Source organism: Podarcis muralis, chromosome 4, assembly GCF_964188315.1.
Source record: "Podarcis muralis chromosome 4, rPodMur119.hap1.1, whole genome shotgun sequence".
Lineage (NCBI taxonomy): Eukaryota > Metazoa > Chordata > Lepidosauria > Squamata > Lacertidae > Podarcis > Podarcis muralis.
The window spans coordinates 57,617,001-57,760,077 of NC_135658.1; the positions used below are offsets into that span (position 1 = coordinate 57,617,001).

At 41.7% G+C, this 143,077-nt stretch overlaps 5 protein-coding genes and 2 long non-coding RNA genes across 10 annotated transcripts; 4 read left to right on the top strand and 3 right to left on the bottom strand.

Annotated features, from left to right (window-relative positions):
* Positions 1-4,618: 4,618 nt before the first annotated feature.
* LOC144327518 (uncharacterized) lies at positions 4,619-10,167 on the top strand. The gene is made up of 2 exons (XR_013392590.1): positions 4,619-4,881; positions 9,961-10,167. It is a non-coding gene; the product is annotated as an uncharacterized LOC144327518 (long non-coding RNA).
* A 409-nt stretch (positions 10,168-10,576) lies between these two features.
* On the top strand, positions 10,577-60,138 carry TRAPPC10 (trafficking protein particle complex subunit 10). The gene is made up of 23 exons (XM_028727317.2): positions 10,577-10,891; positions 30,586-30,667; positions 31,599-31,734; positions 32,091-32,287; positions 35,098-35,293; positions 35,977-36,088; positions 36,336-36,583; positions 37,659-37,805; positions 38,723-38,837; positions 39,671-39,747; positions 40,453-40,544; positions 42,553-42,693; positions 43,666-43,778; positions 45,488-46,002; positions 49,143-49,284; positions 50,925-51,083; positions 52,236-52,462; positions 52,971-53,071; positions 53,573-53,699; positions 54,784-54,954; positions 55,712-55,889; positions 56,232-56,426; positions 57,488-60,138. The coding sequence occupies exons 1-23, from the start codon at positions 10,744-10,746 to the stop codon at positions 57,724-57,726; spliced, it is 3,858 nt and encodes a 1,285-aa protein (XP_028583150.2). The 5' UTR covers positions 10,577-10,743; the 3' UTR covers positions 57,727-60,138.
* A 2,728-nt stretch (positions 60,139-62,866) lies between these two features.
* PWP2 (PWP2 small subunit processome component) lies at positions 62,867-81,460 on the top strand. The gene is made up of 21 exons (XM_028727319.2): positions 62,867-63,020; positions 64,468-64,580; positions 65,004-65,098; positions 65,356-65,455; positions 65,850-65,993; positions 67,148-67,283; positions 68,184-68,413; positions 69,143-69,286; positions 69,526-69,596; positions 70,727-70,863; positions 71,376-71,524; positions 72,160-72,307; positions 73,076-73,226; positions 73,953-74,133; positions 75,294-75,441; positions 75,854-75,962; positions 77,089-77,154; positions 78,073-78,291; positions 78,880-79,030; positions 79,483-79,557; positions 80,539-81,460. Exons 1-21 carry the CDS (start codon positions 63,003-63,005, stop codon positions 80,684-80,686), a joined length of 2,733 nt encoding a protein of 910 aa, XP_028583152.2. The 5' UTR covers positions 62,867-63,002; the 3' UTR covers positions 80,687-81,460.
* Positions 81,461-82,901: 1,441 nt separating this feature from the next.
* On the top strand, positions 82,902-90,568 carry GATD3 (glutamine amidotransferase class 1 domain containing 3). Of its 2 annotated transcripts, none has more exons than XM_028727324.2 (7): positions 82,902-83,088; positions 84,228-84,280; positions 84,509-84,622; positions 85,012-85,131; positions 87,151-87,243; positions 88,420-88,576; positions 90,156-90,568. In XM_028727324.2, the coding sequence occupies exons 1-7, from the start codon at positions 82,966-82,968 to the stop codon at positions 90,282-90,284; spliced, it is 789 nt and encodes a 262-aa protein (XP_028583157.1). In that variant the 5' UTR covers positions 82,902-82,965; the 3' UTR covers positions 90,285-90,568. The 2 variants fall into 2 exon arrangements, with proteins under 2 accessions (XP_028583157.1, XP_028583154.2); XM_028727321.2 differs by lacking the exon at positions 82,902-83,088 and adding an exon at positions 83,354-83,677.
* A 1,833-nt stretch (positions 90,569-92,401) lies between these two features.
* ICOSLG (inducible T cell costimulator ligand) lies at positions 92,402-111,327 on the bottom strand. 3 transcript variants are annotated; one of them, XR_003706433.2, is made up of 7 exons: positions 110,938-111,327; positions 106,802-106,839; positions 105,761-106,120; positions 104,795-105,061; positions 103,841-104,002; positions 97,427-97,588; positions 92,402-93,019 (listed from the first exon to the last, which is right to left on the bottom strand). XR_003706433.2 is itself a non-coding variant. In XM_028727325.2 (6 exons), the coding sequence occupies exons 1-6, from the start codon at positions 110,949-110,951 to the stop codon at positions 101,255-101,257; spliced, it is 885 nt and encodes a 294-aa protein (XP_028583158.2). In that variant the 5' UTR covers positions 110,952-111,324; the 3' UTR covers positions 98,456-101,254. The 3 variants fall into 3 exon arrangements, 1 of the variants encoding a protein (XP_028583158.2); XR_013392591.1 differs by lacking the exon at positions 92,402-93,019 and adding an exon at positions 99,885-101,298 and having other exon boundaries at positions 97,433-97,588; positions 110,938-111,324; XM_028727325.2 differs by lacking the exons at positions 92,402-93,019; positions 97,427-97,588 and adding an exon at positions 98,456-101,298 and having other exon boundaries at positions 110,938-111,324.
* Positions 111,328-117,698: 6,371 nt separating this feature from the next.
* DNMT3L (DNA methyltransferase 3 like) lies at positions 117,699-137,468 on the bottom strand. The gene is made up of 11 exons (XM_077927794.1): positions 137,432-137,468; positions 136,555-136,599; positions 135,724-135,803; positions 135,220-135,332; positions 133,715-133,886; positions 130,667-130,751; positions 128,208-128,296; positions 126,375-126,450; positions 124,575-124,705; positions 124,184-124,269; positions 117,699-118,573 (listed from the first exon to the last, which is right to left on the bottom strand). Exons 1-11 carry the CDS (start codon positions 137,466-137,468, stop codon positions 118,429-118,431), a joined length of 1,059 nt encoding a protein of 352 aa, XP_077783920.1. The 3' UTR covers positions 117,699-118,428.
* Positions 137,469-137,721: 253 nt separating this feature from the next.
* Positions 137,722-140,580, bottom strand: LOC144327381 (uncharacterized). Its single transcript, XR_013392466.1, has 3 exons — positions 140,354-140,580; positions 139,941-140,125; positions 137,722-139,209 (listed from the first exon to the last, which is right to left on the bottom strand). It is a non-coding gene; the product is annotated as an uncharacterized LOC144327381 (long non-coding RNA).
* Between the last annotated feature and the right edge of the window lie 2,497 nt (positions 140,581-143,077).

Sequence of the window (143,077 nt, forward strand, 5' to 3'; positions counted from 1 at the left end):
AACTCTTTTTGAGTTACCGATAAGAGTGATTGGGGAACGCAGAGCTTTATTTTATATAGTGCACCTGGGAACCCAAATTGCATCTCAAGGCACACAGAAACTTGCAAACATCATTTTAAAAAACCTGCATGGAGACAAGATCCACCTTCAACCCCATGAACACCCCCAGAAAACAATTTACATTAGTCATCTAGTTGTCTTCTTAGATGCACTCATGCTCACTTTCCTTTGCAATGATAAGGTCCATTGTCTTCTTCACAAATGTCAGCCGTCTCTTCCAGATTTAATGGTCTCAGAGAAGACATTTTTTCTAATCGCAACAGCATGAAACCTGACATACGCAACAGAGTTCTCTTTCTTTTACAGACAAAAATGCAATGGAAACAATATAAAAATGTTAAGATCAGAAATCTGCTAACTTATGGAGAGATGTGCTGTATTCTTAATCGCCTGCATAAGCCTGATGGAATAGAAAGGTTTTCAGCAGGCATTTAAAAATTGGCACAGTCTGCTACTAGCAGTGTCTTCCACAGGCCTGGGCCAATGACATTAAAGGCTTAGTTTCTTGTTTTTGTCAAACAAGCCTTGACAGCTTGCGGAATGGCCAACAAGGCTTCAGCAGTTGATCTCTGTGCTCAAGCTTGGACCAAAGTTGCTCAGGGCTTTGTAGATTAATACAAGGACCTTGAACTTGGCTCAGTAGTAGACGGACAGCAAATGCAGATATTTTAACAATGGTGTCACATATTGCTAGCCCGCTGCCTTCACCAGCAGCCTGGTCACCACACTCTGCACCAGCTGACGCTTCAAAGCCAAAACCAAGAGCAGCCCTACATTGCAGAAATCCAGCCTTGATATTACCAAAACAAGAACTGCAATGGAAGGACTATCTCTCCAGCTTGCCAACCAGGTGAAGCTGATAAAAGGCCCTCCTAGCCACAGGGGGCACCTGGACCTCTGATGTCAAATATGTATCTACCCTCAAGCCATGCACTTGCTCATTCAAAGAGAGTGCAACTCCATCCGGAATGGGTAACCCAACTGTCTCCCATAGAGCAGATCTATGCACCAGGAAAGAAGCAAAGGTACAGGAGTGGAAGACCTTCTCACACCACAAATCTCTCCTGTCTTTCCCCACTTCCAAGCCTCTGGGGGAGTCCTGAATAGCAGGGGCTGGTGACATGGGGAACGGCAGAAAAGTGGAAAGGAAATATTTCCAAATCAAGCAGAGGTACCTTGAACAAACGGAGCTCCACTTATGTGAGGTGCTGCCTCTGCCCAGTTTGGGGGGACTGCCATGTACACACTATTCTGGACTGCACTTGAACCTTTTAGGGTATGCGGGAAATGTTATACAATTTTGTTTTTTTAAAAAAGTGTTCTCCTCCCCCTCCCCTTCTACTCTCCTTCTACTTCCATAATCTAAACTTCAGAGGCCATTGCATGCCTAGACCAATAGATGGCGATAACAAACTATGCAATATCACCTGCTGATCTACTGCTAGTTGTTACATAGGGAGTTCTAAGCAGCTGTTGGTGCCCAGGTAGAAAGTTTAGGTAGGAAAACAGAATGCCACTTCCTCTTTACACATTCAACCCCCAACTCTCTACACACAGAGAACATTTCTTTGTAAGGGCAGGGATGCCCAGTCATAATGTGACATGCTTATTTTTGCTGTTAAACACAGCATTGGGCTCCATTTGAGGAGAGCAATGCTTCTGTGTAGGTCCTCCTTCCTCAGGAACATTAACAGCAGATGTACAGCCAGGACAGGCTTTTCCCTGTTATAGGCTCCTCGGTGATGGACTAACAGCACAGTGCTAATTAGCTTATGATGCCTCAGTTAAAATCTTTCTGTACTTCATGGCTTTTAAGATGCCTCTCTCTTTGATAAGTTGCAGTTCCTCCTGATTGTATACCACAGGTGTTATTTTAAAGGCCAGAGATGGCATACCCTCCAACATCCTAGCGAGACAAATCAGTACATGACCTTGATGGAGGCCATGCCCCCTCACCCAGGCCCCGCCCCTTCTTGGCTATCAGCTCCCTCCCTCAGAGCTCACCACTCCCCACCCCCACCCCACTGAGGGCCCCTTACACACCTTCGCTCACCACCTCCTCAGCCGCTTCAGGGGCCACAGTACTCTGCTTTCCAGCCGACGCACTTCTGGAAGCAATGCTTCATTTCTGGAAGCTAGCACAGCTGCCGGAAGGAGGAAGAAGAGGGGTTCCATCTTTCAGCCAGAGCACGGGATCCAAAATGAGACATTCAGGATTGGGATTTGAAGGCCAGGGTGGTTTCTGTAGATCTGGGATGCCCTTCTTTAAAAGGGACAGTTGCACTGCCTGGAGATGGGAAGTTTGTGGGTTGCTAGGTGTAGAATCATAGAATCATAGAGTTGGAATAGACCACAAGGGCCATCGAGTCCAACCCCCTGCCAAGCAGGAAACACCATCAGAGCACTCCTGACATGTGGTTGTCAAGCCTCTGCTTAAAGACCTCCAAAGAAGGAGACTCCACCACACTCCTTGGCAGCAAATTCCACTGGGTGTTGCTGTACCACAACTCCCATCAGATCCAGCCAGCATGGACAATGGCCAGGGATTAGGGGAGTTGTAGTAGGACATCTGGAAGGATGTAGGCTTCACATCCCTAGTTTTGGGTCATGCATAGGATTAGTAGAACTTTTAAAAAAATAAAATAAATAAATTGTGAACTATTTATATCTTCAGTACACCGTGTAGATCCCACAGGGGACAAGGAAACCCAACCCTTGCTCTTAAGTTTTCTCTATGTGCACACTAAATACATGGATGGGGGAGTGGCCTCAACCTCTGATGCTAACCCTGCCCTCAGGGCTCCCTGCCTGAGTGTCTAAAAGCAGTATGTAGGCATGAGGTGCTTGATACAAATGGTAGCTCTTATCCCTCATGCTCCTGTATCACATATACAGCTATGTATTGGTACAAGAGGGTGTTTGCACTGGCAGCTAAGGAAGAGAGAGATGGGAGAAGCCAACAAATCTGCCTGCCAATCACTCCCTCACTGCCCTGCTGATGTTGAGACCCATGAGTTTTGTCAGGGGGACCAGGAAGTGGAGAGAAACACCAGGTGCAGCTTATTGCTGCTACCTTCTTTCTCTTTCTTTCTTTTGCTCTTTTGCTGCTGTGGAAAAGTTGTGGTAGATCCATTTCTGTGGATGCTTGTGGGCAACAATTCGTGCTGCTCAGGTTGAGAGCCTGGATGAGTTGAAGAGTGGTGGTGAAAGGTGTTAATGTTGCTCCAAAGCCACAGAGTGAGGGTCGATTGGGGCAAACTGAGGTCTCTTCGTGTGAGACAGATTGCTAAGACCATTGGTTGTTCAGCCTTGAATGTTAATAATTGTAGCTAAGCTGCTGAGCTGGTTTCACACATGATGCTAAGGCACAGTTTAATAAACCACTGTGTAATAAACCATGGTTTAGTGTTATGTATGAACCAGGCCAATGTAGACAATACTGAGCTAGACAGACCAGTGATCTGACTTGTTTTAAGGTAGCTTCCCATATTCCTATGTTACCTGTGAAAGCAATGCATCAGTTATTGCTACAGTAATGAGAGGTAGAAGGAAACCTTTTAATTATGGAGTCTTTCAGGGTGCAATATCAACAGCCACCTCAATCGCATCTTTATTTCCAATTGCTGAAGCTGCATACTGCTACAGACTGGTCTCCCAATTTGCCTATAGAAACCTTTTAAGATGTGAATAGAATAGAATAGAATAGAATAGATTCTTTATTGTCATTACACAAGTGCAACATTGCACAAGTGCAACGAAATTGGATGCCATCCCTTAAAAACAACAAAAGCAAAACAACAACAACAACCAAGATGTGGAAGTTGAAATGACTAACAGAAGAGGACACTGTTCAGCTCAGAGTGTTTAAGACCACAAGGTTTGCATGTGTGGCTTTAATTTTTCTTCTTCACTGTCGACTTCTCACAGACTGCAAAGAGCTTGGCAAGCAGAAGACAGTTACAGCAGCCCAGCAAATAGACCACAGGAACCCTGAGCAGAATAAGAAACAGAACAAATGCTCATAGGGATATATGATTTTTAGTCATAGCAACCTTCTCTGATCTTAATTCAGCTGAGGCAAAGTGAGAGGAAACAGATTTTGTGTTTAACAGATTGTGCTTTTTAGGTATTTTCCACATAGAGTGCTCCTCTTCTTTCCCCTTTTTATCTGAAAGCTGCAGCAACATATCCGCTCAGCTTTCTGAGGGTAGAATTATTATTTAAAAGATGAGATTGTATTTGTTTTGCATAATGATTTTATTCATAATTTATTATGAAGGCCTGGGTCGTTCTCATTGCAAGATCAATAAACAAGCTCAAACTAAAATGCTACTTGGCAGCATTTTAATATCTAAAAACACAGCAGAATCATGTCTTCCCATCCATACCTTTCTCCTAAAGTTTGCCTCCTTTCCTCACAAACTGATAATATATGCTTACATAAGGAGGGACCTGTAATAAAATGTTACAGTGCATGCAGGGCCTCCTGTTTACTGTCCCAATCTGTTAGCCACGCCCTCGACCTGCTCCGTTCAATTTTCCTTCCTAAGTAGTTTTCCAACCCTCACCCCAACAACCACGTGAGGTAGGCTAAACTCAGAACTGGTGACTGAACCAAGGTCACCATGGAGCTTCATGCAACAGCGGAGCAAGCCAATCAGGTGCCTGGGGCGACATGCCTGGGGCGGAGTCTGCCTGCCTCCTACAACTGAGGGGGAGGCAGCGGGTGGGCCATTTGGGGAGTGCAGAGCCTGCGGGCGCCCAAACCAGTGCGTCACTCCCAGAAGACACGTGTGGCTCGGGCATGCTGCAGGCCCCATGGTGAGTGCCGCCCGCCATTTTGTCACCCCTCCTCAGTGGTGACACCTGGGGAGCCTGCTTCCACCCCCCCCTTCTTCCGCCTCTGGCGTCATGGCCAGGTGGGGATTTGGAGCCTGGTCTACAAGCTCATGCTTTGACACTACCCCTGGCTGTAGAAGGAACTGCTGAAGTGGTCAAACCAGGCTGTTTCCTGGGTTACTGCCTTAGCAAAGTCTTTTAAGCATCTCTGCATGGCTAAAGGGTTTGCCAAGTACAGGTGCGTTGCCATAGAAACTACTAGCTAGTGGTGCTTCCAGAAGAAGGGGCAGATCTTCCTGCCCACCCCACAATTTCTCTCATTGACTCAATTCTATATTATGCCCTGGGTGGTGTTGTGGGTTAAACCACAGAGCCTAGGACTTGCCGATCAGAAGGTCTGCGGTTCGAATCCCTGCGATGGGGTGAGCTCCAGTTGCTCGGTCCCTGTTCCTGCCCACCTAGCAGTTTGAAAGCACGTCAAAGTGCAAGTAGATAAATAGGTACCGCTCCAGTGGGAAGGCAAACGGCATTTCCGTGCGCTGCTCTGGCTCGCCAGAAGTGGCTTAGTCATGCTGGCCACATGACCCAGAAGCTGTACGCCAGCTCCCTCGGCCAATAAAGCGAGATGAGCGCCGCAACCCCAGAGTCGGCCACGACTGGACCTAATGATCAGGGGTCCCTTTACCTTTACCTATATTATGCCCTATATCTCTCACCCAATGTATCATAGCTGATTTAACCAGTTCGTCTTTTGTCTTCCATCAAGTCACCTTCATTCTAAGGAAACCCAACCTATGGTGCGCTGGCACCAGGGCGGCATGTCCTGTTCCATTTCACTGCTTAAGGTGAAACAGAAACATGCCACACTTCAGTGTCTCCACGGCCTCCCTTATTTGGTTGTGCGGCAAGTTCTCTCAAGAGAACCCAGCAAGTTCTCTCAAGAGTTCACTGAAATCTCATGCAGTCTTGGTGAGATTTCATAAGATTTCAATGAGCTGTTTCTGTTTCTGGCACCACTTCTCCACCAGTGGTGGCGGCGGCGGGGCAGGCAAGGCACCCATGAGGGGGCACCTCTTGGGCTTCCACCAGCCAAGGTGGCTACCTCAATTCACCTCATGGGTGGAACAGCCCTGGCCTGGGGTGGGACGCCCCCAGCCGACAACCTCTGAAGTCTCCCACTGCTCAGAGACTGGGGTACGTGTAATACTGGCGTTAGAAGTAGGATTGTGTTTCTTGGAACAGGAACTGTGAGCAAGCTGTGCCTGAGCTAAGGTGAGAGAAACAGCAACACTCCTAGAACAGATCAACTTGATGTTCCAGCAGCTTAAAAGCATTGAACTGAAGATACAGCAGCAAGCAGAGCACCAAATGCAGATGATGGAGTAGCTTAAAAGCAGTCTTGAACAGCAGAAGCATTATTGAGCAGCTGCAGAACCAGAGACTGAATAGGTCATGCCATCAGATTATGGAGAGCCTTGAAGGGGGAAATGGCGACCTCCGATGTGAGTTAATGAAGTCTCTTAAGTTCACACATAAGAAGGTGAGAGCTTTGCCTGTTCAGCCTCTACAAATGGTTGAGAATGACCCAGAAGCTCAGCTGCAGAGTACTCAGATGGGGTGGCTAAGGAGATCAAGGGCAGCTGGAAGGCATAAAGATTGGAAGTCAGTTGTGGAGAAGGAAGAGACTTTGACTATTTCGGAGTCTACAAATGGGTAGCAGACAGAAGGAATAGAAGCCTCAATAATGGGAGAAGAACAAGCAAGAGATGGAGGAAGCAAGTGCCACAGAGAGCACTGTAGACACACCCAGAGCACATCCAGACTGCCCCCCCATCCTATAACAATATTCTGTTTATTTTTCAGCTTTTTTAAAACAATTTTTACCTGCATACTTACTTGTGGAGGGTGTATACATTTCCTTTTATATCAGGTCTTGCATGCTCTTGCTTAAAACCCTTATCGATGGTTTTATTAGCGTCCACCAAGTTCCCAGGAACTAGCACTCCCCCAAATTACATTTCTTCTTTGAGAAACAATTTAAGACCTTTGTGTGGGGAAGGTAGTTGCTCATATTTGATGTGATGCTGAAACATGAAGTGAAGCTGATTTGACCTCTTTGGAAGTTACCCAGAATTAGTTCTTAAGAACACTCTTGTGCTTTCCTTGTGACACGGCTGCACTGCTTCATGCCCAAGTTAGCTTTCCATTTTATTAAAGTCTCTTTCCACAATATGCTACTTATGCCATCCAAGTCATATGCCTGACACCAGGTTGCCTAAACAGGCCAATGTTTTCAACAGGGGCAATAAATGAAAAGGCTATTTTGTATATTATGCTTGTCCTATAAACGTCTCAGCATATTTGACATGATTATCTAGAAGAGATTGACTTAACTTCTGGAGAAGTTCTTGCAGTGTAACATCAAAATGAGTTACAGTATAATGTTTTCTAGGTGGCCTTGTTGCCTTACAGTTCACCATGCCAAAAAAAAATTATTTATAAACTCTTCCAGACTATGCAATCCCCCCCCCCCCCCTCATCACACTCGCCTCTGGGCATAATAGGATGTTTATTTTAATTATTTCATGAAATTTATACACCTTTTGATAGTAAAAACACCCACCCACCCACCCTCAAAGCAATTTACAAAAGATAAAACAGTACAATCAAGAAAAATTACAACTCTACTTTAAAATATACAAAGGCTAGAGAGAGAATATTGTACATTATTTATTAAACTACCCATTATGTAATGACTCAGATGAGTTCGTTCTCTTAGAGCCCTTAATGATTTCCTAGACTTTGTTAAGGTTTGATACTTGTTATGCAATCAAAGCGCAATATGTAACCCTAATAATAATAATAATGATGATGATGATGATGATGATGATGAATTTTATTTTAATGTTATTTTTATTTATACCCCGCCCTCCCCAGCCAAGACTGGGCTCAGGGTGGCTAACACCAAATTTAAAATACAGCTAAAAAAACCCAAAATCACAAATTAATTAAAATACAGCATAAAATACATCTTAAGATGCAGCCTCGTTTTACTGGCGGCCCATAAATCAAGACCTTAAGGGAAGGAAACATCAAATATTCACCAGGGCCAGCTATCCATGCTGGTCCTACATGGGCCAGCAAAAGGGCCGAGGGAAAATTTATATGCAGGATCCCATATAAGGGGTTCCATCGAAAAAAGAAGAAAGAGGGGAGGTCAGACTGAGTCCAGACCAAAGGCCTGGTGGAACAGCTCCATCTTGCAGGTCCTGCGGAAAGATGTCAAATCCCACAGGGTCTTGGTCTCCTACGACAGAGCGTTCCACCAGGTCAGGGCCAGTGCTGAAAAGGCCTTGGTCTAGTCTTTATTTGCTGTTGTAACTTATAAAAGATGCTATAAATTGGTGCATTTAGTTGCTATTTCTTGGACTGATGACCATGTGCTATGCTTAAATCTTGCTGGTGGTAGATACCCTTTGATCTTTCTGTCCCTACATCTGAATGATTCTAAGTATTCTATTTGAATTCTCATTTTTCATAATGGAATGTTTTACCTTATGGCCAATAAACTTCAAGCAAATATATTTATTAAGCTATATATGTTCTAGCATAATAAGAATGATGCACAATGTAAGCAAATTATTGTTTACATACACAAAGCAGTAAATGGAATTGCATAGTGAGTCATTATTTATATAACACTATCAATGTAACATATAGACTACCTTCCCAATTGTCCATTCACAAACTGTCCTGTAATTGAAAAATTGCTTTCAGCGTGTAAAGTGATAAAATTATATTTGTAATTATGCTTAGTGCTTTGAAGTAAAATGAAACTGTAGTGTGTTTATTCTGTTTTGATTTACTCGTGTTTGCTAGAGACACTCTCAAATGCCTCTTATAGAAGCAGCTCTGAATTAATCAGGCACAGCTCCAATAGGATTATTTGAAGTGGTAACATACACTAAGCAGAGCTATGATCTTACAAGTCGTAAGCACTGCCATACTACTTGCTAAATTGGGCAGCAATCAACGGCATATTTACACAAACTCTGAAAGTATCTTGTTTAGTTCAGCAGCTACAGGAGGATAAGTTTTTAAAGAACAGTAGCCTTTAGTTTGCTCTGCAAAACAACTGGATCAGAGTGCTTGAATATAATCGCCCATGCAGTCTCATCCTACACATATATACAGTATTTACTTCTGAGAAAATTCAATGGACCTTTTTTCCAGGTAATTCCAGGTGCATTGGATTGCAGCATGGATGCTGGAACTTACTTAAATCCAAGCACTCTATCTTTAGATCTCAGCTGTAATCTAAGGTTACCAGATGTCCCTGTTTCTCGGGGACAGTCCCTGGATTTACAAATCAGTCCCCATACAAGATCCATTGAAGTTGAAAAGTGTCCCCGGATTCACTGAAAAAAATCTGGTAACCTTACTGTAATCATATATGTTGAACTCAGCGAAGCAGTCAAATGGATCTTTGGATAACTCACATCCAACCCTTTAACTCCCTCAGAAGGTGGTGGACACTCTCTCCTTCCTTTAAGGTTTTAAAGCAGTGGCTGGATGGCCATCTGTCACGGATCCTTTAACTGAGATTCCTGCATTGCATAGGATTCTACAATTCTATGAACTGCAGCCGATGAATGAATACAGGGGAACATTTTTTGTCCCAAACACTTAAGAGTATGCACCCGAGCCAGAAGACACGTTCCTCTTGACCATATGAACGAACTAATATGTACTATAAATTGCAGGTTCTGAATTTTACTTTTAATCCTGTTCTTCAAAAGAGGCTCCCAGAACAGCTTGCAAATCACTAAAGAAGAGGCAGTCCCTGCCCTTGAGCTTCATCTAGAAGGGCATGGCGCAAAAGCAAAATGGACTGGGGTGGAAAGAGAAAATACATGGACGCTGGCTAATGTTCTTAGTTACAAGTTCAAAAGACCAGTTGGGACAGAATAGCTCCAGGACAGGAGGCACCTGAAGTTCATAGCCTTTTAGGAGCACAAATTGAGTGGCTCTGCATCCCTTCTCTTTCTCCCTTTGCTGCAGGCTGATGCCAGCTGACAGGTCGATGGAGGGAGGAGCCTGGCCCCGTCTTCTGGATCTGGAAGGTCAAGAAGAGATGTGCAAGGCGGCAGCAACAAAGCAGTAAAGAATGACGTACATGCAACTTTGTTTTGTGTGATATTACAAGAACAGTTAAATCTAAGTAAATGGTCATGGCGATGAAATATAATAAAATAATGATGATGATGATGATGATGATGATGTTTTAATATTTTCTTTTATTGTTGTGCCACTACGCCCTATGCTCACATTTATATTAACTGGGGAGAATGACCCGCACAGTGGCAACTTTTTCTTCTCGGGACAGCCCTGCTCGCTCCCCCCCCCCGCCCCCCTCTTCAGAGCGCTGCCTGCTTCTCCCACGACCCGCCACTTCCTTCCTTCCGCCTTGTTCTGTCCTTCCCTTTAAAGCTTCCGATTCCTCTCGGAGGCCAGCCGCGCCACCTCGAGCCTCCCCTTTAACGCCCCGCTCCTTCCTCCGCCGGAAGCGGTCATGCTGGGTCCCGGCGATACAGGAAGCGGATGAGCCTGGCACTTGCCTTCCATCCGTGGGGGCTGCGCGCGAGGGGGGGCCCAGTTGGGGGTTTGGGAGGGGGGAGGGGCAGAAGGAGGGCGCCCCCCCTTTTGAGGCGGCGGCGGCGAGGAGGAAGAGCAGCAGCAGCGGCGGGAGAAGGCGAGCCAGGAAGGTGTGGCGGTAGCGGCGGCGGGTCCATGGCGCGGCGCGGGCGGGGGAGCCGGAGCCGGGGCTGAGCGCCCTGCCCGCCCATGGAACCCGCCCCGGCGGCGGCGGCGGCAGCAGCAGCAGAAGCAGCACCAGCAGCAGCAGCCGGCGAAGGCGTGTTGGCGGAGGACGACGAGGAGGTGGAGGCGCCGCCGGTCATCTACACCATGGAGAACAAGCCCATCGTCACCTGTGAGTGACCCGGGAGTCGAGGAGGGGAAGGAGGGCGGGGGGCCGCCCCCCACAGCGAAACCCCCGGGAGGGAGGACTGATGCTTTCCTGCTGGGCTCGGTGGGGTTCGCCTCTGGCGGGCCCTTTCTCTTAACTCCGCTTCTGGAAGACTTCCTGCAAACGCCGGCATTTGGGAGAGGGAAATCCATTAACCCCCCCCCCCCAAAAAAACACCCCACCTTCCCCCATGTGTTCTGAGATGTGCGGCGATTGCACGTGTGTCTGGAAGACCTTCGAGCACCCAAGGGTCCTGCTGGCCACGGGAAGCTTTAGAGTATGTGGACTGGATAGCCAAGAGACAGCTCCCCCCCCCCATCCCCGATATGGTCTGGGATGTGCGGTGTTTGCACATGTTTTAATGTATGTGCAGGCTGTTGACAGGATGGATGTGCAGGTACCCCTCGTGCATTTTTATGCTTCTTTCACACCTTGCACTGGGTGGTTGTTCTCCCCTCCCCATTCTCCCAAATGTAAGGAGAGAGAAAGGGGAGCCAAGTTGCTGTGACTGTGACTAAGCTGGGTTTTCAAACCTCAGGTTCAAGTAGTGTGTCTTAGTTGTTTGGTGTGGAGAGCTCGGAGCTACAAACATTTCATATACTGTATAGTCTTCTGTTACATATTAGCCAGTGGCTTAATTGTCCTTGCTCTCCTAATGAATTAGGTGGGGCCCTGCGAAATGCTTGAAGCTGTCTAAAGTGTCTAATTAACTAGGTTGCTCTGTGGCATAGTTAAAGAAGTAGCAATAAATACTATAAACAATGTAAATTGTATGTTAAAGAAAATTTCTGCTGTTTCCTTCCAGCCTGATTTAAAAAACAAAACCCAAAATCAAATTGTTGTAAGGAGATGTTAATAGGCTTGTGTCTTTGGGGACATGCATCAGAGTAAACAACAATGAAAGCATGGCTGTGTGGACATGTGATGCGGCCTTTGATCAAGCCACAGTTCTTCAGCCTCAGTTTTGCAAATATAGAGAGAAGATAGCAGTATTCTCCTCCACATGATGTGTTTGAGGGTATATGCAGTTAAGTTGTGTATTACTTATTTAATTATGTTAAATAAGAAGAGTGGTGATAATGTGTGCAGGGTGTATTGGGAGGAGTACTGATCTATTTGGGTATGGGCCAGTAAGTGGCTGACTTTCTAGTAGTGTTTAAGATCATGCAGAAGGTTTTTTTTTAGTACTGTGATGTCTCTCTTAACCCAGATGTTTTGCAGTACTAAAAACATAGTGTTTTTTTTTCCTTTAAAAAAACAACAATTCCATAAAACAACTGAACAATTAACATCTACAGGCAGGCTTCAGCTAAGTTTATTCAGAGTAACCCCACTGAAATGAATGGCCTAACTTAGTCATGTTAAATAATTTCAGTGGTTCTACTCTGAATAAAACTTAGTTGAATAAAAACCCCAGATTAACCCAGAGTCGAACCAGATTGTTATGGGAAAAGTAGATTAAAGGTGATCAACCCCAGAGTCAGTCACGACTGGACCTAATGGTCATGGGTCCCTTTACCTTTTTAGTTCAGTTGAAGTTGACATAAATATATAATTATTAGTAGAGAGCAATCTAGTTATTTATTATAGATATATTAGCATTACAGTGGTACCTCGGGTTAAGTACTTAATTTGTTCTGGAGGTCCGTTCTTAACCTGAAGCACCACTTTAGCTAATGGGGCCTCCTGCTGCCACCACGCCGCCGGAGCCTGATTTCTGTTCTCATCCTGAAGCAAAGTTCTTAACCCGAGGTACTATTTCTGGGTTAGCGGAGTCTGTAACCTGAAGCGTATGTAACCTGAAGTGTATGTAACCCAAGGTACCACTGTATATATGTGTGTGCATGTACAAAATAAATTTGCATATATAAAATCAGCATTTATAAAACATTCTAGGGTGTTCAAAACACTACATATGTGCTATTTCAACATTTTGTGTAATGACCCTGAAAACTAAGTAAGGATATTATTGTGCCCATATTGAAGATTGTGTGTCTTTATATGCATGTGCCTGATGCCAACTGGGAAATGTATGGCTTAGAAACATGTAATCTAAGGGATGTCCCTGCTCACTTCACCAGCTCTCAGATCATTCTTAAGTTTATATGGATTGTGTAATTTGTGTAATGTGTCAGTTGTAATTTCTTATGATGTCATGCAAGCATAGTTTTCTTGAGTATGGATATAAGGTTCAACATCTATGTTTCTGTCAGATACTTGCTAATCTACACTCCACTGTATTGCAGATCACCTTTTAATAAATATATATTTTAGCACTTTTAAAAAGGTTGCTTTTTTCACATTTCTGGTGTATACTAATGATAGTAAAACTGATAGTTGGAGGCTGCAATCTTATGTAAGCTCTGTTGAAGTCACTGGGACTTACTTCTGAGTAAACATGCATACAATTACATTGAAAATCGGACTTCACTGCTTTCTGTGAAGTAAGTATTAACCACTTTGTTCTTTGGTTCTGAAAATGTTTTTCATACGTCTTATTTAATTTGAGATTTTAATTGAACATTGAATCTAATAGGGCTTACTCCCAATTAAGTGATCACAGGATTGTGCTATAACTACTTTTTACATGAACGCAGCTTCAGAACTTGGGTAACTTCCTGGACCAGCAGGATACTTCTCAAATCTCATCATGTTTTAACTCTTGGCACCAGAGTTTATGATTCATTTTATAAGAAAGTCAATTGCTGGCAAGAGAGGGGCACTCAAATATAACTCCATCCAGAGTTTTCATCTTTCCAAATTGCCATAGTTATTATATTGAGATAAGACTGAAGGGGGAAGGGGATGTGAACTTTGAACCTGTCAGCAAAAGTAAAACACAGAGCAGTAACAGTTTTAAAACTTCGGACCAACATCAACAATGGAAGGCAGACTGAAATAAAAAAGGTATTTATGGCCCATTTAAAAGAGGCTGAAGAAGCTGGCAAATAGGGGTTGGTTCATTCCATGAGGTGGCGTTTCACAGCAGTGAAGTTTAATCTTGACTGTGGGTCTGCAATAAAGGGCTCTGTGGCCAATTTTAAAGGTTGTATATGTAGTCCTTCAAACAATCTGGTCTCAAACCATTTAGGCTTTAAAGGGAATAACTACTTTAGTAGAAGAGGTGCAACTGCCAAATCAGACGAAACTCGTAAAGGCTGTCCTAGGAACAATGCAACCTGCACTGCCATAGATAATATAGAATTTGAGAGGAGCTCCCAAGCTGTATGTTTGGCCTTCAGGAGGAGTGCAATACCATCCATGATTAGTTATGTTTAGGCAACGACCATTTTGCATGAGACTGCTGATGTGTGTGCTGCTTTCGACCCCAGAAGGGGGCAGGGGCAGAACAGACTTAAACGCAACGGCTGACTTGTGCATTGACTTGGAATGCATCTCCTGTTCAGATGGGGAGTTGCCTGTACTTCACCTAGATCAGAAGATTTATATTCCCACAGTTCCTCTGTCTAATCGCAGCTTGCTCTCATCCATCACACTTCCAGACACCTTATACTGCTTCCCTGGGACCAGCAGATGCAAATGAGAGCCAGAGCTGTGTTGATTAAGACAGGACATGGATTCTTCAGCTAGTATACCCCAATTTTTCCATATTGCAAGGGGATTAGTAGGTGATCTGTGGCAATAGGAATTCTCTGCATTCCTTGGGGTGACGATGGGAACTGAAGGACTATGGCTAGGGTTTTGGCAGTCTGTTTCTTACCTGTGAGCATGCTTTGCCTTGGAGTTCTAGTTGCAACTTAGAGTTTTTGGTGAGTGTTTGTTTTTGTTCTGAAGTGGAGTAACTGTAAGAGGTCTGAGATCATAAGTGTTATCCATTTGCTCTTTCCTGGATGCTTGGGTGTCAGCCTTGGCTGTTTGTTATTTTGTCTAAAGTACTTTCTTTTTTTAGTGTCATTACACCACTGTTCCCATCACCAAGTTCCCCTTAGCCTCTTGTATGCTAACAGTTCTGAAATCCATAGACATATAGCCCATGCCACTCATCTTAATAGGTTGGGATGTATACCTTTGGTTACTCTAGCATTTAAATATTTATTGCTTGTGGCTATAGACCATTCCAAGAGTATCCTATACAGTACTCTCATTGTGAGAGAGAGGATAGTATAATGTGGCTCTCCATTCACTCCAGTGAGAATGTTTTTATTTATACTAGCTTTGTAGGTCTAACTATGCTAGACGAGGATGCAGGAACAGTGCCTGAGCTTCAGGATTAAACTGGCCACTACTCTGATCCTCCTCCAATATGTCTTCATCTTTACCTGTTATACTGTGCTGACTTAACAGTATTGTAATGTCACCAGTGTTCGAAGTTTGCCAGGCATGGAGTGGGTTCAATTGCGACTACATGGAGATATCTAGATGCCAGGTTGGCAACTGACATCTCTATCAATCCAGCTGATTCGTACACAGTCCTCCGTAATCACATCAAGGAAAGTAAGTGCAGGGCTGACTACAGATATATTTGAATGTGCTGCTGACTTTCCACAGATCACCCAAATGGAGCTCACAAACCATAGTTAAAAAACCTCTGCCTTAGTCTGTAGGTAATATCATTTCCATTTCCACTGTGTGTGTTTCTCCTTCTTGCATACTTGAGCAGGTGAATTGTTTGTAAGAGCAAGCTACAGTCAAGCAATGTAGTTTAGATCATAGAATTGTCGCGTTGGAAGAGACCCCGAGGGTCATCCAACCCCCCTGGCAAATAGACATTCAGTTGTGGCGACCGTAACCTAGGTTCAAGGTGCCATTTGGCACTTAGCTTATATAACTGAGTTTCTAACACAGAATGTCATTTATGCTATCACAACTTTACAGTGGTGGTGTAACTTGGAGTAATGCCAGCACAAGAGATTTCATATTAATTCCATTGTCATGTAGGCAGTATAACTCAAGGACTAGGTTGCACTGTTAATCTGTTGAGAATATTAAACTTATTTGGTTTGTGAAGTTTCTCACTATAAGTAATCTGTTTGAATTATAAATACATGTTGGAAGTGCAATGCTGTGATATTTTTTCCTGAGTACCTACGGCAAGAGCTAAACTAAATTTGTCTTGTTTTAATATCATGCTCTAGATTGTGTCTATGCTATCCCATTGTTTAAACTGAGAAATGTAAGTTGGAAATACTGCAGTTCTCTTTTGGCTAGTTTGATAAAACCAAACACCTTGGATATAATTTTTCAGAGAAAGAAGTTCTGCCTTTGTAGCATTTTATTATTTGAAAAGTTCTAAAATTGGTAACCAAAAACCGTTTAGATCCATCAGAACATTAGTTTGGCTGTGTAAGTGGAGTTAATGTTTTTCTGTTGCATGCTGAACTCTGTAAATATGTTTGCTACAGTGTGGCATGTTCTGGTGAATTCTGAGTGATAACAGTTTAGTTAGTGTGAATTCCAAATACAGTGTGTACAGCGACAAATTCCAGAAGAGCAACTATGTTAATTTTGCAATAAAAAAGAAAATAAGCATTGGTGACTGTTTGTGAACATTCAGAGTCAAGAGTCAGTGGTTTCATTTGCATGTAAGGCAAAGCCACCTGTGCTAAAACATGCATGAGTATAGTTTGTGTTTTTGTATAGCTTTTAGCAAATAAATTTGACGGGCTGACACTAGTCGAAGTTAGGCAGATTAGATTGTGTGTGTGTGGTGGCAGCGTGTTGGTGTTATCTTGCTCCGCACTTAGTTAAGAGGGGGAACAAACCACACAGTGACCAGCCCAGTCTCAACCAGCACTTGTGGTTTGTTTCTCTCAAATAAACCACAACTGGGAAGCTAAGAACAAACCTTGGCTTCAGATCAAGAGAAATAAACCACAAGTGTTGGTTTGGACAAAACACTAAGCCAGCCATTCTGGGATTTGTTTCTCTCTTCAAGGAAAGGAGAAATGCTTGAGCTGTGTGCATTAGTTAATTTGTTTGTCTGAATGCAGTTAGTTACTGAGAATGAAAGTGGAATACAACTGTAACTCATGTTTATGCACAAATGGAATAAAAAACAATTTGAGAAGGTGGAAATATAACTAAATAGGAATGCAAATATTTTCTAGGGTTGTTGTAGGTAATTTGAAATTACAAAAGTGTTCAGTCAACTCCACAGGTTGGCTGATGTATGTTTTCCCTGGGTCCGTCTAGTTTTTCCCCCAGTTTACTTCTGTTGTAGGTTTATGAGTTGTAAGTCATTCAGGTGTGTGTATTAAATTTCAGTGAGGACTGGGTCATGTTTGGTCCCATAAGATATTGTGTTCCTTGGAAGCTCATGTTCTCTGAAGTTTGGAGAGAATTGTCGAGTGCCCTTGCCAGGAATTCTCCCCTTGTACTAGGAGACTGCTGTCCTGGTGTAGGGGTTGTGTGGCAGTCTGGCAGACTTTTTGGCATGGAAAATGTTACCTGAAGCAAAAAGGCTTGAAAGCCACTAGAGAGTGACATGTGTGCTGTATTCCAGCTGCTAACTGAAGGAATGTGTTTCCGTTATTTAAACTTAAGGTTAAACAACAATACAGTGGTATCTCGGGTTACATACGCTTCAGGTTACAGACTCCGCTAACCCAGAAATAGTACCTCGGGTTAAGAACTTTGCTTCAGGATAAGAACAGAAATTGTGCCCCGGTGGCGTGGTGGCAGCAGGAGGCCCCATTAGCTAAAGTGGTGCTTCAGGTTAAGAACAGTTTCAGGTTAAGTACGGACCTCCGCAACGAATTAAGTACTTAACCCGAGGTACCACTGTATAGTCTGTGCTTGAAGATGTGCAACCTTATATACTGTAACGTAAAAAGAAAAAAAAAACGGGGAGTGAAGACACAAGCAATCAGATTATTGCATCCTCGTTTTCATGGATGCTGCATTCTGGGTTATAGTGCATGTACGTTCCGCCTCCGCCCACTCCCAGGACTGAAAACGGTGTGCACATCAGCAGTCGCACGTGCCTTGAACACAAAGTGGGAGTTGCATGTACTAAGTAGAGCCAGGAGAAGAAACTTCAGTTCTGTTTGGGGTTTTGCGCCATTGGTTCATCTCTTAATTTTATGTTCAAAGCTATTTGCCATTCACTAAATAGTTGAACCATTGGTGTCCAGAAAGTTTATTGTACGAGCTCAGATTAGCACTGAAGGTAAAGTAGAAATAAATGAAACCCTGTTGAAATTCCAGTCAAGGGGTTATACGATAGCAATGGGGTCATGAACAGTTCTACCAAACACTGTCCTGTATCTGAACTGGAAGAGCTGCGGCTGAAACTTAAAATGTGGCAGCTTTGAAATGAATGAAAGTTAGGACCAAACAAAGAGGCACAATGCTGGCTTTAAATGTAGGTACGCTCATTTACCACCCACTATAGTAGTAATTTTTGAGTACACATTCAGAAGAAATATTTCAAATTCCTAGATGCTACTACTAAATTGTACGAGCTCAACATTAGCCTATTTGAATTCTTCAGTTTGGTGTGAACCTTGTGTAATGTTTTCTCACTGGGAGTGCTTCTGGAATGCTGTTTCTTGCATGTGAGTCTTTGCTGGAAAAATCTATGTGGCCTTTTACTTCCCTGTGGGTTTGCTCATGAGAGTCTTTCCAAAAACACTCCCTTGGAAGAAAATCTTAGAATCTACTCTTAGCGTACTGTTCAAAAGTTTAAAACTCAGATTTTCAGCAAGTTGTGCAAGCCGGCGAAGGCAGAGATTTGTCCTAGTGGGCCTGTTTAGATATTAGATGTTGGAAAATTACAGACACAAAAACATTGATTTCTGATTACATAAACTCATAGAGTGGATTCTTTCTGAGCACCCAGGGATGCTGATTCTGTTACAGCCATGCTGTGTCTGCTGGATTTGTCTTATTAACTTTGTTGTGTCCTATGAGAAAATTTATCTGAGTTATTTTCTGTGTGTCAGTTTATCGCCTGCTAGTAAAACAGAATTTTTTTAAAAAATGCATCTTTCTTAATTTATAATTTATTATGCTGTTTTTGTATCATGATCCTCCTCCAAACAGGAGCACAGGGTAACTAATGACATAAAGCTATATAGCAATACATTGAATAAAACAATACAGAACTGAAATCACTTACAAAGCTTAGCAGCAATAGTCAACCACATCAGCTGCTCCAAGAGATGGGCATGGCAACTCATGGAATCTTTGGCAGACCTGAACAAGAATCCAATAATTTTGCACATTCCCTCTGGAATGGAATGCTTGGTTAAATGTTAATGGGATGATGATCCATGCTGTTCTGTTGTTCAGATTGTTCCTTTACATTTGGCATGATTTGACGACTTTCCATGAAAGTTAATTGTCAGCATGTAACATTGGCTTGGTAAGTTCACATGCCCACTTTCACAGTGTAAAGAGACTATGAAACTGACTTGCCAACTGAATGTGAGCTTGTGTGGAGCAGTAAATCTGAAAACTCAGACATTTTGAGTTTTGGATCCAGTTGAAAGGCTGAAAAGAGATCACTGGTTGGCAAAAGCAGTTCGGGGGATTTAGGGTGTGGCAGCTCAGAGGCAAGTATTTCCTGCTGTTTTTCTTGCTTCTCCAGCCTTGTAATACCTGCTCAGTTGTTCCCATGTACATAAATCGAATTGTACAGATGTAAGCGCTGTGGGTTAAACCACAGAGCCTAGGACTTGCTGATCAGAAGGTCGGCGGTTCAAATCCCCGCGACGGGGTGAGCTCCTGTTCCTTGGTCCCAGCTCCTGCCAACCTAGCAGTTCAAAAGCACATCAAAGTGCAAGTAGATAAATAGGTACCGCTCCAGCGGGAAGGTAAACGGTGTTTCCATGCGCTGCTCTGGTTAGCCAGAAGCGGCTTAGTCATGCTGTCTGCGGACAAACGCCGGCTCCCTCGGCCTATAGAGCGAGATGAGCGCCGCAACCCCAGAGTCGGTCACGACTGGACTTAATGGCCAGGGGACCTTTACCTTTAAGTTTCCAGTAATCATCCAAAAGGAACAGACTGCTTCTTTGGAATTTGCTTTGCTTGGAGATGTGAATAGAATGAAACTGTATGCTTGGTTCATTCATAAAAACCTTTAAACAATGGTTGGCCTCATGCTAGAAGCCTCTTGCTATATTGTGAACAAGTTATCCCATAGGCAGTTCCTAGCTTCTCCTAGAGTCCTCTGGATTTTTAAATTGAAAAATTCAATCCTCAGCCTTCACTACACCAGTGGAGTAAAGTTGATACTAAATAGGTAAATTTTATATTTAAAGACAGAAGCCACATGCAATGATAGTATACCATGAACAGAAGCAGAGCACTGCTTGCAGAACATGCCAGCAGTGCAGAATACTGGAGGAAGAACATCCAGCACTCCTATTATGTAGGGGTGCTGCTTCTTCATCACACATCACACTTATTATAAGATCATTTGTTCTGAAAGGACCAGTTGCAATAAGCAGGAGGAGGCAGGAGAGTGGCTGCTAGGCACATATCCTGGCTTGCCCCTGCATAACAGATGACACTACTGGTAGTCTATTTATTTTACAGTGTCAATGCAGTAAGCCTCAACTTACACAGTGTGGGTTATATTCTGGGATTCATGCCTAAAAAAAAATTATTATTATTAAAGCCAAAATTGTATATTGTCGAAACACATTGGATGTAGTGGCAGGTATAATTGCCAAAGTCTTCCCCCCCCAGATACCCACTCCCATCCAACCCCTTTTTAATTCTTTTAATTCTTCCAAGCACATAGAGCTGAATGCACACAAGTTAAATGTGCATAAGTTGCAGGCTTACTGTGTGCCACCTTTTCAGGAGCTCTTCTTATGAGAAATGTATTTGGTGCAAGAATACCCGTGAGTATCCCACGTGTTTGGTGTAAGATTTTTCTCCGTTGCCTCCAGTTAGACATCTTGTCCCTAGAAACTGAGAACATACATTTCTCTTATTAATCTGATGTGGGACAACAATTAGCTGTTAAGCTACTATATGAGAGAAGGTCGGTCCAGGAACCATAGACTTAACATTGAAATTGAAACGGCCTCTATAAACCAAAATTCCCATTTGAGATTTTACAATGCACAAATAAAGTGCCAAATATAGAACACTCAAGTATACAGGGGTGATAAGAAGAGACTGTGGAGGAATGCTTCTCCTCTGTGTGCTGCACTTCTGCAGACTGTTCAGAAAAGGTGAAATACCAAGTTGTTGTAAACTTCTTAGGTTGAGCTGTGAAATTCTTCAGGGGAATGCTAAAAATTCTATTTTTATCTGTTGCTACCAATAATGTCAGGGACGCGGGTGGCGCTGTGGGTTAAACCACAGCGCCTAGGACTTGCCGATTAGAAGGTCGGCAGTTCGAATCCCCGCGACAGGGTGAGCTTCCGTTGCTCGGCCCCTGCTCCTGCCAACCTAGCAGTTCGAAAGCACGTCAAAGTGCAAGTAGATAAATAGGTACCGCTCCGGCGGGAAGGTAAACGGCGTTTCCGTGCGCTGCTCTGGTTCGCCAGAAGCGGCTTAGTCATGCTGGCCACATTTAAGAAGTTGCATGAGACCTTACTAGATTATCTCGACTGCAAAATAATAATGATGGGGGACATGAATGGAGTGGTTTCTACAAATATGGACAAGGCACAAAGACAGACAATATCTAAAGAAGGAAGATTACCAAAGACTTTCTTCGAGATGACGGAAAACATGGACTTGATTGACATCTGGAGAACAAAGAATCCTCTCGAGAGAGAGGGAACTTTTTTCTCGGAATCTAAAATGACATGGACGAGAATCGACCAAATCTGGGTATCTAGTGTGATGGCTACAAAGATTAAAAAAGTAGAAATCTGCCCAAAAACCTGCTCCGACCACAATGCCGTAAAGATGGAGATGAAAATGACAACAACTGGATCCTTTAGATGGAGAATGAATGACTCCCTATTTAGAGATGAACAATTCTGTATAAAGGCCCTAAAGACATTGAAAGATTACTTCGAGATAAATTTGAGAACAGATGTGGAAAAAAGAACAATTTGGGACGCGAGTAAAGCCGTGATGAGAGGCTTCCTGATACAACAGAATTCAATCAAGAGGAAAAAGCAAAATGAAAGGAAAGAAAGAATTTTAGAAAAAATGAAGGAAGGAGAAAAGAAACTGAGGTCAAAACCAAAGTCTCAAGAAATTTTGAGAGAGATAAAATATTACCAGACGCAATATATGGAACTGACAAATCAAGAGATAGAATGGAAAATTAAACAAATGAGACAAAGGACTTTTGAGTCTGCAGACAAGTGTGGGAAGCTCCTTGCATGGCAATTGAAAAAGAGGCAAAAATTGAATACAGTTACTTGTTTGGAGATAGAGGGAAAGAATGTTCATAAGCCAAATGAGATAAGTAACTGTTTTCAAAGTTTTTTTAGGAAATTATACACACAGGGGCCAGTAAACGAAAAAGAAATAGAAGAATTTCTTAAAAATTATGGATTACCGAAAATTCCAGAACAGGGCAAGTTGATTTTGAATGAGAAAATAACAGAACAGGAAATAGAGGAGGCCATTCAAAAGGCACAACTGGGAAAGTCTCCAGGACCAGATGGACTGACGGCTAGATATTATAAAGCTTTGAGAGAAGGTTTAGTGCAACCATTGAAAGAAGTTTGCAATGAAATATTGGAGGGGAAAAGGGCACCTGAAACGTGGAAAGAGGCTTTTATCTCACTTATACCAAAGACCGAGACTGAAAAGAACCAGGTTAAGAACTACCGCCCGATATCATTATTAAATGTGGATTACAAAATTTTTGCAGACATTTTAGCAAAAAGACTGAAGAAAGTATTGACAGGTGAGATTCATAAGGATCAATCCGGCTTTCTCCCGGGAAGACATATGTCTGACAATGTGAGGAACATAATAGACATTGTGGAACTGTTGGAAATGAACATTAACAGAAAAGCGGTTTTGATTTTTGTGGACGCGGAGAAAGCCTTTGACAATATTTCTTGGAGTTTTATGAAAAAGAATCTCCAAGGGATGGGGGTAGGCCAAGGTTTTGAAAATGGTATAGGTGCAATTTATTCTGAGCAGAAGGCAAAGCTAATTGTGAATAATGTGGTAACGGAAGAGATAGCCATAGAGAAAGGAACACGACAGGGATGTCCTATTTCCCCCCTACTTTTTATACTGGTTCTGGAGGTTTTGCTAAATATGATTAGAAAGGACCAGTTGGTTAAAGGAATTCAGGTCGGAGTGAGAGAGTATAAATTAAGGGCATTTGCAGATGACCTAGTTTTGACTTTGCAACAGCCAATCACTAGCACAAAAAGAGTTTTAGAACTGATTGAGATATTTGGTCAAGTTGCAGGATTTAAGTTGAATAAACAAAAAACTAAAGTCTTGGAAAAAAACCTAACAAATGAAGAAAAAGAGACATTCCAGAATGAAACAGGTTTGGAGATAGCAAAAAAAGTGAAGTACCTGGGGGTGAATTTGACATCGAAAAATGTGAATCTTTTTAAAGACAATTATGATAAATGCTGGACAGAAGTTAAGAAAGACTTAGACATATGGTCAAGGCTGAAACTTTCCTTGTTAGGCAGAATTGCTGTTATCAAAATGAATGTATTGCCTAGAATGTTATTTCTGTTTCAGACATTACAAATAATAGACAAGATGGACTGTTTCAAGAGGTGGCAGAAAGACATATCGAAATTTGTCTGGCAGGGCAAAAAGCCAAGAATAAAATTTAAGACATTAACAGATGCGAAAGATAGAGGGGGTTTTGCCCTGCCGGACTTAAGACTCTACTATGAATCAGCAGCGTTTTGCTGGTTGAAAGATTGGCTGCTCCTCGAGAATACAGACATTTTGGATCTTGAAGGATTTGACAACAGATTTGGTTGGCATGCATATATATGGTATGACAAGGTAAAATTGCATAAAGGTTTTAAGAACCATATGGTGAGGAAAGCTCTGTATAATGTTTGGATTAAGTATAAAGACCTGTTTGAAAGTAAAACCCCCAGGTGGTTGTCACCAATGGAAGCAAAAGAGGTGAAAAAATTGAATATGGGTTCTAATTGGCCTAAATATTGTGAAATTATAGAACAAGATGGTGAAAATGTAAAATTGCAGAGTTTTGAGAAACTGAAATTTAAGGTGAGAGATTGGTTACATTATCGACAGATAAATGAAGTATTTAAACAGGACAGAAAGAAAGGCTTCCAAGTGGAGAAGTCAAAATTAGAAACAGAACTGTTAGAACCCAATACTAAAAATTTGTCAAGAATGTACAACTTGCTGTTGAAATGGAATACTCAAGATGAAATGGTGAAATCTAATATGATTAAATGGGCACAGGACATTGGGCATGACATTGAACTTGCTGACTGGGAGCAGTTATGGACCACTGGTGTTAAATTTACGGCATGTAATGCCTTAAAAGAAAACATTATGAAAATGATCTACAGGTGGTACATGACTCCTGCTAAGTTAGCAAAGATCTATCATTTGCCCAACAACAAGTGCTGGAAGTGTAGTGAAACGGAGGGAACCTTCTATCACCTTTGGTGGACCTGCCCGAAGATTAAGGCTTTCTGGGAAATGATCTACAATGAAATAAAAAAAGTTCTGAAGAGAACGTTTGTTAAAAAACCAGAGGCCTTTCTCTTGGGTATGGTGGGCCAAATGGTGCCAAAGAAGGATAGGACATTTTTTATGTACGCCACTACAGCAGCAAGAATTCTTCTAGCAAAGTATTGGAAGACGCAAGATTTACCCACGTTGGAAGAATGGCAGACGAAGGTGATCGACTATATGGGATTGGCAGAGATGACTGGCAGAATTCGAGACCGGGGGAAAGAGGCGGTGGATGAAGACTGGAACAAATTTAAAGTTTATCTTAAAAACTGTTGTAATTTGGAAAATTAGGGGCTCAGAGTTATAAGAGATAAAGAACTACAGTTGTATTGATAATTAACTGAAGTTAAATACATGAAATATATTTAAGTTAAGATCAGAGGGTTGCTAAAAAATCTTGAAACAAGAATGCAGAAAAGGGGTGGTATGGGGAAGTCATGTTTTTGTTTGTTTATGCTTATGTTTTTGTTTTGTTTATTCTTTATTTATGGAAAACTAATAAAAATTTATTAAAAAAAAAAAAAAAGTCATGCTGGCCACATGACCCGGAAGCTGTACGCCGGCTCCCTCGGCCAATAAAGCGAGATGAGCGCCGCAACCCCAGAGTCGGTCACGACTGGACCTAATGGTCAGGGGTCCCTTTACCTTTACCTTTACCTTTACCAATAATGTCAATACATAGTTGAAATCAACAGAAAATAGCTATTTCTTGGAATGTAATAGATACTGAGTGCTTTTATTTTTTATTTTTGCATTTGGAGTTCTTCTGTCTGTTCTTCTGTAAACTAGTTTTTGTGCCCTTTTTATTATTCTATGTAGATATTTTGCATGTAGTGTTGCAACATTGCCTTCACAATCACTTACTCAGTGATCAGTTTTATAAATGTGCAAGAATGAAATTGATGATGTATGTCCTCCTTTAATGCTTTCAAATAAACAGAAAATACCTAAAAGTAATGTTAAATCTTTTTTAGACTTCTAGCCAGTTCTGTTTCAGGTATTTTGGTCAGACAGTACTGTTTTATGTATTCATTCATAAAGAGCATCTAAAGCAACTTGCAGCCCTGAAACAATACAGTCAGTTTAAGAAAATCTAATCTTATCATTGAAAACACTAGTAGCACAAACTTACCATAAAAATAGTACAAGAAACCTAAAACTAGTCTGCAGACTAACATTTTTCTTAACAGAGCATTAAGATGAAACAGCAACACAGTTTTCATAAAAAGCAGTGGTAAAATCAGTCATATAACACAAAAAGCAGCAGAATAAAATAAAATCCCATTAGAACCAAATACAAAAATAGTACACATTTAAAATATCAGTATAGGGCTATCAAATACTGTACTAATTTAATCTGGTCACTAAAGCCTGGTGTGTTCAGAAGGATTACGTATGATGCTTACGTTTTGGAGAGTTCTGGGGCAGCAAAACTAATGAATGCCCCTGTGCCATGGTTGTATAGGCTAGGGACTTGATCCTCAAGCCTGATTATGACCACATTTCAAATAACATATGACATAGCTACCATATCACCACAAAACTTCTAATCTATGTACCTGTTTCAAACCTGCTGTGTTGAAGGCCTTGCAAACCCAGGCACACCTGAGTCCTGAGACACAACAAAGAAGTGCATGTGTGGCATGTTGGTGGCGGCAGCAATTGCAGCGCTCCCTGCTAGGGTGAGAGCTTCCTGGGCTTGCTGGTTGAACTATAACAAGACGGCTAGCACAGTGTGGTACCCTCCAGATGCTGTTGGACTCCAGCTTCCATTATCGCTGACCATTGGCTGTGCAGCCTGTGGCTGATAGGTGGGAGTTCAGCAACATCTGGAGTTGTCTACTCTGCTATATATTATTACTTGTTTCTGTTCTATTGCAAATGTAAATATATTTGACTGCTGATTTCTCTTCCCCTCCTCCTCCGGTGACTAACACATAGTGGCCCGCATCCAGAGTTCCTGTGAATGTAATTTGCTTACAGGAACCTACTGCTAGAGGAAGCAGGCGGGGAACTGATTTTTTTGCTGATTCCTCCTTCTCCTTGCCCCCTGAAAATCTGCTCTGTAGATTTGGGGATCCCCTGTATGTCAGATAATGTGGGGGTTTGATAGGGGGAATTGGAGAAAATTGCCTCCCTTTCCTCCATGGGGAGCATCCGTTGGATTGCATTCCCTTCTGCAATAAACTTTTCTGTTTGCAGAACAGTAATTTGTGTGTTTCGTTATTGTCTTGTCCTCAAATCAAAATGTAGGGCAAATGTCTGTTTTCTTGACATTTATAGCCGATTCCCAGTGTATGCACCGTGAGCAAAGTACACTTGATGTATCATAACAGCTTTAAGAGTCCTGCTGGATCAGACCATCTTGCCAGCATTTTGATTCTCACCAGGGCTTGGCAATATCAGGATTTCAACATCATGATATATCACCAGCTATATAGCAATATAGCTATAGCAATACAGCAATATATCATGATGTCTGAAAATAAGGAGGGAGAAGGAATTAAGGTGGGGAAGCAGCAGCAGCAGCAGCAGCAGCAGCAGCAGCAGCTGAGTGTTGATTCCTAGATTTGTATTGCTCTGTCCATATCAGCCCTGCAATAGCCAGGCAGTTACACCATAGGGTTATTTGCTCCTGTTGTGCATACCAGTGTTAGAAACTCGGATATATAAGCTAGGCACCAAAATGGTTAAACAACAGTTACAGTTGTCTAGTTGCCATTTCTCGGCAAGATATCTCTATAAAGTTGTATTCTTCAAATGATTTACTGACTGTGATTGATTATCAGTTTAACATCGGGTTAGTTCAGATGGCAACCTTGAGCTAGGTTAAGAATTTTGAGAACTTAAAGGAGAAAAGTCACTTATCCAGGAACAGTCCACATATATATTGGCCTATTCCTGCCTTTTTTCTTAATGCTGACTACTGCTGCTCAGGCTGCTCAGAAAAAGAGTTTTAGAAATTCATTCTGATTGTACAGATAAAATATGATAGAATTCTACAGGATGGGTTATTAATGTGTGAAAACAGTCCCCAGGCATCTTCACTTGGTTTAAAGTGGTTGAAAGCCAGGTGCAAAATGCACCTGGTATCGGACTGATTTCGAACACTGCTTTCAATGAGTGTAATTCAGATGGGAATGCTAGTGAATTTATTTATACCATGCACCCCTTCCGGTACCCTCTACTACTGAACTGAGCTATGTTGATGGTGGTAGGAATAATGATGGTGGGCCCAGCTAGAGAACTGGCATTTGCCAAAGTTTGCCGTGGGTTTAGGAGGGGCAGGGTTGGTGGAGTGATACCATCTCAAAGCAAGAATAAGAAACTAATCAAGCATCTCACATCCTCTCCTGTCAGTAAGTGGTGATGGCCATAGCAACTGGGTCTAAGGGAAATGTTGAGAAGCCTGAGGTAATGTGTTCCAGTAAGGAACCACTCACATATGTGTGTTACACTGATAGGTTGTATACCAGCACTTCACAGCAAAAGGGAACTAGCTTTGATTGCATAAGACCTCAAGTGTCACATGGTTACCTCCAAACCCATATTGGGAACATGCTGCAGTTTATTACTCTATGGAAAAGTCCCCCATGCACTTGGGGAATATGTCTAATGCTTTTTAGTAATGTTTTTTTAAATGAGATGTTTTTAAAGACTCCCATAGAAATTGTTGGGACATAATTTCAAAGCCTTAGTTGACAGTTTCATCCATATCTGCAAATAGCTGGCAAGAAAGTCCAAAATGGAAATTGTGCATTATTTGAAAATTTGAGATGCATTAATTTATTACAAGATGACTTGGGGATTATTTTAGCTGAAAAAAATGAAAGTAAACAAAAGGTGGTGTCAAAGTGTCAATCTTTGACTTGTGTTTTTGTCATGGGACTTTTAGTAGAAAATGTAGGAGCAGTTGTCAAACATGCAGCACCTGATGTCCAGTCTTTCTTAAGCTTTCCATCCATCTTGGTGTTCTTTGCTACGGCATCTGGATTTAGTGTAAAACTGTTTGTGCAGTTATTCCTCCAAGTTGTGTAGTTGTAACCTTCCAGCCCATAGCTCCTTCTTGGCCTCTGCCAATAGAATAAATTATGTAGCGTGTTTTATATGCATAATTTTGGAGGTTTGTTTCACACAGAGGATGTTTGCAAACCCAGCCTTAGGCGACATTGCTACACTTCTTTTCTAACAAAATGCTAAGTGCCACTGCCTGCTTTTCCAGCTTTGTGGTTGCCTTGTTTAGAACATCCCACTGATCACTCAGATATCTCTTTGTGCACATTCCCACTATTACAGGAAGACCACAACTTTTATGTTAATCCTTACTTAGCATTAATGAACCTCTGTTCCCAAAGCCTAATCTTGCCAGCCTTGCAAAATAACTTTGTAATCCTATCTGCCCTTTAACTGATACACAGCCACTCTGTGCTTTCTTCCTTGTTTTCTCGTCATAACCCTGTATTTTACTCCTTCCCTCCCCTACCTGTGAAAAGACTACAGTATTGGAGCACTATTGTAATAGCTGACTTCATTATTGTTCGCTATTTATAGGCGTACTTATAACAGAATTCTTGGGGCAGTTTACTTCGGGGAATAAGCCAAATTAAAAATTAATAACGAAAACAATAAAATATGATGTAGCTGAAAACCCAGGTAGCAGAGAGTAAAACAATTAAGAGCTAAAAGAGATTTAAAACGCCCTGTGCAGGAGCTGATTTAAAAGGCCTGGTGGCAGGACCGCCCCAGCATTCTCGACTGTTTGCAGAAGGACAATGACCAGTCTCTTTAAAATCCAAGGGATTGCCAGAGCAGAATATTATTCTGGCATAACGTGAATCTTTTATTGGCAGAGAGTCTGAAGTATACTGATTTGGAGAATCTCTAACATGTTGGCAATGGCTCTTACTTGATAATTGCAAAGATGACAGTAAGCTGAACATTGCTGCTCCTGACAGAAACTTATTTGAAGAAGTAGTGAGATGATTATTGCACATGCATTTTATTTTCATTGGACTCATAGTCTGATGGAAAAGGAGCACCATAAATGATGTGGTATGAGAAACAGTTTTCCTATTCAGCATCCATTTCCTCCAAATCAAAGTTTTAAAAGCTATTACAGTTTTAAGTACTCTGCAAAATGTAGTTGGAAGGACAGTTTCTACTGAAAAATTACAGAGCTGATCATTTTCTACCATTACTTTTCCCAGTTATTTTAAATAATAAAAACATTAAAATTGTGCCATTAGAGCTCAAAGCCGCAGTAATTTTTTCCTGTGCCAAAATCTAGCATGTTCTGAAATGATAGGCATGGTAGGATTTAGAAAACCTTTAGTGCAGCCAATTAAATATCAGTTATCAACTGATTATGATTTTACTTCATATATTAATACTGACTCTTCCTGTGTTCAGGCTTTTGTAGACAAAATCACACCATCTACGTCCAAGAGAGAAGTACAGGCTTGGAATAATTCAGAGTTACACACAAGTACAAAAATTATGCAGGGAAAAAATCCTAAGGGGTAAAAGAGCCCCTGAACATCTCCACAAAACTCAGTTTTAAGGAGTGCTGAGAGGAGGCAAACCCTGACAACCTGGTGGAAGAGAGAGATAGAATGGAGTGCTTGGAACAGGTGGACAAAGACATTATAGATCATAGATATAGGTAACTGACTAGTAAGAACCATTCTCTGAGCTAGGAAGTGACCTATCCAATTTCAAGATGTTTCTTCTATGTGATCTTAGTTCCGGTGTTGCAGGAATCAGCATTGGCACAATGGGATTCCCCGTGCCCTCAATGCCATCCCCAAATCTGCTCTGAGGTGTTGGGAGACCCCCCAGAACAGATTTACGGGGGCGCAGTGAGAGAAGGGGATAATGTTCTATTACACAAGGAGAAATCCTTACATTGATGGAACATTCACCTTAGAACTATGTTAAATACAACCCCTTGCCTTTAGATTCTTGTTCAACACCTGCCAATAGCTAAGGCATATTGTCAAAAAATGTCTAATAATTGGAACTTAAATGGATAATAGTCAGAATAATATTCAGAATTCTATATTTTTGTTTCTCAGGTGCTGGTGATCAGAATCTCTTCAGTTCTCTGTATCCAACACTTTCTCAGCAACTCCCAAGAGAGCCCATGGAATGGAGAAGGTAGTTCCACTTTTCTTCATTATATGCATTGGGCAAGGAATCAGTGCAGTGATGCACTCTAGCAGTCTCTTGACAAGACTTGAGATGAGTTTAGAAACTTAGAAGGAATAGACATTGCAAGTTTTCAGAGCTGTGAAGTAGCTCGCAATTAATTGTTACACCTTTTATTTTGTTCTGTCTCATTGTCTTAAAAGTATAACTATTCTGGCTAAAAGTTTTGGGTGGATGCTGCAAACATAATTCCTGTTTCAGAATAGAATATGTGTTAAGATAATAGTAAAGGTAAAGGTACCTCTGCTAGTCGTGTCCGACTCTAGGGTTGTGCGCCCATCTCACTTAAGAGGCCAGGGGCCAGCGCTATCCGAAGACACTTCCGGGTCACGTGGCCAGCGTGACAAGCTACATCTGGCAAGCCAGCGCAGCACACGGAAACGCTGTTTACCTTCCCGCTAGTAAGCGGTCCCTATTTATCTGCTTGTACCCGGGGGTGCTTTCGAACTGCTAGGTTGGCAGGCGCTGGGACCGAGCAACGGGAGCGCACCCCGCCGCGGGGATTTGAACCGCCGACCTGACGATCGGCAAGTCCTAGGCGCTGAGGTTTTACCCACAGTGCCACCCGCGTCCCCGTTAAGATAATAGAAGAATGTAAATAGAAATCACTTGAAAATGAGGGATTCACCTATTCTAACTGTTTAAGATTCATGGTAAACAAAAAATGGAATGTCTTCCATTAAAAACTTCTGTAAGTTCAGATTTGCTTTTTGTAAGAGAAGATAAGTTTATACAATTTTTAAATACATTGTACTACTGCATCTGGATTTCTGAACTGAGTATTGCCATCTTACCATAGCCAATATATTTGCCCTACATGCTTTCTTTTTCTCAGCTTTGCTCTGTGTGTAGTAATATCTGTGTTCTATATACTATTCAGGTCTTATGGGCGTGCTCCTAAGATGATTCATCTGGAATCTAATTTTGTACAATTTAAAGAAGAGCTACTACCTAAAGAAGGGAACAAAGCTCTTCTGACATTTCCCTTTCTCCATATATATTGGACAGAATGCTGTGTAAGTACGGGTGTGTGTTTTAAAACATGAACTAACAGCTAGGTAATTTGTAGTTAGCTTTGCATTCTCTTATAATTTGTGGGTGAACTTATTAAACTCAGGGGCAAGGGGAACTCTGTGCCAACTAGAATTATGCCTCATCTAGTTAGCAAAACTAGCATTAACAGTGTGTATTTAAAGTAAACTGTTGAAGAATCTTTTACAGAGAGATCTGTCAAGTGAAAATACTAGGTTCCCCCCCCCTCCCAATTCAGTTTGATAGTTTTAGAACTCCCCACCCTCTGGCATTCCAGGAAAAAGCATTTCAAGTATGTTTCAGTAAACCTGATGTTGTGTTTAATCTCTTATATCCTTAGGACACAGAAGTGTACAAAGCTACAGTAAAAGATGACATCACCAAGTGGCAGAATGTTCTGAAAGTTCACAGCTCTATGGATTGGTTAATTGTAGTGGTAGAGTGTGATGCCAAGAAGAAAAACAAAACGAACATCCTTCCCCGAACATCTATAGTAGATAAAATAAGAAATGACTTCTGTAACAAGCAGAGTGACAGGTTAGTAATTCTGGAGCTTAAGAATTTTAATTTATTGTATTTGTAGCTGGACAACTTTTGATGGTCTTTCATCTGAGAAAAGGGTGGGGCATCTTAGGCACTCTTCATGTTTCAGGATTGCAGCTCCCATCATTCTGACCATTGGGTGTACTATTTGGGGCTGGTGAGAGTTGGAATCCACAACGTATCTTAGCAATGTAAGGTTGGACCCTTGTTATATCCAAAAGTACTGGGGAAGAGAACCTTCAGAGCTTGATCTATTCCTGCCATTAGAGATGCTGGGGGACTGCTTCAGATATTATGTTTGCATGTTGTCAGCATGCTTATAAAAACAATTTGGATCCTATATAACTAAGATTGTTATACTGTCAAACATGGCCTAAATTTTGTGTCTTTTTGGCAGCTCTTAGAAAGACTATTTGTTATTACTCTTGAGTCTCTTCTAAATGATATCATCTAGTATTTATCAAGAAACCAATTTTTCCTAGTAAGTTATGAGAGGGTAAAAGATAACCTTGTTCTACAAGCGATCTGATACTTCTTCAGGTATTCATGGGCTCCAACTCCTGTCAGCCTCAGTCACTAGCTGGGGATGATTGAAGTTGTAATCAAGCAACGTTGGGCTCTCCACAGGTTCCACATATCTGATTTAAAATTTGCTTGCTTATTTTAAGAAAGAATCTAATACATGTGAAGTAGTCCTTTAGTTTGTACTTATTTTGTAACTTTTGGAACACATGCTGTAGAACGATATAGTGTGTGAATATGTATACAAGGGCTTATTAGAAACCTGGACATACCACATTAGTTGAGAGGATTCCATACTAGGCACTATTCAGTGCTGCGGTTGCACAAGAACGCTCAAAACAGGTCCCTGCACTTTCCTTCCTTCCTTCCTTCCTTCCTTCCTTCCTTCCTTCCTTCCTTCCTTCCTTCCTTCCTATGTTGCTTATATGCCAAAATGGCTTCTATTATTCTACTGCAGCCTCAGTGCTCCCTGAGGGGGCACTCAGGAAAGGCCTGACATGTAGGGCAAGAGGAAGTGGGGAATTGGTGGAAATAAGGCAGAGGCAGCTCACTTTTATATTTATATATGCACATTTGTACTCTAGCCTGTATTTAAAACTCAGACCAATTAGCAGTTGGATAAAACATACGCTTAACCTGCAGTGGAAATAGCTCTTGTTGTTACTCTCTGACAAATCACATAGTTTCTTAACTTTGTGACCAATGGCTGTAAGTCATTGGTCACAAAGCTGAAGTTCCATGAAGTCCATGCTTAGAAATCATTTGATTAGAAGAAACCACAGGGTTTTGTAACTGGTGAGTGTTGCAAAATAGGCTGGTGAAAGAAAATATTTCAGAATATTTTGAAACAAAAAATAAGTCTGTTGGCTTTCTTCCAGTTTACCACTTTCATAAAACTTTCCAAATGAAAATACGCATTCTTGTTCAGCCAGGAACAGAGCAAAGTGGCAAAGATTTAAGTCTAGCTCAGCTGGCAGAGCATGAGACTCTTAAAGAATATCAGGGCCATGGGTTTGAGCCCCACATGGGGCAAAAGATTCCTGCATTGCAGGGGGTTGGACTTGAATTCTGTGATTCCTCCTCTGGAAGAAAGCAGGGCCAGCAAGAAATGTCCACTCAAGAGGCTTCTGCCTTTTGGTGGGAAGCAGGGGGTTGAATCCAATATAGTGCTAAGGAGAACATTCGGCCAGTGCAGTGATTCCTGTTCTGGCGCTCTCCCAACCCTCCAGAGCAGATTTAGGGATGGTGCATGGGAAGGTGGGAGGGTAAGTCCTGTTGTTCAAGTGAACATCCTTGCACCATGGGGCATGTCAATACAGCACTGTTCAAATTTATTTTTGTCCTAATGCTACTATGCAGGTCAGGGTGGGATTGCTAATATTAACAGGGCCCCTTTTGAGCTGCCAATAGAGGCCAGGTTAGCTTGGGTCTCGCCATTTTCTCAGCCTTGTCTTTCTCCTCACACTTTTGCAGTTAGATAGGAAATAATGATGCACCAAAGTAGCTCGTATTTCCACTCTCCATTGCTAAAGTTGTGTCCTTAGGCGGCACTGCTCCTTTGCTGCCTGCTCTCTTATTGGCTTAATCAGAATGGAAAGTTGGATACCCTGGATAACAGGCTGGCCTATTTTACTAATATCGGGATATTTTTGGAAGGAGGACAGAGGTTGTGTACACACACATACACACACACCATGCCGCATGCGAATATTATTTAGGTACCTCTGAGGAGTTACTTTTGACCAAACCTCTTCTAAGCACTCTGTGTCCTTTTTCTTTACTTCCTTACTTTATAACACCTCAGTGCAAGTGATCTGTCTTGGGTTTTTGCTTGTGAAAACCTTCAGCACTGAAACCTTGAAACTGGGTGGTTCTCCTCCAAAGATGGGGTGTTGCTTGTTGGCCCCTCCACTTTTTCTTAGGTGGAGCACTTTTTAATCTTTTACATTTGTTTTGTTTTATTGATTTTTTTGTATTATTTTAAAACACCTTGAGACTCTGGTGGTGTGAAGTGATAAAACCCTTTTCCTGTCATTCTTGCTAAAAAGAAAGTAACCTCCTAGCAAGTCTAGTATCCCATTTGATTTGTCCATTCTTGACCAAAATATTAATTAATCTAGCTCAGTTGGTTAGAGCATGGTGCTGATAACACCAAGGTCGCAGGTTCGATCCCCCATAAGGAACAGCTGCATATTCCTGTATTGCAGGGGGTTGGACTAGATGATCCTCGGGGTCCCAAACTCGTATGATTATACGATTTTATGATTCTTTCCTCCTTACAGATGTGTAGTGCTATCTGACCCCTTGAAAGACTCTTCCCGCTCTCAGGAGTCCTGGAATGCCTTCTTGACAAAACTCAGGACCCTGCTTCTCATGTCTTTTACCAAAAACCTTGGCAAATTTGAGGATGACATGAGAACTTTGAGGGAGAAGAGGACGGAGCCAGGATGGAGTTTTTGTGAATATTTTATGGTCCAGGTATAGTAAAGCAGTCTATGGAAAAATAAACCTTTAAAAAACTAGTCTTGTACTGCTTGTATCAAATAATGTGTTTGCATTAAACTGTTTCCTTTAAACTGTGTAGAGCTAAAGTGTGGTGTAGTGGTTAAGAGCGGTAGTCTCGTAATCTGGGGAACCAGGTTCGCGCCTCCGCTCCTCCACATGCAGCTGCTGGGTGACCTTGGGCTAGTCACACTTCTTTGAAGTCTCTCAGCCCCACTCACCTCACAGAGTGTTTGTTGTGGGGGAGGAAGGGAGAGGAGAATGTTAGCCGCTTTGAGACTCCTGAAGGGGAGTGAAAGGCGGGATATCAAATCCAAACTCTTCTTCTTCTTCTTCTTCTAAAATCATGAGAAAAAGTTTTTGTTTCAGTGCTTCATTTTTAATTGCATGAGTCAATTTAGTTACCTTGCACAGAGCTTATAGAAAAGGGATCTAAAGATGCAAACCAGTACCCACTTTGTACCACCAAGATTAACACATTTTCAAGAGTGAAGACTTAAAAATTGGCCCTTGATTTTCTAAGAGTAGTCTTCAGTTATTTTTGCCGGGGTGGGGGGTGGGGATACCAAGTACTGTACAATTTTTGTTGCTACAGTTTTGTTGCTTCCATTTTTTTGCACCCTAACTATTAACATATATTTTTCTTTATATATTAAAAGGAAGAATTGGCCTTTGTCTTTGAAATGCTGCAGCAATTTGAGGATGCCCTTGTGCAATATGATGAGCTGGATGCCCTGTTCTCCCAGTATGTTGTCAACTTTGGAGCTGGTGGTAAGTAGTTAAATCAGAAGTGTAATTGAGCATTTCCATGAAGAGATCTGATGACTTTTGCTTTGCAAAATTAAATTCAAGCAATCCAAGGGTTACAAATAATCCACTTGATTGTGTAAACTTTTTATTTCGCCGTAATAAAAAGTGTATTCAACAGAAAACTTTAATACGGATGTGTGTAGCTTAATTCACATTGCTTCAATGTGCCAGGTGTCGTTACCTCTCACTGTGTGTGTGTTTTGCATAGATGGCGCAAACTGGCTGACTTTTTTCTGCCAACCGGTGCGAAGCTGGAACGGGCTGGTTCTTCGTAAGCCAATAGACATGGAGAAAAGAGAACTGATTCAGAACCAGGAAGCCACCCTGTTAGACCTGCGCAGTTACCTCTTTTCTCGCCAGTGCACATTGCTGATCTTTCTCCAGAGACCCTGGGAGGTATCTCAGCGAGCGCTAGAACTTCTCCACAACTGTGTGCAAGAGCTAAAGCTCCTTGAAGTAAGTTTATGTAAATTAATCTGTCAAGTGATTTAATGCTTAAATTCCCTCCCTAGCTCCTTGTTTTGCTCTGGATTATAGAGTGACCAAAAACAGGGGTGGGCAAAAGAGAGATTGGGGTCTGCGGGTAGATTTCTGGGTGATTTGAAGTATGTCAGCAAGGATTCACACTCCTGGTCATTTAACAATAGTTACAACCAAAATATATTTATTATTATTAGTATTTAAATTTATGGGATGCGGGTGGCGCTGTGGGTAAAACCACAGTGCCTAGGACTTGCCGATCGTATGGTCGGTGGTTCGAATCCCCGCAGCGGGGTGAGCTCCCGTCTTTCGGTCCCAGCTCCTGCCCACCTAGCAGTTCGAAAGCACCCCCGGGTGCAAGTAGATAAATAGGGACCCCTTTATAGCGGGGAGGTAAACGGCGTTTGCGTGTGCTGCGCTGGCTCGCCAGAGCAGCGATGTCACACTGGCCATGTGACCCGGAAGTGTCTGCGGACGGCGCCGGCTCCCGGCCTCTAGAGTGAGATGAGCGCACAACCCTAGAGTCTGTCAAGACTGGCCCGTACGGGCAGGGGTACCTTTACCTTTACCTATTTAAATTTAAAGTCTATTATGTTGAGAAATGCTGGTGGAGGTGGGAACCAGGAGTAGATTTTTTGTGTGAAAGGACTGTGAGCTCAATTCTGTTACTAAAAACAAATTCCTGATTCCAGCCGAGTGTCTGCTCATAGTTTTACATTGCCTCCTGACACTATTTGCACTTGACTTCTTTTTGTTGGGTTTTGGGGTTCTAATAAAAAGACAAACCCAAAGTAAATCCCACAAACCTGAAGTCTTCCCAACTCTGAGCTTAAGGGTCTTTTAGGGTGGCAAGAACTTGAGCCTCCTTTGGAAAGTGATTAGCTAGTTTGTGTGGAAGTTTGTGGTGTCTGGCAGGAGATGATAGATTGTCCTCAAGACCTGGCTTTGTGTTGCATGCAACCCCCCGTTAAAAGCCATTAGTACTAATCTATACATTTTTTGCCTTATAAATGTCGGGTCTGAACTATGTCTTTGTTGTTCTTATCTCTAGGTCTCTGTTCCTCCTGGCGCTTTGGACTGTTGGGTCTTCTTGAGCTGCTTGGAGGTTTTGCAGAGAATAGAAGGTTGCTGTGATCGGTCTCAGATTGATGCCAATGTCTCCCACACAGTCGGCTTATGGAGTTACGCCACTGAAAAGGTAAACAAAGGGAGTGATGCATGTTGCCAAACTGTCAGTGGAAAAGTTTCATAGTTACAATCAGTACAACTTTTATTTAATGGGAGATAGGCCAATATGATACTGAAGTTCTGCTTCTAACGGATCAGTCAAATGTTTGCAAGGGCAGTGCACTCATTTTTCTTCTTAACCAAACACTGTACCTGGATATATTTGGCTAGCTACATTCCCAGATAATGAACTTTTGTACTTCTTGCATCAGTCTAGCTGACAATCTCTCCTCCCCGCCCCCAAAGACCCTGGCATGTGCATACAAATGTAGTTTTTCATGGGTACATTGGGTCAGGGGATTAGCCCACCTGTTCAGCATTGCAGTCTATTCTCCACATCGTACACTGGACAATTGTATTTGCATAGGGGTGTACATGTCTGCAGTCCAATGTGTGTAGACCTATATGTACACAGTTAGATCCTTCATGTGATAAACTCCATGTTGGGATATGACCGGTTGCAAACAGGGGAATGGGATTTTACATGATTCTGCAGATTATACAAATACTGTGAAGCATTTGGTTGGTTACTGTTTCGGAAAGAATGCAGAGCTAATAGACTAACTCAGTAAGGTAGTTCTGTTGCAGATGCCCTGTAAGATTTTGGATGTGTTGGGGTGGCAATGCATACATGTGACTTATAACATTGTTTGAAATGAATCTGTCAGGTTTAAGACGGTTTCTTTCATCTGGTATCCCACTCTTCTCAGTTGCTCACGTTTATTTTCTGGAAATATAGATGTTATTTGCTGGAAAGACAGAAACTTAGCAGTTATTGAGGCGTTATGATTGTCAAAATAAATTTGTGAGGTGCTGCAAGACTCTTTGTGTGACTTGGGAGTTAAAAATGTAGCCAGTGTACAATGACAAAACTTTATATTTCTGCAGTTGAAGTCCCTGGGTTACCTATGTGGACTTGTGTCAGAAAATGGGCCCAACTCAGAAGATCTTAATCGAACAGTTGATCTTCTAGCAGGACTTGGAGCTGAACGCCCTGAAACAGGTATTTACAGAAAATGTTTTATGAAACTATGTGAAGGCCCAGTAAGTTCTCTTGATGTCAGTCATGCTTTTGATGGACAACTATTGTTTGCGTCAGTATTTGCCAAAGTTATCCATGTTCAGAGACAGTTGGCTACTGAAATGTTCATACTGAAAAGGGATTAATCTTCTCCACAATGCATGTAGCTGGACCATTTTTGAATACCACAGAAATTCTTTTATGCTATACTTCCTGGTGGACAGGAAGTTTGTAACTCTGTAGTCAAATAACATAATGCTGGTAATTTGAGTTTCTTGTTATGTGTTTGATGTACTAATATATTCCTTTGGATAACTGTGTAGCCGCTGCTTGTTTTTTAAATGACACTTTTAGTCTTGCTATACAGTGAAAATTTAAAAGATCACCATTTCCTTTGAAAACAAAGAGTAGAACTGTGTTCCTGTTAACATAAATAATAATAAAATTGTAGAGTTGGAAGGGACCCTGAGGATCATCTAGTCCAGTCCCCTGCAATGCAGAAATAGACAGCTATCCCATATAGGGATCGAACCTGCAATCTTGGTGTTATCAGCACTATGATCTAACCAACAGAACTAATTTTTTTGCACTGACAGAATATTTGATATATCAGCTAGATGTGCTGAAATAAGAGCAAATCAAAGCCCACATTTGAGTTTGAATCATAGATAGAAAACCCCAGACTCGCCTAATGTTAATATCTTGGTTCTTTTAAATATAGCACAGGATAAAGTGCAGTGTGGTGTCTTCCTGCATTAATTTTAGTTGCCTTTTGAAAACGGAAGTCTTACATCTGTCCTATTTTATTTTTGAAGCCAATACAGCACAATCTCCTTATAAGAAACTGAAAGAGGCCTTATCATCTGTAGAAGCTTTTGAAAATCACTACTTAGTAAGTATGCTATATATATTCTGCATGTAGACTCTAAATAAGAGAACAAAATATTATAGAGTGTATAATATATTGCGTGTAGTCTTCAGTCAATATTTGCAGCAGAATACTATACTAGTTTAAGAAATAGTGTAGACTCACCATCAGTGTCGGGAGGGATCTTCAAAGTCTTGATTCAAAATGGCAGCCAGCACCCAAAAGTTGACAAAAACTACTATCCCACCTTGGGAACCCTTGTGGCGAGTTTAATAGTGATATCTCAATAGGTGTCCAAACCTATAGAGAACAAACGGATAGACTTTCAAAAATACATAGCTGATGAAGATAACGAGCATAACATATTTGAATATATGGAGGCTGGTTAAATGTTTGTTGATATAGCTTTTTACATAGTCTCTTGCCCTGCGTATTTTGATGCTGAGTGATTATAAAGTCAGTATCTAAATACAATGGTGGAATTCTTGTATGTGTAATTAGCTTTTTAAAATATTTGCCAGATTTCCTCTAAACTTTCAAAAAGTAATCAACAACTTAGAACAGTGCAAAAACAAAAACAAAAAACCCAAAGGAACTTTGGAAAAGATCTTTGTGCTCAATCTATAGGATATATGCTTCTGAATATATTAAACATAAAGTTTTGGAAGAAAGAACTGTTGTAAGATAGCTTGTCCTAAAGCCCCTTGTCTTTTCTTTTATCTTATGTAGGATCTTTCCCATGCCACCATTGAAATGTACAAAAACATTGGAAGATCTCGCTCAGCAAAGCTTGTTGGAAAGGATCTGGCAGAATTTTATATGTAAGGAAAACTTTAAATGGTTGCCTTTTAAGGAACAAAACTTTTAATCTTGAAGGGCACTGTGGCAGTGCATCCTTGTTGATTCTCCTTGATATCTCAGCTTTTCATACCGTGAACTATGATGTCCTCCTGGATTGTCTCTGATACGTTGTTACAGTTATTCCACTCCTATGTACAGGTCCCACTTGGCATGCCTGCTGTGGGGTCCTGTAGGGTTCCATTTTGCCCTCATGCTCTTCAGTATCTATATGAAGCTGCTGGGTGAGGACATCAGGGAAGCAAGGTGTCAGCAGTGTAGGCTGTTGACAAATCCAGCAGTACTTCTTGCTGGAATAAGGTGAGACTGGAAGGCATTGGGCTGGTGTCTGGAGGCTGTAGGGGGAAGGGTGGGCAATAAACAACAACAACAGCAGCAGCAGCAGCAGCAAGCTGGATGAGGGCCACTATAGTAAGACTGCATCTTGAAGACAGAAGCTGTGTGGGTAGGCAGATCTTTGCCCTGGGAACTAGATAGGTTCCCTGATTTGGATAGGGTTGCATTCTCTTTGAAAGAGCAGGTATATAGTTGGAAGTATTCATTGATTCAACACTGTCACAGGAAACAGAGATGGATTCTGAGTTTTGAACTACCCTTTCCCACTCCATCTATCTTGCCAGCTACATCTGTTTCCACTCAACTGCAGTGACTCCTGCTCAGCTAACCTACTATCTGAACTACTGTAACACAGTTTACATGGGGCTGCCTATGCAAATGATCCAGAAACTCCAATTAGTGCCAGAATGCAGCTGCCAGAGTATTGTCTGGGATAGCCATGGGGAATTGCATTAAAACCAACCCAAAAAGATCTTCAGTGGCTGGCTGAATTTTTCCAGGCTGAATTTAAAGTCATAAATGACTTGGGATCCAAGTATGTGAAGGATTGCTTCTGCTGTTACCAGCTTGCCCAGGCTCTTTGATCTGGAGGGGAGGCCCATCTCAGAGTCTCACTATTAGAAGAGATGTATTATGTGGTGATAAGTGATTTGGCCTCATCATTGGTGGTTCCCTGATGGTGGAATGTCTTCTCCCAGTGTGATTGGCACTGACCTTATTAACATTTTTGTGCCAAGTGAAAACATTTCCTGTTTGTCTGAGCCTTTCAGTGATTTTAGTCATTCTCTACAATGAGAACCATCTCTGGAGTTTGATGTTGATTTTATGGACTTTTATCTGCTTGCTTTATTGACTGTGGTTTTAATGGAGATATAAATCACTCTGAGATCTTCGGATAAAGAGCAGGCTGAAAATATATTTAATAAAATAATAAATAATGCACTTAGAAATTAAGAGACGTTTTAGGCACATGTTCTAAAAAATAATCGGAAACAAACAAACAGAAAAAGGCTAGGTTAACCAGTTAGCTTCTCTATGCTGCAAGAGCAAAAATATGTGCTCAAAATTGTATTAGCTATCCTAATGATTAGATCCCTAACCACCATTCCTTTATGTGTGTGTACAGTGATATGGAATCTAAGACAAGGAAGGGGTAAATGCTCTGTAGTTCTATCGAGATATGCACACAGCTTAATATTATCAAGGACTCTATGAGCTGAAAAGCTTTCAAGGTATTCTAGCAATCCATTCCATGTACAATGAATGTTAAGCATATTGAATAGGGTATTAGTTATTTTATTACTATATTATTACAGCATAAAATTTACTTGCCGCTTGATTGTAAAAAAAATCAATGCTGTTTGCAAAAAGATAGAACAATAAAATCGAGAAAAATTCACAGCCATACTTTAAAACATATAAAAGTTTAAATACTAAAATTGATTAAAATCACCTTGGCTTGTCTAAGCTTGTCTAAGCAAGAATGTTTTCAGCAGGTGCCGAAAAGAGTACAGTAAAGGCACCTGCTCTATAGTTACCTAATCTATAGTTCATGTTTGTAGCAGAGGAAAGGTTTCCATTTAAAAAAAATTGTAAACTGCTTTCCCACTCCCTGTCTGTGACTCTTTTCCCAAGGAAAAAGAAGAGTCCTCAAAAGGCTGAAGTCTACCTTCAAGGAGCATTGAAAACCTACCTTGCGGAGGGATGGGCATTGCTTATTACGCATACACGGAAGCAGCTAGCAGAATGCCAGAAACACCTGGGACAAGTGGAAAAGTATCCTTCAAAACAAAGGGTATGTCTTAGGTACATGTGTGCTTCATTGGGGAGCGTGGGTAGTATAGCAGAGGGTGCACAGTATTGTCACCCAAGGATTGCACCAATAACCCTGGAAACTCTTCAAAATCGATCTTGCAATTTTTCGTCAGAGGTTAGCTGTTGGAGCTGCCGGGCTTTGCACATAACTGCCATAAAGGCCCTGGCATCACTTTTATTTAATATTTATTTCTTAATACTTATATACTACTTGATAGTAGACTACCTTGGAAGTGGTCCACTGACTCAGCCGGTCTTCAGTCCCTCCTCTCCCTAAATCTGCTCTGGAGAGTTAGGTGAGCTTCCATAAGGTTTAGAGGGGAGGAAATCCTATTGCGTGAGCAGACTTTGTTCTGCTTGCACACAACCCACTTAGCGCTATGTCGAGTTACACCGCTAATGTCACGTATATGCTAATAGGGTCTGAACTGGCAATGACTCTCCAGGGAAGAGAACTTGGGATCGTGGTTGGTAGCTTGGTGAAAGTGTTGACCCAGTGTGTACCAGCGGCTAAAAAGACAAATTCCATGTTAGGAATAATTCTGGTTGCTTCACCTCAAGTCAAGAAGGATATTGTAGAGTTCAGGAAAGGGCAGCCAAACTGGTCAGGGCTGGAACAATTCCCCTATGAAATGTCTGGCTCTTCAGTTCCCTCACAGTTTGAGGAATCCTTATGAGCGTCCCAGTTTTAAGTAAACACTCCTGAGTTCCAGTTGGCAGAGGGGATGTGATGTCATCGTTGATATAATTACTCCTATTAAATAATTACTAAGCAGGTTTGTTTTTAAATGTAGAATTAGGTGTGGAGATTATGTGATTTTTTAAAATTATTTTTTTTAATGTGAATGAAGTATTTGTCGTTGCATCAAGGTGGCATATTATTTGTGTGTGTATGTATACTCCTTTCTCCACACTTCCTTAACTTCGTGCCAGCTATCTTCAAACAAGCAGTCTTTTAGCTGCTGATGATCACTTAACGGAAGAAGAGCGCAAACACTATTGCCAAGAAATACTAAATTTTGCCAAACAGCCCTCAGAAGGTGAAGGTAAGACTTTCAAGAGAGACTTATTGTGAAACTTCAACTAGGCTATCTTTCTCAAGAAGTTAGGGCAGAGTGGGGAACCTTAGGCCTCTCTGTCTGGCTGTCAGGACCCTGCCCAGATCACCAGACCTAACTTGGATCCTCCTTGAGGTTTTGTTTTCCCCTGGCTGGAATATGTATTCGAACTCTGATAGTGCCCCTTGCCTTGCCGGAGGCTAGCATGGTGTGTGAAAGTATAAAACTAGCCTATTGTACAAATTATATTCGTTTGCCTCTGTCTTTACCCACCATGGGCATTACCCAGAGTATTGCCCTGAAGGGAATGTCTGAGAAAGATTCACCACTCCTGTGCCAGTGGCTTTTGGTTTTGAATGGCTTTTAAAGCAAAATTAGTTTCATCTTGCTCCTTTTCGAAGGAATAATTTTCTATAGGTGATTCCATTTCTTTTTTTAGCTCCTTCATTTTATTGCATCCTGCCCTCTTTTGTCTACTATTTTGTTCAACTAACAGCTTCAGAAATTTACTAAAAATGCTGTGGCTTTAGGTATTGTGTGATTATACAGAGCTCATAATATTTGCAGAATTAGGTTGCAGAGTTTAGTTTCCTGAAAATCTCAGCTTTCATTTTTATTGCACAAGTTTCTAGCCCATATGTACTTGAAAGTGTGTTAGAAATGAAGCTGAGAGAGTGGTTGAATTAGATTTCTAGTACTTTGGAGATGGGGTTTACATAGTACTCTATATACTTATTTGTCTCTCCCCAGGATTAGGCCAATTAGAATAAATTATGCAAAGCATATAGATAGCATATTATGCAGAATATATTGTCTAAATGGGTTTAGGTTGCAGAATTTGGTCTTTTTGACACAATTAAGCAAGAGTGATTGGCTGTATCCAGCATTAGTGATAGTCAGAGTAGACCCATTGAAGTTCATGGACATGGCCAACTTAAGTCTATTAATTTCAGTGTATTTATTCCGAGTATAACTTAGTGTGTTACAACACAATACAGTGGTACCTCGCAAGACGAATGCCTCGCAAGACAAAAAACTTGCTAGACGAAAGGGTTTTTTGTTTTTTGAGCTGCTTCGCAAGACGATTTTCCCTATGGGCTTGCTTCGCAAGACGGAAACGTCTTGCAAGTTTGTTTCCTTTTTCTTAACACCGTTAATACAGTTGCGACTTGACTTCGAGGAGCAACTCATAGAACGTGGTGTGGTAGCCTTTTTTGAGGTTTTTAAAGACTGTGGTGATTTTTGAAGCTTTTCCAAAACTTTCCTGACACCGTGCTTTGCAAGACGGAAAAAAATTGCAAGACGACAAAACTCGCGGAACGAATTAATTTCGTCTTGCGAGGCACCACTGTATATATAGTACAGCTGGAATTCAAAAAGTACTTTTGATGAGCCCAAAGACTTGTATTATCCCTGCATTGCAGGGGGTTGGACTAGGTGACTCTTGGGGTTCCCTTCCAAGTCTGCAATGCTATTATTCCATGATTGCAGAACCTGCAGAAATGTTTACACTCTGAGTCTGGAGATACATTGAGGTTTATGAATCTGTGCCCCTAAGGTTGTGCTGAGATTCACAAACCAAGAGTTTATGCTCTTCCTTAGAGTTACTAGGTATTAGCTGAATGGTAACTTTGCTTTGATTACACTCATACGGTCAATAGAGTTTCACATGTATCTTATTTTATGTTTGTTTGCAGATCAGAAAGTTATACTGTCCATGCATTCCTTTGCACAGCTGAAGAATCTGCATTTTGACCCTCCTAATGCGGTGGTCCATGTGGGTGGGACACTGTCCATTGAACTGACGCTGGCAAATCAGATGCCCATCGCGGTGAAAGTGGATCAGATTGCTATTAATATCCATTTCAGCATTGAAAAAAATAGCTACCGGAAGACAGCTGAGTGGCTCACAAAACACAAGACTTCCAATGGTATTATCAGCTTTCCAAATGAGGTTGTAGGTCTCTCTCTATCAAGAAGTAGCTTGCCGATGTTGGAGTTGTATGAGATGTATGAAAGGAGCCCCTCGGATAATTCCTTGAACACAACAGGCATCATCTGCAAAAATGTGCACATGCTGTTGCGAAGGCAGGAGAGCAGCTCTTCTCTGGAAATACCCACGGGGCTAACTCTGGAGGATGGTGCCCACGTTTTAAAATGTAGCAACTTAATACTGGAACCAGGGGTCAATAACATAACTTTCAGAACCCAGGTATGTTCTTATGGAAGGCAAGCGGTAACCTGGTATTGCTCCCTTGCCTGAAATTTGCAACTCTGCTACTTCTTGCTTTTAGCCCCTCTCAAGCCTGGCTGGCCTTGACTTACTTAGAAGAAAGGCTTCTAGCTGTGCCAGGATGTCTGGCTGGTTCTGTGACATATATCTGTAGAAAATCAGGATTACTCTTAGCCAAATATCTTTTAACACATTATTTTCAGTTCTTGTCACTTCTCTAAAGTTTAAAAACTTTGAGCTGCTTAGCTGGAATTAACATTCAATCTTCCGTGCTCATTGTCAAAACAGTGTGCAGAAAATGGTTTTAGTCAAGCTTGCTGAGAATTAATTTGCAAGATGTTTAAAGTGATAAGCGGTCTCTTGATCATACAATAGTTTGTACCTTTAAAACTTTTAATAGCACAAAAAACCCTGCACTTCAGCTTTGTACGGTTTGCCAGCTACGGTCAGTACAGTGGTACCTCGGGTTAAGAACTTAATTCTTTCTGGAGATCTGTTCTTAACCTGAAATTGTTCTTAACCTGAAGCATCACTTTAGCTAATGGGGCCTCCTACTGCAACACGATTTCTGTTCTCATCCTGAAGCAAAGTTCTTAACCTGAGGTAATATTTCTGGGTTAGCGGAGTCTGTAACCTGAAGCGTGTGTAACCTGAAGCGTATGTAACCCGAGGTACCACTGTACTGTGCAGAGATAGCCTGACCACTGTAGTCCATGCATTGCTGACCTCAAGGCTGGATTACTGTAATGCGCACCATGTGGTGACTGGCCTTGGGTCTGGTTCAGAAGTTCCAGTTGGTGCAGAATGCAGTAGCCCAACTTCTGATGGGAGCTTCTGGTGGAGAACATGTTACATGGTTGTTAATACCATTGCACTGGTTGCCCATCTGCTACTGAGCCTGGTTCAAAGTTGTCATCATAATTTACAAAGCCCTGAACAAGTTAGGTCCAGGGACCACCTGACCTTTATATCCCAGCTTCATCACTGAGATCATCTGTAGGAATGTTGGTCATTCCTCAAGTTGGTGAGGCTTATTAGACTGCAACAATTCAAGTCTTTAGTGTCATGAGCCTAGTCCTGTGGAATATTCTGCTGATAGAGATTCAGCAGGCACCTTCTGTGCCATCTTTGAAAGACCTGCTGAAAATTGTTCTGTCCCACCAGGACACTGCAGGCGGTTATGAATACATCCTTCCACAATGGTTAATAGATGTCTGTTTTTAACTGTTTTGTGTGGTTTTTATTACACAGTTTTGTTTCAGTGCTGTAAACCACTTTGATACATATTTTTAAATGACATAGTGGCGTGCAAATATTTTACTAAATTAATAATATCAGGGGCCTGTTCAAATGTTTCATTACTGCAGTGTCTTGAATTTCATAGGTACATGCTTTTTTAGTAGGAAAGAGTAGTGGATTGCTCACTTTTTGTCAGTCACTTGCTATATATTAGCCAATTTGTCTAAAATAGGACTAGGCTATGTATGGCCTACATGTGCTTTCCCCAGCCAGTGTAGTAGAGTATACTTGGTTGCCCTGAAGCCACTGCCATTCATGCTCAAAGCAGAGTAGGCAACAATGGCAAAGCAATTGGAGTTGGATTAAAAGTGGGTAGATGCCTCACATAATAGACTAGACTGGTTTGAAATGCTTAAGCATTGTGCTTCTTTAGCTTTATTGTGAGTTCATGCAGCTTCATTTTGAAAGAGTGCAATTAGCTGAAATCTCTGCTCCGCTATCCTCGAGCAATGTCCATGATGTATCAGAAACCTTTCTTCAAGCATTGTGGAGTGCAAAGTGCAGGTCTTTGTTGTTCCCTTCTTCTGTTTCAGAACTTCTCTGCAAGCGAGATTGACTCAATGTACTGCGCGTATCAGAGGCCAGTGCTAGCAAGCCAAAGTTTTTGGCCAAGGGACAAAATGTATATAGCCTTTGGCAGTAGTAGGTCAAGTGGTACTACACCTTTCAGTAATTTGAACAGCAGTACCGTTCAATTACAGGCTAGCCACCTTCTGGCTGCAGACCGGAATTGCAAATAAATGAGTTCTGTATTAATATATTACCACAAAGTTCATGAACACATTTTAAGTGGTATTTCTGCAGAGTGCTCTACAGCAACTGTAAAGACAAATGTTGGCTGATGTTCTGAAAATACCACAAGCAAACATCGCTTAACAGCATAGCTGAGAACAATTGTTGCTTTAGAAGTTATGTCACCTTTGATGTAAAAAAATAAATAAATACATATTTGAATTTGTGCCACAAAGCAGACTGCTTACCAGCATCCTTAAATAAGCCACACTTCAATATTTTTGAAGTTATTAAATAATCAACCCTCTTGCATTTTGTATAAATGGGTGCCAGTAGAAAAATAAAACTACAGTTGAATAACCTTGAAGTTACATGGTTTGTTTCTCTCACACATACCCCAGTTTGATTTTCAGCCTGCTATTTTAAGACTGTGTGTTTCTTATGCAAGAGTCCGTGTGTGGTGCAGTCAATTATAAGTGTAGGGGAGACATTAACTTAATAACAACACACCTCAAGCTATTCGGACACTTGCCGTTCTATACATACAAAATCTGGATATACCAACAGCCACATGCTCATACAACTATGCAGCCCTAAACTTTTATTATTGCAGTGTAGCCTGTTTTGCATGAGTATGTGTTTATATTAAGAATATAGTAATTACCATTCATTCAATATTTCCTAGTGAAAATAGTCTCCAGGGAACTCAAGGTACTCACAGTATAAAAAACCACATTTTAAAAAATAAATAAATAAAAGAATTCAGTACAGAGATAATAGTAACCAATGAGAATTTTGATACAATTTGAAAAGCAACACACATATGCCCAAGAAAATCCATGTATCATAACTAACTCAAAGCAGACCTGTTTAAGGCCCAGCAGAGCATAATAGCAAAAGTAAAGTTTTTACCTGGTGTTGAAAAGATGTTAATGATATTTTTTCCTGTATACAAATTATTATTGTTGTTGTTGTTGTTCTGGCTTCTGCATATGTCTCCAGGTGATTTACAGAAATTTGAAATGTTCTGTCAGATCACCTGATAAAACTGAGATCCCTAAAGAATATTGTTTTTTATTTTCTCATAGGGCAAGGATCCTGGAACATACACACTCAGGCAGTTATGCATTTCAGTGGGCAAAATGCAGTTTGCCCTTCCTCATATTTACCCAATAGTGCAGTATGATGTTTACTCTCAGGAGCCACAGCTAAAAGTGGAGCCATGTACTGGTAGGTAAATTTGTTTGAAACTATGCATGTTAATTTCTCTTGCTACGTGTCTAAATTAGCTACTTTCCAGTTTGAAATATGTTCTGCAACTTATGAACTAATTTGGAGGACTAAATTCTCAGTAACTAGCTTGCAACAAGAGTCAAATATACAAATGCTTAACATTTTGAAATACACTATCTAATTTCAGTGTAATGTGTTTTTGCACTGCCTTGATAGTTTTATTGAAGGGCAGTCCTAGATAGCTTTTTAATAAAGTTTGTCAGCTAGCTGCCATTGGAAATGGTTTGCTCATAACCTTGCAGAACAGCTAGATAAATCTTGAGTAATTAGACATTCATGCACCTGGTGCTTTGGAAATAAATGTACATTACATAGTTTAACTTAATGAGGCCAAGGGAAACTTTTAATTGATTTTGCTGCTGGAGCCACTGTTCTTGCCAAGTAACTTCCTACAATATCTGTTGCAATATCTGAGTACATTCTAGGTTGCGAAAAATTGTGGAACGCGTGCCTTGTCTTGCCTGACTTTCCTCAGTCAGTTTTGGGGAGTTTGTTTTGGCTGTTTCCAATGCAGGAAACTATTGAACTTCTCATTTACTTAGAAGAGCTTCTCAATCAAGGAAGATGCTGAAATACAGCCTTAGCTGTGAAGGCTCTTGTTGCGGAACTTGTTCCACAGCTGAATCCACCAACTTGAAAATTCTGTGTAGGGTTTTCCCTACTTAGAGGAAGTGAAGTTTGCATTTCACATAATTATTTTGATCATTAATATTCAAAAAAGGAGGGATGCTGGAGGATTCCTGTTTCCTCTGGGAGTGAAGCTACCCTTTCCCCCTGCCCCTCAGAGCCATACACGGTTCAGCATACCGATTTGTGGGTTGGTCCACAATTTACAAACCAACATATGCATGGGTCCAACAGCACAACTGAGCATACTGTGGTTTAGTTACTAGCTGCTCCAAGCAGCTGTAGAATGTTAGAGAGAGAAGGTGGCTCCCAGGCCTTGTTGCAAGGACATTATTATTTTTCTTTTATTATAACACTGCAGATTTTCTCTATCATCTATCTATCATCTATCTATCTATCTATCTATCTATCTATCTATCTATCTATCTATCTATCTATCTATCTATCATCTATCTATCATCTATCATCTATCTATCTATCTATCTATCTATCTATCTATCTATCTATCTATCATCTATCTATCTATCTATCTATCTATCTATCATCTATCTATCTATCATCTATCATCTATCAATCTATCTATCTATCATCTATCTATCTATCTATCTATCTATCTATCTATCTATCCATCTATCATCTATCTATCTATCTATCTATCTATCTATCTATCTATCTATGTAAACAGGACACATGGACCCAAGCCAAGATCTGGAAGCCAAGTTTCAACCATGGTTTCATATTTTGGCTTTCTGGCTAGCTATCAACCACAGATTCTCAGTTTGGACATAATGGCTAGCACACGTTTCCTTTGCTTGCACAAAGGGAAGGGCAAAGCAGGAGCAATCTTGGTGTATAAACCAAGATTTAATCATCCATATGTAGCCATTGTGGTTGTTCTGAGACAGCAGAATTAATTGTTTCTCTTCACCACTACTTCATTTTTTTTCCAGACAGCCTTTTGGCTGGGATTCCTCAGAAGGTAAAATTTACAGTGACTACTGGCCATTATACCATAAAGAATGGAGATGCACTCCAGCTCAGTAATGCTGATGCCATGCCAATTTTGTACCATCCAGAGAGTAAAGCTGTGATTTACTCAAACACAAAGGGTATGTAGTTTCGGTATTATTATACTAATATTAGTATTTTGATGAAAGAGGGCTTCCTGCAGCCAGGATATAGAAATGCCATAGGAGCCGCGTGGTAATTGTAGGTGTAAGAGCTTAGCCTCCAATTTTATATTTACTTCTTAAATCTGTTTTACTATAATAGGTTTAAGCTTTTGTTGATCACAACCTCAAGAAACCTGGTACAGTGTAGTATGTAGAGTAGCTGCTTCTGATGTTTTAGATCTCTGATTCGCTGCACAACAGTCTAAAAACATACGGCAGGAAAAATATATTTGGAAGCAGTTTAATTTTTTATCAATTCCGAGCAGAGTTGTTATCCCACGGGTTACTATATAAATTAACTTTCTCTATCTCAGCACCCTCCCTGCTAACTAATTTTTTGTTCACAGTCATAGCCATGATTCAGAAGTGTGCATCAAAACCATTCTAAGCACTTCTTTATTAGCAGCTTTCTGTTCCATGGCGTAAGCATCAGTGTTTAAGAAAGGGAATTTGTTATGAGAGCTTCCAAATAGGTAAAGTACTTCAAATATTCTGGCATATATCCAACTCCGCACAAGTGGAGTTCTTGTGGTGCAGGACTGGGAAACCTTTGGTCTTCTGGATGTTCCTGAACTGCAGCTCCCATCATCCTCAGCCAGCATGGCCTAATGGCTAGATATGATAGGACTTGTAGTCCAAAACATCTGAAGAGCACCACGTTGCGGATGCTGCTATAGAGAACTGCTTAAGAAAAGCCATTAAACAAACTGTTGTGTGCTGTCCATGTAAGTCTCTGGGTTGCATAATGACTTTGGTACAGTGGCCAAAGTCTTGAGATCATGCTTGTCTCAAAGAAAGGGCATTAGATGAATATGTTATAACACCTGCAAAAAGTTACCTAGTGGGTTAATTGAGACAAATAGCAAGCCATGATTTGTGTTAACTGTATAAGGTAAACCATGGCTTGTGTGGTTTCCTTTTTTTTCTTCATCCCTACTGAGAGTCCCCAAAAGTTACCTCACACAGTAAAGCCCAGTGTGGTTTGTTGGTTTAGAGGCAATGCCACACTTTATTTTGAGGAATGCCATGTGTTTGGAGTGAAGTGATTATTCTTAATTATAGCTTAATTGATATTTTATGCAATTGTAGAAAAGGCATCGGAAGCATCTCTAATGATCCAGTCGTCTGAGAAAATCACAAGCATCAGCTTACCAGTGGCTCCTGCTTATCACGTGATTGCCTTTGAACTCGAAGTCTTGTATTTACCATCAACCTCAGTAAGTGTGCTGGAGAATGAGAACCTGGTTAGCAAAGAGCTTCAGAAAAAAAGCAAAGAGGAGATGTCTTGCAATCGTATGGCTACAATTGACCAAAAAGTAAGTTGGCGTGAATAATGTAATACTTTATAGCCCTGTTAAAGTAGTTACTTCCTTTGAGACGGTAAATTGATTTATTACACCCAGAATATTAGAGGAATGCTGTGTTCTTTGGGACCACAAAAGAAAGCTGTGCAGTAAAATATTGTAAAATGTAAAGATATTTTCCTCTCTGAACAAAAGCTACACCACAAAACACAACATTTTAACCACAGTTTTTGTTCTTGAAATACACAAAACAGCACCTCATGAAAAGAAGGTGATTCTTTGTAACTTCATTCCTGTTTTCGCTACCTTGCTCTAAAGCAAATTAAATGTGCCTGGTGTGCAGTGACTATAGAAATACAAGAAAATAATAATGTATAAAAAATACTCTGATTTTGCTTTATGTTCTTATTTCCCCTCCCAATAAAGGGTACACTTCTTAAGAAATATTGCAACTATTTGAAATTAGAAAAATTAAAATTTCAATAATAACCTGAATAACTTTATTCTGTCTTGCCTGCAGGTAACCATTGATTGTCCATGGTCAATTTACTCCACCATTATTGCACTTACATTCAGTATACCCTTTACAGCCAAACATTCCTTGTTATCAGCAGGCAAAAGGTAACTTTCTCAAGGTCTCTCTCTTAATTCATCATAAAGATATGTCTTATTACAGCTTCAGTTTACAACAATATGAATGGGCAAGGATTTTTGAACACCTGGCCTGTTTTCTCCCTCCTTTTGTGCTTCATAAATCAATGCCATACCTGCTTACATGAAAGTACAAATACATAGTGATATGGTAGAGTATTTTTTAATTTCACCTTTTCCAATGGGAGACTAACATAAAAACATAATCTAGACTTTGAGTATAGTGGTTTGTTTAATTTAAATGTAATTTTAGCATGATTAAACAGTGCTATGAATATGTAGAGCTCTTTTTCCTCTATTATTTAAGCCTTTAGCAGATAGTTAGTTAGTTAGATAGACAGATGATAGATGATAGATAGATAGATAGATAGATAGATAGATAGATAGATAGATGATAGATCTAACAATACAATGCATAACAAAGTAGGCTCTTTGCAATATTAAAAAATATGTTTTCCTTTTTATTTTTAGGAAATACATACAGGTTTGCGTGCAAAACATGTCAGATATCTCTTTTAAGTTATCTGACAGTAGTCTTAAAAGTTCTGGCGTCTGCGCAGATTTAAGTCTTGATCCTCTAAACTCCAAAGCTGAACAGGTAGGCTTTCTTTCTTGCTTTTTTTATAAATAATTTTTTATTATTAAGATAATTCAACATTAATACATACACGTTACGAATATACAAACATCACATCTGTTTCTCACATCTGTTCCCCCTGACCCCAAAAGTGTATAGAAAAAGCATTATGAACCTCAGCTAATTGGAACTCATTGACTGTGTTTGAATGCCACACTAAACTGTTAGGAAAACATAAATGAACCTAGCTTCCTCCCTAGCTGGCATGCAACTTTGCTCCCATATTTTGCTCTTGCACGGCCAGGAGAAGGAGTTAGAAACTTTCTCTTCCATTTTTGGTTAGCTGGGGTTTGTCATATTCAACACCATTCAAAAGAAAAAGGAGAAAAGAAAATGGAGTCAGGTTTCAAGTCCTACACACAAAAAAATTGTGGAATAGCAATTGCTGGAGATAGTTCTGCGAGAGGAAAACCAAATAGCAGTTGGTTGCAGCCATATTGGTGGAGGGAGACTCATGCACAGAATTCTCACAGCATAAACCCCAGTTTTGCTGTTCACAACCCAAATTATGCCTGCTTCCCTCATCTTTGCTCCTTCCAGCTCATGCTGGGAGAAAACAAATCACAGCCTGTGACTTAGCAATATGTCAGAACCATGGATTGTGGTTTGTTTGGTTCCAGCAATCCGCAATCAATAATCCAAGAACAAATGTTGGCCACACATAATGATTTGGGAGCAAAGCAAAGCACAATCTCGGGTTTGGATGTAACACTAAGCCAAGCCTCGTGGTTTGCTTTCTCCCAGCATCAGCCAAGAGGGCTGAAACAGACACAGTTTTGCTTTGTGTGTAGTTAGCTGTCATAGCTAACCACAAGAGCTAGACATTTGTTTTAAGTAAAACCAATGTGAGGGATCCAGGGTTCTGAGCAAACTATTCAGCCTTGAGGGAAGGGGTTGCTGCATGCAGTGCTGTTGACGAATACACTGTCCACCCCTGTTGAAATGTTTTTATTTTTTTAAAGTATGTATATTCTGTTCTTTGTTAGCTAACACTAACAACTAACAACTTAGTAACTATTGACAAACTCATAACTCTCTCTTTCAGCATATCTACACTAAGCAAGCAGTATTCTTTGTATGGGAACTGAAGTGGACAAAAGAACTTCCCTCATCTTTGCAATGCCAGTTTTCAGTGAACTTTTGTTCAGCACCTTCTGAAGAGCACTCACTGTCTCTGAAGCCGTACACTTATGAATTCCAGCTGGAAAACTTTTTTGTAAGTTTTTGTCACGCTGGCAGCTAGATCAGATAGGTTTGAGATTTTCCAGAGTGGAAGCAGGCAGATTCAAGGAATCCACATTAAAAGATTGTGGGGTGGGGGTGGGACTTTCAAATGTTTGTTTATTTAACAGTATTCATTTACTGCTTGCCATTATCACACAATCTCAAAATGGTTTACAGGAGTAAAAATTTAAAATTCCATGTTGTAATTCTGGAAGACTCGAAGGGTTGGTTTGTGCCAGGCACTTGCCACATTGAGACCACTCGATCATTGCTTGGCAAGTAGTAGCTCTTACTGCTCCTGCAGTGCCTAGAGCGGATTATCTGGATTGTCACAACCCTGTGGCATTTCTGGGCCCTTGCTGGAATTTCTGATAGTGGTGTCATAGAGATTTCCGCATGACAGCAGTGCCCCATGGGACAAGCCATTCTAGATGTTACAACCTCCGTGTGGCGCAGTTGCCACATGATGATGTTTTAGGAAGCCATCACATGTCAAATGTAATGTTTGGTACTTGTTTAGCATCAATACGTTTTGGGCTTGTTTGTGTTTACGATACAGAGTTGATTTTCAGGCTTTCGCCCTAGCTTTTGTGGCTTGGTCCTATTTTTTATGGAAAAGTAGAAGACAGACTTTCTCCTCCTCTGCCAATCTCCTTTTACTGATAGATTATCTTTCCTAATCAGTTTAATTGTGGAAATGTTTAATCTTATGTATATAATGACCATGAATATCATTGTGCTCCTGCCAGACATTATATAATGTGAAAGCTGAGATTTCCCCCCCATTGGGGGCAGAATATTGTAAAACAGGCTCGTTGTGCTCATTGGAGGTGTCGATCACCCGCCTTTCAGACCTCCTGGATGTGGACAAAGACGAAGCATTGACAGAATCTGATGGTTACTGCACAACAAAGCTAATGTATGAAGGTAGGCATACTAATTGGACAGCATTTTGTGTGGTTTAGTCACTCAGGTCACCCAAAAGTGTATGTAGCTCTAATATCCAAAGAATTTACACCCCTCCAATTATCTTGAATTAAATCTATAGTAATTCTTAATCTTACAGCTATCAACAGGATTTTAAATATGTGTATGTATCTTCTTCAAATCATTTTGTTCGTATGGCATCACTATCTCATGACGCTTGTAAAAAGACTACATAAGACATTTTTTATAGTTCCCTCATAAGTGTGGCTTATACAGTATTCAAAATGAAAAATGGGTCTCAGTAACTATTTCCTTTTAATAGTGTTTTCTCTTTTGTTTCAGTTGTAGACAATAGTAGTAACTGGGCAGTCTGTGGGAAGAGCTCAGGGGTAATATCTATGCCAATTGCAGTTCGGGCAACCCACAAAGTGCACATGGAAGTCATGCCACTCTTTGCTGGATACCTCCCTTTTCCTGATGTTAGGCTATTTAAATACCTCCCGCACTACTCTGCTCACTCTATGCAGCTCGATGCAGGTAAGAATGTATTCCTTTCAATGCTTCGTTTGAAGGCCTGAAACATGGATAATCTCGAACAGTTTATTTAGGTGCTTATGTGAATGTTTAAAATGCGTTAGAATTTTTCAGCTGAGAAAGTTGGAAAGACACGTTTAACCTGATTTTCAGCAAGAAGGGTCTCCCAGGGTGGCTTGCAGAATATCAGTAATGAGATAGTATCAGGCTTATATTTGAAAAGACACAATTCAAAAAGAAAAGGTATTGGGAGAGATGAGGAAAACAGGCACTAACACTTAATTATAGTTCTCATGACAAGTTGGAACGGGAAACAGGAGTCACATATTGCTGGTTTTTCAGCAGTCAGTGGAAAGGCTGTGGACTTCCACCCCTTTTTTTTCTGTCTGCCCCCATCGTCTGATGGGACAGCTGCTGATAGAGAACGCTTGCAGTCCCATTTCTCCTGTAGCTTGATGGCATGGCATGACACACATTATGTGCAATCATTGCCTTGGAATGCTTTCAGCGCTCTTATGCGCGGGACTGGCAGATACTTGAAGTATGATTTAACAGTTTCTTGCTCTTGTGGGAGTTCCAGTAAGTGCACAGAAATCTATATGTGCTAGGGCTTCCCCATTCGCTGCAATGCTTTATTTACTGCATTTATATGCCGCCCTTATGCCAGGGCACTCAGTAAATCACTAAAACAAAAACGAGGTACAGAAGATATAACAGCAGAATTGTTTCAGACCTTTTGTCCTTCCTGGAGTTGATGGAATGGACTCCCTGGCCTGGCCTTTTTTGCTTCCCCTTCTGGGCACCCAGGTCTGTAGCCTGTGGAGAGGTGGAAAAGGGAGTGCCCCGAGTGAGCACTCTCAGGCCAATGGCAGTTTTTTCAGGAGCTGATGGCATGAGCCTTGGGCTCTCTTCAGTCTTTTTAGCACAGATTTCTAAAAGTGTTTCTGTAAATAACAAGTCATGCAGTGACTTCTGATTCCTTCTAGGTGATGAACCCTAAATTGATTCTAGTCATACTGTAGATGCACATGGAATAAAGTTTTGCATTTTTGTTTTTTAAACAGATAGTTGGATCGAAAACGATAATCTCTCTGTGGACAAGAATATGGATGATCAAGCTGACAGCAGCAGCATAAAGAGCAGAGGCAGCATACATTCAGCAGCCAGCGCAGAACACAAAGGTTTACCAATGCCTCGGCTGCAATCGTTTTCACCCGGACAGGTCTTCAACTCCAGCTCTGGCATGCAAATCCTTGTCATTCCCAGCAAGGATGATCACATTCTGGAGGTCAATGTCACATGACAGCTCTCTGTACATGTGCATGGACATGCACATGAGACTTGAAAATGAATGCACTTTAAGGGATCATAACCTGATTGTTCTTCATTTGAAACATTCTAACGCTAACGAGGCCTATGGCAACTCAACACTTACTGGCCCTTGAAGCATCAGACAATTGTATCAATTTAAATGTACAGTGATGCTTGTGTCAGCTAGTTTATATTGCTATTTTAGGGTGTTTGTGTAAAATGAATTTTGGGGTTTCTCTCTCTCTCTCTCTCTCTCTCTCTCTCTCTCTCTCTCTCCTGGTGAAATAAAGGATACTTACTGCAGTTTTCTCTTTATTTTCAGCAGCTTCCAGAAACTGCTATTTTTTCCGGGGGGAGTAATTAAATTTCTGTTCAAAGAAAATTTCAGGTTGACATACAATAAGCCTTGCAGTGTAGCTGTTAATGACTGACGTGTGTGCCTTTCTAGTCACACAACTGTTTGGTTTCCTGGACCAGGATAGCTATCCAAATTTCTGTATAGTAATTCTTAATCCTACAGCTATCAACAGGATTTTAAATATGTGTATATATTTTCTTGAGGACTTAACTTCTTTTGTGCCTTGGGATACATATGAAACTTATTAGCCCACTCAAACTCTTGAATGCGTACCATATAGAGAGCCATTACTTAAGCTCACTGGGGAAACACACACACACACCAGGAAGCAAGTAATGGAGTGGCACATAAGTGGTTAAGTTGGAAGTAAAGTTTCACTGAACAAGCTTTCCCCCAAGTTTGATATTTAAATTATTTAAGGTTACTATATTGAGTCTCACTATATAGCTTTTATTCAATATTTCACTTGATATTTTTAAAACCAAAGTTTATTTGTTTCTCCTGTCCCAACTACTGTTAACTTATTATTGACTACAGAGCCATATAACTATATATATATTTGCACCTTATTCTAAAGTAATCTGAGAAGAAGCAAATAAAACCAAGGATTACTTTGACTGCTTTTCCAGTCTGCTTATGAGGAAATTTAAGGTCCTACTATTGAACCTCTTCTGGTCCAGCAAACTGCAGTTACACCATTCCAACTGATTACTTTCAGTTGTAAATTTATTGTACAAATGATTATTTTAAAAAAAATCTAAACTAAACTTAACTGATATAATGTCTGTGTATAATTTGCTCCCGGAATCAAGGACGAAATAAATGTGTTTTTATTGGTGTGAAAATCAAAGCTTGTAAATAAGTCTAGTGCATATAACTTTTTCCAGCTCTCAAACTGTGTATTTTTGTACATACCACATTTCCTTAAAACTTGTGGCTACAATCCTAGCTGCTGTTCACCCCTGTTACTGGCTTACACAATAATTCTCTTCTTGCAACATATGCAGCCTCTTGGGGAACAGCCTTCATTGTATGAACAAGCTTTGTAGGAACACTGATAATTCTTGGTTCTTTCCATAGGTTTTTAATATCTTTGAGGCAGGAGGCAGTAGCAAACCAAATTTCAATTCTGAAAAAGTGTGGTATGTGTTTTCCAACACTGTGTGTATCTATTAATTCTTGATTTACTTTTCTCATGTCTTAAGAGCAAATGAGGTTTTATTTTTAGAGGGAGCAAAAAGCAAGCCCCGTGTTTCTCATGAATTTGCCAGTCACTTGGCTTTGAAAGTTAAAGTAAGTTGAGTTTTCTTTTTGGAACTAGAAACATACACTTGTATTTGGGCACTTCTTTTCTTGAAGTTACAGTGGGAGGTTGGCTGACTGTCTTTTTGTGTTTAATTTACTTTAATTAAGTTAGGGAAAAATGAATGCAACCCCTTAAACGTTTTTCAACAGAATTGCCTCTGTACCTTCTTTCAGTTATAAGAATTAATGAGACTACACAATATTGATATGTTCACACTTCAATTTTGCATCTAAATGATAAAATGTATTTGAACTTGTTATGGCCCTTCTACATTGAATACTTGTGAACAACAGCTAGAATGTTAAAAGTACATTTCGAATGTGGTGAACAACTTGATACCTTGATTTTGGGTCTTTCACAAGAAATGATTTTATTAGCAGTTAGTGTTGATGTGTTTTCTCTGGTTTGGTTTTAGAGCACCGTAACATTTTTATGCTTACGTTGAAATGGTGGACTTCACTAAAATGCAGCAGAACCATAGTCTAATCACTACTTCAGGAGACTACATGTGTATATGGAGAGGGGTTTGGTTTCTGGGTAAAGATGTAAATAATCAATTTGCAATATGTGTATCTGAAAAATTAAGGATTATGCTATTTATAGATATCTGTCAAGCTTGTAAATACTATCAAATTGGTTAAAGGAGTATAATTTTTGTGAATTTCACAGGTTTATTTGTGACTGGAAAAATTAACTCCTACTATGGAAATTAAAGTTCAACAATGACATTTGTGACACTTCCTACTTGTAGTTCTGTAAGACTGTTACACTCCACAGAGGATTTAAACATAGAAAAGCAAACTGTAGGGAAAGGATATTCAGAAACACACCCAGTCTTATTTCTTATTTTAATGGTGCCATGAAACTTAGGGAATAAACTGTCAATAAAACCCCCCAGAAAAGCCAACCAGTAGGAAAATGAATAAAAATCTTGAATATTTTAAACAAAAGTTGCTTACAGTTCTGACATTCAGCTTTCCTTTATATGTTCCTTGGTTTGAGATTTCTAGGTATTAAGTGGCTCTAAACTGAGCTGATCAGTTATTTTCAGGCAGCTTTTTCTATTAGTAGCATCTGTTGGCTCTTAGTTAATTGATTTTGCAGGACCAGGCTGAGCCACAAGAGTACTAATATACCTTAAGATAATTATATGGTGGTGCACAAGGCTTAACACATGCAGCTACTTTAGCGTCACTGTGTTTTTTTAATCCTACCAGGAAGTTTTATCTTCTCACGTTCTCCTGATGTTTCTTGGTATATTTGGGGTAGCATTTATGTATGTATCAGAGCTTTGGGAAGCAAACATTGTCGTTCCTAGTTTAAGGAGTCACTACAGATGAAACTTGGCACCAGCTTATTCTGGCAACTACTTTAAATGATGTTGACTCTTGCAGTATGATGAGTCTCTTTTGTGAACTGGGTGACAAACCAAAGCAGCACTTACCACATCCTGGTTCAAAAGGCAATGCTTTTTGGAGAAAGCCACCTCCTAAATGCCTGCTTGTTGAAGTATTGTACATCAGAATGGTTTCTCTGGAGCTACACCTGACATGGATCTTCAGCTCCCAGATCTAGGAATGATTTTCTCCAGAAGCACCACCTACTGTGAATGGTTACTGTTGGAAAAAGTACTGCAAAGTGGAATGTGCAGGGAGGGGAGTAGAGCAGTGTTTCCCAACCTTGGGCCTCCAGCTGTTTTTGAACTACAATTCCCATCATCCCTGACCACTGGTCTTGCTAGCTAGGGATGATGGGAGTTGTAGTCCAAAAACAGCTGGAGGCCCAAGGTTGGGAAACACTGGAGTAGAGTTCACACTGGTGTGAAAGTTTCTTTAAAATAGAAGTCTTCAACCTTTTCTTACCTGGGATTCACTTTTAACCCAAATAAGCATTTGGGGACTAAATTTACTTTAAAGATAATTTTTCTTCCAGTTTTACATTTTAACTTTGGATAAAATTAGTTGTACACTACAAATAAAAGTGACAGTATAAAGGTGGTTGATCTAGTTCATATTGAAAAGCAGACTGTGGTAGGAATCTGGAATTCATAAACTCAATCTTGCTAGCTACCTCTGACCTGTGCCAAGAGCACCCTTTTAAAAACAGTACTTGATCCAGGATTGAGATTCCATTCTCAAGAAATCCACAAAAGTTTTCCATCTGATACACAGCTCATCATTATTGGGTTGGGGTATTATTTAGGCAGGGGCGGGGGTTGTTGGTGTTACTATTTTTTTGTATCTTTATTTTTAGATTAATGATTTAATGTGTAAACTGTTCTCTTTAGTTGTGTACTTTTTGATGTGTCTTATTTATTCTTTGTTACTATTTTCGTTATACTGTATACATTTTTTAAATGTTACGCCAACTTGAGCATGGTTTTAGCTATGGAAAGGCGGCATACAAATAAAATTATGTATGTAGGTATCACTCTGCACAGGACCCACTTCTATATTGGTATTAATTTTAAAAATTACCCTTTGTGTTTAAAAACGGCTAAAATAGTGTGTACATCATCTCCTTATGGGAGAGGGTGTAATAGGCTGTGGTGCCCATGCAATGACTGTGCGATGCTATCCTCTCCGGGCTTTACTAATAGGCAAGAGTGAAGCAGCTTATTTTGGATGTCACGGAAAGATAGAAATTTGCTAATTTTTTTTTTTATTATTTTTAAAAACTTGTATTTTTACTGACAGGGAAGCTGAGCTTCTCCGTGGGGTTTCGAGAAGGGCAAGGTTTCAGATGCTAAAATAACTTCGCCAGTAGTAGATGTCGTGCTTGCGGGTGAGAAAGCTGCTTTTGCATTTGCTGCTCGGCTTCAGCCAGCAAGATGTCTTAGTCTGGCTCTACAACCGCAGTCAAAATCTGGGCTCTTGACTTTATAAAAGTCCCGCAGCACGCAGTACAGCGCGCTCTCTCGGCAGTGGGGCAGCTGGATAATTTTAGACATCGGATTTAATAGCTTATCCCCTTTGGATGACCACGTGCATTAAATTGTGAGCCACAAAATCTCTACCTCATCCTTAGCACAGCTGCTACGTTCCTGACACGTTTAAATAAAAGCAAAAGACCGCGTGCCAATACTGATGGAAAACAGTAAACCTGGCCACGTGTGCGCTTTTGCATTTTAAGCTCACTTTACTTTTTACAGCTTGCAGCCATAACGCAGGTTTTGCTTCCGCTGCCCTGCCGCTATAAAAGCGTAAGGAAATAAGCACCCTCCTGCTTGTATGGAAAGAAGAACGTATTTTTTTATAAAAATAACCATAATAAATAACGACTCGAGGCATGCTCTCGAGAAAGAGTGCTCAAGAAAGCAGCCTTTAAATGAGCGGCACCTCGCTGCTCCCCACCGGCCCAAATCATACGCGGGTTGGGGCGGCAGAGGAGGGGAGGAATGTTGCTCGGAACGCGGAGTGCGAGTCCCCGGGAGCTTCCGGTTCCCTGTCAGAGTGACGCAACAGGAGCCGGCAGAAAGAGAGAGAAAGAGAGCAGATCGGTCGCCCTGGAAATGTTCTGAACCCGGAAGCAAAATGAAGAGGCTCTTCCGGCCGACTCGTGCTGCCCATGTGTTCGCCGACTGAGTGCCGGAATCTGCGCGGGGATGAAGTTCGCTTACAAGGTTCGCTTACAGGGCGGGGGGCTTCGTCCTTTCTGGCCGGGGGTCTCGGAGCTTGGTCTGGCAAGAGGAGCCCGTCGCTGCCCGTTTCTTGAGGGCCCAGCCTCTGGGCGGCCGCTTGATCCCAGACCTTCCAAGCGTCCCTGATTTAGATGAGGTTTCTGATTTGACCTCGGAATGTCCCACTTTTCCTTAGGATGTCCCTGTTTTCACTGGAGAAATGTTGGAGAGTATGTGATCCCTGTCCTCCTTTTCCCTTCCTGTTGCTCCTTTTAATCGTTATTTTGCCAAATTGCTCGAGTAGCGTGTCCAGCCCCTCCACACGAGCTGTAATCCTCTGGGAAACCAGGAACTCTCCTGCCGACCTCCGCCACTGCCGACTATCCGCATTTACTCATAATCTGGCAAATGCACACAAAATTTGCTATCTTTATGTGTTGCTTAACTAGCTGACTCTGGTACTTGGCATGCCACAAATCGTTGAAATTGAACATTAATGTTGACTTCCATTTGCACCACCTTTTCTATCCCCTAGCTGCCTTTTTTCCTTGCAAAACTCCCGTTTTTTCCTCCCACTTGACAGATAGACGCATCTGTGCTCATCCTCCCTGTGGTTGGGAGAATGAGTTGGCTACAAGTCAAATACTCTTCTTTCATCCCATCCGTTATTCAGGTAGACAATGTTGTGATCTCCAGATGATGTTGGACTGCAACTTTTGTGATCCTTGACAATTGACCATGTTGTAAAGGGCTGATGGGAGTCCAACAGCATCTGGAGGGCCCCACATTGGCTGCTTCTGCACTATATCCTCTTAATTTATCCCCTCACTGGTTTGTACTATTTGAAACTTCATTTTTTGTTTAGTCGTGTCCGACTCTTTGTGACCCCATGAACCTGAGCACGCCAGGCACTCCTGTCTTCCACTGCCTCCCACAGTTTGGTCAGACTCATGTTTGTAGCTTCGAGAACACTGTCCAACCATCTCGTCCTCTGTCGTCCCCTTCTCCTTGTGCCCTCCATCTTTCCCAACATCAGGGTCTTTTTCAGGGAGTCTTCTCTTCTCATGAGGTGGCCAAAGTATTGGAGCCTCAGCTTCACGATCTGTCCTTCCAGTGAGCACTCAGGGCTGATTTCCTTAAGAATGGATAGGTTTGATCTTCTTGCAGTCCATGGGACTCTCAAGAGTTCCCTCCATCACCATAATTCAAAAGCATCAATTCTTCGGCGATCAGCCTTCTTTATGGTCCAACTCTCACTTCCATACATCACTACTGGGGAAACCATGGCTTTAACTATACGGACCTTTGTTGGCAAGGTGATGTCTCTGCTTTTTAAGATGCTGTCTAGTTGAAACTTCATAGGTATTTATATATAAAAAATTGTCCAGTAGCACCTTAGAGACCAACTACTAGTTAAGTCTGCATTCACTTCACTTCTCTCTCTTTTCAGTTCTCCAACTTGCTGGGTACAGTCTACCGACATGGAAACCTGAATTTCACTCCAGATGGGAACTCTCTGATTAGTCCTGTGGGAAACAGAATTACCGTCTTTGACTTGAAAAAGTATGCATCTTCTTTCATTGTCTTTATAAATGAGCTTTCTCAAAGAGTAGATGATCACTAGAGGTACTGAGCCTCTGCATACAACACAGACTGTTAAAAAGGGCTACTTGGGTCTGTTTCTGGGGCTCTTCTGTTGTTCCACTATAGTGAAAGAATGTGCTCCATTATCAAAGTTATAAAATGGGCTAATGAATAGTACACTGCATTCACACTGGGAAGGATGTAGCTATTTCCCACTCCCCTTCATACATGTAGGATGACATAAAGGAAATCTGGCCTGAGAAACATGTGTGCAGAAATGTATTTCTATGTGCAATTCACACTTCCTGGATTGGACAGAGGTGTATAACAGATTAGCATTTTACATACTGTTCTGTCACTGTTTGGACGTTTTATTGATTCTTTCACCCTCTTCTCTTCCAGTAACAAGTCTGAAACATTACCACTGGCAACCCAGTACAATGTCACATGTGTGGGACTCTCTCCAGATGGAAATCTTGCTATATTAGTTGATGAAGGTATTTTAGATTTTTAACATAATAAAAAAGAATTCAATCAGAATCACAATTTTTTAACAGAAATATAAGTTACGGTTAGATTCATTTTAAGTATAACTATCTTTTATATATTTTGTTCTACAATCAAGGCAAAAAATGTTGTTTGCTTTTATTATAGTCCCTTGAATAACATGACTCTTTTATTTCATTTAGAAATTTGAATTTGAAATTGGGCTGAATATAAATGATGCTCAGTCTATTTGTTCTTTTTCCAACAGAGGGAGCTGCCTTACTTGTCAGCTTGATCAGTAAATCTGTGATTCATCAGTTCCATTTTCAGAAACCTGTACACAGTGTCTGTTTTTCCCCAAATGGAAAGTAAGAGAAACTTCCTGGTTTTGTGCTTATTTCTTTTTTTGTATGTATAAGTGATAGTAGTACCAGTTGTTGAAATGAATTTTGCTTATCATAGGAGTTGGGAAGTAATAGACACAGTAGGAAACGTGACCTTTTTTACTAGATCACCTTTATACACCCAAAATCAATATGCTTCTTGTACAAAAGTGTCTGGTGACAAAATAATTACAAATAACTATCTAGCTGTAAATACAGACTTTCGCTTATGTTTATGTATGTGTGTAGATGTATAAACCTTGGAAACCAGCGCGGTTCTACTGCATTATCTGAATACATGCGCTTGGTGTTGTTCATTTTTATTTCTCTGCTGAATAATTATGTATGTTAAGTTCATTTTTCATATTATGTTAAACAGGAAATTTGTGGTCACAAAGGAGAACGTTGCTCTGATGTACCATGCCCCAGGAAAAAAGCGAGAATTTAATGCGTTTGTCCTTGACACAACTTACTATGGTGCATATGACGAAACAACATGTATTGATTGGACAGATGATTCTAAGTAAGTTTTAATATATGCAGTTTACCAAGGCAACATAGAAAATGAGCAAATACATTGAAAGCCAATGCGACTTGGGTTGAGTGTATCTGCTGATACATTTGAAAATCTTGCATTGCAAAAAGAAAAGAAAAGAAAATCTTGCATTGCTTTTTTTAGGAGAGTGTATTTAGGCAGTGCCTCACCTCATAAATTCCCTTAACAGTAGTGCTAAAAGTTCAGGTTATTGTTTCAGGATTCTGCATTGTCCACATTTTTCATTCGTTAATAGAGATTTTGTTACCCCCTGAGTTAATAAACAATTTTTATTAAAGTAAACATAGAGGGTTGGGTCCAGCAGAACCTGTCTGCAAATGGAAAGATTCTTTCTCTACACAGAAGGTGCTGCAGTCAAGCCCAAGTTTCCCTGAATAGAAAGAGGGACACACTTTTTTAAATCAGTTCCTCCTACAGCTCTCTGCTGCCACTTCTTACACTGTTCCAGAGGTTCCCCAACCCTCCAGAGTAGATGGGGTGTATATGTGCAGAGTATTGTAGAAGAGAAGGACCAGTGAAAATTGCCTTCCCCACTCTTCTGTGAATTAGACCTGGAAACATCCCATTTATTGAACAGAAATCCTCTCATGGATCTCTGAATCCAACTTAAGATTTGTAATGCAATCATTTCCATCGCTCCATACAATAATTCCATTCTTTAAAAAAGGGTTGTTGAAATATATAAAAAAATGACTCCTTAATTTTCTCCTCTTTCAAATAAATATAATGTATTTCTCCGAATTCACTGTCTATAAAAGTTTACTTAAATCAGTTTCTAATATCATTAAGCATCCACTGATCTATTTCAATTACCTCTGTTTTGTACATCCACATGTACACACTTTGGCCAATAGCAGTAAGGGATCGACCAAATGCCTTTTCCCAGTTTAAACTGGAGAGACTATCCACTCAGATGGCGGGAACTGGGAACTGTGGTTTGGAATCCCATGATTTCCTTCCGGTGGCAGTGAACCTTTGGATCCAAATCTGTCTCTTCATTCCTTGCTATCTTTGCAAAGCCTCTCACTCTCAATAGAGAGTTGAGCAGTATAAACTGCTTGTTGACATATCCACTATGATGTAGTTTTTGAGATGTTCTAACCATGATTCTTTTATTCTAGATGTTTTGCAGTAGGAAGCAAAGATATGTCAACGTGGGTGTTTGGAGCAGAGCGCTGGGCCAATCTGATTTATTATGCATTGGGAGGTCATAAGGATGCAATTGTTGCCTGTTTTTTTGAAGGAAACAGTCTAGATGTATGTACCTCTTCTATATATATTGCATTGGTTTTTATGGTTAGTGTACTTTGCTTTTGGATAATTACATGGCACAAGTCAATGAAAGGCTGTGTATAGTCTACTTTCCTCAAGGTGTTTACATACTGTAGGGGTCTTCTGCAGATTGCTTATCTGGGGGGCAGTGGCAGTTCTTTAAAAAAGTGCCCAGAACTGATGTCCTGGGTGCCCAGAAATAAGCCAGCAATCAGCACCTCAGATATATTATGTTCCCATATATCTAAGTCCAGAAGGGGCCTGTTACGGATTTTGGACATTGGCAGTTAATTAATGTATATATTTAGAATGTATGTATACAGCGGAGCTCAAAAGTGTACAATAAACGTAAGATAACAATAAAGTAGGATCTTAACAAGGCTTTATATTTGGTCTAAAAATTCAGTTTATTAGACATCTCACATCCAAGCTTGCTTTCTCTCAAATAAGTTCAAATTGAAAGATAATGTCTTTGTAATTAGGTACACAGGAAGCTGGCTCATACTGAATCTAACTATTTATCTATCGGGCTCAGTCTTGTCTATACTGACTGGTAGTGAGTTCCTGGCTTTTAGGCAGGAGCTATTCACAGCTCTATCTGGAGACATGAGGGATTAAATTGGGGATCTGCATGACTATGTTGCAAGGGAGATGCTTTTTGCTGAACTGTGGTCATTTTTTCCCTTGTAAGTCAAGTAGCTTACAAGATTCTGTTTTACAGTTTCATGAGATAACATTTTATTCTTAGAGAATTGCAGTCTTTTGAGCTAAGTATCCTTTTGACTCTCAGTTGAGCGTAGTGACATCAAATGTTTGTTTAGCTCATCTGCTTAAGGCTCATTTCAGTTGTGCAATGATGGTAACCATTATGTTTTGGTGTTCCAGTTGTACACTGTGAGCAGAGATGGGGCTTTGTGTGTCTGGCAGTGCGATACAGAACTAGATGGTTTGAAAGTTCGACCCCCAAAAGATCAAACTGAAGACGAGGCAGAATTGGCCGAAGGCCTAGATGAAGAGTTGATGGAAGAACAGAAGGGCAAAGAGGTCCATGGGAAAGCCAGCACACATAAGAAAAAAGAGAAGGGAAAGAAAGTAAAATACTCATGTGCTGCCAAGTAAGTGATCTTCTGGAGAGAAAAGGAGGAATATGTTGCAACCAGGAGCTTGGTCATGTAGTCAAAGCCAGTGTATATGAAAACAAAACAGTTCCATTTGACTGTCTCATTGTCACACTATGAATGTGCTGCAGGCATGAATATTGATTAGGATTATGGCATTCTAACCTTCTAAAGTGTGAAGATCTCCCACACCACAATCTCCAAGCATGTTCAGCTGAATACACTTAGACTTGCCCTTGCGGTGGACAACACTGCCTTAACAAGCATCCAGTTAATAAGAAACAGGCTCAGACTTCCCCTATCAGTGTGCCAGGATCTGAAGTGGACATGTTGGAGGTGGAACAGAAAAATGCCATACTGAGCAATTCTATCCCCTGATTCATTGGTTAACCAGGGGGTGGGGGCAGGCATTTCTCTGCTGCCGAGTCCCCACTGTGCCTGACAGTGCATGGGCAGGTGGAAGCTACTGCTGGTGGTATCCAGTGTTAACCACAACATTGTTTCTTCCTTTGACTTTTTTTATAGCATCTTTTTTGTTTTTTAAGTGGCGGGTTGGACATTGCTTGGATTTTTAAGAGATTGCTACCCTTCTTTACTTGTTTTTACTTCATTTCCAAAATGTCAGAGTACCGTTGGTCTTTTGCTGGTGTATTATGAAATTAATTGAGTAGTAAATATGCCCTGCATTAAACATATGTCAGTAGTATATTTCAATTGTTTTCTCAGATACTTTTTCAACAAAGAAGGTGATTTTAACACCTTGACAGCTGCAGCTTACCACAAGAAAATTCACCTACTAGTCACTGGCTTTGCGTCTGGAATTTTTCACCTCCATGAACTTCCAGAATTCAATCTCATCCATTCTTTAAGGTAAGTATATTGCTTATTGTACAGAAATGTAATTCTAGAGAAAGAACAAATCTTTTTTTTCTTTAAAAGCAATTTCTCCTTTATAAGCTTGGAAAGAGTGATGCTGGTATTAGTGTCCTTTCTTCAATTACAGGTTCTTATGACTTAATAATGCATTATTTTATATGGGTCTGAAATTTTAGCATGGGCACCCAAATGCTTCGCTTTAAGCAGTTTCATTCTTTCTTTTTGCTTCTTAGCATTTCGGACCAAAGGATCGCATCTATTTCTATCAACAGTACTGGTGACTGGATTGCTTTTGGGTGTGCAGGTGCGTAACTATAAGACACAGAGTTGAATGAGGGCCTGTTTATACAATCAGTTATGTTGAGAGAACCCTTTGACACCATAGCATAACTGGCTTATCCTTGCTCAGTCGAGGTTCAGCCAGCTGAGATGAAGCTGGTAAGCCAAGCTGGTGTAAGTTCCCCCAAAAGGTCATGGCAGGCGCAGGGCCAGAGCCCTCTCTCCGACTTAGGCTGGATCCTGAGCCCTTCCAGTTTGGCTACATGACCTGCCATAGAATACACCTTGAAAGGCTTGCTATGCTCAGGCAGAGCAGCAGCCCCACTGTTGGACAGTGTTTGGATCAGGTTTCACTTCATGCTGTCTTAACCTACACCAGCTTGCTTTGCGTCATCTTCTTGTGCATATGATTGCTTCTTTAGAGACTTTGGAAAGTTATCACATCCAGGCAAAATTAGGGAGGTTGGACCCATTTCTTTATCAAGCTGGGTTATGAAATCACGAACAATAGCAGGCTCAGTCAGAATCTCCTTTCTTGTTACTTGAATACATTGGTTTGGGCCCTAGCCTCTGGAGCAGGAGAAAGCAAGCTTCCTTCATCTTCCATGTGGCAGCCTTTTAGATATTTGAAGGTGGCTATCATATCTCTTCTTTTCCAGGCTAAACATACCCAGCTCCCTCGACCATTCCTCATAAGGCTTGGTCACGGCCATGTTGGTTGCATTGCCAGTTCATGCATTACGTTATCCTTGTGAATATGGGCAAGCACAAACTTGTGTAAAAAATAAGAATCCAGTAGAACCCTGAGAGCGGTGAAATGCTAATCCAGTTTAGTCAGTCTTGACTGGTGCAGTTCTTACACCCACCGTATTTCTGAATTCATTAACTGCAATTTACAGACTTAGCTTTGTGTGTGTTGGTGTATTCTATGTATTGGTTCTGCAGAAAAATGTATAGATTGAATAATAATAATAATAATAATAATAATAATAATAAGAATAAGAATAATTAATAATAATTTATTATTTATACCCCACCCATCTGGCTTGGTTTCCCCAGCCACTCTGGGCGGCTTCCAACAAAACACTAAAATACAGTAACCTAGTTACTGAATAGTTGTATTTGTGTCTGAACGACTTGTCATTATCCTTACAGGTCTGGGGCAGCTTCTGGTTTGGGAATGGCAGAGCGAGTCCTATGTGCTGAAGCAGCAAGGCCATTTCAACAGCATGGTGTCTCTTGCATATTCTCCAGATGGGCAGTACTTAGTCACTGGCGGAGATGATGGGAAAGTAAGTCTGCCGCAGGTTATGGAGCATGGAGTTTGTAACTCTCTAAAATCTGCAATTTCTGGGCATATACTATAAAGATACTAAGAAAGGAGCTCTTAAAGCTTCTAGGAGCTAGGAACCTTAATTTATTTTGGATATGTTGTCACTCCTGTTTGCTATGGGTGATGCTTGCATTATTTTTTAGAAAAAAGACATCAGTGTATATTTGGAGCAGAAGCAAAGCTGTGTAACATGGAAGTCGACCACGTTCTTGGTTGGCTGTAGCGACTCGTAATGTCTGGCCAGATCATGTTGTCAGTAATGTTTCCGGCTGACGACAAAATGATAAATTCATGTCCTTGGGCTTCTGCATGTGTGATTTTGAATGGCTTGCTTAACTTCCCTGGAAGTTTAGCTCTGCTAAGTGTGGTGTACTGGAATGTTCTTTCAGAGACTTGAATCTCAATACTGTGTCAGTCCCAGAAAAGGAATATTTCTGAAGCTTACTAGAGCATTTTCTGTTTTATTTTCAGGTGAAAGTGTGGAACACCAGCAGTGGTTTCTGTTTTGTAACTTTTACAGAACATACAAGCAGTATATCTGCCGTAACATTTACCGCTTCAGGATATGTCATTCTGAGTGCTTCCCTAGATGGGACAGTTCGAGCTTTTGATCTGCACAGGTAAATTATTCTTTTACCCCTTAGCAAAATTCTCTCTTCCCTGATCTTGCAGTGGTAAACCATAGAATTTAGAGGGAATATTTCTAATTAATATCTAGAATGTTGTTTGGTTAGATGTGGTACACTCCTCTTGTGCCATTGAGCATTTCATAATTTTAAAAGTACAGTGGTACCTCAGGTTACATACGCTTCAGGTTACATACACTTTAGGTTACAGACTCCGCTAACCCAGAAATAGTGCTTCAGGTTAAGAACTTTGCTTCAGGATGAGAACAGAAATCGTGCTTTGGTGGTGCGGCGGCAGCAGGAGGTCCCATTAGCTAAAGTGGTGCTTCAGGTTAAGAACAGTTTCAGGTTAAGAAAGGACCTCCGAAACGAATTACGTACTTAACCCGAGGTACCACTGTATCCAATAGAAAAATTGCACCCAGTTTCAGAAACAACCAAAGCCTAGCCTTCTCCATTGAGGAGAAGCCTAGGCTTTGGTTGTATAAATATAATTTTTAAAAAGCTAATAAGTTGTTCACTTGGGATATTCCATCACTTTTTGTGATATCACTGAGGGACTTTTACCTAGAATAGTATACAGGCACGAATGTTCTTCCTTAAATCACATTCCTGTATGTTTTAAACAGGTACCGCAATTTCCGCACCTTCACTTCCCCACGACCAACTCAGTTCTCTTGCTTGGCTGTGGACTCCAGTGGCGAGATTGTTTCAGCTGGTTCTCAGGACTCCTTTGAAGTATTTGTGTGGTCAGTGCAGAGTGGGCGACTCTTAGATGTAAGAGACATTTTGTTCTGGTTGTCTCAATTCCTTTTGAAACTGCTTTTAATTGAGGCTGACTCCATCCTTAGAGCAGAGACCACATATATTTGCAGGATTGAAAACAATCATTGAACTTGAGTGAGTTGAGCATGATTAAAAATAGGCACATCTTTAATTTATCTTACTAGCTAATGTTCAGTTTTTGCATATAAATTCAGATTCTAACATCAAACCCTATTGATCGGCACAGCTGTGCCCACTTGGTGTTCCCTGTGTCTTCATAGTTTCAACAGAATCCTTTGTAGAGCAAGTGGAGAGGTCTGCCTATCATTTTCACTCCCATTATGATCATTCAATATAAGGATGTATCCCCTGTATGTTAGCTGTTCTGTGTGTGCTGCCGTGCTGAATCTGGCAATGATATCTGTTGCCAAATAGTCGTGTCTTGCATTGCTGATCCACAGCTGTGATGGCGATACAATGATTGTTCTAGTGTTGCTGTATTGAAAGTCCTAGCGCTTGTGATCCTGGATCCTTGCACTGATTTGATGGTGCATTAGAAGGATCTGGTCATGTGCTTTGCTGATTTTAAATGTGCCCCAAAAGTCATATACTATAGTAACTTTAAATGTTGGGAATTGCAACCCAGTAATGAAATCTCTAATGTGCAACTTCTGCATTTTGTATGCATATAGTTCCATCTGTGGATTATTGTTTTCCCTGTATAAGATCCTGTGTAAACCAACATGTATAAAAGAAATCAAATTGGCTTTTCTCCATTAGGTCTTAGCTGGTCATGAAGGCCCCATCAGTAGCCTCTGTTTTAATCCCGTCAAGTGTGTCCTAGCAAGTGCCTCTTGGGATAAGACAGTCAGGTTGTGGGATATGCTGGATAGCTGGAGGACCAAGGAAACACTGGCACTGAACTCGGATGGTGAGTCCCTTGGAAATCTCTTGTGCGACTGCAGGCAGCTATGTTCTCCATGTGATGTTGGGTGGCTGGTTAAAGCTTCAGTTGGTCCTAGGTTCTGGGAAGAGAGCTTGCATATAATGCAGCTTTTTCCTCACGACTGGAACTTAATTTGTCAGGAAGTACATCTGTGTTTACTTGTATTTACTTGAAGCATTTCTGTCTCTCCCTTCTTTGTTGCCCAGTCCCAGGGCAGGTTGCAAAACATGCAGTGCACCATAAACTGCAATAAATACTATAATAACAAGCTGAAGGATCAGATGAGAAACAGTCAATGAGCAAGCATTATAAGATTCATATTAAAATGAGTAAATGCAGTCATTGAATCTCCATTGCATAAAAGCTTGGCAATACCAATACATTTGCATTAAAAACCAACCAACCCAGTACAGCAGGTGTCAGCAGTACCTGCTTTTAAATGTAAACTGCAAAAGGTTCAGAAATGAAAAAAATGCCAGGATAAATGGTTATGTTTCAGCACGACTTTATACAGCACAGCATTATGTATAGTCTTTGTGACGATGGATATGTTATGTGTTGAGTGTGTGCGTTCATGTGTGATTTCTGGAAGTTCTGAATCTGGTTTCATTGAGTTTATCTGTGTGTGTTTTTTAACAACTGAGGGCAATGTGGCCGAAATGTACATACAGGAAGGCGTGACTTTTGGTTTTGCTCCCTTACCTTTTCCAGTGCTCGCTGTTGCTTTTCGTCCGGATGGCAATGAACTTGCAGTTGCTTCCTTGGATGGACAGATCACTTTCTGGGACCATGAAAATGCTGTGCAGACTGGATCAATTGTAGGGCGACATGACCTTCAGATGGGCAGAAAAGAGCTGGACAAAATAACCGCCAAACAATCTGCTAAGGGGAAGTAGGTAGCCTTTAAAAAAATAAAAAATAAATTCTTGGTTTACAGAAGTACATGCCTTGGTCTCTTTTTTCAGGTTGTAAAGCCTTTTCTACAGATCAGTTACATTTGTTATGAGACATTAGTGTTGAGTATAAGGTCAGGGATGGAGAGAAGGGGAGAGCAGAGGTGGTGGTGAAACTTATATTATTTTTTATCATGTATGTGTGGGGTTTTGTGTCAGCGTCAACTGGATAGGTTCTCTTTCTATTTGCTTGTTACATAAGTAGGTTGACTATTTGATCACAGGGTTGGGAGGGAACTCCAGTGTCATCTAACCCATTTGTGACCCTATTCTAAAAAGGACTAGCTCTCTTCCTTTGAATTAGGGATACTTAATGTAGTTGTTGGAATTAACCACCTGTGTATCTGGTGAACTTGAGTTTTATTAGACTAGTTTTAATAGAGAAGTAGGAAGCTTGTGCATTGCTGGCTGCCTTTGAAAGCTCTCTTGTGCGTCCTATTGACGTTTTGTAAATTAAATGTGTCTCCTTACTGCAGATAAAAGTGTGCATATGTGATTGTATTAGTATCTGGTTTTGATAACTTCTTAAGATGTGGTCATCTGAGCTTGTAGTCAGACTTGTAGTCAGAGTCTTAGGTTTTACTTGTTGCTGTGTGAAAGGTAACCTTGCAATTTGTTAGAGCTCATTCAGCACCCCTCTTACCATGTTAGCAGTCAAAGGCAGTAAGAGAATGGCAGGCATATGTTTTGAAGGACTGTATTCAGATAACTTCTTCAGATAATTTTTGCAAAGAAATAACTTATTGCAGGTAGGTTTTTAAACAGTGATGAACATGTCAGGCGATATGAGTATTTTCTCTTTTTTTTATCTCCCACTAATAAAATAGAAGGCTCTACTATAATTAATAACCCCATGGTATTCAGGCTGTCACAACATTGTTTATTTCAATCCTGACCTTTTTCTATTATGTGTTGAGTCTCTTTAGTTCATGAAGAAATGATTTTAAGATGTCTATGGTTGGAATGGTTGGATAGAGAAATGAGGACCTAATTTCTTAGCACAACAGACATCTTATCTGCAGCATAACCAGAATATCTCTCTTGGTGGAAGGGACTGACTTATAACATAAATCTAACATGTCTTTGTTTTCCTTCCCAGATCTTTTACTACTCTATGTTACTCAGCTGATGGGCAGTGTATTCTAGCAGGAGGGCAGTCAAAGTTTGTTTGCATTTATCATGTCAAGGAACAGATGCTCATTAAGAAATTTGAAATATCTTGCAACTTGTCTTTGGACGCAATGGAGGTTAGTGATTGATTCCCCCCCCCCCCCATTTGTTGTGTATGTTTGGGTATGATCTATATGACACCATTAAACAGAAGTATGTTCGTGCTTCTGCTTCCCTGTGGCAACCTGAGTTGTAATCCGTCAATGAATTCAGTCTTTGGACCAAGTGATGCAAACCTGTGCTCCAAAGTATTTTGTTATGACATTCCAGTCTATTTCTGGTATGAATCAATGTTGTCTTTCTAGTGCTTGACTTTTATCCAGAAAGCATGGGCACATCTTAGATTTGGAGGGATAGAGATTGAGCAAATGCTGTAGCCCTTTAAATATTCTGAAACATTATAGAAATTCCAAATAGTTTACCTGAATTCATGTGCCTTCTACCTGAAGAATATAAGCTTTGCAACGTTGTTGTTTTTCAATTTTACAGGAGTACTTGGATCGCAGGAAAATGACTGAATTTGGTAGCATGGCATTAATAGATGAAGGAACTGGGGATGATGATAATGTTGCAATCCCTCTTCCGGGAGTTAAAAGAGGTATCTGTTTCCATTTCACAATTTTCAGCTTATCTGCTGTTTCATGTGTGCCAGGTACTCTGTGAGCTAGGAAGCTCCCTTGCTGAGTCGGGGAGGAATGGAAAGGGTGAGAACATGCAAAGCAAGCCTTTTGTTTATGCTTTCTCACTTTTACTTCCTAAAGCGGTGATCAAACCTTTTTTTTAAGCTGGGAGTCCAGCTAATAGCACTTTGTCTTCTTTTGACATCTCCTGAAGAGTGAAACCCATTGTGTGAGAATGGGCGCTTGGAATTTAAGATTTCAAAATGCTGAGGTCAATGCAGCCACCAGTTTCACATTCCGTGATGGTTCTAGGGCAGTGATTCAGTGCCTCCAGCACTGTGTTCGCCACCAGCATTTTCACATCCATCCCTGTTTTGTGAAGTTGTCCCTGTTGCCTTTTTCCTGTGTTCTCTTGCAGTTTACCTCTCTTAATCTGCTTTCGCTCCCATCAGCCCCATCCAATGTTGCAATCAGAAGGATAGGCAGATTCCTAGATACTACTGCAACAATCTGTACTGTTCAGTGACAGTGATGATAGGGAAGGAAATGGGTTGTATCCAACACTGCGCAAGCAGAGTTCCACTTGTGCAACAGGACTTTCATTGCCTCTCTTTTTCTGGTACATCAGCAAAAGCTGTTCCAGGGGTTCCCCAGCCCTCCAAAAACTTATTTTGAGTGTGTCGGCGGGACTGGTGGGGGTACGCAGTGGCGTAGCGTGGGTTGTCAGCACTCGGGGCAAGGCAAGTAATTTGCGCCCCCTAACCCGTGGATTTGCGCCCCCTAACCCTAACCCCCAGATGTTGCGCCCGGTGCGGCCGCCCCCCCTGCACCCCCCATGCTACGCCACTGGGGGTACGTGAGAGGAAGTTCCATTGCATGCAGCTTCACATGTTGTGTGAAGCTTTCAGTGTTGGATAGAGCCGAAAATGTAGTTTTTACTATGCTGTTTAAACATTTTACTCTGGCAAACAGTTTTAAACCTTTTTAGGAATATTGTACTGATGGCTAACTAAATGGAATGAACATGGATTCTCATGGTTGATACATGCAAAGTTAATATTTAACTCAAGAAGTTAATTGAATTTGTCTTTTACTTTGTTTTAGGTGACATGAGTTCTCGATCCTTTAAACCAGAAATAAGAGTGACGAGCCTCCGCTTCTCTCCTACCGGTGGGTGCTTTTAGAAGGGAGCTGGCAATGGTGTGCTGCTGCTTTTAGGATCAGGTTGTGGTGGTTTAAAAGAAATGGAAGGGGCTGTCTTTTTAAAAATTGCTATTAATATTTTTTTTTTGCGAATTTAATGAGAAGAACAAGGAAAAAGAGGAAATAAAAGAAGAGAAAGAGGGATAATGATAACTGGCATATACAAATAATACTAAAGATAGACCACCATTAGTAAGTAAATCTTAAATTAAACATACGTTAAGAAGCCTTCCAAATGTCCAAATAGGTATCCACACAAAACTGATGCCCATATGAAACATGTGGGGATCCCTGTGTGCTTGTGCTCCCTCAAAATCATGCCCCCCTGGCCCTCCCCATGCTATGCCTCTGCCTTGAGTGTTTTCCCTAACACTCCTCATATGCTGTTTTGTGCATCCATCTCTTGCCATCAGCATTGAGAGGCAACCAATCAGACCTCTGCCTTTCATTTGCAGCAGGAAGGAGTAGTGAAGGAAACTTGAAGAAACAAGGATCTGCATTGACAGGGGCATGGTAGAGTCCCACCACACATTTAAAGCACAGGGCTTCCCTGTCATGGAAGCTGTAGTTTGTTAAAGGAACTGGGAATTGAATTAAACTACAGTTCCCACCATTACTTGCTTTGGAATGAGATGGCTGTCTTAGTTCACCCCTAGAACAGCATAACTAATTATAATTACTAGATATTTGTCACTTATTTGCACTTTGATTTGACTAGTACATGTTTTATGCCAGCCAGTACAGTTTAAGAACAAAGTTGTTTGTACATGTAGATTTATTCTCCAAGATCACGGTTTATAAAAGCTGTCTTTAATATAATTTTCCAATATTCCTCCTTTCAGACATGAACAATTTTAACTAGCACAAGCAATATTTCTCTTGTAGGACGAAGCTGGGCAGCAACAACCACAGAAGGTCTTCTTATCTATTCTTTGGACTCTAGTCTGGTCTTTGATCCATACGACCTAGAAATTGACATCACCCCTAGCAGTATTCGTAAAGTACTGGTTCAGAAGGAGTACACCAAGGCGATTGTCATGTCTTTTCGACTGAATGAGAAGAAGCTGATTCAGGAGGTCCTAGAAACTGTTCCATACAATGAAAGTAAGTTGGAATTCTGTTGCCAGTCTAATGTGGTGGTTGCAGAAAGCTAGATTTCCTGAGGTTCTAAGACGTCTCCAATACTTGGTTTGCCTATATACTAGGGAGAAGGGAAAGTATATGAAGTCCCAAATGATCTCAGGTGCTTGACATATGTGCAAGAATGCAAGTAGGGACCATTAGAGGAACAGAAAGAGGGGGAGAGAATATATATATAGAGAGAGTGTGTGTGCGTGTGTGTGTGTGTGTGTGCAGTAGCACCTTAGAGACCAACTAAGTTTGTTCTTAGTCTCGTAGGGTGCTACTGGACATTTTTATTTATTTATATATATATATTTTGACTGCGTCAGACCAACACGGCTACCTACCTGAATCTAGAAGAGGGGGAAATAGGGAAAGAATAGCATCGTGCAGTATGGCAGCTTATTGATTTGGATTTCCTTTGCCTGGAGATATCTTTTTTAATTAAAAAAACAACAACTTGGAACTGGAAAGCTTAGTGATGAATCATATAGAATATACTGGGGTTTTTTAGCTTAAGATTTTGCACATGTGATTTAAACTAATAACTTACTATTTTTTAAACCGCAGTTGAAGTAATCTCCTCAGTGCTTCCAGAAGTGTATATAGAAAAAATGCTAGAATTTTTAGCCTCTTCCTTTGAGACATCTCGTCATTTGGAATTCTATCTAATCTGGACTCAGAAGTTGCTTATGTTACATGGATGCAAGTTAAAAACAAGGTTAGTGACCTTGGGGATAAGGGTGTGGGAAGAGAGAGAATAAGACATACTGGTATCCTGCCCATATCCAAGAAATTTGGAATGGTTTTCCGTCAGAACTGGTTGGGCCCAGATCTGCTTAGCTTTAGAAAATTAAATATCATTCTTTAGACTGTGAATTTGAATTAGCAAAATTGGTATTTGTACCAATTTTATCCCTTTAAGGTGATTGGACTGAAAATTACATTCCTAATTGCCAGGTAGCTGCCACGGTGGACAGAACCTTAAATTGTAGCAATATTGTGTATGTGTGTGTGAGAGAGATAATTTACCACTTCTGCAAGTAGTAGTTGTTTCATTGCAAGTCACCATTCACAGCTGTCTCAGTTCTTTGAATTTAGCCCTTTTTATTCTTAAAATGTACAGAATGATTTTTACAAACCAAGAGTTAAGTTTTTTGTGTGCTTTTGCAGGTCAGAGAAACTGCTGCCCACCATTCAATTCCTTCAGAAGAGCATTCAGCGTCACTTTGAAGACGTTTCCAAACTGTACGTATTTTGTTCAGTAGCATTCTCTTTCAAATAATTTCTCTTCCCAGTAGAAAGAGATGACTCTGACTAGACTATTGAGCATTTCTTAATGAAAATTCCCTTTCCCCTTCCTTCCACCTAACATCCCACATTGTATTGGGGATAATTTTACCTGGGATCTTCTAGCTTTGTGTGATTTTGTTCTGTCAAGTTCCTTGCCATTCACTCACTGACCTCTTCCTGTTGCCTTACGGACCCCTCCCATTCCCAACACTGAATTCCTTCAGGGGCGGGGTAGGTAGTTGGGGGCTGCATACTACTGGTTAGTAGGGACAGTCCTGTACTCCATCCTTGAATGCACACATGCATTCCCCATTCACACACGCACAAACACACAGTACATACCAGACTCATAATCTCATACCCTTAACAAACAGCCCTCAATAGCTAACCTGCTCCAATTAGTTCAGGAAGAGGTCTTCTTTCCCATTGTCTTAATTCCACCCTTCTGGTGTGTCTTTGTGGGGATGAAAAATGGGCCTTCCTCACTGGGCTGCACTGATCAGCAGAAGAGCATGGAGAAAGCTGGGGTGAGGAAAGGGCTTGGGGAAAGTCTGGCAGGCTAGAGAGTCACCATGTATGTTAGATCTGTTTGTTATTTCAGCCTTAGAGCATCTTGCAACATGGAGTTTGCTTGCAGAAGCAGCTAGTAAGAAAGATCGTGGTTAATTAGTTGCGTGTGCCAATGAAGCATCCTCAATTAAAATCCACAGACATAACTTTCATATTGCCTCAAACATAATACTTTTCATTGGAGCCATTCTCAGGTTTGCCTTGAGAAATTAAGCTATGAGTGTGGCATGTGTGAACTACTACAAGTAGTATGTTGCTGATAGTGGTCTGATTATTGGCTACTTTTTATAAACATAGGAAAGCTCTTGCATGAACTGCTTTGAATCTACCTAATTCACACACCCCCAATGGTCTTTGTCTCTACAGTTGTGACTGGAACTGTTATAACATGAAATATATTATGGCCATATCACAACAGAGGGGTGTGAAACGTACAGCAGAAGTGTCTGAAAATGAAGATTTGGAAGACTCCAATAATGACTCTGTCATGGAAGAATTGCCTGCACTTCCATGAACTTTTGAGAATGCTTTTTCATACATAAGTAATTTAAACAGTGGTATTCACTGAGAACTGAGCCGCCCTCATAGAGGCATATTTTGTACAGGTGATGCAGCAACATGATTGGGAGTGAGCAGGCTATTCCTTTTTGTCCTCTGTTTCTAAACTAGCATGTAAATTTTTGATACTGCTAAATTTTAAGCAAGACAATGTCATCAAACATTTTAGATGCCTGGGAGGAGGGGCAGGATCCATCTGCCACCAGTTGACTTCTGTTTCTGCACAGGAACTTTGAAGCTCTCTCCTTCCATTGACAGCCCTTTCTGGATTGGGAAGTCATTCAGAGTGGCACCCTGCAAGAATACATGGGGTGCCACTGAAAGAAAAAATAGACTTCTGGCATGCATGGAAGTATTGGAATGCGAGTGGGGGTGGATCCCAGCCTTGGCTTTTTTCTTGGCTTTAGGGTAAACGTGTAAAAGTGCTGCAGTCATATTGCAAATGGTCCAATGGCCTTTAGCACAATTTCATTGATATAAAATTCAACTATTAGTTGTTTATGGGGGAAAGACAAATACTAGGACTGGTGGGATCTGAGATCAACTGAATGAATATCTAGGCAAATATTCTTTCTTACGAAGTAGCTCATTGTATGTCCCAAATAACTCTGGTTGACAATTTCTAGAAACAGGCCATGCACAAGTGATTCCAGCTATTCATAATCCATGATGTATTCACAGATATCAATATGAGAATATGGTCAATTAATAAAGGCATGTTCATAGCTTTGCAGGTTGTCTGGAGTGCATTAAGGCATGCAGTTACTTTTATGAAGTACTAGAAAATTACTGTGACTCGAATGTGGAAAAGTGTTGTATGTAATAATGTGGTCTCCTACGTTAAACAAGAGCAAATGCTCAGCTGTTGTAGCCTGAATGTGAATCGTGTATCACAGGATAAAGTGAACAATGTTATTTCCAAATGGTATTTTGGTGTTATTAGTTGATTGCTAGGATTTTAGCTAGGTGTAGGGAGTGTGGAATTTTATTTTTATTGATCTCTATGCCATCATTCACGAAACAATTCCATTTTTTTTCCAAAGAAAAAATACAGTAAGAACAGTCATACCAAACAGCAGATAGAAATAGCTGCATATTTTAACTTCAGTAGGTTTTTCAAACCTTTCTCCTGGGCAGGTTATTGTGGCCAAAGTTGTTTCTTTAGCTACTTGGATCCTAAGCCATATAGCACGTTAAATGTCAGCACCAGCACTTGGAATCGTGCTTGAAAACAGGTGAGATTGGTGAACTGGGTGAGAACTGGGGGAAGTGATGGTGCAGTTATTCCACTATGACATGTCTTATACCTCATCTTTAACCTTGACTATAGGATGCAGCAACAATGCCAACTGGTGGGTGTAGATTTAGTGAGCGGTTGTTCACATCTCAACATTTAAAAGGGTCATATGAATTGGACTTCAGTTGAATGAAAGAACAAATGAGTTATTAGGTGTTGAGTTTCCTGTACCCATTGAGGCTGTTTGCTCCCAAGAAAGACACTGCTGAAATGTATTTTTCTTAGATTACTATGTGATATCCACCTTTCCCCCTTTTTTGGGGGGGGGGGCAGATCTTTCCACACTCCTCCTCTCCCTTAACAGAAGGGGGCAATTTGGTTTAAAGGGAAATGTTTTTCAATGCCTGAATCAAAACCCAGCATTTTAGTGGTTGATTTTACTACATTGTTGTAAAATAGTTTTGCAAACATGGTTCCTTTGCAAATTTTGTCGCCCAAATTCCTTCAGGCCTTGTTGATGCTTGGGCATGTCCAGTTGATAGAGTTGTCAAGCCACCCACTCTTTTGCAACGTTGTTTGAGTGTGTGCAAGTTCTTTTTATAAGTTGGAGCTTTGGGGAAATGCGTTCAAAATAGAAAAGCAAAATACGATGAGGAATTTATAAGGAATTTATGAGGAAACTAAACTGTATAAAAGTGCCGCCCCCTCCGTTGCCTGAGCCTGGTTGGCCGACACAGAGCGCCGGTCGCGCCTGCCAGCCCGAGCCGGTTCGCCCAGTGACCTACTCAGTCAGGCCCTCCTTGCGAGCTCATCCCTCTAACGTCAGCGGCGCGACAGGCCTCCTTGCCGGAGGGTGGCGCTGTTGCGCTCCTCCCGGGCCCATGCCGCGCTCGCATTGACGCCGGTGCAACGGGCTAAGCGCTCCGGTGTGGCCGTGTATATAACTCCCTCCCCATTCGTTCCGCGGCTCGTTCCCTTCGAAGCGAAGTAGTGCGGGGATGTTGGCCGCCAGGTTAGCGGGTTGTAGGCCGCCCCTCTCGTCGCTCCGGGTGCTGAGGGGGCTCCCGGCCGCGGGGTTTCATTGCTCGGCGCAGCGTCTCCGCGGGGCCAGAGTCGCTGTGGTGAGTCCGGCTGCCAGCCGAGCGTGAGCGGATGAGCGCCTTCTTTCCCGTTGCGCCCTAAGGGGCGGCGGCCGCGGCTTCTCCTGCTCCTCCACAGGCGAGAGAGCTTCGTGGAAAATTACTACCACCTTTCCCTGCCACCCCCTCGGCGGCTGCGCGGCACACAGGCAGAAATGCAACAGGCTGAGCGGCAGCTGCAGCCCTGGGCAAAGCTGCACGTGCTGCACTGCCTCCTCCTGCCTTGCTGTTAATGAAGGCACGGGGGAAGGCCGCCAAGGAAAAAGAGATGGCGGAGTGGAAAGTTGGCGTCCTTGGAAGGGAGGCAGTTGCTCGGGGTCGAGCTGCAGCTCCGAGAACTGCAGCCCTCCACTCGCGCACTTCAGGAATGCTGGCATTGCCCCAAACAGATACCTCGTTTGGTTTCTCTTCCTTTCTGCTGCCTTTCTTTGGCTCTTATCGTAATTCTGCTCAATTCCCTACACGTAAAATTATTACAGCTCAGAAGCAAGTTTCGCTGGGTTCAGTAGTGTCGAGAATTGCGGCCGCAGATCAGTACTGTTGTATAGTATTGGCTTTCTTTGTTTATACGGTAGTTATATTTTATATCGCACGCCCCCTTCCATTCCGTGTTCATGCTGAAATATATAACAATATCCAGGCTCATAAAAACCATATCCGGGCTCATAAAGACTTACTACAGCTGCAGTGAAAAGTGGAGTGGAGAGTAACAGTTCAGACTTCTGTTATGGTTTCATGTAAGGGTCCCGAGTGAAGCATTTGGCACCTATGGGGGAATTTGGAGAACGTTGCAGACAGTTGAGCGTTAACAAAACTTCTGTGCCCTAGTCGGTGACTGACTTTGAGGGGGGAAAAGAGGTTTGGAGAAGGAAATCTTAATACAATTTACTATTGTTCCCTGGGAATTTAGACAGTCTATAGAAACAAAGTGTTCTTATGTGGGACCTTCAAGAGTAACACTTCATCCATGAAAGTTTATGCTGCAGTAAGGAAAGCATACAAACAGAGTCACTCCGGAAATACTGAACTGAGTTGGACAAGAAACTACTGTTGCCTCTGTGTATGTGAACTGGGAAAATAAATGTGATGTTGAAATCACTAGGCTGATTTTCTTTTTGCAGGTCTTATCAGGATGTGGTGTTTATGATGGTACTGAAATCCATGAAGCCTCAGCGTAAGTGTATTTGTGTAATCATTGGGTCTCCAAATGATCAACAGTTGAATCGATTGATAAACAGTCCAATTACGTAGGCAGTATTTCTTTGTTAGATAGCTTCTCCTTGAGTATTTTGGAGCGTCATACCCTATCCCCCCCATAGTTTCTACCAAGATATGAAGTAAATTTCAGTTTAATGTTGTGCTTATTTTGCTACTTCATCTCCTATATCTATGTATTTTGTAGGATATTGGTCCATTTGAGCCGTGAAGGAGCCAGTGTTCAGATGTATGCCCCAGATATTTCTCAGATGCACGTTATCGATCATAGCAAAGGACAGCCAGCTGAGGGTGAATCAAGGTAAGAACATATTTTAAGACAAGCTACATGAATATATCTCGATTTATATTTATCCAGTGCACACATATACACATACATCTATTGGTACTCTGTGGGAAGCTGGCCACCCTCACTATTTGAATTGGTCTCATCTAAACCTCAGTTTTCTAGATTGTCTCTCCCACCCAGTTATATGTAAATAGTGTTCCCAGTATTCGGATCACAGTTCTGTATATTGCCCTCAAAGCATTTGAGTATGACTGTACTTTATTAAATACTTTACCAATAAGTCCAGTAACTTTAAATTATCAATCTCAGGCTGTTACTTCCTGGGGTCCTTTAATAGCAGTGCTCCTTATATGTCTATGTAGTCAACTTCTGCTCTTCACTTTATACCACTTTTCTTTAAGAAATGTCTTAGCAGAATCGGCAAGAATCGCTCGTGGTAAAATTGCAGATTTGGCTAAACTTACTGCAAAGGATCATGATGCTGTGATATTTCCTGGAGGCTTCGGCGCGGCCAAAAATCTGTGAGTTCTGAATTTATACGCTATTGCAATTGTTAAATTCCAGATAATTAGCCACTCTTAAGAGATGCTGTAGGAAAGTTATAGTTCATTAAGAAATACAATTTTCCAGATGCGTTTGTTCAGGCTTCTTGTTTCATAAGGACAAATATTTTCATTGTTGTGTGTTTGTTGATGCCCCACAAAAATACACATACCATTTTTACAGCCAAATCAAGCCCCAGTCTAATGTTGAAAAACAGAATCAAAAGTTTTATTTTTAAAAATGCCTTATGCCACATTGTATGGAAATCTTGATGCTGAAACTATTAAAGATAAAATTATAATTCTATTTTAATGTGCCATTTTATATTTGTGAGCCACTCAGATAACTATGTTAAATGTACAACGTATACAGTATGGTATAAGTACAATAATTATTAAGAAGTAATAATTATTCTTCCTGGTGGTGTTTTCTTGGCATGCTGCAATTTATGTTTAAGGGCCACTGAAATCAGTGGAATTGCATGAAGGATTGCAGCTGCAGGCAGTTGTTGAAGACTGAAGCAATCTGTTACTTATTTGCATGCCTGTTTTCCCTTGGGGGGAGTCAAAATATTTTAAAGAGGTCTTTTAAGGCTAAGTGTGGCTCACTAATGGAATAAGAAATAAACAAGGAAGCTTTATTGCTGCTTGAGAGGAATATGTTTTCAAGCTGGCTTGGCAGCATCGGTGCTAGAATGGTTCTCATGTATTACAGAAACAGTACTGATGCCTTGTATAACTTTTGTCTTGGGAATTTTTTTTTAGTGCTTTATCTTTGCATCTGTTTTGCATTTAAGCAATCCAACTCCCCCCCCCCCCGTATATAAACTCACCCACTGAGTTTAAACTTGGCTTTCTTTACTAGCAGTTAATAGACTATTAAAATATTTTTTAACAATTGAAAATTACACTTGATAAAATTAATAAAAATACATGTTGATACAGATGAAAAATACAGACTTAAAATACTAAACTATCAGGCAATCTTAAAGAGGTCCAATAAGGATAGCTGTATTCAAAAACTTTGCCACTTGCTCTGTGACTATGATTGGAACCTTGGAGCAAAATGATTATAAAAGACTCAGAGGAGCAACCAGGGAGGGAACTACATAAAGTCTGAAGGAAGGAGTGCTTTCTTTTCTTGGCTGTTATCCAGCTGTTCATCTGCCAAAGAAATTGACCAGCACAAATCTGAGAACCGAATTTCAAACTGCTCTGTGGTGGGCCATTATGTACACCCATAGAAAGAAGTTTGTTTACTTAATTGCCCAGTCAGCTCTGTGAGTCACTGCACGCAAATGGATCGGCAGGACAGGTGATTTAAACAACCTTCATATGATGGCTGTGCATGTATACCAAGGTGGCAAACCTTTGTCTCCTCCCCCCCCCCCCCAATATTGCTGGACTGGGGCTGATAGGAGCTGGAGTTGAATAGCACTCCAGGGGCCATAGGTTAGCCACCTCTGGTTTACACCAACACTAAAACAGTTACCAAAAATATAGCTTGTATCTAGTGTTCCTGAGGAGGGAGTGGCCATATGTATTGCCCTCTTTCCTCAGTATTGAAGCAGAGGAGTGTCTTGGCTTCTGTATTGCAATAAGGCAGAGGATATTAATTGCTTTTATGAATAAATAATTCCTGCCTCACAGCCCTATTTTTTAGGTGGGGTTTAAGGGTAGAATCTTGGAGGCTGCCTTATATTGAGTCAGAGCATTGTCCACACTGACTCGTAGCAGACCTCCAGAATTTAAGAATGGAGATATTCCTAGCCTTATCTAGAGATGCTGGGGATTGCACCTGCAGCTTTCTGCATGTGAATATGATGTTCTACCAGTGAGCTAGGGCAGAAGTTGAAAGGAAGTGGGGATTGCTTTCTTTCTTTGAGTAGTTTAAATTGTATTTCAAGAGACAGGGAAGGGCCTTTTACTTATTTTAAGCGTGGTGTACCTCTGGAAATGTAAAATTACAATTTATGGGTCTTTCATTCTTGTGTTAAGGTCTACGTTTGCAGTGGATGGAAAAGACTGTAAAGTGAATGGAGAAGTTGAACGTGTGCTAAAGGATTTCAACAAAGCTGGGAAACCCATTGGGTGTGTAAGTTATAAGATGGGAGTATTTGTTCATATTGTATGGAACACTACCGACCTGCCTTCAGCCCACCAGCCACAAATGTTTTGGCTGGCTGGCTGCCTGGCACAACGAGGTTGTCAAGCATTGGCAGTCCACACAGTAGGTGATGGTTAGCTGCTTTCGGCCTAATGGATCACAAGTTGGGCAGGGCCTATTCAGTTGATCAGCCGAAAGAGGAGCCCTGATGGGCCAGGCATCCCATTTCCTACAGTGGCAGCATTTGGAAATCTCACAAGCAGGACATGGCTCAAAAGGTGTGCTAGTTTCTGTACCTGTACAGCACACCAATGCTCCCCAGTCCAGTGTCTTGCTACCTCTTCTTTCCTTCAGACATTGTAGCAACACACTTTTGTTTGAGGTCCCTGTTCTCACCTTCTTCCTGCCTCCCTGTCCTCCTTCCTTCTGCCTCCAGACCTTCTTCAAACTGTGTTTCTGATCTTTCACACTCCTTGTCACTTTTGCTTCTGTTTTTCTGTCCTGCTAACAGCCCACAACTTTTCCTGTTTAAGGCCCCCTATGAGCTTTACCAGCACCCATATTTTATCTTCCACCTCTCTTACAGAACAGGAACAGTCAGCATAGAATTTCTAATGATTTCTGTGTGTGTGTGTTTTCTTTCCTTTTCTTATGGAGAAGCATTCTGGGCAACTGCCACAAGGAACAGAAAAGCGTCATGGGGTGGAACTGCCTAACACTTTCTCCTCTGGGTGTTTTTCCACTCAAGAGTGTCCTCCCCCTGTTATCAGCTGTGTGTGAGGAAACAGCTGGAGAAGGCATAATTTTGAGAGGTGAAAAGGTTCAGCAATCCTGTCCCTGGACTATTTTGCCTCTCCCAAGGGCTGTTACTTTTTTTTTTTTTTTTTTAAAAAGCTGCATTTTAGAAGTCTAAAGTTACCTTATTCCTTTTAGGATTTTGTTGAGATTACTTTCCACCCTTGCCTTCTTTTCCTGGTTCTGTTGGACTGAAATTCCCATTGCTGTGTAATGGTTAATAAGGCTTTTACTCAGTTTAGTAACTTTTTTTATTTTTGAGGGTGTGCCAAATCTTTATAAGCAAAGGAACAGGGAGGTGTAAATACAGTAAATCCTCAATGGAGGAACCTAAGTGAAGGTTTTCTGTCCACCTTTTTCCCCAGTCTGTGCTGCATTTCACCCGTTTTGGCTGCAAAGGTTCTTCCTGGTACTGAAGTCACTGTGGGACATGAAGAAGAAGAAGGTGGTAAGTGGCCTTACGCTGGAACTGCTGGGGCCATTAAAGCACTGGGTGGAAAACACCATATTAAAGAAGTAACAATATCCTTTTTTGCTGGATGAAGGCTGAATTTAAGTGTCTTTTCCTCTCCCCTCCCCACACCCCCTGCTACTCCCAAAGAGCCACATGTTTGGAAGCAAGTTGCACTGAAACCAATAACAGGGTTTTCTTTCTCCTTAAGTGTATATGGGTTTAGGAGGTTAAGTGTGATAAGACATCAGAGATGTACATTTTTGTACAGAATTGAAGAGCTTTCGGGAAAGCATTCTGTGATATATTTGGATTAGCTGATAAACTGCATGTCCATCTTCCTTGGCTTTCTAAAACCCTGATAATTAGTTATGATCTAGCACAATACTAATCATGTCTGCTCAGAAGCAAGCCTTAATGAATTTAGTGGGGCTTAATCCCAGGAAATAGGGTTAAGACTTCAGCCTTAGTATGTTCAATTCAGAAGTAGGATAACATTTGCTTTAGGAAAACCATTAAACTTTTTATCTAAATTCTAACATAAGAGACTGTTTTAAATGTGAATTACCAGATGTCCTGGTCTATAATTCCCATCATCCCAGACTATTGGTTGTGCCAGCTGGTGCTGTTTGGAGTCCCAACAGTATCTTGAGATCCACAAGTTGCCCAGCACTGTTCTATACAGTTCCTGAACATATGTTAGATCACATTCTCAGTTACAGTGTTAGCCTTTTGATTTTTTTTATTTATTTCCCGAAACAAATTTGTAAACCCAGGAAAAGCTTTCTAGCAATGTAACTGGCCTCATTCCAATGTAATACTAAATTATGGTTTAGTGTTAAATAAGTGAGCCTCAGGCTCACACACTGTTCCCTGGCACATCTACAAGGAACATTTTGGAAGCTCTCAGGGTTCTAAATAACTATGCTATCAATGCATGGAGCACGCATCCCACTTGGAAAGTTATGACCTAATGTGAAGGAGGCAGGAAGAGCCATTTGACTTTGGGGCCGGGGCTAGTTAATATTAACGCTAGTCAGACATAATGTGATTAGTTAAAAAGTAAGCAGTTTCTGATCTCCTTGTGACTGTACCACATGGCTCACCCAGGTTTGTTCCTGAATGAAGCCACCAAGTTTACAGTAAAGAGCTGAGTCTGCTCTCCCTTTAATCATTCTGTCATTCATCCTAAAGTTATGCAAAGTCACACAATACTAACGAAGCAAATTTGAATTTTAACTATGATAAAACATTGTTTTTTAGTCATCACATTTTGCATGGCTGCATCTGTGTTTTTCAAGACATGAATAACAAAATGAGTAGTCACATAAAAGTGATAAGAAAGTGCCACTTTGTGGTTGAATTCCATGCAGAAATTGATCAGAAGCTCAGGGATTCCCAAATGGCATGCAGGACTCCCATCTTAGCTACCAGGTTATTAAGTGGGGTCAGAGTGACACACAAGGTTGAGAGATTGCTTCCTTGACTTTAGGTGTTTGCTAACGGTGTGGTTAGTTTCTTGACAGGCACCTAACATTTAGGTGGCTGTCATTATGTATAATTATATAAAGGTTTGTGAGGCAGAAAAGCATATTCCTGTTTATTCTGTCACTTGGCTTAGTCCCTGTGTTTTCCTTAACTGTCTTCTATGAGGCCCATGTGGACACAAACCACAAGGTTGTAACTACCCCAGCCTTTATGTGTGAAACAGAATTGCATCACATTTATGATGGCATTGGAGCCATGGTAAAAAATGTATTGAAGCTTACAGGCAAATGAAGTGGATACCCATAATATCAGTGACAATAACTTTAGGAAGTATGGTCCTTATAACGCCGACCTAGCACAGGAGTGGCCTCTAAGAATGCTTACGATTGTATTGGAATGGCGTGTGTAATTTTCAGCACTGAAGCAGCTCAGGCCGGTTGAATCATGCATCCCCTCCGTATTTCAGCAACAGTCTTCACATCGTCATACAGTGTATCTGACAACTAATTCTGGAGATGGTCACTGTTTAACAAATCTGAATTGATAATGGAATAATAAAAGCAATTACATCATAACCTCTCCAAATCTTTCCAATCGCTTATCAAGCCTTTTCAGAGACTATTCTAATTGCATAAAATATGTTTCCAAATAAATTCCTACCTTCTGAAAATGTATACCTGAACATTGAGAGCATGTAATCAAGAATTCTGAAACGGGGGGAGAAAACTACTAAAGAAACCACAAAATAAAAAGGATTTGTTTTAAGTTATATAATATAAAATAAATAAAGGAAATAAATGTCCTCACAATTTTGTTGGAATGAATCCATGGTTTATTTTATCAGGGCTAGCTGAAGTTAACAAGTACGTTAGCTGTAAATCATGATTTGACAGCCAAATATCTTGTCTCATGATTAATTGGACTGATTATTGTGGAAACAGAAGATGTCTCCTATTGTACATTTTGTTTTTACCCTGCCATAACCAACATCTCGCTCAATCGTATCTGGTGTGGAACTACTTCCTTAATTTTTTTTTTCTCCTTGAAGGAAACTTTTTCCAGCTGATTTCAGTCACATCTTGGTTTTAAATTTCTCTGATTTGTTTAGCTTTCTTGTATTTCCACCCACAAGTTCAGCAACCACTGGGATCAGTTTGCTGATCATAAAGTTCCATTAACGATTAATATTCCCATTTCAAACATGCTGCCCTGACCACAATTAAATAAGCATTCCACCCTGTTATTTTCTGTGGCAGGTCATTATCCTTACTCATGAGTAAGTTAAGTCCCAGCCTCCTATTTGGGAGAGGTTCCAGCTGTCATTTCAAGATAGCAGCAGCTCTGCTGGGAAAGGACTCCCAGGTTTTATGTGTTTTCAACAAATTGGCATCTTTCCTCTACAGAAGAAGTAAGCAATATTTGTTGCTGTGTCTGTTAGGTAATAGTTAAACATGTCACAGGAAATAGTGAGCTCACTTTCCTTTGTTAATATCCAGTTCAAGCACTCGTCAAAGCAGTTCCACGCATTGTTGCATAAATGTGCTCTACGTTTGTATACTGTATTCCCCCACTTCCGTATTAAACTTATGTGTGGGCAACATCTCTGTTCCTTCATGTATCTAGGGAGTGTTGCCCACCGAGGTTGTGTGTCATGTGCATATGGTAGACATGAACAAGGTCCACACTTAACAGGTTTGTTGTGGATAATTACATCCACAAGATGGTGCAAATAGCTCCATTCTAAGAAAATGATACTTATTAGACTAGGGATGGATTTCTAGAGTCCCACTGCATAGAGGAATTTCCTGCACTGTGGCACCTGATCCTGTACTTCTGAAATATCCACAATCAAGTGAAAGCGCTCAAGACACAGCAATTTATTGGTTTTATGTGGATAAACTCTTCACTAGTTCAGCTGCCAATGCCACAACTTGGCACTGTTCCCATATACAAGATTATAATTTGTCTGGAAAGGAAATTTTTACAGAATGGGACTTGCCCATGTGCATTGCATGGAGGAACTTTTGGCAAACTGGCTTAAGGGAATTTTCTGGGGATTTCCATGCTTTAAAGTCAGATAAAGGTAAAGGTAAAGGTACCCCTGCCCGTACAGGCCAGTCTTGACAGACTCTGGGGTTGTGCGCCCATCTCACTCAAGAGGCCGGGGGCCAGCGCTGTCCGGAGACACTTCCAGGTCACGTGGCCAGCGTGACAAAGCTGCATCTGGCGAGCCAGCGCAGCACACGGAAACGCCGTTTACCTTCCCGCTGGTAAGCGGTCCCTATTTATCTACTTGCACCCGGGGGTGCTTTCGAACTGCTAGGTTGGCAGGCGCTGGGACCAATAAAAGTTGGTCCCACTGATGCTGAGCAGCTTACACAGCTTTTCTTATTTTTAAAAAATGTAACTTGCTGGGGTCAATTTCTCTTTCCTCAAACCAGTTACAGTGGAACCTCAGCAACCAAACGCCTTGGGAGCCGAATGTTCCGGCTCCTGGATGAACAAAAACCAAAAGCAGTTGTTCTGGTTTTTGAACGTTCTTTGGAAGCTGAACGCCCAGCACTGCTTCCGCGGCTTCTGCAGCCAATCAGAAGCCACTCCTTGGTTCCCGAACTTTTTTGGGAATCGAACAGACTCTCGGAATGGATTAAGTTCAGGAACCAAGGTTCCACTGTATATCCCTTGAGAAATCAGATATAGGCATGGTCTCATTCAGTGTAACATAACATGATTGGGTGTGTGGTAAGTGCCCTGAAATTATTAAAGTTTGGTATCGGGAAGGTACCTGGAGAGTCTAAAGGCTGTGTGCAAACCAGTGACTGAACCTCTCATGAACCAAACCATCCGCAGCAAAATGTACTCAAAATTCTTCTGCAATCACCACTGCGCCAAACTCACAGTATATTTAGTTACAAAGTCAAAACCAAAGGTTGGTGCTTACTTACTCAGAAATTAGGTTACTCTGCCCTGTTGGGATGCACTGTCAAGTAGCCTCTGCGAAGATGTTGTTTAAGAGTCTTGACAACCTGTCACCACAAGTAAGTAGTCAAATGTATCTTATTCCATATTATCTGGACATAGTCAAGTAAGTAGCTTATGTCACTGAGGTTCTACATGGTGGTGGTGGGCTAAGCCAAAGCCCTTTTCTTACTGTAATGCATTTTCAACAATTGCTTAATTTTTGAAAGCACATACTGATTAGCTCAAGCCACATGACAATAGAGTCTACTCCTACCTAATAACATTGTAGATTAGAATTGGCAAAAAGCCAAAAATACTATAGAGCTTCTTAACGAATCAAGAGTTTTATGTTGCTATTGTTATTAGCCTTTATTGGCATAAGCCTAAACAATAAAATCATACAAAGTCATCCAAATACATTAATAATCCATACACATACAATACATAAAAGACTAGCTAATCACCATTAAATAAATTGGGCAACTTTAGATCTAACTTTAAAGATCATTGCTAAATATGTAACCCTGTTACCGCAGGGTTGGCTGAGTTGAGACCTTCCAGATGAAGTTGGACTCCCATCATTGGCCTTTTGGGGCTGGGGCTGATGGGAGTCTAACAATATCTGAAAAACAGTAGGTTCTCCCCATCCTTGCATTATGGTAATAGCAGTGTACTCCTCTGCATGCTTATTTGGAAATTAGTCCCACTATGCTCAATCTGTTATGTTTTTTCTCAGGTTAAGTGCACAGAACACTACACTACTAAACACAAATATCTCCCCATAACAGCTAAAATATTGTAAAGTCAGTGCATGGGAGCATAGCCGTAGGGGCAAGTTGTACTGTTAAGTACCAATACTAAAGAAGTTTCCTCATTAGGACCTGTGGGAAAGTTATGACGCCCAAGAAATATGACAGGTAAAATGATGTCCACTAGTACCTGCAAATCTTTAACTGAAGCTGCACGCTTGATTGTACACTTTACAACCCACTAACCATTTGGGGTCTGTGCAAAAAAGATGGTGAGGGGGCTGTAAAATGCCTTTATATTGAAAACGCTTCTGGTACTCTAAACTATGCAGAATATCATCTGGTGCGCCACCAGGACTCCCCAAGTTGCAACTTGCAAGTGGAATTTTCAGAACATTTTTGTTAAACGTATGTGCTAATAATAGGTTACTCCTGGAATCTCATGACCTAATTTTTTTAACTCAGATATCCTCTCTGCTGAGGAAATATGATAGTTCCCTTTTACAAAGGGAAATCAAATTCCGTTTCCTTAGTATCATTTACGCTGGTGGGAGTAAAACCACTTCCTCTCTCGGCCCTCCACTCCAAATTCCCTTTGCCTCCCCCTCGGAGTTTCCTTCTCATTATTGCAAAGATTCCCCTTTTGCATAAAAATAAGACCATCTACCTCAAATGGTATGGTATCTTTCTTTAAAAGAATAGGGAAGAAATGCCCCATTGATTTATTAACTTTAGCATTTAAGAAATTTGATAGCAAATTATTCTGCAGAAGACAGAATTTACCGTATTTTTCGCACTATAGGACGCACTTTTCCCCCTCGAAAAATGAAGGGGAAATGTGTGTGCGTCCTATAGTGCGAATGCAGGCTTTCGCTGAAGCCTGGAGAGCGAGAGGGGTCGGTGCGCACCGACCCCTCTCGCTCTCCAGGCTTCAGGAGAGCCCCACCGCCAGCCCCACAAGCTCGGGGGACAGCGGGGAGGCGGAACGTCGCCATCCCGCTGTCCCCCGACTTGGTTAGAAGGCTGGCGGGGGGAGAAGCCTGCTCCTCCCCATCGCCAACCCCGTAAACTTGGGAGAGGTGCAGCGCGCCCTTCCCGCTGTCCCCCGACTTGGCTAGAAGGCTGGCGGGGGGGAGAAGCCTGCTACTCCCCGTCGCCAGCCCCGCAAACTCGGGAGACAGCGGCAGAGGCGCAGCGCGCCATCCCGCTGTCTCCCGACATGGTTTGGAGGCTGGCGGAGGGCTTCCTCCTCCCCCAGCCTCGCAAGCTCCCAGAGCGATGCCAAAGCTGCGCACAGCTTCGGCATGGCTCTGGGTCCCGTTCTGGGGGAGGGGGAAGCTCGGGCTTCCCCCGCCTCAGCCCCGCGCTTGGCGGCGGGGGGGGGGGAATAAATTTCTTCCCCTTTATTCCCCCCCCCCAAATCTAGGTGCGTCCTATGGACCGGTGCGTCCTATAGTGCGAAAAATACGGTAATTTAACCTTTTTTGTGTACAGTGGTACCTCGGGTTAAGAACTTAATTCATTCTGCAGGTCTGTTCTTAACCTGATACTGTTCTTAACCTGAAGCACCACTTTAGCTAATGGGGCCTCCTGCCGCCACAGCACGATTTCTGTTCTCATCCTGAAGCAAAGTTCTTAACCCGAGGTACTATTTCTGGGTTAGCGGAGTCTGTAACCTGAAGCGTCTGTAACCTGAGGTACCACTGTATTTGATTAGGTTTCACATGAAAGGTTGGGCCACAGTAGATTTGTTAGTCTTTAAGGTGCCAAGAGACTCTGTTGCTTTCAGCATAACGAACTAACATGGCTAACCCTCCAGAAACCAAAGTTTGCAACTGCTTCAAATTTTCTCAACATACTGTCAGTTTTAAAAAAGAGGATCAGTCATAGCACAATAGAGTTTCATATCTGCTTAGACCAGGGCCAAAAGAGTAGGAGTAGGGAAACATGGTGGGACTTTCCTAGGAGGGTAAATGGAAACATCTTTCAGTACTGCACTCCATGTGATAAATTTTTAGCTCTCAAGTATGAACCTTTGTTTCACACAGTTCCCAGATTGAGGCAAAACATCTCCTCTTAGACTGCTATCTGAAGAAATTATGAACTCACATGCAGTGCAAGCCAAGCCAGGCCAAACTACGAGTGCCTGTCTGACACCGAAACACATTGTAAGAGTTTGCCAATTTTCAGCAGGCCCCTCTAAACTCTATCCTATCTGGACTGAGTCAGGTTGATTCATCTTCATCCAGTGGTTACAGGCATGTATTCAGGAACACACTACCTTTAAAAATATATTATGAAAATGAGAACTAGGACTAGTGGAACAGAGCTATGTGATCCCTGCCTCTTGTACATAGGTGCAATCCTGATCGGTTTTTAAAAGAGAGGGGGTAGAACATTAACAGCCTGTCCTTCCTGCAGCAAGCTTACCTATGCCCCTTATCCACTGCATGAGGACAGGCAATTGCACTGCCAGTGCAAAATCCACCTAGTACTTCTAGTATTCATTTCTCAACATAGCTTCTCTTCTCTAAACATTTCCAAAGTGAAGCATAATATGCAAAGTCACACTGGCTAAGGCTTCATGAAGTATCAAGAAAGAAAAATGGGAGGCAACTATTCACAAAACATTCCAAGGGTGTTTATCAAAGACTACAATGACTCTCATAATTGCACTCTGTTATAATCAACATCCACATTGCTCATGTTATTGATGTGTACTTTAGATTCAAGAATCTGCTGCGTATACTAGATTGAGTTTCAGGCAAGTGATAGCCTGAATCAATGGGCAAACCTGATAAGCAATGGACCAACAGCTTGGCAGTTGTGTGTGAAACCATCATGTAATGTACTTATTTTGCTTGTGTCAGCATGTCACCTAAAAAAGAAGTGGGCTTGGACATGAGTGATACAAATGTGCAATAATGAGAGCAGACTCATTAGCACATGATGAAAGAATTGACATTTAGAAAACCTCAAGTATGGCAACTTCAGTGGATTGCATGAACTTGCCTTCAAATTTAGTTGAATTCAACATTAAACTTTACATGAACTATGAAGAAAACAGGAAGAGTGGTGATTGTAAGAGAGACTACTGTTTGAAAATAAAACCAGCCCCTTTCTGATCTGACTAAAAAGTTTTAAGTACAATTTTTCAGCCCAGTCAACAGCATATGCAAATGTACCATATATGTGTTAAGGAAATATGGACAGGGTCTCCTCTTTCTTAATATTGCTTTATTCACCAATGTTTATAAACCTAATGGTTGGTACCAGGTTTAGCATTCATCAGACACCTAAGAGTAATGGAGCTGAAATGTGTTTAAAGAGTTTGAGATACATAATATTAAAATAAACACTTTTGAGAAACCTTTCCTTTCCTTAACTATACTGGTAAGATCACAACATCAGGCCCAAGGTTCATTCTATTCCCAAAGTGGAGATCCAAATGTCTATGGGAAGCCCATAAACCTAGAATTTGAGGGGATACTGGGGTGGGGGTGGATGTTCTGAGATCATTGACTTAAAGATCCAAAATGTGAATAGTTCTTTGTCGTTTAACTAGGAAATAAACTGAGCAAGTGGCTATAAAATCTCCTCCTATACCTGAAGTCCAGTGAATCTCTGATCACCAAGGGTGGAACACAGTAAAAGAAGTGGCTGATTGAATTAGAATATAAAATCAAGGGAAGACAGATGATCATTGGTTAAAATGCAACTTACCATGGTATGTAAGTAACTCAGGAATATCAAACTTTCTGTCCGTGAACCCTCTAGTCCTCTCTGACAAGCTCTGGGGACTCTCTTCCACGGCTGCAACCTCTATCTGGCTTGCTCATGCTCTCTTGGAATGTGTCTTTGAACTGTGGTCAGGCCCTTCATTTGCTGAATGAAAAAATATGGAGAGAGTCAGGGTATATGTGTGTAGAGACCTCCTGCCTGTTGGCTGTATGGAGCAATAAGACACACCCATTTGCTCCATCTACTCTGGCCTCTAGCACAGCCCACCACAGGCATGCAACTCCCACAAGCCCTCAGGCGGAAAATAATTCCCCACTCCTGATATAGCCACTTGGTTTGCCTGGGGGGCAAAAGCAGGACTTCTATTGTTTGACATTTTATAGTTATTGTTTTTTAGGACCCATCCTATTTCTGCAATTTTATGTTGTTCTAAACTGCTTTTTAAGGATTGTGTTTTCACTGTTGTAACCCATGGCACAGGCTGCAACTGGGTGGAGGTGGTTGCCAGGCGTAATTCATTTAAACATTTGATGGGTTTTTAATGAACTGGGGGTAGGAGAATTGAACACAGAGGAACTGCAAATCCAAAACCCTGCATAACTTGTGCTGGTTGCGATTGTAGTGTTTTAAGTCTGTTTTTAATGCTGCATTTTATACTGCTATACAGTGGTACCTCGGGTTACATACGCTTCAGGTTACATACGCTTCAGGTTACAGACTCCGCTAACCTAGAAATACTACCTTGGGTTAAGAACTTTGCTTCAGGAGGAGAACAGAAATCATGCTCTGGTGGCGCAGCGGCAGCAGGAGGCCCCATTAGCTAAAGTGGTGCTTCAGGTTAAGAACAGTTTCAGGTTAAGAACGGACCTCCAGAACGAATTAAGTACTTAACCCGAGGTACCACTGTATAATGTTGGATTCCACCCTGAGACCATCTGTAGGAGGATGGATAATAAAATTTAATCATCATCTAGGAACTGGCTCTTTGTTCAAAGGAAAACTGAGCTTACATTGGTTTAAAAACATTTTCAAAAAATATGTATTCATTTATTTAATAAAATTTACACACCACGATTGTAAAAAGCCTCAAAGCAGCTTGCAAAGAGATAAAGCAATTAAGTTCAAGAAAAATTCACAGCCATACTTCAAAACATACAAAAGTTTAAATACTAAAACAGATTCAAGTTACCTCAACTTTCTAAGGATCTGAGTAGGGTTGTCTAAACAAGAATGTTTTGAGTAGGCGCCAAAAAGAGTACATTGAAGGTGCATGCTTGATCTCCAAGCAGTGTACAACAGTATAAAACATACAAACACTGAAACAATGTGATAAAAACACAATTAAAATGCCATGCAAAAATACTGTGTACAAGGTCCAATCTTATACATCAGGTAGATCCTGCACTAAAAGATCAGTCTTCAGTAAACTTCTAAAGAAATGAAAGATAATGCTTCATGCAGGGCACAAGTGTTTATAACTGGAAAATTCCAATTTGTTTTTCCTTTGCTGGTAGCAGTGGAAGTATCCGACTTTTGTCAGTGAGGGAATAGGAGGTGAAGGGTGGGATGAGAAAAAATGAGTTATCTGCATTGAGATAAGTAAAATCTGAAGTTTCCACCGAACAGTGTGAAAACCCATTTTATCACAGTGCACTAGAGCAAAACAACCAGGACATGATTTGTTTGGGAAGAAACAGACCAAAGTTTCACATTCACATTGCAGAATTTATAAACAAAGAAATAAAAAAAAATTATTGTAAAGTCAAATAGATGATATCCCTGTGAGATTAACTAAGTGAAGTATTAGCTTCATAAGACTTTTCAGCTCATCTATTGCACAATATTTGCAGAGTAAAAATGCAGAATGGTGCTTTTAAGGCAGGTTTTTCAACAATGCTTACTTAGGAAATAACTGAATACTTTCCCAAGTATTTAGGACTGAGTTGTAACAAGAACATCAATAGAATTCCACTGGCTCTCTAATAAACAATTCAAGTCTTCTGGTTTGATCAAGGCTGTAATTTACACTGCTTTTCTGGTGTCTATGATGACTGAATTGATAAAGTACGTTGTTTAAAGTATGTGCCCCAAGATTTGTCTACTTTATCATGCCAATCAACACAGATGTCACGGGGCTAAACAGATTTTGATTTAGCACGCCAAAATTTTAACTGTATGGATCAATTAATATAAATGCATCCTGAGGACTTCCATGGTAACCCTGAGCTTTTACTTGAAAAGTGTTAAGTGAGATCCAGAAAGCTCCATGTACCCTCTAAGGTAATTTAGTCAACATGGCAAGTTGAAACTGCCCCTTTCTAACACTCAGATGGCTAAGCATGGCATAAAGGGTTAAGAGAAATAATCCAATCTACTAATAAAACCCCAGATTAATGCATGTATCACCATTCGCTGTGTGCTGCTATCTCCACAAGCCTACCTTGCCATCATATCTTCCAGTTCGGACTTAGCACACTGGCAACATGAAGCCAAAAACTCAGTAAATCATACGAACACTTGCACAAATCCAGAGCCCTGCATTCCTTCTGCTGCATACACTGTTCATGAGGAAGCATGAACAGAGCAGAGCTGTCTGTACTCCTTCAATGTTCAACCTGTAAATGCACGTGACACTTCCCCTGCAAATGCATAGAATACTTGGGATGAAATATTACAACTAGGATTTACAAGTTCCTGTCTTTGCAATCTTGCATGTCTGAAGCCCAGCCTTTGGTTTGTTTAGATTTTGCAGCTGTACTGGAATGAGATGTCTGTCCACTAAAGCTGCTCTTGAAAAACCTCTGGCAAATGGTAATGCATTCACATGCCAGCATTTGAAACATTCCATTTGCTATTGCTACACAACTGGGCTGACTGTTAACTGGCTGAAGTATCTAACAGGGGAAAAGCAATCATAATTAGCCCAAGGCCTTTTCATTTTTTGCCCAAGATTGCTTCGCCTTCAACAGTGGCAGAGCTTGCAGTTAATATGGTTCCCACGTAGGTAAGACGCATATGTTGACGTTCAGATTGTGATGAAGCCATTAAACTGAGATAAGAACTCCAGCCTAACTTGGTCCCAAAGTGATGTCTGGTGTAGAGGATCATATTCCCAACTGATTAACAGACCTGCCCACCTACCTGGAGGTGGTGTCCATGGCATATACCCCCCCCCCAAAAAAAAGACAGCTGTCCTCATGTGTCTGTCCTATACAACCAGACCTCTGGGTCTAATGTTGGGGGACTGATTCCATGTCAATCTTCCGTTCTATACCACCACTGGAAGACTGGGCTCAGAAGTGCCGCCACACTTCAGAAGATGACCACCTTTGCTGGATCAGGTCCATCTAGTCCAGCAGTCTACTTCCAAAAGAGGCCAATCATTTGCTTCGAGGAAGCCGAAAAACAAGGCATGAAAGTTCTAGTCACTGGCATATGCTGCTGTGGAACAAAGAAGCTCCATTAAGCCATTGACAAAATGCTCCTCCGTGAATTTCTTCAGTACCAAAATGTCATTAACAAGTGAAGCAGTCCTTGGAAAGCTCAAAGGTGTATGTTGACTCCCCCCACAGAATCAGTTCTGAGCTGTGCCCAAGAAGTGTGCCCCTTCTGGGTTTCATTTGGTGGACTAACTTTATAGCATAGCCTTTATCTATCAGACGTGGGCCAGGTAGCATTCTGCCTTTCACCAGTAGAAGGGTAAACATGGCAAGCTGCTGGCAGGACATAAGTGTTCTGCTCCAGTCCATGCTCTGCTGCAGATAGAAAACTCACAACCATCAGTCTCTGTGGGAATGTTTCCAGGCAACATTACTCTGGCAGTCCAAAATTTCTGTTTCCTATTTCAGCAGGAGCTTTAAAAAAACACACACACAACAGAATGTACAAATGTTATATGGGTCAGATTACAGAAATGTTATGTAGTAGGACAGGATTAAAACATCAAACCCTGGTGCTGCCAGAGAATTTCCATTTCCGCCCCCCCCCCCCAAGGCCTCTTGTCTTGCCCATCTACAGCTGTCACAGCAACAAGGGCTAACAAATCAAAATAATGGTGTCTGGTTTGTTAGGACCAGCGCTATTTTTTATTTTTATTTTTAAGAAAAGAAGGTGCCGGAACACACCATGAATGCCCTTGGTTCTCTTATAATGGCAAGGGCGTCCACCTGAGAGGTGCCAGAACTGAGTTCTGGCTGAAAATAGCCCTGGTTAGGACCCAGCCTAAATTTATTTCCTTTGGGACATGACAGCATCCAAGCACTCTGAATGTTCAGAGCAATGGAGCTCCCAAAATGTGGGAAGCCAAGGGACCACAATATCCTGATAAGAGGAATCATTAGCTAGATATAGCCCAGTTGCAGCACTGACCAACTTTTATTTGCAAGAGAAAGAAATGAGCAAACCCAGAAAAGTATGCAAGTTCTTATGTCAAAAATATTGTAAAGGGAGCTACAAGATGCTCAGAGCTCTGCATCAAGCTAAAATGTATGTTCTTATCAGTACAAAATTTCAGTTTAGGGGTCCGAAATACGTATGCATTCTTCAGGAAAACACTACTGGGCTAAGTGAACCATTTTCTACTGACTACTGTGTTGTTTGATTCTTTATTTTTATGAACACCAATTGATAGGGGAAAAAGATTTGTAGAACTTTTGGACTGAGGTGTATTACACGTGGTTGTGTATTCTAAATAGAATGAGGACCATTGAAACTGCTTTCAAGATGGCACACAAGGACTCAAGACATCACAAAGGGAAGGAAGTTCAATGGCATATTTTAAATAGGAATTACAGAGAGACAGCTAGTCTAATTTGAGTTGACACCAAGAGAAGGAACTGTCTGTTGAGCCAGGATTACATGAAAGTGCACAAGATGAAAAACCCCAACATGATGAATGGAAGGTTTACTGTCTACAAACACTGAGTGTCTCATTACCCTTGCCAACATTTGTTGGCAAGCAAGTTTAGGAATTTACGGATGGATATGACCTGGAAGGCATCTATGATTAATCAGATGCTCTGCAGATGTGGGACTGATTCTATGCTTCGTTTATTTTGTGGTTTTCTTATTTGAGTAAGCTGCTATGGCCAATGTTGTTCTGATTGCTTTGATATGACAACATTGTTTTAAGTAACAATTAGCATATGGTAGACCCAGATGATGTTTTGGAGGCGGAAGCCATTATTCCAGTGAAACAAATAAATACAGCTGAGCCATAAACATCAATAAGAATGGCATGGGAGCCAAGAATACTTGGCCATGGTGACATTATTGGCTCTCTTTATTGACATTATTAGTTCTCTTTAGTACAAGTGTGGCTAGAGTCTTTTTGGGAGGGGAGCATATTGTCTTTGACCCAATGGGAATCCTGAATTATGCATTAGTAGAATCCTGAGTTAGAAGCAGAGTGACTACCCCAGGGATGAGGGCCATGAGCCCCTCCAGTGGCTGTTGGACTACAACATCCTTAACCACTGGTCCTGTTGGCTTGAGCTGATGGGAGTCCGTCACCATCTGGAAGACATTAGCTTCCCCAACCTCTGCTCTACACCAGCAACGAAGTTTACAGAAGGAAGCCTAAAGGCATTTCTAGCCAGTAGCTTTTCATGATAAGTGCATATTACACAACTGGCCCTCTTTTTTGGGAGATTTGCCATACGTTGTCCACAGGTTGTCCAAAGTTAGCACTTTGTTCTTCAGCTCCTATTGTAGCAAGGGCTATTTGTAAAAAGGAAACCTACATGTTCTAGCAACCAGAGCAAGCCAGGATGAACGGAGACAACAAATAAGATGTGGCAGGCTTCCTTTGAGAAGGCCGACTCTGAAGTATCCCCATATTTTGAGAATGGACTACAATAAGTGCAGCACAACACGTCTTTCTTTTAATCTCCTCAGTTTCCCCTTTCACATGCCTGTTTTCCTAAGTTTGTGGTTGTAGGATGGGCCACTACAGCATCATTTCAGTTTTCACAAGCAGGCATGCAAATGGAGTAGGTGGGAGTGAAAGTGGAAAGTGGTTTGAGGCCTAGGGTGAATGCTAACAGATCTTAAAATAGGTCCCGCTTCATTAGAAACTAGCTGTCTTCCTCCACTCAAGGAGATAATGCTACATACCCTTCCAGTGATCTCAACAGCGGGTCCACTTCAGTCTTGCTAAACCTGGTGTGTACTTGAAATGTGGACTGTGGCAAACCTTACTGGTAATCATGGGAAGAGATTCATGGGTGAAGATGTATACTCTACATGACAAGCTACTCTGGTTGTCTACACAAAGTATCAGCTGTATTGCTGTCTCAGAAATGCTCGTTTAACCATTCTGGAAGTCTTGGGGATGAACCACTGCTTCTCTACTCCTACTCCTTAGGGCTTGTTAAACTGGGTGTACTGTTCACTTACCAGTGTAAGTCATTAGAACAGAAGTCCTCCTTTTCTTCCACCCGATGTACAAAATAAGTAGAATGACTATTGAGACAGCTGCAACAGAAGCCAGAACTACACCTTTTGTCTTACTTGGGCTGTTATCAACCGAGGGGCTATTTTCAGGACTGCTCGTGTCAACTAAATAGAAACAATGCCAAGGGGAGAAGAAGGAGAGGTTTTTTTAAAAGGCTCAGACAGAACAGGTCTGCAAACAACATAAACCGTTTTTATGTTTATATAAACTAAACTGTTTTTATGCTTTACAACACATGCACAAAAACTGGATTTTACTAAAATACAATGAAACTTAAGAATCACCTTTTAGCAAAAGGAACTTTTATCCTAATAATTTGCACACTGCATGTAAAAGGATGGAAAACTTTGGTCATAACCCTGAGACTTTCCTTAAGCATATCTAAGTCATGGAGTTACATACACTCCCAGATGAGTTATAGCCTTTCATCCAGCTCCCACCTCCCTCAAGGTCAGCCAGATAACAGACTTCACAACTGCTGAGTTTTAAAAACGGCATTCCAGCGAGCAGAATTGAAACAAAAGTTGTTATGATTTAAGGTAGGTCTGTTTAATAGCAAAGATGCAGCAGGAGTAGGTGGGCCAAATGTCACCTTCTGATATGAGCTAACCTGCCAATAGTTTGTTCGAAGGCTTTAAGTAGCCTGCCCTGGAACCTATATGATTTCTTATTGCATCTGAATTTAAATTTGAAGCTTTCCTCTCTATTTAAGAGGCCAAAGGCTTTTGTTCTAGCTGACAAATGATCAGAAAGTAAAGTTTTTTTGGGTTCTGGACATGAATTACACTGTAGTTGTTGTTTTTTTAGCTTACTTGACAAATTTGTTCTTCGCTATAAATATTTCACCGTGCATGAAAAATATTTGAGAGAAGATAAAATGAAGAACATCAACTTACTGGTGGCAGTTAGATTTTGGTGCAGCTGCTCATTCTCAATTGTACACTCTAACTTGATAGCAGTAGCTGCTTTAACTGTTAACGTACTGAAAACAGTGATCGTCCCGTCAGGCGCTCTAGTATACTGTTGAGTTGAGTTCAAGAGGCTGATGTCAGTATGATTTACCCAATAAACTTTTGGTTGTGGGTATCCATGGCTAGAAGTGCAATTAAATGTCATTTCTTCTCCAGATGGAATGTGAGTTAGAACTGGAGCGCTGTAATTTGCTGGGGGGAAAGTAAGGGCGACATATTTTAACACAGTCTGGAGCTGTTGTCAGTATAAAAGGTTGAGAGAAGGATTTTCACTAACACACGCAGTGGGAGTAGGGTCCTGTTTGCACACACAAGTAACTTGTACTGCCAGGTTGATGCCTTACTGTTGAACCAGAAATATTGGAAGTAGCGTTGTAGTATAGACTGTGACCTCATGGGCTGTTGGGGTGAATGAGGTTTCGGTCTACACACCTTCAGCTCTCCTCTGCGAAAAGCTCTCCATGAACAGGAGGGGTGCTGACACGGCAGTGCCAGGGGAAAGGCCCTTACTTCCATGGTAGAGCATCTGCTTTGCAGCATGCGGAAGGTCCTAGGCATCTCCAAGGTAGGGTTGTGAGAGATTCCTATTTGAAACCCTGGCGAGCTGCTGCCAGCCAGTGTAGGCAACACTGAGCTAGATGGACCAAGGCAGTTTCCTATGACCCTTGCTCAGGGAGCCATGCAGAGTGGGAGAAAAAGGACGTGGCAATGGACTGGATTGCCCCTGGTATGCCAAGTACATTTTCTTGTTTAAAAACACCATTGCTCCTCTGTGCCCCGTGTTAACTCAGAAACACACTTGAACACACCTCTATGCCATTCTCTGACATACACAAAGTTTGGCAAAAAAACAGGAATTTATCACTGATGTTTTATAAACATTTGCTTTACCTGCCACTTTGAGGTTTGTTTTTACTTCTCTATGTACTTCAAATTTTCCTTCTTCATTCTTCTTTAGTACCACACAGGTATATGTGAACTCATCTTTAGGAGTGATCCTTAACAGTTGCAGAGTAAACTTGCCCTCCTTCAGTTCCTCCTTAAACCGAGTCCTGTCTCTGAAGTCTGCACACTGGTTTTTCTCACGGTATGAAGTCAGATCTTCATCAGAATCATAGGTTTCTACAAAGCACTTTATTTCCCCTTCTTTTCGCCATGTTACTCGAAAGTTATTTAAGATGAATGTGCCATTTAACTCATCACATCTCAGTTCAACAGTACTTCCTATTATGCCAGTGACTGATATGTTAGCTATAAAGAAAAAATGGGAAATTAAACATATTCTTTTCACGAATGTCTCCATAAAATCCAGTTTTACTGGGGCCACATTTCTTTTCATTCCCACTGCAGAGAATAACTTAATTCACTAGTTTGAGTTCACTTGATATTATACACTCTAATGGAAAGGTGACCTCGGTCTAATAGGGAAAGCCCTCATGGCATCTCTATTATTACTGATTTCTTGTTGATTACCTTCTACCTATGTCACAGCAACTGAGTCCAAGTGAAACTTAACTGAGTCTCAGGGTCTTCTCAGACTCTTCTCCAAGAGTCCATGGCCACATCTTCCATGCCACAAGGCACTGAACAGATACAGCTCTTCCTAGCATGCAAATATGGCAATGCGTATGCTGATTACCTTCCAGCAGTGCACCTACTAAAGACACAGAACCTCTCTGAGGGGGAAACATTAACAGGAGATTCTAGCACGGCAGCTCTCCTGGGTAAGAGAAAGCATTATGGGAATTGTATTAAGAGTATGATTATTACCTGAAATGTTAATTTAGTTATCTGTATATTTTAAAGTGGCTTTGCATTTCTGCAGTCCACCCTGAACTTTAGGGAAAAGACAGGACTGATCATCCGCATTATCAGCATATTTAAAGGTTTGCTTTATATTTGAGCATAGCAAACAATGCATTCATAACTTACCAGCTGTCTGAACCCAAAGGAACATCATAAATCCAAAGCTGAAACAAAATAAAAACAGATTACGAGGCATGAATTTTATAAACCACTAAATACATATTCAGAATTTGTAAAACACAACTAAACAACAAATATTGATAGAAAGACTGTATAATAGCAACTTTAGAATTTTTTTCTGCAGTCCTCACAGGTATTTCCATATTTCAGAATTTCTTCTTTTTGTACACAACAACCCAATAACTGTGATGGAAATTTGTTTTGTGTTGCACCAAAGGATAAGACCAGAACCAAAGGGTTCAAGTTACAAGAAAGGGAATGCTAACTGAACATCAACAAGGATTCTCTGTTGGTATGAGCTGTTGGGACAGTGGAACAGGCTGCTTAGATGGTGAAAGACTCCTTTGTAAGTTTTTTTTTTTTGGGGGGGGGGGCACATTTGCTGTATTGCCAGGGGTTAAACTAGACGGCATTTTGAGTTCCCTTCCAACCATATGATTCTAAGAAGGCAGGTCAATATTTTTATCTCTGTGTTGCTTATGGGAACGGCCTGAAGCCAGGAGATTGTGGCTCTCTTCAGTTCAGACTATGTTTTCACTTCAGTCCAGACTATGTTTTGAACCATTACACCAACTCTCATGTGCGTTTGTGCTTTTGTGACTGTATTTATATTTATTAATTTGCTGTCCTTGAAGAAGGGGAGGAGGAAGGGGGATGGTCCACCCCGGGTGTAATCAATGAGGGTGTGTGACATTCGGCGTGCCGCCCGCCCGCAACCCCCAGGGATGCTCCTGGGATGCTCTCCGCGGCGCCCCCTTTGGACGCTCGCCCCGCCCTGGGTACACACCGTGTGTGCCGCTCCAGGTGCTGGAGCAGCTAGCTCCCCCTCTGCCTTGAAGGTTCAGGGGGAAGAAACTAAGCCATTTTAGAACCAATGCTTTTTGTGTGATTTTACTCATTGGTATGGAGTAGCATCACCTCTATTCCTTGCTACCCATGGCACTTTTAATATATGAATGCTGGAACCTCGTTTTTTTACATGTGATACAGACCTATATACATAGCAGTATTAATAGATCTAGATACAGGTAGGTAACCGTGGTGGTCTGCTGTAGTTGAAACAAAATTTAAAAAAAATCCTTCCAGTAGCACCTTAGAGCAGTGTTTCCCAACCGGTGTTCCGCGGCACACTACTGTGCCGCGAGACGTTGCCTGGTGTGCCGTGGGAGGGAGGCGGGCGAGTCGCACGGCGTCTCGGCGCCGGGCGGCAGCGAGCCCAGGAAGCGGCCCAGCCGGCCGGGGTCGCCTGCCTGCAGCAGCGCCTCGCACCCGCACGAGACCTGCTCCGCCGAGAAGCGGGCGAGCGCGGAGGATCGGGCGCGGCGGAGGCCAGCCCCGCGCTTGGAGAGGACGCAGCAGCCGTCGCCAAACCCGATCCTCCTCCTCCTGCTCCGCCGCCGTCCACTGGCTCTCGGCCGGGAGGAGCCTGCGGCGACGGGGCGGGCGCCGAAGTTGGCAGAAGTTGGCGCGCCTCCTCGGCAGCGCCTTCGTCCTCCTCCTCTTGCCTCTGCTCTCCTCCGGCGGCGGGGGCGCGCCGCCCTCCCCGGCCGGGGGGCTCGGCGGGGCCCGCGGGGAAGGAGGCCATGTTCGCGGCGCGCGGGATCGCGGCCCCCCTCGCCCGCCTCCGGCCCGCTCCCCTCCCCCTGCGCACTGCCCTAGCCGTGCGGGTCTCCTCCCCCTGCGCCGCCGTCCCCTTTCCACATCCTAGGAGCCGCGGTCCGCCTACCGCCCCCGGGCCGCGGCGCGGCTCCCAGCCCGGGCTGGCCTCCGCCTCCTGGGACGTGCGCCCACCCCCGCGGCCCCCCAAACTTCGGAGCAACTCTCCAGACGCTTCTCCCCCGCCTCGGTCTCCCTCCTTTCCACTTCTCTTCCCCCCTTCCTTCCCTCTTTCTTTCTCTTTCTCTCCCACCCGCCTTTCCTTCTATTAACTTTCCTTTCCCCTCCCTTCGTCCTTCCTACTTTTACTCCTGGGCTCCTCCCCCCTTTGCGCAGCCACAAATCAATCTCTCTCTCTTTTTTCCCCTCTCTCTCTTCTTTGCTCAGACGCAAAAAAGCGCCGCTTTTTGGAAATCCGGACTGCTGTCCCCGCTGAAACGATACTTTAAAAAAGGAAGAACCCACTGGCTCTTATTTCTGTTTAAAGCAGTAGATCCCGAACTCTTTTGGCCCACTGCCCCCTTGGTTCCACATCCCCCAGTGTCCCCTATGCTTACTCTATAGAAAGCATTACAGGGGTTAACGCGGCTCGCTAAGGAAGATATTAATAGAATTCTGCATTTGGGGGGAGACCCTAACAGTCATCTACCATTACCTTCTATGCTGTTACTATTTTTTTATTTTTTTTTACATAAGTAAAAAGTGACCTTTCCCCATCTGGCATGGTGGTGTGCCTCGAGATTTTTTTCATGACACAAGTGTGCCTTTGCCCAAAAAAGGTTGGGAAACACTGCCTTAGAGACCAACTAAGTTTGTTATTCGTATGAGCTTTTGCGTGCAGGCACAGATTCTTCAGTATTAATAGATGTGACTGCTAAACTTCATTCAAAATAGCTCCATCTTTCTCATTACAAATGAGGAAATAGTCCTTATATCCCAGTATTGTGGAAGCCTCTGCCAACAGAGATTCAGTAGTTGCCTTCTGTTTCAACTTTTAAATGCCTGATGGAAACTTTTCTATGCAGGCAATTAAGAATACACCTTTCCACAATGGTTAAGTGATGTCTCATGTTCATCTTTCTTTTAAAAAATTACCACTTTGATATATTTTATGAAATAGTTGTACAGAAATGTTTTCATAAATAAAATAACTAAATATCCAGGGTGCCTTTCCCTGGTGGTTACACACCTCAATCTCTGACAGACAATTAGTCATGTTGGGACCTGCAGTCAACTAATTCACACCAATTCAAGTCAATCAGTACCAGAAACATCCCTGCCATAGCTACAATGCAGTATAGATTATTGTTAGTGTGTGATCCTAAACATTTGTTTCAGCATTGTGATGCTGGGGCAATGCTGTTGCAAAATTAATGTGTCCAGAAGCATACGTTGTGCTGTTAAGCAGATATAGCCAAGAAAGCACCACCCTTTTACCAAGATAATCAAGATTATTCAATTGTTTCTAACACGATTGCATTATATTTATTTGAAGCACTGGTTCTGAATCAGGAAGTATACCTGCTCTTTCACAAACAATGGTCAGGAACAGCTGGTTTCCAACCACTGAGAAATAAAGGCCATCAGAATTTGTTTCAAAGTGTTTGTTTACTCAATTCATGTTCTATTTATTCCTGTCTCATTCTCTTGGTATTCAGGTTTGCTTATGTTGTGGTTAGTTTCACTAACCACTTCCACAACACTGGGCTAACACCGCCAGAGTGTTTTGAGTCACAAATTCAATTGTGACGTTTCTATTTGTCACCTTTCAAAACTTACAAAGAAGAATCCCACAAGCTAACTGTAACTATATTACAAAAATGCCATAGTATCAATAAAGATGAGCCATTTGTATTATGTCTTTCAGTTGTTTAGCTGAATTGAGCGGGACCGTCTCACACAAAAAAAGCCTGTCTTACAAAGTAGTCAAAAATCATGAGTTCTGTCTACTAGCATACCAGCTTCATTTCCCTGTCCTGACTAGCAGCCATTCAATACATATATCCAGAAAGTAATGTTAAAATGCCTTTACTTTTGGTTGCATTACTCTTGATGCGTTTGCTACCCTAGGCTCCTTCGAGACGAAAACAATTTAATTAATAAAGCCTGGATCACCCCAGCTTGCACTAGGGTTGTTTCCATTCAATTTAGTAATGCTTAAGTTTCAGCAAAGGTGCCTGATTGCTGTTAAAAGCATATCAATGCAAGCAACATTTTAATAATAATAATAGCAGCAGCAGCGATCGGAATACAGCATAGAGCAACATCCAAGTGTAGGAAATCGCCTCAGCGTTATCTTCTCTTTAAATATCGTATGCAAGCAAATTTATGCCACCTGGCCTGCAAGCAAAGCAACAACTAGCTGAGAGAGAAGCTCCAGGAAGGAGCGTGCGAAGTGCGAGACTTTGCTTGGAGACTCCACTCACCTTTTCGGCACCATAGTGGCGGCGGCGGCCTCAGCTGCAAAGGGCGCGAGGGCAACTAAACCCGCCGGCGGGGCGCCCCTCGCGCCGCCATCTCCGGACCCCGAAATTCCCCCGCGGAGACACCTTGCAGCCGCAAATGGAGAGCCGGTGGTGGCGCGCTGCGGCTGGCCGCCTACGCCTCCCGAGGGGCGCGGCACGCTGCCTCTCCGGAGCAGCCGCTTCCTTGAGGAAACTCCCGGCCGCAAAGCTCGCGCCGCAGCTCGCCGAGGCTTCTCCCTCCCGCGGAGGGAAAGGAAGGGAAGAAAGCGGGGATTCCCGAGGCCTGGCGCCCAGGCGGAGGCGCCTCCGTCCCTCTCGCCCGCTTGAAATAGGCGCTCGGGCGGCGCGTGACGTGCCGTGACGCCGCGCCTTCCTATACTGTGGGCGCGCCATTAGCTCAGCCTCGAGGCCTCGGTGCCTTCGCTCCCATATGCATGATTGGAGTCAGTTCCGTATATTCAGAGGGACACCCGGGACCGCAGAATTGAAGGTTGGGAAGGGAGCACGAGGAATCTTCTTGCCCAACGTGGGGCTTGAACCCAGCCAAGCTGATATTAAAGAATCTCATTCTCTACAGACCCAGCTATCAGTAGACTTACCTTTTACTTTACATGCAGGGTTGCATTGTGAGGGATTTTTATCCAGCCTTTCAAATAAATGCGAATAATCAAATGCGTTCAAAAAAGAGAGAGTAGAAACATATTACTGTTTTATTTATTATGACATTTGTACCCCACGTTTCCTCCCAGGAGCTCAAGGTGGTGTACAGTGGAACCTTAGTTCTCGAACTTAATCCGTTCGACTCCTGAAACTGTTCAAAAACCAAAGCGTGGCTTCCGATTGGCTGCAGGAGCTTCCAAAAACAGAACACTTCCAGGTTTTCGGTGTTTGGGAACCAATTTGTTTGTCAACTAAGCTGTTCGAGAACCAAGGTTCCACTGTATATGACCCTTTCCCCATCATCACAACAATGCCAGACCCTCTAATTGTCCCTATTTTCCAGTGACAGTCCCAGATTTATAGAAGCTGCCCTGGTTTCAGATTTGATCCTGGAATGTCCTGCTTTTCCTTAGGACGTCCCTATTTTCATTGGAGAAATGTTGAAGGGTATGCAATGCTGTGAGGTAAAGATTGAGACTAGCAGGCAGTGGCTGGTGCTGTGGAGATTTGAACCCTGACCTCTCAGGACATAGTGCAACACCCAACACCATGCTGAGTACACATCATAGATATATTGAAAAACTAGCAAAAATGCCTTCAGTGGGGAAGATGGTGGTTGCCAAAGATACTGATTCTAATTTTCATTCTCTGGCCTTCCCCCAACTCTTGGCCACCTTTGCTCACTGTTGCTGATGTTGGCATTCCATCCAACTGAAAGACTACAACTCAGCCACTGGGTTCAGTTAAACCTCTACTGAACCTTCCCTTGCAACAGGTTCATATAGAGCATGTGTACACAACACCCTTATGAATTCCCATTGGTTAACACTGGCCACAACAATGCCTTTTTAATCAAAACTGCAAACATTTTTCACAAGCACACACCAGACATTTCCCTCGATCTATGTCAACAACCAGGTTCCCAAAAGAAACGGTACAATCAGATAAATCTTTGCAGAAAAATCATCCAGACATGGTCTATGAAAGAAAAATAGATACTACCTGTCACTCGCAGAATGTTTTATTCATATAAGTTATTCTTTATTTTTTTCTGCCCCAAATTCAGCATAGGCCATCTACAAATGTGCCTCTTTTACACTGTCAAGTTTCAAATCAGTCCGGTAAATCATTTTTAAACTATAAGCCATAGAACGTACTGACCCCTGGATTTCTCATTGTAATGATTCAGTCAACTCACCCCTAACATATAAACAAATACAGAAAACTTTATTGGTCCTTTTGGGAGTGTGTCTCTGGGTGTGTACATGATCATTTTGTACAAAGTAAGCTCATAATAAAGTAAGCCTCGCCAACATTTCACTGAGGACTGTTGTTGAAGCCTGTTTCAATCCCTACTGAAGTTTAGGCCAGTTTTTGCTGTCCTGCTGGTCCTGGAATCTTCCTCTGGCTTTCCTGCCTAGCATTCGAAACTGCTTCCCACTCCTTCTCTGGGCTCTCTTAAACCTGAGCCAAGTAATTTGGCAACCCCAGAAAGTCTTGGGTCCGCAAGCCACTCTGCCTTCCTCTCAGATCTTCTTCCTCCTTCTTTGAACCTTTCCCCACTGTCCACCATGAAAACAAAGCACCAACCAGCACAGATTCTCTCCAACCAACAGTTACTGTCTCACAACAGACTACCCATACACTGTATATGCACTTCTTCAGGCCTCTCTAGCCCAGACTCAGCTATTTCATCAATTTAGGAATTCTACACCTGCAACCACCAGCTAGAAAGTCTTTCTTTTGTAAACTGAGAGTTCTGTCTCCTACCGCTTCTCAGCCGTCAGCTAAGATTCCCCTGTTACAGTTAAACAAAGTTTCACCTGACAAGACAGAAGACTTCCCCTATCAAACTGACAGTATACATTCGCAGTACTCATTAAAATACAGTTCAAATAAGCAGGATTTCTCTGCAAAAGGCTATTAGAGAATTTAGGTTCTAGAAGATATTATTGCACCAACAACCCACACCATTAGACATGTCGCTTGTACTATGTATATTTTATATAATTGTATATTTTTAATGGCATTATTACAATATACAGGGTACTTCCCGAAAGCAACTTCTTCAAACTTCAGTCATAGCACAAACACAGGAAACTGGAAAGGAAGTGTCTGTGTTTGGTACCCTTAATATCACAGCTGTGCTGTGTTTGCTAAATCTCCAAACCTCCATTCTAAAACACTCTGAGCATAATATATAGAATACACATAAGTAAAAGTCCTTATTCTTCTTTCTGTTGCCCTTGTTAAAACAGAAACATAGCTATGGAATTCAGAGGATGTGTGTGGCCCAGCATATGACAAAATAGGTTTAGGTATTCTGTTGTCGAAGGGACCCTGAGGATCATCTAGTCCAACTTGAATATGCAGCTGTCCCGTACAGGGATCAAACCTGCAACCTTGGCATTATCAGCACCACAGTCTAACAAACTGAGCCATCCTTAAGAAAACTAGTATAAGAAATGCAGATTCCTACTTTAGTGTTCTCAGCTTTCACCAGTTATTTAAATTTCACATTTTAACTGATAAACAGGCCCAGCAACAAAAACAACCCCTGCCAGGCTTTTTGGCATGTTCACAGATTATGCAGCTGCTGCTTAGATTTGATTTCCCCCCAAAATTAACCCCTAAAGACATCAAATGGGGACTTTCCTAATAAACAAGTGGCTAGCCTTGAGGGAAACCAAATTAAATCTTAAGTAAAGAAGTCCTGAATTTTAAATGCATTAGAACCATTAACATTGGAGTGAGAAGGCCTGCTAAAAATATATAAGGAACCTTAGATCCCTTAAAATAAACAAAAAAAGTTTCATCATATTCAGTTGTTTTAAGAAGTAACCCAATACTGCAGATAAGAAGGTACTCAAAACAAGCCAGTTTATTTAATGGTTTTTGCTACATATGGTCAAAATTATTATTATTATTATTATTATTATTATTATTATTATTATGCTTACATACAAGAGAAACACAATTCATTTTAATCATACCACAACAAACTATCCCCAGATTGGAGAACTTGAAAAAAACAATACCTCTGTCTTATCAGGATTCAGCTTCAATTTATTGATTGAAGCTGAATCTGTGTTAGTTATACAAGGGTTAAGAACGACGTTTGAGAAAGGACACTGTTTTATCTCTCTCTGTTTTTGCTTTTATTTAGATTAGTTTCTTTTATCTTATTGTATTATGAAAAAGCTTTAATAGCATCTTATATAAAAAAAGGATTCAGCTTCAATTTATTGACCCATAAAGTTAAAGGGTAAAGGGACCCCTGACCATTAGGTCCAGTTGTGGCCGACTCTGGGGTTGCGGCACTCATCTCGCTGTATTGGCCGACGGAGCCGGCGTACAGCTTCCGGGTCATGTGGCCAGCATAACTAAGCCTCCTCTGGCGAACCAGAGCAGCGCACGGAAACGCCGTTTACCTTCCCGCCGGAGCGGTACCTATTTATCTACTTCCACTTTGACGTGCTTTCGAACTGCATATCCATCACTAAACACAGATACAGAGTTAACAAATTACCTAGCTCTTGTAAGTTGTTCCCACATTGGCAGAAGTAGAGAGAGTGCTTGTGTCAATGTTTATTTGTTCCCAACAGGCCATTTCAGGGTGAAGAATGTTATTTTAGTTTTTAGACATTTTCTTATGATAGCAAATGGGGCTCAGTTCTGATCTCACCACAACTATATTTATGGTGGAACAGCAACAAAAAGAGTAATATAATAGTTATTGTGGAGACTCTTCCCCCTTACTGCTTCCATAGCTGTGCTCTTGTTCTGGTATTTAAAGCTGGATAATTGTACAAAAGGATGGGAGGGGTATCACTGAGGCAGGGGGAAAACAAGATTCCATAATTGTCTTCATTCCAGTTGCATTCCCTAATTCTATACATATCAATATGAATGACTAAATGATAACATGAAGAGATTTTTGGCATTTGGATTTGAGCGGGATGATGTCTCTTGAGTTCCTTTTAACTTGACTAAGGTATCTGTGAATGAGTTTTTGAACAGTGTAGGTCTCCTGAGACATACCTGGTCAGAGTCCAGAGTCTTGTTAATATCTCAGTTTCCTGGTAAAGTTGCCCTAGGCCTTTCCTTTGTCTGGGATAGCATTCAATAAAATACTTAAAAACCGGTGAAAATGACTCACCAACCCTGAAACCTTTGCTCAGAGCCCTGGAATGTACAGAATAGATTTATAATCTAGAATCTAGGCAGATTTCAGTAGAATTGAGTTTAATTTTATCCCACAAAGGAAATTTCACAATTAAAAAACCCCAACAACCTGCAAGAGTGCATGTGTATCCACCCTTTTACATATTAAAGAGTTTAAATAATTTTTAGAAAAGTTTTGAAATTGTTCCAAACATAGACAGACAGTGCTGGTCAGATTTCTGCCCCCTGCCCCACCCCATGCTACAAAAATCTGCACAGTGTCTCACTGTGGTGGCACATTAAAACCCTGAACACATTCTTCTGGTATGAAGATACTGCATCAATAGGAGTATAGCATCTAGATCAAGGGAAGTAATAGTGCCACTGTATTCTGTTCTGGTCAGACCTCACCTGGAGTACTGTGTCCAGTTCTGGGCACCACAGTTCAAGAAGGACACTGACAAACTGGAACGTGTCCAGAGGAGGGCAACCAAAATGCTCAAAGGCCTGGAAACGATGCCTTATGAGGAACGGCTAAGGGAGCTGGGCATGTTTAGCCTGGAGAAGAGGAGGTTAAGGGGTGATATGATAGCCATGTTCAAATATATAAAAGGATGTCACATAGAGGAGGGAGAAAGGTTGTTTTCTGCTGCTCCAAAGAAGCGGACACGGAGCAATGGATCCAAACTACAAGAAAGAAGATTCCACCTAAACATTAGGAAGAACTTTCTGACAGTAAGAGCTGTTCGACAGTGGAATTTGCTGCCAAGGAGTGTGGTGGAGTCTCTTTCTTTGGAGGTCTTTAAGCAGAGGCTTGACAACCATATGTCAGGAGCGCTCTGATGGTGTTTCCTGCTTGGCAGGGGGTTGGACTCGATGGCCCTTGTGGTCTATTCCAACTCTATGATTCTATGATTCTATGAAGATGTTGATCAGCTTGGTCCTTCAGGAAATTAAAATTCTGGTAAACAGAAACCCTTATAGAAACATACATTTTTGAATTACCTCTCTGTTTTGATATACACATTTTCAACCCAGCATTGTGCTTTGGAATATAATTATTAATTCAAATAATTGACACTACAGCTGTAGTATACATTAACATTTACGCTGGCTCCAGTGTGCTCCTAGCACAGGTGTTTGAGCTGAACACACACTACATTAACCACAATCCATAGGTCTCTTGTAGCTCCTTGAGAAATTTCCCCATTTCCAGTGTTTCTCCTCAAATCAGCTTCCATCTGATTTGGAAAGGTAAGCTGTGGTTACTGGTAAGTTGAGGTGTGTACATTTGGGACAGCTGTTGCACATGTGCAGATGACAGCTGCATTGAATAGGAGTGCAAGGGGGGAGCTGAATGTGCAGGGAAACAAATCAGGCAATACACATTGGGTGAAGACATCCCTGCCTTATCTCTGCTGTGTACAGCAACATAAAAATGCAACATAAAACTCAGCGGACAGAAATGTTCGGTATAAACAACTTTGCAGGACTCCAGTCAGTAGAGGGCAGGTTTGAGATGAGCAGATCATCAGGGAAAATACACTGTTGTGGTTTTCCACTTAACACCTAACCTCCATCCCTTCCTCCATCATCCTCACTTTCTCCTCCTCCTGCATGAGACAGCCATGAAACCCCCTCTCTCCTTGCGAATATGAAGTAACAGTTTTTTCAGTACCAATGAGATTCCTGTGTAATTTATTTTACTCTTTTAAGCAATGCTAGTGATGTGTGAACAAGACTGACAATGGGTGGTGGGTTAGCTCCAGCTTCCAAGCTATTTTTACTTTGTAAGCCGACCAATTTTATTTTTAAAACCTATTAGCCTTGCTGCATTTTAAGCCACTAGGGGTTCATTGGGGTGCAGACATAAAAAAGATCAAGACTGTCATGTGATATGAATTTCAGATAAAGAACTTTATAAATTGTTTCCTTAAATGGGGACGAACAAATCAAGTTTAACATTGCATTTCTCCTATGACAAAATAACATTTATTTGTTTTAAAAGTACCCTTCGGAAAGCATAAGCAAGTACAATATACTCAAAAGCAAGTAATTTTTAAGATTCTCTTAACACTGCAAATTTTAGTTTTTCATTCTCCTGGTGGAACATTTTGCAGCCATTAACTGTGATAATTCCTCACCATTAATGAATTTCTAGCATTTAAATATTTTAAAAATATGTACAGCATAAATATGTACACTATATTATTGTATTACATTTTGTTTTTGTTTTGGGTTTGTATCCTGCCTTGTGAGCCCTTGTTAGGGTAGAAAGGCAGTTTATAAAGTTTTTAAATTATGAAAAATATCATAACAATTAGAGCTTGTGTACATGTATGATGCAAACCCAGGTAAAATAAAATAAAGAATCAGGCAGAAGGCAGTTGGAATAGGAATTGTATCAACAATCCAAAAATATTTTTTCAGGATGATGGCCAACTGATTAGAAGAAAAACAGCTTGGCTGGCTCCTATGCATCGAAAACAGCTTGGTATGAATAAATCAGTAGATGAAATTTCTCTGCATCGAGATAACAATCTTTCTTATTAATATCAAAGCAGTATTAAAGGGACAGCTGATTATGGCAATCCTGCTCATAGGCTGACCTACAATACAAAGAATGTCTTATGGAAATGTCCTAAAATATTCCTTCAAGGGCACAAAAAAGTCCTTAATCAGAGTGGCTGGACGCTGAGAGAAGATTCTGGTTTCAAGGATGTTCTTTGCCAAAAGAGACAAATCCACGTACAAGGCAGATGCAGAATATTTGCTGGAGAATAAAAAACAACATCCCCACAATATTCATGTAAAAATGTTAAAAGACGTGACTTCTTTCTTTCCCTTAACAGGAAATAAACAACTTGTCATTATATTTACATTTCAGGCCATACAGGAAATTATGCTGCTTCCACACCCTGATCCCTTTCCCTTTCCCCATATAAAAGGGTCTAACATCTCATTGTGCCCTTATTAGCTGTGCACTGATTAGGGTTGCCACATTGTTTCCTGACAATCCTCCATCTAATTTTAGGTGACTTCTCAAATACAGCCGCAGCTGCACCAGAGCCTCTGCTGTTGAGGAGAAACTTTGAGAGGAGTTTAGGGGGAAGGGAGGGACACGAAAGTTCAATTGCAAGAGCTGCTTTCCTCTTGCACAACTTTGGTTTTCAAAGTTATGGGAAACGTTCTCACAGATTAAAGTCTGATTTGTGAGTTAGAGACTAACCTGTGAAAGTGTCTGCTTTTATTTGGGGACCGCCATGCATTCAGAGACAATACAATAGCAACAACAGGACTATTGCTCTCTGGGATGTGGACATCAACTTTAGCCTCCTTGGCTCTTTTCCGCTGCACTTGGAGAACGTCAGCAATGTCTAGCCAACATGATGACCATGTACATACGCAATAGACAATCTTTATAGAATTCCTTCAAACCATAACAAGTACAAAATGAAATCTTTAGTCTCAAAGTCTCTGAAAATCTTTAAATGAAGCGAGGTAACAGACTTTGTACGATGAAAGACAAGATGTAAAGCTTTGTATATTCAGCAAATATGGTGTCCAACACTGAACAGTGATTCCGGATATTGACTACTGTTTCGTAGAATTCTTTGTCAGCGTGGTAGGAGGATATAGAATTGCTTCATAAACCCATCTTATATCGAATGAATGTATGTAAATGAAAATATCAAATGCTGTGGAACAGTGCTCATTTAATAATGTAATAAAGTAGAAGCAATTCTAAATCCTTCCACCACACTGACAAAGAATTCTACGAAACAGTAGCCAATATCCAGAAGAATTCATTTTGTACTTGTTATGGTTTGAAGGAATTCTATAAAGATTGTCTATTGAGTATGTACATAGTCAATGTGTTGCCTAGATTGCTGATGTTCTCTTTGCAACACAGGGGTTTGTTTGGTTACTTATTGCTGCACCTGGAGTACAGCAATCTATTGAGGAGCCAGATGGTTGTTGGTTTTTTGCCAGCTACTCCACCCTTGAAGCACAAGAGTCAGAGCTGTAGCTGTTTCCAGGGAGAACCATATTTATTTGGGGGCTGTTAGGGGCAGTGGGTCACTCAATGGGGTGGCTCCTAAAGGCAGGAGACCAAAAGGGAAAGTTCTCATTTGGTTTTCTCCTATGGGTTGTGATGAGGGCAAGGCCACTTCCATCAGGCAGTTGTTTGTGGGTGGGCTTGTTCCTACGTGAGAGACTGGAGTGGGTAGGGTATGTTGAGTGTGAGTTTACCCAGCTTTTACATGAAAGGTGGCATGGTAGGTAGCTCCATCTGTGGTAAGAACAGGAATGCAGCTCATGAATGTAGATTTTGTTATTGTTTTGATTTATTTAATGTTGCATTTTTCTTTTGCCGTGATGGTCTGCTCACCACTTTGGGCTCCAAAGCAGTACATAAATAACACAGAATGTAACATAACAAAATGTGTTTCTTTGCTTTTAACGTGTCCTACGACTCTGTTATTTTTGCTGCAGCAGACCAGGGATCATACTTCTGGGATTAAATTAGAAAAAACCCATCCCCATTTGGGGATCCCTTCAGCTGCATCAGATAATATCTTCAGGTCTCACTGAAGTTAATCTACAGGATTGTATTAATTCTTCTCTCATATAATATAATGTTCACCAGAATAGAATAGTTGTAAAGGTAAAGGGACCCCTGACCGTTAGGTCCAGTCATGACCGACTGGGGTTGTGGCACTCATTTCGCTTTCTTGGCCGAGGGAGCCGGCGTACAGCTTCCGGGTCATGTGGCCAGCATGACTAAGCCACTTCTGGCAAAGCCAGAGCAGCGCACGGAAACACCATTTAGCTTCCCGCCGGAGAGGTACCTATTTATATACTTGCACTTTGACATGCTTTCAAACTGCTAGGTTGGCAGGAGCAGGGACCGAGCAACGAGAGCTCACCCTGTCACTGGGATTCAAACCGCCGACCTTCTGATCGGCAAGCCCTAGACTCAGTGGTTTAGACCACAGCGCCACCTGCGTCCCCAGAATAGTTGTATGAGTAGCTAATTAAACGCACATGCCAGAAGCCAAAGCTAATACATGATTCTTCAGTTTCAAATTAGGGATGGGGGAAGAATTTGATTTAGTTCACATTTAAAGGTGAAGCTAACAAATGTTTAACTTTCTGAAACAATGTTGAGAACCAAAAAAGAGTCATCCTTTGTCATTTGCACATATTCAGATTTTGTGATGCAGTTCTCTAACCAATGGTTACAAAAATGCATTGGTAAAAGTGTGTATAAAAATGATTATATTAGTGAAAATAACATGTAAAATGCACTATATTAGAAGAAACTGCTTGCAAAAATACGTATATGAGCCAAAACTGCACTACAAACGTGCTTATTTGGAGAAATTCACACTAAAATGTGGAATAATTTTCATGAGGATTTTAGAAATGAGTAAACTTCATGTTGCTGCAGAAAAGTAGAGAACTGAATTTAAGGGGGGGGGGGACATGGAGATTGTGAGAACCGAAACTGGTACAACTTTCCATCCCTAGATACCTAGATAAAAGAGTATGCAGTTCATTTGATTTGACATGATTTAGTTTAGGTCTAGTTCATGCATGAATAACACACCACTTAACAGTTGCATGTATAAACAAGTTAGCTGTGAAATGGCATATTTCACACTATCTAAAAACACAACTTTTCAATGGAATCAGTTCATCAAGAGTATTCAGATATCAAGTGATGTACATGCATGTATGAACCATGGACTTGTTGAACTAGCCATGGGGGAGAATATTGCAGAGATAAGTGAAATGAGGAACAGTGAATGATTCCTTTCACAAGAGCCTGTTCTCAGATGCCAGCATTGACCACAGTCTGCAAACAGCTTAATAATCTTATTCATGCTTTGTTAGCATTTTTGTAGCTCAAATGTTCTAGAAGTGTCATTGACACAAACTGATTCATCTCTGCAATACCCCTGAAATATATGTCACTATGTGGTTCCTTCAAAAGAGAGCTGTGCACTTCAAATTGACGAGCTCTCTGGACCAAATGCTACTGTCACTGTGATGCCTTTAATAGTAGCCCAGCATAGAGAAATTTAGCAGCCAAATCTTTACCTGGCATAAATAGTAACCTGGCCAATATTCTGAGGGCCAAACAGGTAGGGCCAGAGGCAAAGGAGAAAGTGCCAAAGGGGAAGGCAAAAACAAAAAAACCCCTATTTTATTAATTTGTACCCCTTTATTCAATAATACTTTACTCAACCTGTGCCATTATTACTTCCCACCCTTTCCCCCATTCCAGTATTCTCCCTTTTCTCCATTGCATTTTATTCAATTCATCCCACTGTTCAATTTGGGTCTCTTTCTGGCCTGTAAGGAATAAAAATGTCACTTTTTTAAATAACACATGGCCCAAGCTACGCAATATGATAATATTGGTGGTGGTGGTGGTGGTGGTGGTGGTGGTGGTGGTGGTGGTGGTTGTTGTTGTTGTTGTTGTTGTTGTTGTTGTTGTTGTTGTTGTTGTTGTTGTTGTTTTTAAAAAAGCTTCCTTAAACTAGCACCTTTTATTGTTGAAGTAAAGGTAGCTCTGGGGCCTAGATCCAAAGTAGAGAGCAGCCCTGCACCAATTTCTTGCAAATAATGATGCCCCACCAGTCCTTTGCCACTGAAGGTGTTATTTAATGCACACAGTCCCTTTGGGAGAAAATAGCAGCGGAGGGAGGGAGGCATTTTTGGCAGGAAACCAGCATGAGGCCCCAGTTGGGTTTGGGAGCACATTCCCAATCTGATACGGGGTATCTGATCTGCTGCTATGTTGTCAGAGTGCATGTTTGCCACCGTTTGTGTTCTGTTGTACATCTGTCTGTGAAGTCTCCAAAAGAAAGAGAGCGTTAAAAGAAAGAAGTCTCCAAAAGAGAGACAACTCCTCTTAGCTTGGGAGCGTGTAACTATATTAAACTGAGAGAAGTGAAGAAATAGCACCAAGCAGATGAACACTTCTGTGTCATCCTAAGCCATTCTACCAGTACAGATTTGGGGTAAAAATGAGATAACCTCTTAAGTATGGAGAACAATTAGAGAACCAATACTGTAATGCGGAAGATGTAAGACTTGCCTTGTTTTTAGGTGTTCTATTTTTATTTGGCTTTACTAGATAAATGCTTGTATTATTTATATATTTATAGTGACGCAAAGGAAGTATTGTTCCAAAACACGTCAGGCCTCAAATGTATTTTCCTTCAAGCAACTTGAGTTTCTTCCTCTTTTTTCGCTGCCTTCTAGTTTCAACAGGCCTTGAGGCCCACACAAACTGAGACAGGACGGTGAACAAGTTACAACGATTTCCAGAGGAGCAGCATTAGTCTTTTGAGTCTTGTGGCATCTTAAAAGGCTAGCAGCTTTATAATGCCATAACTTTTTGTGAACTACAGTCCACTGGTTCGTCAGATGCATGAAGTGTTATCCTGAGTATCACATGGGGTTGTTGTCGTTTTTTGGTTGGTGTGAGGGAAGAAGCTGTAAAATTTGAGGTCAGAGGGAAATGCAGAAAAGTGGCAAATGTAATTATGTAAGCCAATTAACACATATAATGTGCTAAAAATTGTCTTCATTTGGGTTTGGGTTCAATCCACAAGTGAAATGCTGATGTATTTTAATTCAGTGGTTTCACATTGGAGTCTCCTTTCATCCAAGCTTGTTTACAGCTTTTGAATATTGCGTTTCTGATTACTATATCAACAATAACAACTTGATGATATTAACAAGTTATCTAAATAGCTGTCACATGGGAGATGGATCAAAGTTGATTTCTGCTGCTCCAGTGGGTAGGACCCATACCAATGGATTCAAGTTTCAGAAAAGGAGATTTAAATTAAACATTAGGAATAACTCTCTTGATGGTTAGAGTTTTTGACAGTGGAATGGACTCGCTCAAAAGGTGGTAGAATGTCCTTCATTGGAGGTTTTCAAGCAGAATTTGGATGGCCATCTGTCAAAGATGCTTTAGTTGTGATTCCTGTACTTCAAGGTTTGGACTAGATAACCCTCAGGGCCCCTTCCAATTTTGCAGTCCTATGCTTCTATTGTAAAAGTGAGTTGGAAGGCATAAGGTAAAGGTAAAGGGACCCCTGACCATTAGGTCCAGTTGTGGCCAACTCTGGGGTTGCGGTGCTCATCTCGCTTTATTGGCCGAGGGAGCCGGCGTACAGCTTCCGGGTCATGTGGCCAGCATGACTAAGCTGCTTCTGGAGAACCAGAGCAGCGCACGGAAACGCCGTTTACCTTCCCGCCAGATGTAGAAAACAAAATCTTAAATGCTCTGCAGCTGGTTTGGCTTTAACACAAGCGCACACACAGAAACTTCTGTGATATCTGAGAAAGCAGTTACCTGTTAACAGATGGGATATTACTCCATATGTGTACTGCATTCTGGATGGTGTCATCATGCTGCTTATATCTGATCACAGCTTCCATCTTTAAAAGGACCAAAACCATACACATGTCTCAAGAGCTAGAACTTAATCTCGCATTTGATGCCAATAGAATATAATACAGAATTCAAAATCTGGGAGCCAATACAGATTGAACAATACTGAAGTAAGATGCTCCAAGAGATATAGAAATGCAGCAAATAATTACATAAATAAAATAAAACTGTTGTTTCAAACTGCGAATTGAGCAAATGAAAATCTGTATTAAATTAATGTCTGCAAGTGAGTGGTGAAGAGAGTGGTGATCTCTTCATTCACCTCTTGAAGCCATTTTGTTTTGCTACTCACCTGAAAGAATCGAGAAGCTGTATCTCGGTCTTCTTCCTCCAGCACAAGGTTATCCACAAACATCCAGAAAAACATCATTTCTGGGGGTGTCACGTACTGAAGAATACGAAAATATTGGTAAAAATACCAGGCTTTAAAGGGAAGGGAGAAGAGAAAACAGGCTATAAAAAGATGGTCTCTGAAAACGCCTTTCTAAGGTGCTCCAGCCCACCCGCTTCCTTTTTAAAGAAAAGAATGACTGAAAGGGGGAAGAGAGCCACCTCTGGGCACCAGGGAATGCCTCTGGAGGCAAATGGGTGCTTATGGGTGCCAAACTGGCTGCTCCTGAAGAGATTAGATGTTATAAAGACATGCAAATATAACAGCAGGAGTCTGAGGCTGCACAGGTCTCATGTTTAGAGATAGATTGCAAGGTGGGGTAGGTAGCAAGATATAAAAGCCTGAGGGGTGTGCTTTCCTTTCTCTTAGGCATCCACCCTCCATCCATCCGCTGACAGGGACTGGACACTTTAGTTATACACTTTAGGTATAAAGAAGGTCTCCAGCCAGGGGCGTATCTAGGTAATATGGTACCAGACCAACATTTGACACCCTCCGTCTAGTTTTCACAAGACCAGCTTAAGCCAGCTTTCGAAAGGAAGCAAGAGGCCCTAAAGCCCTCCTATCTCCTTCCCAAAGCTTGGCGAGTGCTTGCCCAGCTTTGGGAAGCAGACAGGAAGACTCTAGGACCCTGTCTGAGCCCTCACACCTGCTTTTTTATATTCCAGTATAGCATTGCCAGTATATATAGGGGACGCAGGTGGCGCTGTTGGTTAAAGCCTCAGCACCTAGGACTTGCCGATCGAAAGGTCGGCGGTTCGAATCCCTGCAGCGGGGTGCGCTCCTGTCGTTCGGTCCCAGCGCCTGCCAACCTAGCAGTTCGAAAGCACCTTCAGGTGCAAGTAGATAAATAGGGACCGCTTTCTAGCGGGAAGGTAAACGGTGTTCCGTGTGCTGCCCTGGCTTGCCAGAGCAGCGATGTCACGCTGGCCACGTGACCCGGAAGTGTCTGCGGACAGCACTGGCTCCCGGCCTATAGAGTGAGATGAGCGCACAACCCTAGAGTCTGGCAAGACTGGCCCGTACGGGCAGGGGTACCTTTACCTTTACCTATAGCATTGCCATTAGGGCAGAGGTAACTGGGAAACTTATGCTCACTGCAGGTCAGTACAGACTTCCTCTGAACCACTGGCTTGAGGAAACTCCAGCGAAATAGTTTTGTTGTATAACCTGTGCCTGTCTGTATTTGGGCTGCTAGGGAATCTGAATATCTGTCTATAGGAAGTTCTGCCGTTAGTGGCTATATAGCCTCTAGCTGTGGAACAACACTGTCACAGCATGCTCTAGCCATGGCTCTTGGTGTCTCCCGTTTCCTGTATCAGTGCTCCTACTATATTGCATCATTTTGCTTTCTACGAGTTACTGGAAGCTCATTGGGATGTTGTTAGCTGACACTGCAGAACCCTAGGCTCATGCTGCCCAACCACTATCCTGTGCACAATCACCAGGGTCTGAGTCCCATTATCACAGTGTGGCCTACTTTGGAGTAATCATGCTTAAGATTGTGCAGCTTAGCTACAAATATTTATAAGGAAGCAAGATCAGTGAAACTTATTCCCAAGTAAATACTGTATGTTGGAGCTGCAGTATTTAACCTGTTTTGGAGAAGAGTGGAGAGAGAAATGGTCCGTCTCTTGGAACTGACCAGAATCAGAGAGACACAATAAGAGCTACAGTTTCATGCATGTTTGCTTTTCTTACCAGAGGGATGTTGATAAGAGTTTCCAATGGGTGGCGTAGACCCAAATATAAAATCAAATGGACCCCATTCTTCTATCTAATAAACAAAACAAAACCATCACAGTAGTTTGGATGCAGGATCCCATCTTTCATCTTTTCATTTCACATGGGTTCTCGTTCTCCTCCTCCTCCTCCTCCTCCTCCTCCTCCTCCTCCTCCTCCTCCTCCTTTCAGAAATGCACCAGTTTGCTTTATAGACATTCTGATGGGCATGTTTTGGATCAGGATTACTACCACTTCCTAGCCACAGAACCAACCTGACCTTACCAACTAGTTTACCTTTAACCACATTGCTACTAACTATTCTGATTAGTCCAAATTCTGACAAATGACAAAACTATTAAATCGACAGTGGTGTTATGCAGGTTGACTATGACATGCTCCACTAAGTATTAGAAATACTAAATTTAATTTCTGAACCTATTATTTTTATATATTGCCCTTCATCAAAAGCTCTCGGGGCAGTTCACAAGATAAATGACCCTATTGTGCAGAATACTCACAGAATGTTAAGTAGACAAATAAATAAATAAATAAATAATAGACAGTTTTCCCTCCATCTATAACAGATGTTGTGAATCTACAGCCCTCCAGATGTTGTTGCCGTCCAACTCCCATCAGCCCCAACTGCATACTCAATTGTCAGGGATGGTGACAGCAGAAATATAACAACATATGGAGGGTCACAGGTTAACCATCGCAATGTAATCAAAACCCATGGCTTCTTGTTCCTTCTCCAGCATTTCTGGTAGGCTGTTTTTTATCCAAAACAAACAAAAGAATCAGTTTTACACACTGATTAAACAGCAGTGTTTGAACAAAGAAGTTGATGGTAATAAACTTAAATAAACTTATTCTTGAAGAAATTCCTTACAGTGCTATTTGATGCTTAACCCTTTGGCAGCTCCTCAGACTGTTTAATTTTATTTAACCTACACAATGTGTGATAAGCTGAATTCATGCATCAAGGATGCTGTATATATTAAAAAGAATAGACCACTGAAGAAGCCTAACAAGCTGAAGCATGTTTGGCATTCCAGTTATCCAGAAAATCTGAAGGGTGAACATAATATACTGGCATTTTAGCTATCTAAAGTGCTGCTCTAAATAAACATAAGTATAACTCATGCACTGTAAAGAGGATTTCTTTGTATCCAGATTATTGCATAGTTCTTTATCCATTGTGGAAATATTACTGTGGCATATGTTCTGTTTATAGATTTGTGCCTCTTAGTTATTGTATTAGAGAGTTTTCCAGATTTTTTGCTTATTTCCATCTTTTTTACTACCAATTTCAACTTCATTTTAATGTAATAACATGTTGTTATCACAAAAAAGGAGGCCAGAGAGGAGCAGGCAGCAGCAGTGTAGTGGCATGGCAGCATGTGTGGTGTGTGGTGTGGTGGGGAGGGCAAAACCACAGGGTTGTGGGTGTGGCTGAAGACATGGAGGGGTCTATGGCCATGGCAAAGGGGCGCAGCAGTGAATAGCGAACTCCATACAACTGGATCTGCTGCCTGGGGTAACTGCCTCCCTGTGCTGGCCCTGCCTTATTCTTTCTTCAGTTATTACCAGCATCAACCAGTTATGACTAGTTTTCAGATTGTCCAGTGTTAAAGGGGCAAGACTGTCCTTTCCTTGACTTCAACATAATAAACACTGAAAGAATTTGTAATTCTTTGACTGGAAGCAAATCTGATTTTATCCCAGTAAATATATTAGGAGCAGAAAGAATATACCCATCTAACAAAATTAGAAATAGGAGTAGTACAAAGTTCAGTGACATTTACTTACATGTATTCGTGTCACGTCGGTGACATCATCCAAATACTTCAGTGTCCCATTGCCCTTGCTTTCCCCCAGAAACCCCAAACTTTTCAGCTCTGGAGAATAGAAATGAGGACCTAGATGAATACCAATATTAATGCGACACATTTGTGTTTTACTGATGAGGTGCCCTAAAGGGGAGACAGAAGGTTTACAGACAATGCTTCATAAGTGCTTTACTGTGTGCTGGATGGAAATTATTCAAAATGGCAGTGGCACTTCTGCAGTGGCCCCTAAATGTAGACCCTGGCATGCCTTTTGCTGGGCTAGAATTCCCATCACCCTTGACCATTGGCTATGCCACAACATCTGGAGAGCTACAGGCTTCTCACTCCTAATGTAGGCTTTTCATTCAATCTCCTTGGGTGGGGGCGGGGAGAATAGGTTTTCCTGGGTGCTGACTTGATCTTCCTTCTCATCTTTCCTTCTTCTCTGTACCTTTCCTGCTGTGGCTGCCTTCTCTTCTCTCCACACTCTTCTCTTCCCAATGTCTCCTAGACTAGACTACAGAGAGTCCCTCTGCCATTTCCCTGGATTTAGAGAAGAGTGGGAGATGTTCTGAATTAAAGAAATTCCTCTCCTATTTTTAAGAGAGAGCAGATTGCTAGCAGGCTTGTTCTGGGAAGGGGTTCAAATTACTGCAGTTCCCACTACTCTTTTTAAAATGTGCATGTTTCTTTAGTGCCACAACATTCCCAAGAGTTTCTAGGAATGAGGGAGATCACTTGCAAATGTGCTTTCACTATCCCACCATTTCTTTCTTTGGTGTATTATATTTTATTTTGCACAGAAAAGATGGGAGACTAAAAACAACAACATAGTGCAGACTGGCAGTGCAATTCAACAGATGTCTACTCAAAACAGAACCTCACTCAACTCAGTTGCACTTGCTCGCTGCTCAGCTAATTGTGTGAAGATTGCAGAAAAGCAATCAATAGTGGCTAGAAACATAAGGAGCTGCCCTATACCACAGTGGACCACTAGTCCATCTAATTCAGTATTAACTCTGAGTAGAGTTACTCTGAGCTCTCCAAGGTTTCAGACAGCAGCCTCTTCCAGGGATTGAACCTGGAATCTTCTGCAGGTACATCACGTGCTCTACCACCACTGAGGCTCTGACACCCCTCCTCAATTTGTTCCCCTTCCTAGGACAATGTTGCAGGAATCTCTATTTTGGCTCCAAATAAATAAATAAGCTAAAATAAATGGAATAAATGTGAACTGGCAAACCATTATTGAAAAGTAGTGGGGCAAGGGAAGTTGCAGGATATCTGATGGTTTTCAAACCAGGTCCAACTTTTTAATCCACATTAGGATTAAACCCCATTAGGTTTCTCAATAGTGCTTTGCCAGTCCATACTAGAAAGTCTGTGATGAAATTGCCTTTTCAGTGGAAAAAGAACAGCTACAAATTAGGTCTCAAAAAGAGTGGGTGTGGGAAGACAGGAAACAGTGGAATGCAGTGATTTCGCAGCAGCAGCTAGTGAGTAAATGAAAGATTCTTGATTAATTGCTTAGTATGGAAGGCACCCAAGGAGCTAGTCAGGAAGGATTAAGATAAAGATCACCCAAATTGGCTGTTTCTCTTCCACTTGGCAAGGGGCACCCATTTTTCTCCAATTTGTAAGCAGTGCTTTAATTTCATGGTTTTTGTTTTGTAAACCTTACTTATAAGTGAAGGTTGGTAAACATGTTAAAAAGTTTTTCACAATCTTCTATAATAAATGGGACTGGTTTCAATGGAGGAGCTAAAGCACATGTTTCATTATCTCCCACTGAAACGGAGAGACTTTAAAGCTATCCAAGTATAGTTGGATTGAGGCTGTTTTTGGACAGAAATTGCCATGTAATATTTTGAAGATAAGCAAAGACTACTTTAAAAAGCAACATTCAGAAAGCAATGGCTTTTTTTTTTTAGCACCCCATCTTTAGATAAGCTCCCAATCATCCTAACAAGTACGCCAAGCCACAGATATCAGAAGCCCCTTTCAAAGAACTCTTGCTCAATCAGCTGATGCTCTTCAGTCGCCCCATTAAAAGGGTTGGGCAAAACAGCATTTTGAGAGATGCTTCTGAAGAAATATTCACCAGCCCCTGACAAAGCTCTGCCTTGTCCTATGTTTTGTTAAATCTTCAGAAGTTTCATTTAATCAGCTCCTTAAATTGAGCTTCTGGAGATCCAACAAGGTGTTGCTAGCAGTGCTTTGAATGGGACTTCTGCAGACCCTTGGGGGGGGGGACTGGTCACTGTGACATCAGATGACTGACAGATAGGAAGTTTCACCTACCCGTGAAATTCGGGGAGATAATAATCTGGCCCTCTGGGCTAGAAAGGTTCCCCACCTCTGATACAGGGGAAGGGTAAACATGTTACAAACCTAATTTCTCAGTTACGTACATACAAACCTAATTTCTCAGTTATGTACCTTGTGTAATATTGTCAAAAAGGGAGAGCACACGGACTGGTTTTTTATCCCATGTCTGCAAAGGCTTATATATCCACAGATGGTTCTAACACAATTGATAAAAAGATACATGTTTGCATAAGATGTTGTTGTTGCTGTTGTCAAAACTTGTCGAACACGTAGTATGTGATTTTAGTTATTACATGTATTAAAATGAAGACTTTTTATTAACTGGGTATCAACAGGCTTTGACAGCACTCTATAAATCAATGAATTATTAATTATATTTAAAATGTATTAAATTATTTCTATCCCACCTGCCTGGGAAATATATAAATGCTACTCTGATCATATCAGAGCCTTTCGATAATGGAATGATGTGCTGCTGTGAGCACATTCACAAATACAAGGGTTCTACTACATCTATATCAAGTTGTAACAGGGATGCAGGTGCTATTTAAGTCACAGGTAGCTGCAGCACCAGGGCTAAGTAATGCAAAACAACGTTAACAATGCAATGCAGAAACAATCACCGTACGATTTCCACAGCTTAAATAATGTTGACTACTCAGTACCTGCATTTGGGGCCAGTAGCAGTTAAATCCCTGCAAAATAATAAGCTATTGAGGTTCTCCTAACATATATGACCTTGAGATTCATGGATCCATCCTCAGGGCAAATGTCCACCGTGCCTTCCTTGGCGATACAGAAGAACATGAGAAGAGCCCTTCTGGATCAGGCCAAAGACCCGTCTAGTCCAGCTTCCTGTTCTCAGAGAGACCAAGCAGGTGCCTATGGGAAGCCTGAGCAGGACCTGAATAGAACACACTCTCCCAACTTGCAGTTCCCAGCAACTAGCCTTCAGAGGCATACGGTGGAGAAAGAACTTAGCCATATTCTCCAAGAATGTGTCTAACTAAAGGCAAATGTGGCACCACTACCTATTGCTAGATCCCTTGGGAGAAGCTCTTTGGAGGGTATTAGAAATTTATCATTGGGGAGAGACCACATTGCTGATGAGTGGACAACATGTATCAGCTGCTTTGCCCTTCAGGCAAAGGACATAATAAATGCTCTCTTCTTATGCAAGGACTCTCCCCCCAACCGCTGCCACACACTTCCTTACAGCAGGCCAAACTGCCTCTCTGTTCAATTCACTACTGGCTACTCACACTCACAGTGGCTTTCCTGATACTTATTCCTTCCTCTGACTTTCTTTTCTCTAGGATGGCATTAAAGGCTTATGAGAAGGGCCACAGGTCAGGGCCCCAAAGCACATGCATCATATGGCAAATGGTTGATGTTCAAACCTCGTCATCTTCAGATAGGTCTAGGAAGGGCTCCTGATGGCTGCCAGTCCGTGTTGGCAATACCAAGTCAGAAGAGCTGAGCTGCCCTGCTGCTTCTTACTTGGACAGGCTGAAGCCTCAAGGGGGGTGGGGTGGGATTTGTGGTTGGACTTGCAGGAGCCCCACCAGTCAATCTGGTACTCCTTCTAGTGTGAAGGCGGTGAAGGTCCTGTGTGAGTGCCTGGAGGCGGTTGGAGGATGGATGGCGGCTAACAGATTGAGGTTGAATCCTGACAAGACAGAAGTACTGTTTTGGGGGGACAGGAGGCGGGCAGGTGTGGAGGATTCCCTGGTCCTGAATGGGGTAACTGTGCCCCTGAAGGACCAGGTGCGCAGCCTGGGAGTCATTTGGGACTCACAGCTGTCCATGGAGGCGCAGGTTAACTCTGTGTCCAGGGCAGCTGTCTACCAGCTCCACCTGGTACGCAGGCTAAGACCCTACCTGCCCGCGGACTGTCTTGCCAGAGTGGTGCATGCTCTAGTTATCTCACGCTTGGACTACTGCAATGTGCTCTACGTGGGGCTACCTTTGAAGGTGACCCGGAAACTGCAATTAATCCAGAATGCGGCAGCTAGACTGGTGACTGGGAGTGGCCGCCGGGACCACATAACACCGGTTCTGAGAGATCTGCATTGGCTCCCAGTATGTTTCCGAGCACGATTCAAAGTGTTGGTGCTGACCTTTAAAGCCCTAAACGGCCTCGGTCCTGTATACCTGAAGGAGCGTCTCCACCCCCATCGTTCAGCCCGGACACTGAGATCCAGCGCCGAGGGCCTTCTGGCGGTTCCCTCATTGCGAGAAGTGAGGCTACAGGGAACCAGACAGAGGGCCTTCTCGGTAGTGGCGCCCGCCCTGTGGAACGCCCTCCCATCAGATGTCAAAGAGATAATAATTACCTGACATTCAGAAGACATCTTAAGGCAGCCCTGTTCAGGGAAGTTTTTAATATGTAATGCTGTACTGTTTTTAACACTGATTGGGAGCCGCCCAGAGTGGCTGGGGAAACTCAGCCAGATGGGCGGGGTATAAATTATTAATTATTAATTATTAATTATTAATTATTAATTATTAATTATTAATTATTAATTATTAATTATTAATTATTAATTATTAATTATTAATTATTAATTATTAATTATTATTATTCTAGTGCGACTGCACAGCTCCAGCCTCACTAGCACCCCAGCCCAGGCCTCTCCAGGTAAGCCGCAGTGATGCTGGGGTCGGGAGGGTGGCTCTGCCTCTCCATAAGCACCACTACTAGTGAAAATGAAAGCAGAGAATGGGGCTGCTTGGCATAAACCTCCAATTAACAGTGCCCCCCCCCCTTTAAAAAATGTCATTTTAGTAAATGACCATGCAGTGTTTCAGGTCAGCTGAAATAGTTTTGCTGCCACCTGCTGGAAACGGAGCATCTAGTTTAAGTTATTTCTTTTTTGGCCAATTTTCCCAGGGTGTAGTGGTGGCAGAAGTGGTGGTAGGTGGAGCACGGGGGGTGGGGGAGGGGGGGAGGCAGCATTTCCCATTTCCCAGCTTCCCCTGACACCCAGCCAGCATGGGCAATGGTCAGTGACCATAAGACTGGTAGTCCAACAGCATCTGGCGGTCCATAGGTTGCCCACCTCTGCTGCTGAAAAGTGATCCAGTTAATACAAGGATCTGCAGCCATTTGACTTGTTCCTGTATACATCTGTAAAAGGCAACGGAACTTTCCCTTACAGACTCTTGATCGTAGAAGCGCTTCAGTTCTGCACGCCATCTTCTCTTCCTCTTGAGTAGACCATATGCTCGCTGTGGTGCACACAGGAAACATATCCAGGGAGACTTCTTTTTTATCTCGTCTGAGAATCCTGAACACACGAGGCTGTCCATGCATTCTTCACAAAAACACCTGCATTGTTGAAACAGACAGCGAAAGATGATTTGAAGGCATTTTTACATTTGACATTTCAAATATTTGTCATACATCCAAAAATTTCGCTGCTGTTTCACACAGAACTCTTGCTGGAGTTCTGAAAATTATCCAGATGGGGGAGAGGCATCTAAATAGGAGTGCTGCATGTTTTTTGATGTGGGGAGAGCCCACACATTTCACTACAAGGAAAAACATGTGAGCATCTATGTTAGATTTTATACCAGCAATGCAAAAGCAGAAGTATGGGTGACTTGCACTTCCTTTCCTCCCACTTATTCATAATTTCTGAGTGAGCCCTGGCTAAGGACCTGATTTAGACAAAACTGACTTAGATTAAAAGGTTATGGAAGTTTGAAGCTGAGGGTTGGTGCACAGGAAACTGGGCAACTGGACACTCAAATGAGTTGCTCTATGATACTCTTATCTCCACTCTGTATCCCTGCATCACAATGATTCACATCCTAGAATAGAGCAGTTGTGCCCCACAGAACACCTCATTCCTTTACAGCACCACAGGGACCCAACCCAAGCACCAGGTGGATTTAGGGGAGTGTAACTGGTTCGATCATGCTGGGATGTGGGTGGCACTGTGGGTTAAACCACTGAGCCTAGGACTTGCTGATCAGAAGGTTGGCGGTTTGAATCCCTGTGACGGGGTGAGCTCCCGTTGCTCGGTCTCTGCTCCTGTCAACCTAGCAGTTCGAAAGCACCTCAAAGTGCAAATAGATGAATAGGTACCGCTCCGGCAGGAAGGTAAACGGTGTTTCCGTGTGCTGCTCTGGTTCGCCAGAAGCGGCTTAGTCATGCTGGCCACATGACCCAGAAGCTGTATGCTGGCTTCCTCAGCCAATAAAGCGAGATGAGCGCCACAACCCGAGTTTGCCATGACTGGACCTAATTGTCAGGGGTCGCTTTACCTTTACCTTTAACTGGTTCGATCACACTGGACACAGAGCCTGGGGGTGTTGCAGGGGGCTTCACAAATATGAAAGCGAGAGGCACAACTGAACTACTGACTTTGGCTTGTAAGGCTGTGCCCCCAACCTCACTTCCCTGGATGTATGTGTGATCAAATTCAAAAGGACATACTTTTGAGTAGGCATGGCTAGAACCTCTGAGGCAGAAGATATTGTAGATATGCTCCACCAAGTGTAGGAGTAGTCGTCTGTTAGAGAGGTAAATATGCACATTCTATCTGAATATGAAAGCCAGGGGTTTTTTTTTTTGGTTTTTTTTACGACAAGAGCATTTGAATCCCATATCCAAAGGCGCTGCTGTAAACTTGAATGTGGTTTGGGAGGTCAGTTACCTGTTACAGGTTGGATCATCACACATTATGAGAGATTTGCTCCAGCAGCATATGGCACAATCAGTCTTGTACCCATCATTGTCACACAGGAAGAATCTCTCCAAAAGATGTTCCTTTTAAAACAGCAGCAGAAAACTGCAGTTAGTTGTTAATAATGAGATTTAGCATTTCAACTGTTCCAAGCTCAGTACTTCTTAAAACAACCCTTTAAAGATGGCGGCCATCATTATTCCCCTAGAACAGATGATGGATCTGAGGTGGGGGAAAACATCTTAATTAAGGCCACCAAGGGAGTTTGTGGCTAAAGTGAGAGTTGAACTGGAGACTGCCAGCATCTTTTGGATGAGATGCATTTATTTTTGCTTTAGAATTTGGTGGACAATCTAACACTGGCTTTTCCAGCAATTCCTTGATTCCTCTTTTCCCCTTTATTTTTTAAAGAAAAGTTGCCCAGCCTGTTAGAGAAAGGAAGCGTAGCTTGTCTGACCCAAATCAGCTACTCACTGTGCATGGAGCACACATTCCTCCTTGAAACAAAGGGTGCTGAGTTCGAATCTCAAGGCTTCCACAGCATATGCAGATTTCTACCAAACACAAAAGATACACATCTTTCACTGTGTTTTTGGCATCAATTCCCAGAGCTTCCTGTATTTCTTAAAATAGTTCTGCTATTCAAATAATACACAATACATGAATACATAAAACACATGAGGAATGATTAAAATTATATTTTCCACTAAAATTCCAATAAAATTAGAAATATAATTGCTGATTTGCACTGATAATGCAAGAGGAAAAAAGCTGCCCTTGGAAAAAAAGACATACAAACAAACAAACAAACAAACAATAAGTAAACATTTCAAGAAAGGTATCCCTACACACAAAGAAAGCTGCTTTTCTTCGCCTATGAAAGAATATTTTTCTTAGGAGGACCATGCCTGTTCTCTTCTCATTTTCTCAATCAGTTGGTCAGGGTTTTTTTTAAGGATAATCAAGCATTTATATACAAGGTGTCCATACGCCCAATTGATACAGGGCTAAAAAGGCCTAGTATCGTTTATGAATTCTGAATTTCTTCTCAGTTCTACAATCTGGGATTGGGATGAATTGTGAAGAAGTATATGAAAGAGACAGTTTCTATCCCAATAAATGTGGATTTAAACAATCCATACATACTGCGTTTTTATCATGTAAGCCTGATTAATTGGGTAGTACCTTGTCACTCAACCAAAGGGGTTTATACCAATTAATCTCACTGGCTGACTAAACACTGAAGTCCTCCTAATAGCTATCTGTAGTAAAGACAGTTATAGCAGTAACAATTGCAACAAGTACCTTCAATATTTCTCTCCTTGAAGTTGACTTCATATGCAATGTTTTCTATGGAGGAAAAAAATCAGGGTACTTTTCAGGCTTGCTTGCATTGTTAAATGTACAATCTAATCTGACTAGAACGTGCACTGGATTGCTCTTCCATGCTGTAGTCAACATTCATCACATGTGGCACAGACAGCATCAGAAAGAGCCAAAACTTTGTTTTTGTATCAGGCATGAAAGTCGTCTCTAAGATTACAGTAAAAATAAGCTCAGCACCAGAGAGGGATGTGAATTATACTTGCTTTGAAACAGTGTGATCCTATACAGTTTATTAAGATGTAAGAAGGAAATTCGACGTCATTGCTCCCATGTAAATGGGTATAAGTTTCAGGATCACCAGTGGAGGCTGGTCCATTATGGCAGGGGCAGCACTGGCCCACCAACCTCTGTCTGCCACCAGCTGGCTCTGCCCTGCCTGTCCAGGAGGTGGTACTGGCTGCCAGCTTCCTCCTTCTTAGTATTGCTCCACCTTGAACTCTTCAGCAGGAAGAAGGATGGGACAAAACTCTGCCTGTAATTGGCTATGGCTCCATCCTCTGTTGGTCTCTCTACCTCCTGTCCTGTTATTATCAATGGGCACAAGGTTCCATTGAGACTCAGAGAGCAATTCTACTTAATAAAAATTAGCTAACGTATCTTATTTTTCTACACAATTCTTTATATACATTGCCCCTTTCTCTTTATTATTCTGCAGTATTTTGAAACTTTCCTTCTACGTATGTTTTGCTAATTAGAAAGGCTTTTAGTTTCATTCAAAGGAAGAACAGCGATAGATGAGATAAACCCACCCTACAATCCCTTCCTCTACATTAGATGGTTTCACTTGTTTTTGTACCGCAAAATGGAAACAAACAGGTAGGTAAAGGGTTCATTCCCACAGCAGATGCAATCTATACTGGGGCACACAAATCTTTAGCTAGCATTGTTTTTATAGTGCCTCTTGAAAACAAGATTACCTCTCCTTGGTTTGGGAGTGTTTGATTCCTCCACGGAACTTATAGAAATTACACCAGAACTATAGTTCTCCAGTGATACAGCTGGATGTGTGGGGAGAGACAGAGAGACAGAATGAGGTACATGATGGCTATTTTTGAATGTGGCAAAACTGCAAAAATATGTCTCAGCAAAAGCATTTATTGTAAATTGCTTTGGGTTACATTAGCAAAACAGTGACTAATAAATTTAATACATAATGATGATGATGATAAATACCTGCATGTGTATGTTTGCATATAAACACAAACACTGTATTTAGAGACAGATACCCTGAGGCCCTCTGGATGTTGTTGGACTCCAACTTCCACCATCCCCAGCCAGCATAGCTAATGGTTAGCTGCCTGGGCAGGCCAGGTCTTCCTGTTATATACCTGCTGGGATTGACAAGGCATCTGACCCTCGTCTGAATCTCATAGCTCTCCTGATGAGTGCTTTGGTCTGCCCACCAGATACCAGGCACTCTACTATTCAAATTAGGCCCGAGTGTTTTTTGTTACAATCCCCTTCTCAATTAAGTAATCAATTTTAATCTAGAATTTAAATTATCAAAACTTTATTATTTGCTAATTCGAGCAAGTAAACTACTGTTCTCACTTCATTACAAACAGTATTTCTACCTGCAACACACTTGAGCAAACCTGCTCCTCTTCCTTTCACAGATATTTTGTTGCCATTTGCAACTGTAGCTGCCTCTGATTAGTTATCATTTAACTCTTGGGGGAAATAATTAGCATTTGATGTCATGTGCATTGGGGAAAATAATTAGCATCACATGTCAAGTTGCCAAACCAATTAACCAACTAGAAGGATTACTGTTAATAGCACCAGTTTTCCTATAACTTGATATTGCTGGATAGTTTTGATGAACTGCAAAAACACATTTAGTTTGCTTTCTGTTGTCACCCTGGAACTTTTCTTTATTAGTGCCACTTTGTTTTGTACGATTCCTTGCAAATGAAGGGAAACAACTTTTCTGGACCGGACTTTGGACATGGCTGCTCTTAGCAGTGTATGCATCAGAATAAATAAGAGTGTACCCAGATGGGGAATGTCTTGCTGGAGATCTCTGACTACTGAATTTAGCTGTCCAAATCAGGGCAGTGAATATTGGCAAGACTTCCTTGCACTAGAGAAGTGGTGGCAGTAGGTGGGTGGGGAAATCATACATAAAAAGACATTATAAGGTCTATGCAATACTAGCTGCAAGGGGAAGGGGCAACTTTGCTAGTGAAACACTTCTGTACTGTTGAAAGGATCTAGCATGGTGCTATCATTTGAAAATAACAATCTACAAGAAGCTAAAAGATTTTAAAAGAATCTTTTTTAAAAAATAAAGTTCACAGAATGCCACAAGAAAAGGAGTCATCACAGCCAAGTTTGCTGCACTAAGGTACCAAAACAGAGGGACAAAAGGCAAGTCTTCTTTCTAGAGTTGTTCTTCACAGCACCAAGTTTTGTTACAGATCCATAACCTGTTTCCATGGTCATAACTTTTAAATTCTTATTGAACTGTAATTTCATTACTTGTGCTTGGCCTTAGGGTACTGGACTGAGACATTTCTTCCGCAGAACTGATGGAAATGATATCAGGGAAACTTCCTCCATTGGATGATGGAGCTGAGAGAGAGAGAGAGAGAGAGAGAGAGAGATCAGAGCAATATGGGAGCTGTGACCTTTCTGACTTACCCAGCTCATGCTGACTGCTCCAGCAAAGTTGAATGGGCTGGGAAACAGTGCAGCTTGAAACATTTCAGACATATGTACTTGAAAATTGTTATTTATGTTTTAAATAGTAGGTTAAATTGTGGAGGTTATACAAGGTGCACTCTTTACTGAGCATTCATTCTGATTCATATGCAAGGAGGTTATGCGTCTTCCCAACCGGGTGGTTGTTGGTGCCAGGCATGGGTGTGTGACAGCTGCTTCCAACCTGGTGCATCCCTTGTCCCTGCTGCCACGCTGCCCAATCCTAGTTTCAGTGGGCACCATCACAGCTGGTAGACGGGGCAGTGGTGGTGCACCATCTTATATCCCATGGCTGGCATCTGGTCAATTCCCACAGATTTCAGTGGGAACTAAGTGCAAATTAAGGTACACAGTAGTATACTTACAGTGCTACAGTTCCCAGCACCCTTTACAAACTACAGTTCTTATTCTTATTCTTATTTGGGTGTGCTGTGTGCTCTAAACGTTTTGTAAACACATGGTGTGTAGGAAGCCTTCGTCTGGATCTAAGTCTATGGGTTCGTGTGATTTCCTTATGGTGACCAGGCCATCGGTTTCATCGCTCTCATCAGCTTTATGCAAAGGAGTGGATCTGGGTCTGCTCCAAGAGATCTTCCACTCACCTGCCTCCGAGAGGCTGCCCATTTCCCCGGAGTCACTGTCCAGCACCACGGCCATCCCTGCAGCAGACGGCGACCTCACCAGGAGCGTTTGGGGCGTGTCCGGGTCGTCGGGCCGACGGAGAATGAAGACCTTGGATGGAAGAGCCGAAGGGAAGCTGCGCTCCCCAAGGAGATCCCTGAATCAACTGGTGCAAAGGAAACCCCCACAGCGTTTTACTACGGCAGCAATAATGTGGATTGTTACATATGTATAAAAGAAATCGTGGATTTCCCATTAACTGGCATGGGAGCCAGCTCCAAAAGACCTAGGTCTCTTGGCCCCCCCCATAAAATATTTGAGGGCCCCCCCGCAAATGATGGGCATTGCCATTCAAATAGTGTGTGTGCGATCAATTAGGTGGGGCGGGGCTTACCTGCCTCCCCCCCGCAATATTTTATTCAAGTTGGCACCCCTGTCCAGAACGCAGGAGCCACATGGAGAAGGAGCCGCGCGCGCCTTCCAGAGAATCTACTCGCTCCAACGCTCCGCTCCCTTTCGTACTCTGGATCAATGTGGCAATCCTATAGACTTCTGAGTCCCATAGAACTCCGTGGGACTGATGTTGGATGAGAAGACGCTGAAGACGGGGCTGTCGGCTGACCTCCTAAATAAATGAATGAATGAATGGAGGGTCACCATTTAAAGCAGGGAGCAACATCCGTTGGACTCAGTCCTAGCCAGCCAGGTCAGGGATGCTGCAGTGCAACAAACCCTGCATGTTCTCAGCACAACAACCGTCTCTTTTATACCACGTGTTTCTAGAGACAAACTAACTTTTGGGTTCAATACTGACGATCTCATTCACGAGCGGGGGGTCCTCGTGGCTATTGCGGGGCCACGCCTCCCCTCCCCTCTTGCCACGCGCACCGGGGCTGGTGAGAGCTGGCCCTCGACACCACCCTGGAAGGCCACGGGGTCGCGCTCCCCCCCCCCCAAGTGATGCACACTGTTCTGAGCCTTTCACACGTGTCAGAGCACAGCTTCTTTCGCACCTCCCCCGGTAGCCCTGTCCTATTCCCCGAGGGGAAAGGCACAGCCGATTTGCACCCAGGTGGTCAGACAGCCTGCCGTGAGCCCCACTTGGGATGCCCTTGGTACCCAGTGAAGTCGATGGCGAATCTCTCGCCGTCCGTTCAGACGTATGCAGATCAGATGGCACCTTCTTCGGGCGCTTCACCTGCCTCTGAATATAGGTTGTTTCAGTTGGCGTCCCCCGGCTTCAGTTACGGACCGCGAACCCTGGACAAATAAGATCAGGTCCATAAGGGGCGGTCCATTCCATTTCACCAGAATCCAGAGGATCACTCAAGTCAAAGCAGGTATCTGGCAACCCCTTTTCTGTACTGTATCGAAATCCACGGCTGCAAAAATAGAAGCGGAAGGGTGACGTTCGCATGCCCCCTAGTGTCGCAGTGCGGAAGCACACGCCCTAATAAAGGTAAGGGCGTTTGTGACTAATAATAATAATAATAATAATAATAATAATAATAATAATAATAATAATAATAATAATAATAATATCAGGGGTGTTTGAAGTTGTAGGTTTCTCCAGCCCTGCGCACACAAAATGATGCTGACAGGACTTTGGGGCTCCACTCAGAAGAATGAGCACAAGCCTCCCAAAGGCACCAGGGATGGATTGCATCATTTTGAAGTAAGCGAAGTAAAACACTCATTGCTATCTAAACGTGTGAGCAGGTGAGACCGTCAAGTCTAGAGGCTGAAATGTACTAGGTGCACCACTGCCTGTGAAGCTCGCTTTCAATTTTTCTTAGCATGAAGAATGAACTAGCTGACAATATTCACCTGTCGATGGGAAAGAAGCTTTAATTCTTCATCAAAGACACTCAACTCCTTTGCCTGTTAATAGCTTCACCCCCACTGGTGAAGATTGCCAAAAGCTCTTTGTGAAATGGCTGTGGGCAATGGGGTGTAGAATTATCATATTGATTGATAGATACACTCAGTGCTTTTTTCTGATGGGATGCAGGGGTACACATACCCCTAAACATTTTGTGAATCTAAGTTTGGCCTCATTGAGGGGCAGTATTTCCATATTCGTAGGAAAATTAGTAGTACTCCTGGACTTTTTTTTTAAAAAAGCACTGGATATACTTTTATAATCTCTTATAAACATAAATGACCATATTAATTAATTTTATGTTTTTTTAGACCCGAAGCTTCCTTTGTATGTTTTAGGTGCATTTTGGCTAGCCACATAAAATAGCGGAACATGTTATAGTTTTGACAGTAGAACTGCCTACCAAATACTAGACGCCAAGGCTGATGTCGCTAACACAATTACTAAGGAGTCGGCCCCAGTGAAGACAGTGAGATGTACTTCTGAGTTAGCATGCATAGGACTGCACCATAAAGGCAAGATTGCCACAGATCAGAGAATCTCTCTGGCCACGGTTGCAAATGCATCATGAAATTGGAATCCAGCACTCTCCGTTAATATTCACTGTCCTTTTCTCTCCCTTCTCTTCCAGCCATGAAGTACAGGGAGCACAGAACACTGCCCTTGATTTGATAGGTTTCTCTGCAGCATTTTGTGGGACTTCCACTCAGCGGGAGAAGTAAATGAGGCCGAAATAAACTACAGTGGCCGGATTATAGTCTTCATCTGAGTTATTGCCAACCTGGCGTGGAGTAATGTATCAGTCCAGTGGAGTGCTGTATCATTATGCTGTATTTTATCTGGCACTGGAGTTTGGGACTGAGTAATCCGAAGCAATTGTGTTCAGTCCCATGTTTGCTACAAAGCGGTTTCCTAGCCAACAAGTAAAGTACTCATTGGGAATGGATGAAACAGTGTGGCACTCCTATTTGAAATCTGCAGCCATCGAAGCAATTGGCATTTGGAGTGAGCAGAAGCATTTTACCCGGGACGAGCTTGTGATTCAACTGCTAGGCCATATAAAGGCAAATTCTAAGCCAAGGAATGGAGGGAGGGAGCCTTGAAACACTCACAACAGGGCAGAGGCTTATAAAAATGGCACTTACAGTAGATTGTATAGGTTGCTTGGAAAGACTGAACTCGGTTGATCCACCCTTCACCTTGAAATTGGCTTCTTCTTTTTGTAGAACGTTCTTT

Coding starts and splice junctions, on each gene's coding strand:
- TRAPPC10 (XM_028727317.2), top strand. CDS start 10,744: ATGGAACCCGCCCCGGCGGCGGCGGCGGCAGCAGCAGCAGAAGCAGCA. Junction 35,294..35,976: donor GTGAATATTTTATGGTCCAG/GTATAGTAAAGC, acceptor ATATATTAAAAG/GAAGAATTGGCCTTTGTCTT. Junction 37,806..38,722: donor GGAGTTACGCCACTGAAAAG/GTAAACAAAGGG, acceptor ATATTTCTGCAG/TTGAAGTCCCTGGGTTACCT.
- PWP2 (XM_028727319.2), top strand. Junction 65,456..65,849: donor TGTTTTTCCCCAAATGGAAA/GTAAGAGAAACT, acceptor TATGTTAAACAG/GAAATTTGTGGTCACAAAGG. Junction 77,155..78,072: donor CCTCCGCTTCTCTCCTACCG/GTGGGTGCTTTT, acceptor TTTCTCTTGTAG/GACGAAGCTGGGCAGCAACA.
- GATD3 (XM_028727321.2), top strand. CDS start 83,375: ATGGCGGAGTGGAAAGTTGGCGTCCTTGGAAGGGAGGCAGTTGCTCGG. Junction 84,623..85,011: donor CCAGCTGAGGGTGAATCAAG/GTAAGAACATAT, acceptor CTTTTCTTTAAG/AAATGTCTTAGCAGAATCGG. Junction 88,577..90,155: donor ACCATATTAAAGAAGTAACA/ATATCCTTTTTT, acceptor ACTGTCTTCTAT/GAGGCCCATGTGGACACAAA.
- ICOSLG (XM_028727325.2), bottom strand. Junction 104,003..104,794: donor CCAAAATCTAACTGCCACCA/GTAAGTTGATGT, acceptor GTTTCTATTTAG/TTGACACGAGCAGTCCTGAA. Junction 101,299..103,840: donor TGTTCTAATGACTTACACTG/GTAAGTGAACAG, acceptor GTTTTTTTAAAG/CTCCTGCTGAAATAGGAAAC.
- DNMT3L (XM_077927794.1), bottom strand. CDS start 137,468: ATGAACCCTTTACCTACCTGTTTGTTTCCATTTTGCG. Junction 124,706..126,374: donor CTCTTATCAACATCCCTCTG/GTAAGAAAAGCA, acceptor TTCCCTTTAAAG/CCTGGTATTTTTACCAATAT. Junction 124,270..124,574: donor CAGCTTCTCGATTCTTTCAG/GTGAGTAGCAAA, acceptor GTCCTTTTAAAG/ATGGAAGCTGTGATCAGATA.